Here is a 144,179-nt window from a genome sequence, read left to right as displayed (position 1 = left end):
GGGCGGCGGGGGTGGAGTCCGGCAGGGGTCGGGGCGGCGGCGTCGTGGGTCGGGGCAGCGCGCGGGTGGATCTTGGCGAGGGAGAGGGACGAAGGGGAACTGGCGAGGGAGAGGGAGGAATTAGCTATAGGGGGGAAACTTACTAATGGCGCACCACGAAGCGGTGCGCCATTAGAATGTTTTTTTATATAGCAATGGTGCACCCACGGTCGGTGCGCCATTAGTAAACTTTTTTATATAGCAATGGCGCACCAGCCAGAGGTGCGCCATTAGTAATCTTTTTTATTATTATTATTTTTTGTTGCATCTAATAATTTTTTAGAAAATGAATATGAATATGAAACAGTAATAATTTTTTATAAAAACAGTAATAATATTTATGAATATGAAAAAAATCATCAAATTTATTATTTGAAAATATAATCAAATTTGTTTTTTTTTTTTGCAATTTTAGTTGCATTCATTTGTGATGGTGGAGCGGGCCGGGGAGGGTGCGGGGGAGGGTGCGGGGGGTCGGCGACGGCGGCCGGTGAGCGGCGTAGAGGGTGCGGGGGTGCTCGGCGGCGAGGGGGACCGGATCTGGCGAGGTGGGATAGCGATCGAGATGGAGGGGGATCGAGATCGAGTGCCCATGAAATTTAAAAATATTCATGAGTTCAAAAAGTGCCCATGAAATACAATCGAGAAATGAAGGCTACAATTTAAATACAATCGATCTTAGCTAGCTATCTGTTCACAATCTTCTTGCCCTTATTTTTCGTAAATGGAGTTCTTCTCTTGAACGGACGTCCTTTAGGTAGGGTGGTCCTGCTTCTTCTTGTGGTGTATGCTGATACTTCATCGTCGTCGTCATGTTCCATCTTCGGGTCGCCGTACTTGTCGAAGTCTTGCTCATTGGCAACTCCATCCATTCCGATGATCTTCCTTTTGCCTCTCCTCACGACAACACGACTGGGCTTTGACGGGTCGGTAATCAAGAAGCATTGGTCCACTTGGGAAGCCAGTACCCATGGCTAATTTTTCGCGGTGACGTTCGTGCCTGCGGTCTTGGATTTGGCTTCGGGTATAACCATGGTGGTGAAATACCGGTCTTCTTTTATGACGCTCTTGGCCCATCTGACACGGAACATCGGGACCTTCTCTCCAGCGTAGCTCAGCTCCCAGATCTCCTTGATCCTTCCGTAGTATCTGTCCTTGTCGTTACCGGTGTAGGATTCCATCGTTACCCCAGAGTTCTGATAACCATCGCTCTTCATGTCCTTGTCCTCGGTGTAGAATGTGTAGCCGTTGATATCATACGCCTCATACGTCATCAGGTTGTGCTCGGCGCCCTGTGACAAGGCGAATATGAGTTGTTCTTCCGCGAAAGAATCCTCATGTAAAGGGTACGACAGAAGCTTCTGCTTGAACCAATGCGTGAAACATGAGTTGTGCTCTTTGATTATATCTCCGTCCGTCCTCTGTTGGCCTCGGTCATTGTACGTCTTCTCAATAAAGGTTTTGTGCTCTACCACCCAAGGATCGACCACGTCTATGTGTTGTAGCGCGACTAGGTTTGCTCTTTCAAAGTCGGCGAGTCGACCATCGAAGTCGACATGCATTTCGCGGCGACCCTCATGGTGACCCCATCCAGCGAGCCTGCCACGGTGCCTGTTGACGGGCAGACCAACGGGGTTCTCGATGCCTAGATAATTCGTGCAGTAGGAGATGCACTCTTCGGTCAGAAAGCCCCTGGCTATGCTTCCCTCTGGACGTGACATGTTGCAAACGTATCCTTTGATGACACCATTCATCCTTTCGAACGGCATCATGCTGTGCAGGAACGTCGGCCCGAGTTGGATGATATCCTCCACGATATGGACCAGCAGATGCACCATAACGTCGAACAATGCGGGCGGGAAGTACATCTCAAGCTCGCATAGTATCACCATGATCTCTTCCTGTAGCCTTCTGAGTTGCCTCACGCCAACCGACTTCCGAGAGATGATGTCGAAAAAGTTGCATAGGCCAAATAGCGTTTCACGGACGTGCGCATCCATGATCCCACGGATTGCAACTGGAAGTATCTGCGTCATCACCACGTGACAGTCGTGAGACTTCATCCCGCTGAACTTCTGCTTCGCTGAGTCTAGGTATCTGCTTATCTTCCCCGCATAACTGTAAGGAAGTTTTACTCCTATGAGGCAGGTGAAAAACTGATCGATCTCCTCCTAACTTAGAGTGAAGCACGCGGGAGGGAAGTCATTTCCGGTCTTCTTGGCCTTTTTGCCTTTGGACGACTTTCCGTGTCCTGCTTCGCCTCATCATCATCATCATCATCATTAGCGCGAAGCTCCTCCCTGATGCCCATTGATTTCAAGTCTGCCCTTGCTTTCGGCCCATCTTTGGTCCTCTCTCGCATGTGAGCAGGGTACCAAGCAGACTCTCGCACACGTTCTTCGTGATATGCATGACATCAAGGCTGTGAGGCACACGGTGGATCTTCCAGTACGGCAAGTCCCAGAAAACAGACCTCGTTTTCCATACCTTCAGCAGTGGCTCTGGCGCCTTTCGCTTCTTTCCCAGCTCTGGTGCCTTTTGCTTCTTTCCCGGCAGTGGGCAATCTTTCCAATTTTTCAACAGCTCATCTATTTCCTCGCCGCTCCTCGTACGCGGGCGTCTTCGGGGTTTGGTTTCACCATCGAACAGATCCTTGCGTTTCCTCCACGGGTCATCGTCACGAAGCCACCTTCGATGTCCCATGAACACGGTTTTTGAAGACCCGGGATCTCTATCTAGCTGGCGATACGTTGTGTCATCCATGCACCTGACGCATCCAGAAAATCCCTGGACCACCTGCCCCGCGAGATATCCGTAATCGAGATAGTCGTGCACCATCGTGAGCAGTGCGGCTCTCATAGGGAAATATTCTTTCTCTGCGGCGTCCCACGTATTGGCTGGCGTTTTCCACAGCATGTCTAGCTCCTCTTTCAGCAGCCCCAGATACAGATTGATGTCGTTCCCTGGTTGTTTTGGCCCTTCAATTAGCATACTCATGTGAATGTACTTCCTCTTCATGCACAACTAGGGGGGAAGGTTGTACATCCACACAAACACAGGCCAGGTGCTATGTGTGCTTCTATGGCTGCCAAACGGATTGACTCCATCGGTGCTCGCGCCCAGCATGATGTTCCTTGGATCCTTCCCAAATTCTCGGTGTTCGAAGTTCAACGCTTGCCACTGGCTCCCATCCTTAGGGTGACTCAGCATCTTGTCTTTTTTATTTATCTCCGGATCATTTGCGTCATCTTCTCGCTTCTTCTCCTCCCTATCCGCGTGCCAACGCAGGAGCTTTGCTACCTTAGGGTCCACGAAATACCGCTGCAGACGAGGAGTGATCGGAAAGTACCACACCACTTTTCGAGGAGCTTTCTTCCTCTTCTTGTATCGAGTGACGCCGCACACCGGACATATGGTAGACTCCGCGTGCTCGTCCCGATAAATGATGCAATTGCTCATGCACACATGGTATTTCACGTGCGGTAAATCCAGAGGACACACGATTTTCTTCGCCTCCTCGAAATTGGTCGGGCACTTGTTCCCCTTGGGAAGACGTTCGTGCCAGAATGGCATGTTCTCGTCGAAGCATGCACCGGTCATTTTGTGTTTTACCTTCATCTCCAGAGCCATGAGCGTTACTTTCAGGCGGGTATCCTCGGGCCTGCATCCTTCATACAATGGAGTAACCGCGTCTATCTCCAGTTGATCCAGCTTGGCTTTCTCTCGGGCGGCAGCTCTTGCGTTATCCGTCTGCTTGAGAAGCAGCTCTTGAATATGAGGGTCCTGCACCCAGCCCATCGATGGTCCACCGTCGTCTGCTCCGCCGGCATCTTCATCTTCATGATCATGCCCTTCGTCTCCTCCCGCATCTTCCTCATCATCATGTCCGGCATCTTCTACATGATGACTGTGTACAGCATCACCGTCGTGATCATGTCCTGGAGATTCTTCGTCTTCTCGCCCGCCCGAGCCGCGGTGGTTGTCTTGCTGCCCATCCTCATTTCTTGCCCGACCCCCATGGACGACTTCATAGTCATCTTCATCACCTTGCCACCGATAGCCATCCATGAAACCACGCAAGAGCAGGTGATCCCGCACCTGCCCGGAATCCGGGTCCGCAATAAGGTTCTTCAGCTTGCATCTTCGACACGGACATCTTATCTCCGTCTCGTTCTTTTCAAGCATCTCGGACTTCGCGGAGCTCAAAAACCTATTCACAATGCCTTCGGTCATCGTGTGGACCATGGTCGCCTGCGGGTAGAGCAAAACAATATTTTAGAACCAAGAAAGAATTTGGCATGACTTTCCCTAAAAATAGGACCAAAAAGAATGCATAGTGCCAAAATTCTCGCCGAAATGGAAATGAATCAACATTCCGGAAAAATATTGGCAACTATCGCATTTCAAATACCGGTACCTGCAAACACAAACATATATGCAACACCACAAACATATGTAACACCACAAACATACATAGATCTAGCTAGGCCATAAAAAGTGCATGTGCACGTTGTTCGAGAGGGAGAACAACATAAAGATAGCTTCCCCTTACTTACCTATCAAAAAGGTAATTTAACCACTTAATTTGGATGAATTTATGGTGCAAATGAGGTGAGGAGGAGGAGGCAGCCGAGACAAGCTTGGAGGAGGTGGAGAGAATGAAGTGGGGAAAGTGAGTGGGTAGGTGTGGCTGTCCAAAATATCTAGCTCGTCCCACGTTACTAATGGCGCACCACCACCTAATGCGCCATTAGTAGGTTACTAATGGCGCACCTGCTGGTGGTGCGCCATTAGTAGTTTTGCAAAAAAACACTAATGGCGCACAGGGAACAGTGCACCATTACTAAACTAGTAATGGCGCACTGTTCCCTGGTGCGCCATTAGTAGTTTTGCAAAAAAAATAAAAAATAAAAAATATAGTAGTGGCGCACTATGTGGCTGGTGCGCCATTACTAGTTCACTGTGCCCTGGTCCGCCATTAGTATGTTTGGAAAAAAATTTGTTACTAATGGCGCACCGTCTGTCTGGTGCGCCATTAGTGTCTTTCACACTAATGGCGCACCAGCACATGGTGCGCCACTGCTATATAGTAGTGGCGCACCACATGTCTGGTGCGCCATTAGTGGCCATTCCATCTATAGCCCTTTTCCTAGTAGTGATAGTTTCTTCTTTAACTGGTACCGGTTCTTTGATTTCTTCTTTAATAGGTGGGTGATACTTAAACCACTTCTCTTTAGGGAGATCAACATGAGTAGCAAATGATTCACAGAAGGAAGCTACTATCTCACAATCAAGTCCATATTTAGTGCTAAACTTTTGAAAAGCATCGGTATTCATAAAACATTTAACACAATCATACTTAAGCTTAATACCTGACTCTTTACCTTTATCGAGTTCCCAATCTTCAGAGTTGCGTTTAATTCTTTCCGAAAGATCCCACCGGCATTCAATAGTCTTCTTCATAAAAGAACCAGCACAAGAAGTATCGAGCATGGTTTGGTTATTATGAGAAAGTCGAGCATAAAAGTTCTGGATAATAATTTCTTTTGAGAGCTCATGATTGGGGCATGAATATAACATTGACTTAAGCCTCCCCAAGCTAGAGCGATACTTTCTCCTTCACAAGGCCGAAAATTATATATATAATTCTGATCATGATGAAGTAGATGCATAGGATAAAAAATTTGGTGGAACTCCAATTTCAAACGATTCCATTCCAAGATCCAATATCATCGCATAGCCTATACCATGCCAATGCTTTTCCCATCAAAGTTAAAGGGAAAAACATTTTCATAACTTCATCCCCGGGTAAACCTGCAAGCTTGAACAATCCACAAATTTGTTCTACATATATCAAGCGCATATCAAGATGTTCGGTTCCATCTCCTGCATAAGGATGAGCTAGCAGTTGTTCTATCATACCCGAAGGAATTTCATATTCAATATTTTTAGTAGGTGCAGTAGGTTGAGGGGTAGCTAATTGTGGTTCGGGTCGAGGTGAAGATACCCCGAACAAACCCTCCAAAGGATTGTTTTCCATAGTAACAAGTGACAATAAATTTCAGCACACTATATAAATGTTTCCTTACCAAATTCCACTTACCAAAGGCGCTTCACTCCCCGGCAACGGCGCCAGAAAATAGCCTTGATGACCCACAAGTATAGGGGATGAATTGTAGCTCTTTTCGATAAGTAAGAGTGTCGAACCCAACGAGGAGCAGAAGGAAATGACAAGTAGTTTTCAGTAAGGTAATGTCTGCAATTGCTGAAATTGTGAGTAACTCAGTAGTTTGATAGCAAGATAATTTGTAACGGGCAAGTAACGATAGTAGTAATAAAAGTGCAACAAGATAGCCCAATCATTTTGACGCAAAGGACAGGCCAAAACGGTCTCTTATGATAAGCAAAGCGTTCTTGAGGGTACAAGGGATTTTCATCTAGTCACTTTCCCCATGTTGGTTTAATTCATGTTCGCTACTTTGATAATTTGATATGTGGGTGGACTGGTGCTTAGGTGCTGTTCTTACTTGAAAAAACCTCCTACTTATGATTAACCCTCCCGCAAGCATCCGCAACTACGAGAAAAGTATTAAGAATAAATTTGAACCATAGCATTAAACTTTTGGATCCAGTCGGTCCCTTACGGAATAGCGCATAAACTGGGTTTAAGCTTCTGTCACTCTCGCAACCCATCATCTAATTGCTACTCCACAATGCATTCCCTTAGGCTCAAATACGGTGAAGTGTCATGTAGTCGACGTTCACATGATACCACTAAGGGAATCACAACATACATACTATCAAAATATCGAACACATATCAAGTTCACATGATTATTTGCAACATGATTTCTCCCGTGACCTCAAGAACAAAAGTAACTACTCACAAATGATAATCATGCTCAAGATCAGAGGGGTATTAAATAGTATATTGGATCTGAACATATAATCTTCCACCAAATAAACCATATAGTAATCAACTACAAGATGTAATCAACACTACTAGTCACCCATAAGCACCAATCTATAGTTCCGGTAATAAGATTGAACATAAGAGATGAACTAGGGTTTGAGATGAGATGGTGCCGTTGAAGATGTTGATGGAGATTGCCCTCCCCAAGATGGAGAGTTGTTCGTGATGATGATGACGATGATTTCCCCCTCCGGGAGGGAAGTTCCCCCGGTGGAATCGCTCCTCCGGAGGGCAAAAGTGCCCCTGCCCAAGTTCCGCCTCGAGAGTGCGGCGCTCCGTTCTGAGAGTCCTCTCCTTATTTTTTCTAGGTCAAAATGACCTATATACCAGAAGATGGGCACCGGAGGTGGGCCTGGGCGCGCCTGGGCTCCCTGGCGTGCCCACGTGGGTTGTGCCCACCCGGTGAGCCCCCTCTGGTAGTTATTTGCTCCAATATTCATCATATATTTGATAAAAAATCTTTGTGAAGTTTCAGCTTGTTTGGAGTTGTGCAGAATAGGTGGCCTGCCGTAGCTTTTCCAGGTCCAGATTTCTAGCTGCCGGAATTCTCCCTCTTTGTGTATACCTTGCATATTATGAGAGAAAATGCATTAGAATTACTCCAAAAAGCATTATTATGGATAAAAACATCATAAATAACAATAAGTAAACATGATGCAAAATGGACGTATCAGTCCACCATATGTGACGTTGAGTGCACCTACTTTGAGGGAATGAGTGAGTCACCACATAGAGGGAGTGAGATAGTTGATAGGTCATGTGAGGCCACCTTTAACACTAATGACTTAACCTCTACCTCTATTGTGTCTTCTCATTTGGTGCAAGGTCCCATCTATGATGACGCGCTAATACTCAACGACTTTGTCCTCCCTTTGGACAAGACGATGGTCATGGTGGAATATGATGCACCCCCACATGGTTCCATCAAGATAAACAAGATGACCACAATTCGGTATTTACCACCTCACCTACACCACTTGAGTGGAATGAGAAAGGTAATATAGGTGATGGTGATGCTCTAGTCCCACTAATGGACTATCTTGACATTGATTGCTTGCATGATGTTGATCCACCCATGCTAGTGCAATTTTCCCATGCGATGATTTACCCATTTATGATGAGTTTGATGATTCCCATGTGGAGTCTATTAGTTGTGATGCCATGTTGCATAGGATTTCTTGTGATAATTCTCTTGGTCACATCATGTTTGACAATCCGCTTGACTTGTCATATGCTATGCATGAGATCAACTATATGTCATATTTGCAATCTCTTCGTAGTAACTATGCATATGCCATTAAAATGGACCCAATTTGCACTTATGGCATAGATGACAAGCCCATGGTAATTGGATTTGCTTTTCTTGTGATGATATTGACATTCTACCTTTGCATCATTTATCTCATATGCCATGCCATGACCACCTAGCTTCGGATATGCATTGTTTTGGATGTTGTCCGTTTTCTCCATATGATGTTTCCGATATTGCTCATGAGGAGACCCCCATAGTTTCCTCATACATGTTAGGAGATTTTGATCAATCCCATCCATTGCATAATCACAATAATTATGTGCACAATATGCTCCCCATGAATGAAAATGATATTGATGATAATTGTATACTCAATTTGTGTCCCCATCGTGTTATACACAATAACTATTCTTTCACGATGGATGACATGTTCTTATACCATGCACCAAATTTCTTTGAGCGATCTTATCTTGTGCTAACTCACATGTGCACATACGCGTCATGATGGATGATATGTACACTTACCACGCACACACTTTCTTTGGTTTGTGTCTCTTTTGTGTAGGTACCCACGAATACTTGTCAACCTCACAATCCCATGAGTTGAGGAAACGAGCTCTAGGGAGCAATGATGATTTGGGATCCCGTGGATTGGTTTTCACACCATTTCCATTGCGCAATGACTTCGCGCATTTCTTCTACATTTCCCTCACATGGTTATTGGTTGTTGTCCATTACATATTCTATGCCCATCTTGCCATGTTCACTTTGCATGATATGCTCATTCCTATGCCTTTGCCATGCATTTGTGACCCATGCTTTGCATTACATATGATGATTGATTCTCGTACTTGTATGTGTATTTGCAAGTTTGTTGGAGATATTGCTTGTTATTGCCATGTTCCATTTGTGACCCATACCTATGATGATACTTTGACCATGATTTGCTTTCTCGCTTGCGATATGTCATGTGCATTGCCTATATCTACTATTTACTCACATGACATGATTGCCATTGTTTCCTCTAGTGTGTTGCATCTTCGCTCCACTAGTTTGCATGACATGATCAATTGCTATGTTGCATCACACCAATGATTCATACTTGCTCGTTTCATGCGGTTGATAGCCCCTATTTACATGCTTTGCACATGATTGCTATTTCTTGTTGGCATATGTCTCCATATGTTGCCTCTCTCATGCTAGATAATTTGACATGTATTGAGTGCAACAATGATTATAGTCTTGCTCATGAGATTGCACCCATAGCATTCTTGCATATATTTGGAGATTTTGACATATTTCTTGTGAAGCATGATTGCCTTTCTTCTTTGCACCATATGCCCACGGACATGAACATTAAGATTGTTGCATCATATTCTTCATGCACTTATGCTTATAATGGTTATGTGCAAAAGATGAGAACCATCATGATGGATGATGTGTTTATCTACCATGCGCATACGTTCTTTGTTTTGTTGTGTGCATGTGTATGATACTTCGACTTGGTGTCAACTTCCACTTCCCGTGAGTTGACCATTCGAGCTCTTAAGAGCGAACCACCTTCGCTCATGACGCTTCTACATCGTACTTTCTTGTGCTTCAGCATTGTGAAGGACGCACAAGGGCATGCTTCCAAGGTGATATCCTTCTCTTTTGAGAACCCCCAAACCATGAGCATGAACATTGTGGATCCCACTTCATGTGTTACTTGCACATTGACATATTGCACACATGATAGAGATCTTGCTTCGACTTATCATTGCCACATTACCATGGCTCATGACATACATACCTTGTGTGTTGCATCCAATACTTAGATTACTCGTTAGTATCATATGCGTGGTTGGAACAATGTCATTTCTTCACATATGCCATGTCCCATTGCTTGTCACATGATTGACTTGATTGCCTCACACATGATGTACAATTGCTCTTTCTATTATTTTGAGTGCCACACTATATTCACTACACCCTATGCATATTATGCTTGGATTGTCTTGCACTTGACCCATGTGTTTAGACACTTCATTTTATTTGGTGTTGTGAATGTTTCCTATGCCTACCACAGACCTTTCATTGAGCGCTTTGTGCATGCTTGCTATGATCTTGAGGTAGATGCTTGTTCCCTTGTCACACATATTAGCATCTCTACTTCTCATTTGCATGCTTGTTTCTATGATGCCCTTGATTGTGCTAAATTTATGAGCTTACATGCCATGTCACAAACCTTTGTCACACCCTATGCTATGCTTGATGACAACACTTGTTGGGTGAATCACCTCTTGAATGCTTGGTTTTGCACTAACGCTAACCACATTCATTTTTCCAAGTGTTTGTTGTCCTTGATCCTTTTGAAGGAATCACAAGACGGTGCGGCATTGGAGAGTTCCCATTTCGAGCTTCGAGATGATGAATGCTTGGTGATCGTCCACTGCTAACGGCGACGCCATCCCTTTCCCATGTGATTTGGTTTTTGATCCGAGGACGAATCTTTCCCAAGGGGAAGGGGATGATGCGGAGCATCCTACGGACATCACCATGAGAGTCCATTTGGCATGTGACACGTGCCACATCTACTTCACAAACACATAGGTGAATCATCTCCTTTACACTTGTTCACTTGACCCCTTCGAGGATGGTATACTACTTGACACTCCTCTCGTGTGCATGCATAGGTATTATCGGAGCACCACGAAAGACGAGGAGGAGTGCAAGCGCAAGTGTATGCCTACACCGTCCGCGAGGGAAGCTTGGAAGCGACGACGGAAGAAGACGGTACAGCAGACAAAACGGTGCAAAATTTGCACTACCGGACTGTCTAGTCGCCCAACCGGACTGTCCGCTCCATCTAGAGAGCAGTTTTGGTCCATGCAGGAATTGCACTACTGGACAGTCCGGTCCCCCAAGCGGACAGTCCGGTAGTACAATTTCTGGACGCCCAAAAGTTTCTGTTTCAACCGGACTATCTGGTAGTGTATCTGCAGGCCGGATTTGGGCAAGGCCCATGTAACTTTACCCTTTCGCCATCATTTACCCCTTCCTTGCCTTGGACTTATATATATATCCCTCCTTCTCCTCCATTTTAGGGTTAGCTAAGAATAGATCTAGACATTAGAGCTTAGCTCATGTATCTCCTCTTGTGGGATTCTTCTTGAGAGAGAAGGCTCCATTGGAGTTCAAGGCCTTCATTGGAGAAGATCCCTAGGGATTCAAGACCCCTTCTAGGGAAGGATCCATCTAGATCATCAAGACCTCATCTCCTTTGGATTTGGGATGAACTTTACCTTGTATCTTTCCCTTTGTTGTTCTTCTACCTTTGTGGATCTTGTGTGATTGTGAGTCTAGTGGATGTGTGCTTGGACTTGTTCTTAAGTGTTTTCCTCTTGTGATTTCCCATCTTGTTCTTCGTGTTCTTCGCTGATTCCCCTCCAATTCGTGAAAGATCTCCACTTAGGGTCTCCACCCTACAACAGTGGACCTCGTCTTAGTCTTCACCAAAACAGAATAATTCACTTTTATGGAAATTTATCTTAAGACCTGGGAGGTGCTCGAATGATAATAAAATTAATTTCAGGTTGCTCGTTTTCTCTAGGTCATGATCCATAAAAAGAATCGTAGATATATATATTTTCTTTTTAATTTGTTCTCTTTCTTTAGCAACATATGTGTTTTTTGTGGGAGGAGAGCAAACTTCATCATTGTAATAAGTTTCTAATGGGACAAGACACTTAAAACCACTTTTATTGACACATAAGATTCTAAAATGCTACGCATATGCATGAAGAAAAAAATCCAATCATATCCGTATAATTTTATCAATATAGACATCCATATTCTCCACCATCACCCACATCAAATTAAGCCAATCTACCTAGCTAGCTCGATCCATATCATCGATCCATATGTATCTCATATCCATGTCAAGAAGATTAATTACCATAATCTAGCTTCATATATATCATCGATCTAGAATCTAGTTAATTTAAACCCATCTATCTACAACTATAGCATTCAAACTAACCTAAAACCAGAATCCATTGCGAAGATCATCATATGCCTATGAAATTTCCAGACTTACAAAAATATGACAAAACTTAATAGGAAAAAATGATATGAACGAAGGAGCTCACCTTCGGCCGGTGGGGTTTTCTCGGTTGCCGGCGTCAAGGTACTGCATGTGCAGGCGGGGTCGACGTCGGGTTTGGTGGTGGAGGCGTGGCCGTCATCGAGGTGGTGGAGAGGAGACATCGCAGTTGATGGATTCAAGATTTTGGGCGCGATCGGTCTCAAGTGAGGTGGGGAGGTGGGCTAGACGATGACGAGCCTGGCGGCAGACGGCAGTGTTGCGGTGTGGGGAGGGGAAATGTGTTGCGCATGATATAACTGGCTGGTTGGGCTCACTAGTAGAAAAACGACTTTTAGTACCGGTTCGTAAGGACCTTTAGTACCGGTTCTGGAACCGGTACTAAAGAGTGGGGACTAAAGGTCCCCCCTTTAGTCCCGGTTTAACACGAACCGGGACCAAAGGCCCACCACGTGGCACGAGGCGCGCCGTGGTCTGGGGGACCTTTAGTCCCGGTTGGTAATGATTTTTTTATTTTTATTTTTGAAATAAAGCAAAAACAGCCAGCCTACTGGGCCGGCACGGCCTGCATACGACTAGAAACCCAATCTCTAGTTGGGCCAGGATGCAGGCCCGTACGGCCCAGTAGGCCCCACAGGGCAGAAGACTTGCAATAGGCCCACAAAGGCCTGCTTAGAGAGGAGCTCGACACGGTACCCGTGGCGGGGCTTATAAACCGGTGCGAGCTCCTCTCAACTAGCGAGGTGGGACTAAACATTGTGCACTGCGGGTGGCAGCGCACCACCTCCAACCGGTACTAAAGGGGGGGTCTTTAGTACCGGTTGGAGCCACCAACCCGTACTAAAGACCACCACCTTTAGTACCGGTTGGTGGCTCCAACCGGTACTAAAGACCCTCCCTTTAGTACCGGTTGGAGCCACCAACCCGTACTAAAGGCCACCACCTCTTTAGTACCGGTTCGTGGCATGAACCGGTACTAAAGATTCGCCACGAACCGGTACTAATGAGCGCCGTCCGCCTGGCCGTTGGAACCGGCATTAATGGTTACATTAGTGTCGGTTCAATACCAATCCGGGACTAATGAATTTCACATTGGATCCTTTTTCTACTAGTGGCTGTGGGCGGGATATTTATTCAATGTAAGCCAAATGCATTTGGTCGTCCGCTCGGCTTTCATGAGACAACACGTTTTCGGGGTTTTTAAAAAGAAAATGTATTATATACACCATGAGTTTCATTAGGCAACACTCGTCTTATATGGACCACTATCACGAGCGGCGAGAACAATCACCGGCACGGTTGTTCGCCGTTTGGGCCATAAAGCCTAGCACTTTTGCTATTATACAACGAGTTTTTTCTATACGTCGTGTGTTTTTTAGTTGTGTCACAACATACGGGGTGATAGGCCGAGGGCCAGTTCATTGCCGTGTGTCTTGACGCCAACACACGGCTTAAGGCGCTATAAGAGGGCAGCAAAATACACTCGGTTTACCAAGAAACACATGGCAAAATATGTTTTTCCTATAGTGTCTCAATCATTTTTTTCGTTGAAAAGGAGGTTGAAACCCCCGGTCCTTGTATCAAGAGATGCACACAACCATCTTAAATAAATTATTTAACAAAGGTATGACAAGAACATACATCAAACAATCTGAAGTCATCACCCACACCTACAAACACGACAATGGAGAATGCCATCACGCCCCACCATCTAGAACCGAGGTCACCGCCGATCCACCCGCATGACGTACCGGGAGCATACACCCACTGTTGCATGCCCAAAGCATACACCGCATGCACACGCTTCAAACGCCCCCACCACCATCGAACCGTTGACCCATCTCCAGAAAAGATATCCGCAATATCCTTGCCAAGCCAGTCAACCATCGACGCTGCCACGGCGCCAAACAATGCCACCGCCCTGCACCCGTCCATCAAGACGCATCCGTAGCCAAGTCTCTGCTACACCATGCTGCCGAGACCTGCTGTCATCGATCGACGCGGTAGATGCCATGCCGCTCCACCTCCTGACGACTCAACCAAGTATCTAGACCAAAAGCGCCGCCATTGTCCGACCCAGGAGACCCCGATCAAGGGTTTCCACTAGGAACAGCCCAAACGAGGAGATGATGACTGCAGTGACGATGTCTTCAGTTGTTGTTCTATGAAGTAATAATATCTCTTTATCAACTTTGGTAAAGACAAAACGTCGTGTAACAAATAAAGAAATATAGGTCTGAAATTTCCCCCAACAATTTTCATATTTCTTACGTTAATTACATACTTATTGAAAAGCTGCTACGGATGCAATGTAATTAAGGACACACTCATGGTAAATTTCACAGATCGTCACCACACAAAAGAAGAAAAGGAGATGTGACATAGTGGAAATGAAATCAAGAAGAGTCCAGTAGGAAGAAACACCAAGGGCCACAGCTGCCACTACAGAGCATCGCCTCCCCACCCGCTCCTAGCCTCCTACCTTTCTCCTTTAAACACACTCTTCTCCCTCATTTGCCTTCCTCATCTCTCACTCTATCCTTCCCATCTCTCTCTAGCGCCCACGAAACACAAACATGCAGATACTCAACGAGCAGCTGGCTGCACCATCCACAGGCCTAATGGTAATTGCTTCTTGCTCTGAAACTAGCTTCTTCTTTAAGCATCCGTTTTCCTAAAGATTAAGATTTGGATGCACATGTAATGGGTAGTAGGCTAGTAGCTAGAATAAAATCATGGCTACTACTGGGTGGGGAAATAGTAGATACGCAAGAAGAGGGAGAGATTCGGCTAGGGGCAGTGGCGCTTACTCTCTAAGAAAGCCAGAGAGAGAAAGGCACCACCAAGGAGAGGAGATGGATCACAGCCGCTCCTTTTCTTCCTATCTCCAAAGAAGGGTCCAAGAAGTAGCAGCTCAAGAGAATCGGGTATATTTACAGCCCAGCCAGAGATACAACCCGTCGGTTTTGGTTATGTAGATCCATCTGTTCTCCCGTTGATACTACAACTTTTGGTCCGTGTCACTGAAATTTTGCGTTGCTGATCCAAGGTGAAGGAGTCTGCGTCCCCGGGCTCGGGCTCGGGATCGGCAGGGGGCGCTGCCGAGAAGATGGGGAGAGGGAGGATCGAGATCAAGCGCATCGAGAACACGACCAACCGGCAGGTCACCTTCTGCAAGCGCCGCAACGGCCTCCTGAAGAAGGCGTACGAGCTCTCGGTGCTCTGCGACGCCGAGGTGGCGCTCATCGTCTTCTCCGGCCGCGGGCGCCTCTACGAGTACTCCAACAACAGGTGCTCGCCGCTCTCTTGAATTTTTTTCTGCACAGACCGACGCATACATGGCATATGCTCATGTGATCTTGCCCAAATTGGAGCTGTTTTCCTTCTATCCTTTCGTCTTGGCAAAAGGGGGGGGAAGGGGAGCTGCATCTTTCTTGCTATACTCGTTCCGTTGATTAACTGTCTTGTTTATTTCCGTGCTTCTGGGGGTTGAAGCGGGGGTGAAAGAAATTCCAGCAGTTTCTTTGTGTGTGCGCGCGCCGTATAGCTTGCATCTGTGTGCTAGCTTGTGCTGATGTGTTTTTCGTTGCTGCTTTCGTTAGTGGTTCCGTGAGGTGAGCTAGATGTCTGCGTAGATTCAGCACAGTGCATGCCTTGTGAAGCATGTGTACATGCTTTCTCAGCTCTTCTTGTGTGTATGGAATGGGTGTCTGGGTTTGCTTGGGGCTGGTGGTCCTCTTCTTTTCTTGCTCCATTTATGTTCTTTCCTTTCTCTCTCTCTCTCTCTCTCTCTCTCTCTCTCTCTCTCTCTCTCTCTCTCTCTGGGACGAAGGAGGGGATAGGAAGAAGGTAAGAGCCTTAATTAGATCCCTCACACCTCATCATGATACATAATCGATCGATAGAGCATGGCAGAAACATGTATGTAATCACACACAAAATTACAAGTTATTATCTGTTTCTTATTGCCTATTCTATTTTCCCACCTGTATGGCATAGCTTAATTACGTGTAGGTGCAGATCTACTAGCTAGCAACTTTTTTTCTCCCTGGGCTTGGTATATCTGCAGTAACTCGGTAACTGCTGCATACAAGATCATCTGTGTGTATGTGTCACACACACAGATGTAAGCCACGATATCATCAAGCTTCTTTTGCATCATCGCCTTCTGTTCCCCGCCAATGATGGGTTAGGGTTAGGGTTCCGTCACATGTGCCCCCATCTCCCTCTCTCTCTCTCCGCGCGCTGTAGATGTTACTGTTGCCTGTGCGTGTGGTGCTGGTGGCAGCGACGCCTCTCTCCTCATTAGAGCCATGTGTGGTGTCCTCTTGTTAAGCCAAGGGTCATCACGCCAGCTCTGGGCCCCTAGCTAGCTTCTGGCAGCAGCACTGTACTTTCATGACCCGCCAAAACAGTGAAGGCACAGCACCGTAGCAGTAAAGAAGAAAATAATGTACTGTAGTAACCTTTCTTTTTCCTCTACTTTTGGGGCCGACTTTTGTTTTTGCGGAGAACTTTTTTGTGCCGTTTCAGTGAGCTCCTCTGATTAACATTAGCTGAAAAGGCATGTCGATATGCAAAACTATAATGTACGTAGTGGTATTTTTCCATATGTGTCGAGCAGTTGCTGATTTTACTTTTTTGCGGGTTAGCATGGAGTTGCTTATTTGAGAAGGGCAGCATCAAATAACATGCAAAATATGACACTTTTTACACTTACTTTCTGTACATTTCGGTCTGTTTTGTACATACATATGATAATTACAATTTGATAATTAAAGGGGGCTCCTTATTATGGATTTCTTATTTGTTCAGTTAGTAAAATTGAATATAAGAAATGAACCCAAATGAAGCATTTATGTGCGTGCGTGCATAAATTTGTACTGCAGTTTTTCATTTCACGCCCAAATGTATTTATTTATTGGAAAATCTTGGTTTTACCCGGACATATGTATGCACTGTACTACCCTGTGTCAAGCGACAACCTCTCTCCGGTGGTTTATGTGTGTCTACAGTGATGTGAAGGCTATCCTGCGTACGGAGCCAATGGCTGTCACGGCACGGTCAGAATCAAGCCGTACGCTGCATCGGGAACTACAACAGAGAGAGAGAGAGAGAGAGAGAGAGAGAGGGGAGATGGGGGAGACTGGTGAGCTCCATGGGTGGTCAGAAGGGGCGGGTAAAAGCAGAGACCTTGGCTGCCGTGGTTCTCTCCTACGAATAAACACTGGCTAATAGGGCGTCTTCTCTGTGCTGCAGCGAATAGCATGCTCGACGATGCTAAGGTTCCGTCCAGCAGTGAGAGAAATCCGTGTCAACAGTGCGTGTCCTCATGAACAGTGGCTTTGCATTATTATACGTGATGGTCAATTCGCTCTCATCGGTGTTTCAATGGTGCCCTTGCAGAGGTAGTGGTAACCATGGTCTTCCCTTTGAAGCATGCATTCTACTACTATTTTTTTGAGAAGTGAAGCATTCTTTTTTAATGTTGCTTTGGAGAGGAAAAATGTAGTGAGTTAGTGACATTACTCTTTGGTGGGGTTTTATTTTATGTGCGGGGTGGACAAGGGGATGGAGTCAGACTAGGCCTGTATCCCTTTATATAAATCGCCATCATAAATATATTGCCAATTTCATAAAAATTATCGGCTTTGTGGAGAATGCATGTACATATATTTTGGTTTTAGTATCTCGGACCTTGAACATAGCTTACGATATTTCCCATGTATATATATATGTAATAGTTCTCTTGGTGCAGAGTTATATTATGTAAAATGCTTGACACGTACACAATTCGTCTACTTTGTCTAGATTTTAAATCTCCTTTTTAGCTTAATTAAATCTCCTTAAGCTGGAATTGTTAGTTTCGCAAATATGACTGCATATTTCCCTCGTGTTTAATACATTGTAGGAATATATTGTTTCATAGTACTCGATTCTTTTGGCTAATAACCTATGCTCTGATTTTTCTTTAGCAATGAAGAATTTTCCAGTCTTATGTTTGACAGTGGTACATTGGTGGTATGGTAATGTATATACTGATATGTGATGAGTTAGATGTTCCAAGTTAAATATGGTGACACATGTTTTTTCCTTCAAAATTGTTTCTAGGCTCCAGTTTCTGATTCTTTACATCATATAAACATAAATTAGCAAAGGTAATTAACCAAATCACACAGTTCACTTTGATGACATCCTTTTGGTTCTTGTGTTACATTAGTGCATGCAATTTTCTTGGGAACTGATGGGATCATGGCGTGTGTAAAATCAGATTTAAAATTTTCCCTTAAATGCCGCCTCCGTAAACTTATGTGACCAAACTAAAGATGGATATCAAACACCATATATATAGCTATATGGCTAGCTACTGACTATACTGGTTAATACTATGAAATTTGCCGTTAGATTCACCAACATAAAATACAAGCACTTTTCGAAAAGATAACATAAAATACAAACACAACTGGAATTCTCTTGAGTCAGATACTCACATGTAAAATATCTATGTCTGGACATTGTACCCCTTGAAGGCCGCCTCTTCATATTGGAAAGGAAGTCCTCGGTAAAGAGCGACCACACTGTAGTACAAGCTAGTTAGGTCGTGGATAAGGCTTGTGATGGCAAACATCTTTGCCCAGCATGACATATGATGTTTTTTCTACATCGACCTGATGGATTTCACATTGCTCTTGTTCAATACAACAGAGCAACTGTATATACATTGTCCTCAAAAGTATGAGATACATCCAATTTATTTGGTCTATTTTTGGCAAGGGTCTATCTGGACTCTATTTTAGTAATGATGTGGTAAGTAACAAAGTCCGGTTTCTGAATCTTGACAACCAATATTTGAAGTATGCAATAAGAGCACATTAATTTGATATAACTAATCTAAGATCCCGTCAAATCTACCGCGTTATCATAAAAGTTGGTGATAGATTTTCTGAATCATTTAATGAGTTTTTTCCAGAATAAATCGCTGGTAATTTCCGAAAAACAGAACTTTTGATTTATTTTTATTACTGTTGTTTCCAGCTAATGAAGTTAATTATTACTGTTAATTTGAGTATTATTTTTGTTTGTACGAACTAGAAAGTTCATATTTATGCTTGTACTAACTCCACTGGTGTGTACCCAAATTAATGCAGCGTGAAAGCAACCATTGAGAGATACAAGAAGGCAACAAGTGACATCTCCAGCGCTGGTACAGTCGCAGAGATCAATGCCCAGGTAACATCATATGTCACTCAACAAGTCAACATAAAATATTTCTAGACACTAGCAACCCGGCCCCTAGGTTGCACGCGTCCTACTAGGAACTTCACCCTGCTAGTCAACATTCCATCTAACTGTGCTCCACCGTACTAAATGATTCCTTTGAGCAAAATCTTGAGATTGGACATCCTGGTCATAGGGAACTTCTGGTCATTACGCAAAGGAATGTCCGGTGACACTACTCTCAAGAGATCATGTTTGGACCAGCAGACTATATTTATATGTAATTCTGTATGTGTGCAGTGGACACTTTCATGCATCATTCAGACGGGAGACGGGATATTAGACAGTAACATGCAAACTGAGGTTTAGCAAATCAGAAATGCGCCCACTTCTGTTTCTGTTGGGAAGAAAGAAATGCGCTTATAATATATAAGTTCCTGGTTAATTTGTTGATCTGATTATATGGGTTAACCATTCCTCTGGTTTAGATTTGTTGAGATCAAGATTTAGTAGGCAGAACAGTTTTGGGCCATGCTTGCTAGTTTCACCTGAATAATATATATTTTCATGTGGGTTACATGGTAGACAGAAGGAAAATGATTCGTCTGAAATACCAACTTATAATTTATGTCCTTTTATGTATATCTGCATATGACTACTTGTGCAGCCACCAGTAAATATTGTGGTATATCGCAAAAACTAGAGTAATGAAAGGGACCATAGTGTGGAGTGAGTTAGTTTGTCTTCATGAGTTTATTTTCTCTAAACATAGCTTTCGTTTGGCTCAGTAAGTATTTTTGGAATATCGATTTTTTTCAAAACCATAGTTTGAAAAACTTTGCTATGTTTGGCATCGATAAATACCACAGTTTTATAAACCGCAGTATCTCTAATACTGTAGTATTTCTGCAGTATTTTAAAAAGAGGTCCTGGCCTCTTTTTTTCTGGACCATTCATTAATTGTCCAGACATTGAAATACTGTGGTTTTACATTACCACTGTTTTCAAAATACTAGTGTCTAGTGTCTGGATAAGAAGATTTACAAGGGTATGTTGCATGATGCTGTTCCACCCTTCATGGCGGAGTGTTGTGTCAATTGATTTATCTAAGTTGATGTGCTGCAAAAAATTGTCATTGTTTTCATAAATGTAGTTTTCGATTAAAATACTAAAATTATATTTAAAGAGTCCACCTTTACTTTACTTAAGTACGCCTAATAATGCATGCGCATGCTATACAAATAGAATGCTGGAACCACGAAGAATTAGCACTACTCTTCTCGTAATTTCACATATATATGAAACAAATATGCATGAGTGGAAATTCACATTCAGCAATTCGTGAACGAAATCATGTACTAATATTTATTAGTCATTCTCCAATACCAATATCTGTATATTGTACTCACTGGACTCAAATTACAAACTTGCAGCACTACCAGCAGGAATCTGCGAAGCTGAAGCAGCAGATAACCACCTTGCAGAACTCCAACAGGTTCATTTTTTCCCCAAGTCAGCAACTTAGTTAATCTCAACTTATCAAGCAAGTTCCATTTTGCTTTGTAAATAAACTCTTGCCTACATTGATGCCTTAGGACTCTAATAGGCGATACAATGGCCACCATGAGCCACAGAGACCTGAAACAGCTGGAGGGAAGGCTGGACAAAGGCCTTGGAAAGATTAGAGCAAGAAAGGTTCAGTTTGCTACGAACACTTGCATGAATTCTGTTGAAAAGAACTATTTTTTTTTGTCTAGTTCCTGACCTTCACAATTAATCTGCAGAACGAATTACTATGCGCTGAAATTGAGTACATGCAGAGAAGGGTAACACAATTAAACAATAGCGTCTTTTCTTCTTGCAGTTTTTTTTTTTGCTTTGACATTAAAAAAATTAAATTATAAGATGAGCCATATATATTCAGGAAATGGAGCTGCAGAATAACAACTTCTTCTTGAAGGAAAAAGTAAGTACCTGGTATCTCCTATTTACAAAAGACAATGCATGTGACTTACATGAGAACTTTAAACTATATATAATAGTATATAGTAAGGTACAAAAACACTCCAAGTCACGAACTAATCTCAACGCAGGTAGCTGAGACTGAAAGGGGGCAACAGCAGACGTTGAACATGATGGGGGCGGCTTCGACATCGAATGAGTACGAGCAAAATATGATCCATTGTGATCCGAGAACCTTCCTGCAGTTCAACTTCATGCAGCAGCAGCCTCAGTACTACTCCCAGCAGGAGGACCGAAAAAGTTTCAACTCAGGTAAAATATTCTTCTAGCCTGTACTGTAGGCATGGTTTTCACTTTGGGCTTTAGGAAAAGTTCAGCAACAACTGAAGTCACCGAAATTCAGTGAAATTTTGGACAATGGACCCAAATATTAATTTGAATTCAATTAAATATCAAAAAAATGAATTTTTTTTGAATTTTTGTGTATTTCTGAAATACTTTGGCTGAAAGGTAAATATTTAAATGTCTACTGTAATGCCTGAAATTGGTGAATTTCATCGAAATCTCACTGAAACTATGTATGTATATTCATTTAATATAATCTTAATGTTTTCTAATGCATGTGAACAATTGAGCATACTGAAAATTCTAATGGAGATATGCAACATTCAAGTAAAATTTCTGACTCTTTAGTGAAAACATTAGTAGAAACAGGAAAAATGACACAACCCCAGTCAATAGGAGCACCTAAGTATTCTCACAAAGACGAATATTATGTGCTTTCCTTAACTATAACCGCCTATGTATTTTAATGATTTAGTGCCCTTGTTTATCTTTGCAGTTGGAAGGTGATGGATGCATCCATGCACAGCTGTGTCGTCTCTCATTTACCTTCAAGTGAGATTGAAGCTATATATATCCGTGATATATAACTAGAACTTCCATGAATGTGTGTATTTCTATACACGCACAATCAACTTTATCCCATATAATTAAGGCTTGGCCACACCAGTGCAATGTATCCATATGTATTGTGATGATACTACTTAATTATCTCAGTGCAACCCAGGTACTTCTTCGCATATATCTATGTACCTTTTCTATATGCAATAGTATTGGTGGCGATTTCATATACATCCGTTTTATGTATCATATAAATTTTTTTGAAAAGGAGGATTACCCCCGGCCTCTGCATCAGCATGATGCACACAACCATCTTTATTAATTATTCACCAGAGTCTGACAAAATTAATACAAGGATCAACCCGAAGCCCCCTTCTTTTTTAGAGAAAAGGCATACGCCCGACTTTATAAATAAAGCCACCAGGCAGAGTGTCACAAGCAACCATCAACAGCCAAGCCAACACAGTAGCAACCAACAGAAGCGAGTTTAGTGTACATGGCAAACGAGCCAATCATGTCACGCAGGCCAGCAATCAAAAGACAAGATAGAAGCCAGCAGAGCTAAGACGCCGACCGATTCTGCTGCATCAAGGAGGAAGCCGTAGACCGAATCTTGGATGTCATAGCGTCAAAAGCCGAGGTCCGCCTCCGTAATCAATAATCTCCACTGCTACAGAAATACACCAGTTTTAAATAAGCAACTCACAGGATTAGCCAGGAAGGAAAGCTCGATGGTAAATTTATTGCGAATGGTCCACAACAACCAACAGATCACCGCAAACCCAACCCAGAAAATCCTTTTAGATACACCAGATAAGCCGCTGGAGAGTCTCCTTAAGTCAACGAAGGACGAGGGATTCCAGTTCACTTGCAGCCAAAGACGAATACAACTCCACACGAATTTAGCCAGAGAGCAAAGAAAGAAAATATGGTCAGTGTTTTCAATGGCACCACATAAAGCGCATCTATCAGAGCCCGGACCGTTCCTTTTCCGAATTTGATCAGCCGCGGGAAGTTTCCCACGGAAAGCTTGCCACAAGAAAATCTTGATCTTAGGGGGGATACGAGCTCTCCAAATGTAGTTGAACTTGGGCGTGGGAGAGCCCGAAATAATTTTAGCATAAGCAAACTTGACCGAAAAGCGGCCAGAGGAAGAATAGGGCCAGACAACAGAGTCCTCTTCCTCCGAGAGCAAGGGGAAGCAGGCAGTAAGGCGATGCCAGTCTTCCAACTCTACAGGAGAGAGCATCCTGCGGAGGTCTAGAACCCAGTTATTTAGAGAGAGCTCGAAGATAGAGATCTCCGGATTATGACAGTAAGAAAAAAGAGCCGGGAAAGCCACTGCGAGGGTGGATTCCCCGTGCCACCAATCTAACCAGAAACGAGTAGACTTACAATTACCAACTACAAATTTGACTAAGGACTGAAAAATCGGGCGAACTTTAACGAGCTGGAGCGAAAACTGGGAGCCACCAGTTGGCCGGGCAAACATGGGACTCGAACCCCGAAAGTACTTAGCCTTGAGAATGGTTAGCCAAAGGGGCTCCCGACAGACGACATGATTTTCCACCACCACTTTAAGATGAGGCATTTACTCATGACAGCCGTATTAATGATGCCTAACCCACCCAGGTTTTTGGGTCTACAGATGAGTTTCCATTTCACCATCCTATATTTGCGTTTGTTATCAGCCGAGTTCTAGTAAAAGGCACTCCTGTGCTTGTCGAAGCCAGCATGGATCCCTCTAGAGAGAAGATAAAAGCCCATCAGGAACATGGGGAGGGAAGACAGGCATGCATTGGTAAGGGCAACCTTGCCCTCTTGGGTATTGTACCGGCCTCTCCACGGTAAGACCCGATTGCCCACCTTAGTGACAGCTGGAGCAAAGTCTTTAGCCAAGAGTTTGAGGGGAGAGATCGGTAGGCCAAGGTATATGAAAGGAAAGGAGCCTAGAGAGCAGTTAAGAAGGTGAGAAACTCTTTGGGCCTCAACGTCCGAGACCCCGGTAACAATGACTTCACTCTTGGCGAAATTAATTTTGAGGCCAGACAGCGCTTCGAAGCAGAGAAGCAAAAATTTCAGGTGGGTAATGCTATGCTCATTTAATTCAACCATAATAATGGTATCGTCCACATATTGAAGGTGTAAAATGCCATTAGGGACAAGGTGAGAGCTGGCACGAGTAATGTGCCCGGCTGCAACAGCCCTAGTCAGGATATGGGAAAGAGCATCCGTGACAAAGTTGAAGAGAAGAGGAGAAGCAGGGTCACCTTGCCTCAGGCCCCTACCGTTGGCGAAGAAGTGGCTAACATTTCCATTGACCGAAACCGCAGTGTGGCCCCCTGCAACCAACTGCATAAGCCTATGTACTACCGCACCATCAAAGCCTTTGGCTAGTAACACTTGCCGAAGGAATTTCCAACTAACCGAATCGTAAGCTTTTTCGAAGTCCAGTTTCAGAATCACCGCTTTGGAGCCACGGGCTCGCAGATCGTGAACGATCTCATGAAGACAAAGGATACCATCCAGAATGAACCTGCCCTTAATGAAAGCTGTTTGGAACGGGCTAAGGGGGCGATGGGCAATGGGGGATAGCCTAGTGGCAAAGCCTTTAGCCGGAAGCTTCGCGAAGTTATTGATTAAGGCTATAGGTCTGAACTGAGTGATTAAGTCAGCACCTTTGACTTTAGGGATGAGAGTGAGCACTACATAGTTTAGCCGAGAGATGTCAACGGTGCCTAACCAAAAGCCTTGAATGATAGCATGGACCAGACCCCGCAGCTGAGGCCAGAAATGTCTGAAGAAGTGAATAGAGAAACCATCGGGACCTGATGCCGCGTTTGAGTTGGCTGAGCGGATCGTATCAAAAATCTCGTCATCAGAAAGGGGAATCAGTAAGGCCTCGTTATCATCACTCGAAACCTGATCCTGAGATGCCCAGAAAGAGTTGGCCAGCCTAAAGCCTACCTCAGGCTTAGCAGAGAGCAGAGAGGAGAAGAAGTTGACCACGTGAGACATAATCTGGGAGGGGTCAGAAACCCTAACGTTATTAATAAGCAAACTATCGATCAGGCAACGGCAGCGCCCGCCGTTGGCTATGGCGAAGAAGTACGCAGTAGGGGAGTCGCCTTTTAGAGTCCAGTTAATAGTGCCCCTTTGCTTCCAATACACTTCCTCTTGCCGGTGCAAGGCCACCAGTGCCTCTTCTAAATCATACCTAGCCTGCCATTCAGAGGGATAAAGGTCAGCGCCGTCTGCGCGAGCATCCAAAGAGCCGATTTGGGCAACAATCCGAGCCTTGTCACGCCTTGACTCGGCAACATGGTTCATGGCCCACCCACGCAGAAATTTACGAAGGTAGTAGGAGCATTGATGCGAGTCATCCATTGGACCAAAAGAACGCCGAGTCAAAGAGAGAAAAGAAGAAATCTTATTCGCAATCAGGTCAGCAAAACCATCCACCAGGAGCCAAGACGCATCGAACTGAAATCGCGAAGAAGAAACAGAGTGAACCCCATCATCAAGAATCAAGGGCGCGTGGTTAGACCCCACGATGGGCAAGGCCCGCAGGGAGGCCCGAGGAAGCAGAGCGTCCCACCTGGGGCATATAAAAACACGATCAAGAACAGAACGGATGGCAGCCGTTTGGTGGTTCGTGCAGGTGTATCGGGCACCAACCCTAGGAATTTCGCGGATAGCAGAGTCCCTAATAAAAGCATTAAACGCATCAGCGAGCGGCCAAGAAAATTTAGGCGAACTTTTATCCAGAGGGGATCGCATCAAGTTAAAGTCGCCACCAATAAGCAGAGGGAGGTCACATGACTCTATCTTATTCAGAATTTCATCCAAGAAGATCTGAGAGAGAGAGAGAGAGAGTGACCAGCGGGGCCATAAAGAACCATAACTTCCAAGAGCATACTGAGGGAGCGGTGAGAAACAACAGTACTGGCCCAAAAAATACCATAATCAAAGGCAGCAAAATCGAACATATCTCTTTTAGTGCCAAGAAGAATGCCACCCGAGTGACCCGAAGACGGCAAATGATTCCAGTCGAACCTATCGGTCCTAGCCACAGCAGCGAGTTCGTTCGGGGAGAAGGAAGGTTTAAGCGTATCAACAAGGCCAATGATGTCTATGTTCTCAGAGCGGAGAAGATCTTTAAGTTGGTCCCTGCGCCCCTAGTGCCGAAACCCCTAATATTCCAGAATAAGGCCTTCATCTATGAGAGAGGTTTTTAATGCGAAGACTTGACCTGCAGGGCAATGCAGGATTTAGAGCATTTGCCAGCCCCGCGCTGAGGCGCAACGGAGGGAACCTGAACCCTTTCAGATCCTCCCCCGACCCCACCGTCCACAACCAGTGGGGCGTCAACGCTAGAGGCGACCTCCTTGGCCCTAGCAATATCAACCTGTGCCAGTTCATTAGCCTGAATAATATCCAATAACGAAGAAGGAGACCCAAAACTAGGATCGCAAGAAATGCCTACATCCTCTAAGATGCGCAAAAGATGAGCATTGGACTGCGACGAAAGGACTAGACTAACAGGAGAAGAAGTGGGTATGGGGGGAGTTGGAGAACCTTAGGGGGTACCTGAAAGAGGCAGGTCTCTGGCCGCAGCATGCTGCGCCGCCCGATCAGCCACCCGCTCGCCACTGTTGGAGATGCACCCGCTCTTGCGGGCCGTGGAAGCAGGAGAGCGCACCGACGCAGGGCGAGCGCGAGACGGGGAAGCCGCCGCCGACGAAGGGCCCGAGGCCGCGCCCATATCAGCATCAAGCCTGCGGCATAGCCCCGCCGCAAACTGCTTGGAATCACCAGAGGCCCTGCTCGAGCTGAGAACTTCTTGACGGATGACTTCTTCACTACTGGAATCAGCTAATTTGCCATCTGCCAGCTCTTTGCCGTCTGCTAGCTGACGGCAAAGAAGCTCTTTGCCATCAGCTACCCAAAAGCAGACGACAAAGAAATGGCAGACGGCAAAGAAGCTCTTTGCCATCTGCGAGCTCTTTGCCGTCCGCCAGCTGACGGCAAAGAATCTTTGCCGTCCGCTGGCAGACGGCAAAGAGAGAGGTGGCCCCCACCCCCCCCCCCCCGCCCGTTTGGAAAATACTTAACGGCCCACCTCTTTGCCGTCTGCCAGCAGACAGCAAAGAGGCAAAAGGGCGGACGGCAAAGAGTGGCGGACGGCAAAGAGGACACTACCTAACGGCCCGTACCCCCCGCCCGTTACTCTGTTCTCTCCTCGCCGAGCCCAGCCACCACTTCCCACCCCACCGCCGCCGCCGCCGCCCGCCGCGCGCCGCCGCCCCCACCACTCGCAGCCGCCCGATCGCACCACCACCCCGCCGCCCCACCGGCCCCCGCCCCGTCGCCACTGCCGCCCGGCGCCGTCGCCCCCCGCCGCCCCGTCGCCCCCGCCGCCCTGTCGCCCCACCGCCCCGGCCCCCCGCCGCCCCAGCGCCCCGTCACCCCCCGCCCCGGCCCCCCGCCGCCCCGCGCCCCACCGCCCCTGGCCCGCCCCCCCGCCCCAGGCCGCCCCCGCGCCCCGGCCACATCCTCCACCGGCCACCTCCTCCACCGCCCCGCCCCCTCCTCCACCGGCCTCCTCCTCCACCGGCCCTGCCCCAGGTGAGCCCCCCTCCTTTTTTTCTATTTTTTTCCTTTTTAGTTTTAGTTTTATTTTAGATTTAGTTTTAGTTTTAGTTTTAGGTTTAGTTTTAGTTTTAGGTTTAGTTTAGTTTGAGGAAAGAAGAAGAAGAAGAGAAAAAGAGGAGAGGAGGAGAAGAAGAAGAGGAAAAAGGAAAGGAAGAAGAAGAGGAGGAGGAGGAGAAGAAAAAAGAAGAAGAGGAAGAAGAAGAAGAAGAAAAAAGAGGAGAGGAGGAGAAGAAGAAGAGGAAAAAGGAAAGGAAGAAGAAGAAGAAGAGGAGGAGGAGAAGAAAAAAGAAGAAGAGGAAGAAGAAGAAGAAAAAAGAGGAGAGGAGGAGAAGAAGAAGAGGAAAAAGGAAAGGAGGAAGAAGAAGAAGAAGAAGAAGGAAAAAAAGGAAGAAAAGGAAGAAAAGGAAGAATAGGAAGAAGAAGAAAAGGAAAAAAGAGGAAAAAACCCCGACCCGACACGGCACCCCGACCCCGACCCGGCACCCCGACACGACACCCCGACCCCTAGACCCCAACCCCGAGACCCCGAGACCCCGACCCCGAGCCTGACCCAACACCCCGACCCCGACACCAACACGGCACCCCGACCCCGACCCGACACCCCGACACCGAGACCCCGACCCCGACCCCGACACGGCACCCGGAGACCGACACGACACCCCGACCCCCGACACCTCCCGAAAAGGTGTTCTTTGGCCTTCCAGAAGCCGACGGGGTCATATATTTGTGAATTATTAGTTAGGTCATATATCTTTCGATTTTGTTATGAAAAACATCATATATAATTGTGTTGATCGGGTAGTTTTAAATGTGCAGTTGTTTCATCGCTGCGAGGTTTGGTGTTCGACGACCTCGCCGTGCGTTTGACGAGCTCTGCCCCTTCGTTCGTGGGTGAGCACAAATGACATGTCCTCCTCCCCCATTAATTATTTGATCTATTCCGATGAAACTTGATAGCTAGCTATATATGTGTCTTGAATCATCAGTATGCGTAACCAATATGTGTCTCCCGTTCGAAAGCGTCATAGTTATAAATATGCATGCATTTGCATATTTATAACCTTGATTCTTTCGAATTGTCCAACGCTATCCATGGACAGCCCGAGTATGTTTAGATTGGGTTCGTTTTCCCATATGCTTTGCTCCGGATCCGACGCATAAATTTCGTCAGTGCCTCCCCTGTTGTTCTCCGGGTACACATCCTCTCTGTTTATTGCAGAGACGTGTATCAGGAGAACAGCGGGGAGGTGCTGCCGAAATTTTGCGTAGGATCCGGAGCATAGCATGGGAAAATGAACCCAATCTAAACATACTCGGGTGGGTTAGGACCTATCATTACCTATTAGAGTGTAGGTTGCATGGGCGTAATAAAATTGACAAAGTAGATCAAGTGATGAATATATACATGGTGAATTATATATATATATATATATATATATATATATTTGTTGTGTGTCTAGTAGCTCTGAAAGTCAAGATGAGTGATCGTGCGTGGATGTACACCGGTCACACTGGTCAGAACAAATGGAGCACTAAATGGTTCACAAAAACCAAGGGGTTTGTGCGAGCCGCATTTGCAAATGGCCAGAGGAAAACCTGGTGCCCCTGTTTACGGTGCGGCAATTGGGAAAAGAGGACAGAGGCTGAAATGGGCAAACACCTGCAGAAGAGTGGTTTTACGCCCGATTATACGGTGTGGACATTTCATGGTGAGTCTGCCCAACGTGACCGAGCTGAGGTGGATCGTCATCGCACCGACGAGCATGGTACCGGGATGGAAAACATGGTGCAAGACTTCGATGATGCTCGGGATTCGGACGAGGAGATGGAGGAATCTGCAAAGGCCTTCAATGAAATGTTGGAGTCTTCAAAACGTCCGCTCCATGAGCACACTGAGCTTTGTCAGTTGGATGCCATCTCACAAGTAATGGCTCTGAAGGCTCAGTTCAACTTGGGCAGATAATGCTACGATGCAATGATGACAGTATTTGGACGCTTTCTACCCAAAGCCATGTAATGCCTGCAAACCTGTACCAGTCGGACAAAATCCTCCGTGCACTGAAGATGCCCTATGATAAGATACATGCCTGTGAGAAAGGATGTGCCTTGTTTAGGCTTGACTATGCGGACTTGAACTATTGTACCATTTGCAAGTCTTCCAGGTATGTTGTGGTAGACAACGGTATGGGTGAGAAGACACAGACCAAAATCCTCGTTAGTGTTCTTCGGTATATGCCAATCGTACCAAGACTTCAACGTCTTTTCATGGTCGAAGAGACGGCCAGACAGATGACATGGCACAAAACGGGCAAAAGAACCGAACTAGATGCAGATGGGAATCTGATGATTGTACACACATCGGATGGTGTTGCATGGAATTTTTTTGATGAATTACATGGTGACAAAGCGGCAGATCCGAGGCATCCTCGAGTCGGCATCAGCACGGATGGGTTCAGTGTGTTTGGTATGACAGCAGCCCAATACAGTTGTTGGCCCGTATTTGTCTTTCCACTCAATCTCCCCCCCGGACAGATTCTGCAAAGAAAGAACATTTTCCTGACGTTGATAATTCCAGGGCCCAACTATCCGGGGAAAAATATGAATGTGTACATGCATCCGCTTAAGGACGAATTGCAAGAAGCCTGGGATAATGGGTTCAAGACATACGACGCCTATAGCAAACGGAACTTCATAATGCGTGTCTGGTACATGTACTCGACGCATGACTTGCCGGCGTATGCGCTATTCGTTGGCTGGTGTGTGCATGGAAGGTTCCCGTGCCCCACATGCAAGGGAGCTCTTGAGTTTCGTTGGCTTCAGGCCGGTCGCAAGTTTTCTTGCTTCGACATGCATAGACAGTTCCTGAATCCTCGCCATAAGTTCAGGAAAGACAAGAAGAACTTCATCAGAGGTATAGTTGTCAAAAACTCTGCACCACCTGCATTGACAGGCCAACAGACCCTGGATCAGTTAAACGCTCTCGAGCCAGATCCAGAGCGTCCAGGGTACTTCAAGGGGTATAATTCTAGGCACGCCTGGACTCACAAAACATGCTTATGGGATCTGCCTTACTTCAAAGACCTCCTTTGCCCACACAACATCGACATGATGCACACTGAGAAGAATATCGCCGAGGCACTTTTTGGTACATTGTTCGGCATAGATGGGAAGTCAAAGGATAATACTAAGGCTAGAGTCGATCTGGAGGCGCTATGTGATAGGCCGTTACAAAACATGAAAGAACCGAAAGGAAAGCAGAACTGGACGAAGCCAAAGGCATGGTTCAATCTTGGAAGGCCAGCTATGAGGGAAATTATCTTGTGGGTGAAAATGCAGTTGATGTTCCCTGATGGGTATGCAGCGAATCTACAGAGGGGAGCCAGTCTTGATAAATTGAAGATATTTGGTCTCAAGAGTCATGATTGGCACATATGGATTGAGCGGGTAATGCCGGTGATGTTGCGTGGCTTCATCCCTGAGGATGAATGGCTAGTACTGGCAGAACTCAGCTATTTCTTCCATGTTCTTTGTGCGAAAGAACTATCGCCTGGCGTGCTAGAAGAAATGGAAGAGTTGGCGCCGGAGTTGATCTGCAAGTTAGAGAAGATCTTTCCACCGGGCTTCTTTAATCCAATGCAACATTTGATTTTGCATCTCCCGACCGAGGCAAGATTGGGGGGGGCCCGTGCAAAATCGTTGGTGCTACCCAACTGAGAGGATGCAGAAGACGCTTTGACAAAAATGTAAAGATAAACGTAGAATTGAAGCATCGATGGCTGAGGCATTCATCACCGAGGAGGCGGCAAACTTCGTGACAGCACACTACGAAGCCAAAAATCGTCATTTGCATAATCCGAAGCCTCGGTACAATGCTGACGACCCTAAAAAGGGTGGATCAAACCTCAGCCTATTCAAAGGGAATCTCGCACCAGCCAGTGTTTCAAATCCATTATCTTTGGATAATGAACAATGGCGGACCATTTCGTTGTATATCTTCAACAACCTGATAGAAGTGCGGCCGTACATCGAGTAAGTTCTTGGTACATAGTTTCGCAACTTCTATTTCCTTTGAACTGCTCTTATTCTTGGATATTTCATACAGTCGATACGTCGCCTTATTCTCGTATGGAGCGGTGATCCAAAAGGATTCTGTCGAAGAGTATGAGCTTCTCGCAAAGCAAGGAGGCGGCTATCCCGGTTTCATCTCTTGGTTCAAACAAACGGTAATTTCTATTAGACTTGTAGGCTAATTTGTAGGCGGCTATCCCGGTTTCATTCGCTAATTTGTGCGTAATGCAAAAATCCTCTCAAATTAAACTTGTAGGCTAATTCAGAGTCTATGGACACCGAATTGAGACAAGTCGCTAATGGTTTTGACTATAAGGTCCGTTCATTTGACAAATACGACATCAACGGGTATCGCTTTCGTACCTATGGCAAAGAGCTATCTATGGCCGACCGAAAGTCTACAAATTGTTGTGTATCTGCTATCGGCGAAGGAGGTACCGAGTATTATGGGAGAGTTGAAGCAATTTATGAACTTCTATTCTATGGTGAAAACCCACCGAATGTCGTAGTCTTCAAATGTTATTGGTTTCAGCCGAAGGAGACTAGAAGGACTCATGAACATATAGGGCTAGTTGAAATCAACCAAAGCACCCATTTAGATGTTCCTGATGTCTATATTACGGCTCAACAGGCGACCCAAGTATTCTATCTACCATGGGCCTGCCAAACTAATCCAAATCTGAAAGGTTGGGATGTCATTTATGAAGTGCCGCTACGTGCTAGACTATCTCCCCCAAAGGAAGAGGATTATGAACCTCACATTAACCCAAACACATATGAAGGAGAATTCTTCCAAGAGACACGTCTTTCCAAAAAGCGTTTCAAGAACCGCTATACTTCACCCCAAAACATTGAAGTAGACAGCGACAGTGAATCCGACATCACCCCAGAGGAGGACCAAGAAGAGCAGGAACAAGAAGAGGTTACTGCTATGGATGACCTGTCATTGCTTGACCGATTACGTCAAGGTGGCCTTGCACATGTTGATGCCACTGAACCCTATGAGCCCGTCATTGATTATAGTGATGATGATGATTATGCATTTATTGATGATACTGATCGAGATTATAAGTAGTGTCAGGTATTAAATTTTTTAATGTTGTACTTGATGATGATACACTTAAGTGATACACATATTATTATTCATGTCGGTCTTTTTTTTATGTTGTACTAATTTCGTTTACTGTTTGTCATGGCAGGTGTTGAAAGATGGTGGGTGCTGGTCGGGAGCGCGCCAAGGCCCCTTCTTCGTCCGCGCGTGGTCTGAGGTCTTCCATTCCAGACGCACCTCTCCGCCGAGCGTTGCTGGACAGTATGGCCACACCGCCGGGCCCTTCTTCGTCGACCGCGGTGCCCAGTAGGGGACGAGGTAGGAAGAGAGGAGGTGGGGCATGTGGTCGCGGGAGAGGAGGTAGGGTGACTGCTACGGCGCCTTCCTCGCCGCCACCCCCAGCTGTTTCACCCGAGCACATGACTGCTAGGGTGGACTCGTCCGAGGAGGAGGCTACACGGACTCCGGTCCACGAGCCTCCGGTCCACGGGTCTTGGGCCCACGAGCCTCGGGTCGACTGGCCTTCGGCCCACGAGACCCCGGAGGAGCACACGTCCAGATGGGGTACCTGGCCGGATCAGCCCGAGGAGCCGAGTGGCCATGCTGATGATGGCGGGGAGCCGACTGATCTTGAGGAGGAGGGGGGCACCGTCTACCAGCGTGGTGCTACACGGCTCCCGTCCGTGCCGGCGACCCGCGAGCAGAGGTGGTTGATTTTCCCTGATGGGGAGAGGTACGTAAGTGCATTTAATATTTTTGTACCTTGTGCATTCACGTTTCTTCAAATAACTAATGCGTTGGCCTTGTCAGGCTGCAGGGGTTGGGACCACCATCATAGTGTCCGCCGGCCCAACTCCGTCCTTGGAGTTCTTTGCCGGCAAAACTTCCCGGGGTTTGTCACGTTGCCTGGTGAGGGTCGGCTTCCAGAGCTTGGATTGAGCTGGGAGCACTACGTGGCTGCCCCGGCCCCGCCGGATGTCATTATCGACGGTGTCGTGTGCGACACGAGGGCAGACATGGTGATCAGGACGTTCTGGGTAATTTCTCCTTTACACATTTAAAAATCTTCAACTAGCTAGTTATTAATTGTACTAATCAATATTGTCTCATTTGATTGCAGACATTCTACAGGTGTGAGGAGGGATACGAGGAGGACGCGGCACATGTTATCGAGAACGTCTGCAAGCGCCTACTGCAGAACTTACGGCACGAGGCTCGGGTGCAGGCTGTTCGAGACTACTACGCCTTGCGTGGTATCAAGAAGACCAAGCCGGCGTGCCGCGATAAGTTCCTGAGTAAGGAGCAGTACATGAAGGTAATTCTTAAGGCCTTCTACTTAAGTTCCTTCATTTAGTAATTCTTAGCCGTAGCGCACAAGTTTCTATTTGCTAACTTAGGCACCTCCGAGATGGTGTGCGGATCGGATGGATTGTTGGGAGGTGTTGGTCGATGAGTGGTGCTCAAAAGAATGGCTAGCCCTCCACAACGAGGCCAAGGACAAACGTGCCCAAATGGAAGGTGTGCCACACCATCAAGGCAGCTCCAACTTATATCAGTTCGGGCGCAACTGGGTATGTGGTTTGCTTCATGATTCATGCAATTCATTCATCATGCTAGCTTGAGCCCTTTAATTACTAATTTACATTGTTTCTCTCTTTCAGGCACGCCATAATAAGGTGGATAAGGTGCCAGAGGTGTACGACCTGTATGCCATGGCCCACACTGCCTCTTTCAAGAAAGTCAAGGCTTTCTCTCAGTCTGACCTCGATGATGCAAACAACTTCACCAACATCTCCTCCCACAACAAGCTCGTGAGATATAGAGATGAGGGGAAGGCGAGGAAAGGGGAGGACTTTAACCCGAGCCAGGGTCCCATTGATCTAGAGCTGGTGATGATATCTGGTGGCGGGAGGTCCCATGGCTCCATAGCCATTGGAGATGGACTTATCCGTTGTCCTAGCACTCTCCCGGAGATCAAGGCGCGCCAGTCGAGCTCCACTCCTGAGATAAGGCCTCGTGAACGGCCAGTGCAACTCGCCATCAAGGTTAGTGATACATACTCAGTTATCTTTCTCCATTACATTGTGTGCGCTTCCATCAATGATTACAAATGGTCATGTGAGTGGTGTTGCAGGCTGCTATACAGAGTGAGAGATATCGAACGGAGAAACTTCTGGCGGAGGCGGCGGAGAGGCAGCGGGAGTTGGAGGAGAGGACGACAAAGATGATGGAGGAGGAGAGGGCACGGAATGACATGCAGGCAAGGGCCATGTACGAGCTCCTTGTGGTAAGTTTCTTCTGCAGATTAGCCAAAACATTCATGTAGTGTTTGTCTCATTACTAACTAGCATGACTGAGTCGTCGAAACCAAATGTGCAGTCTGTGTGCGAGAAGACAGGTCAGACCGCTCCGCCGATGCCAGTGATTGCTCCTGGGACCACGGTGAGTTTTATTTGAATGGACATTACTTGCTAGTCTTAACATTTGAGTGTCATCATGCTAACAAGACATTGGAAATGATCTTTGGTGCAGCGTAACTCCAGACAAGCATCGCACGATCCTTCTCCAGCTACCGACACGAGCCACCCCGCTCCTACACCTCCTGGATCTTGGTAAGTTTATCTAGTGTTTTGCTTAACACATGCATAAAGACCTAGACTTAGCTTTAATTAGCTTAGTTAGCTCATAGACGATCCATTTTACTTAAGTTAGCTCTAAAATGACCCATTTTACCTAGGTTAGCTTATAAATGATCCAGTTCATCCAAGTTAGCTAAAAAATGACCCATTTTACCTAGATTAGCTCCTAAATGGTCCATTTTACCTACGTTAGCTTTAAAATGACCCATTTCAACTAGGTTAACTCCAAAATGACCCATCTTACCTAGGTTATCTCATAAACGATCCATTTCAACTAATTTAGCTCATAAACGATCCATTTCACCAAGTTAGCTAAAAAAGATCCATTTCACCTAAATTAGCTCTTAAATGATCCATTTCACCTAAGTTAGCTCAAAATGATCCATTTCAACTAAATTAGCTCATAAATGATCCATTTCACCTAAGTTAGCTAAAAAACGATCCATTTCACCTTAGTTAGCTAAAAAACGATCCATTTCACCTTAGTTACCTCAAAAACGATCCATTTGACCTTAGTTAGCTCATAAACGACCCATTTCAACTAAGTTAGCTCATAAATGATCCATTTCACCTTAGCTAGCTCATAAACGACCCATTTCAACTTAGTTAGCTCATATATGATCCATTTCACGTAAGTTAGCTCATAAATGACATACTCTTCTTGTTCTAGTCTTCTTCTTGTTCTACTCTTCTTGTTCTAGTCTTCTTCTTGTTCTACTCTTCTTCTAGTATTCTTATTCTAGTCACCTATTTCTAACTTTCTTATTTTTCATTTTGCAGATTTCATTCACTTGACGAAAGCTTGTATAGATGGAGTGCTCCTTATCCCTTTCTCTGTTTCTTTTGTATCGTTGAACTATGCATGTACCTTGGTAGTTGGATGAACTATGCTATGTATGATGGAAGTTGGTAGTTGGATGGAACATATGTGATGAAGTTATGTGATGGAACTATGTATGATGGAACTATGCATGTTGGATATCTTATATGTTTGCTGTGAAAATTGTTGTCATATATATCTTATGTGATGGAACTCTGCATTGTGAAATATATCTATATATGCCATATATATTTTCTGTGAAAATTGTTGGATTTAATAAAAAACAGAAAAAAGACCCAATATGCAGGCTCTTTGCCGTCTGCCACCGACGGCAACGGACCCTTTGCCGTCTGCCGCGGACGGCAAAGAAGCCACATGGCATCCAGCTGTGCTTCCCGGGAGCTGACCCATTTGGTCAGTTTGCCTACAGTGGCAGACGGCAAAGAGTTTGCCGTCAGCGGCGGACGGCAAAGGCCTGCCATGTAGTGACGTGTAGATGACATCATATGGCAGACAGCAAAGGCACTAGAAAGTTTGCCGTCCGCGGCGGACGGCAAAGGGCTGCCTTTAGGCACTTAATGGACTGAGGGCACAATTATTGCCGTCCGCCCTCTTTGCCGTCCGCGGCAGACGGCAAAGGGCCTTTGCCGTCAGCCGCCAGAAAGCAGACGGCAAAGTAGCTGTTTACCGTAGCCTACTTTGCCGGAGCCTTTTGCCGTCCGCCGTTCGTGCCTTTGCCATCCGCCGTGGCAGACGGCAAAATAGCTGATTCCTGTAGTGCTTCTTCTTTCTCTTGGTCACGGGTCCGGACGGGGGAATGTCTTCAATACCAGAGAGGGAGGGGGGAAGCAGGGCGGGCTGGGAGGTTGGAGCAAACACTAGAGAAGGGGGTGCCCCTAGGTCCACCAGAAGTCGCAGCCCCCCACCAACGCCATCCACCGAGTCTTTGGTCCCGCCCCCACCGGGGCATTCTCCTTGTGCAGATCGCGGTCTTCAGACGTCAGCCCATCCCATTTCGATTGGGTGAAATGTTGCTCAGTGCCATGGCTAGAATCATCCGGCAAGCCATCACCGTCCTTGTCCTTATCGCCGTCGTCTGAGGTAGGCTGAGGGGGTGGGGGCGGGGGTGAAACCGGGGCCGCATCACCCTCCACCCGAACCCTGAGGCGGAACCCGCCAGTGGATGGGAAGACATCAACGGAGCCGCTGATACAGAGAGGATCAACGCACCATACCCGCAGCTTGACAGGGCCCAGGACACACAGAGACTCCGGGTCGACCTCGATAGGTTTATCAATCAGAAAACCGAAAGCCATGAGGAAGGTAGTGGAGTGGAGCGGAGGTGGAACGTCGTCGACTAAGACCCAAACATCAGTCAAAGAGGAAATAACTTTCGATCCGTTGGAGGCTGCCTTGACAGAAACGACTAGCTGGTTTAGGGGCAGAGTGAAGCTGGAGCAAGACAAAATCATCCGTAAGCTTTCTTTGGAGGGGAATAGTGCGGCGAACTCATACTCAGAAAGTTGGCGAATCTGCCAATCCCACCCCCCATCATCCCATAGGCGAAGTTCATCAAGAAGGACCTAGGGAGAGATCTTCTTATCTTTGACAGTAATGATGCTGGAGTTGGATAGAGCAGCGATCGGAACCACATGTGGAACCTCATGGTCGAGAGCGAAGAAAGAGCATCCAGGAAGGCCGAGACTATAGTGCACAAAGCAGGAGGTTTGATGCGATTTTGACAGTCGACAGTTAGGTGGCCGTCCTCTCTGCAGATCAAACAAAAGGGAGGGTTTTGGCATCTAGATTAGAAGTTCTCTGGACGGTGACACGCGAAGTAGGTGAGGGTGGGATTAGCAACTTGGGAAGGAGGAGGAGCGTGCGCCGGAGCGGAAGGAGGCGGAGGAAGAAGACCATCCCCGACAGGCCCAGACACAGCGGAGAACCACGGCCGCCGGAGGAGGGGCGACGGTCCGGCGCCATAGAGGAGCCGCGAGGGCCGAACCGACCGGGCCTGCTTCCAGGGGCCGCCAGAGCCCACACCAGAGCCCGAGCCGAGGCCGGGACACCACGAGGAGGAGGAGGACGCGAGGTCAGACCAGCAGAGCCAGCCTGACTCGCCGCTGCCGCCACCTCCCAAGGGTCCGAAGCGCGCGACGCAGATACGCCCGGAGCAGAAGGGCCGGCCGCCACCGAGCCAGGTCCAAGGGAAGGAGGGCCACCAAGCTCCGCCGCCGACCCCCCCGGTAAGGCCACGATCCGCCTTAAGCTTAGAGCGGAGGGAAGCCTCATACTCCAGATTGACCTCACCCTCAGCCGAGCCATCCCGCCGCCACTTTTGGCCGGACAAGGCCTCGCTTGAGGACCCGCGCGAGCGATCCATCGAAACCACGGATGCGAACGAGAGAGAAAGGGGAGGGGGAGGGGTAGATCTGGAGAAGACGCGAATGGGGGAGCGGAGGCGAAGAAGGTCGGAGAGAGACACTGGAAACCCTAGAAATGGGGGGAGAGAACCCTTCCGAACCCATAATACTCAGACCGCGCCAGGCCGGGGTCGATGGGTTGGGCCGGGCGAGAGCGAGGGAGTGGGCCTGGGCCACCCGAGGCCCAAGAACCACACCGGGGAGGGGAGGGAACTCCGAAACACTAGCAAGGGCGAGGCGGGCCCCAAGCCCAACATGCCCATCAAGCGATGCCGAAGTCCGGAGCCCAGGCGCAGGACCCACCATAGGGTGCGCCGCCGGATCTAGGGTTACAGGCAGGGCAGCCGGCGGCGGCGAGACCACCACAGATCCCTCGCACGGAGCACAGACGGAGGGGGACGCCGGAGAAGAGGGAGGAGATCCAAGCTCCGACGCCGGCTCAGCACACTGCCCCGGCCTAAGGATACCACGGTCAGGGGACGACGGAGGAGCCCGACGACGCCCGCACGACACATGCGACCAGCCGTCCACGACCATCGAAACGGGGGCCGGACGCCCACGCCCACCAGGCGCGGACTTACGGCGCCGCACCGGAGTTGGGGCAGCGAGCCCACCGCGAGGAGGCGCCGGACGAGGAGAGGAAGGGGCGATTCAGAATCGGAGTCCGAGGCCTCAGAGCCAAGAGCCCAGAACCTGTTAGCGGGGATAGGAGCCCGCAGGACTGAGCGAGGAGAGGCCGGCGGGGAGGGGGGAGGGGCCGAGGGCGAGGCCGCATGGGGGCGGCACGGGGACGCCGGAGACGGGAAGGGGGGAGCGAGCCCAACTCCGTCGCCGCCAGGAGGGAGGGGGGAGGGGAGAACCATCTAGTATAGTGACATTTACTAGTAGGTTTTAAACAGTTCTCCTGGTAATCACGGCAGATAAAACTACGGTGCGAGGCAAGCGCTGCCCACCAGAAAAAATCTCACGAGGTCTACCGACGAGGCATCAACCCCGAAGCCCCCTTCTAGGCGAACAAAGTCCCTACACCTACACCAGTACAGATGTGCCTTGTCCGCATAACAGACACAATCTAATCCAGAGGTCTTAATACCATCCGGTCTAGGCGTCCTATAACATGCACCGCCTGCGCATGCTGAAGGATCTACCACAACCATCTTCCGCCATCCCGTCTTCAGGAGGAATCACTGCATACATCTTGCCAGTCCCATCTGCCGTCAATGTCAGCACGACACCAGAAAAGCGCCACCAGCCTGCGCGTCGATCAAACAGCGTCCAACTCTGAGACTCCACTGTTGCACGCTGCCGAGACCCACTGTCTTGAATGTAGTTGATGTAACACTGCTCCACCTGTTGGCCTCTCCAGTGAATCACTGCTCCAAGACGATGCCCCCAGAAGGGAGAATGATACCCCTCCGTCATCATCTAATCCGGGAAACCCAGACCCAACGTTTTGGGTACCAAATGAAATTTTAGGATTTCACACAGTTACCACGTTTACCGCTCCCCCTCGAGAAACACTCATACCGAGCAAAAAACTCTCGAATATTTTGAAAATTTTCAATTCAGACGCTCACACTATAGTTAAATAGAGTCTATCTCTTCTGCAACAACAGAACTGGTCGTGGCCTAGTGGCAGAGGCATCCTTTCCTCAATAGCGAGTCACGGGTTTGACTCTTGCCTCATGCTTTTTAATTTCTTTTTGAGGATGCAAAAGTTTAAAAATGCGACCTAAATGTTGTAGCGTCGAGAGGTCGGACTCGCGATAGTTGAGTAAGTGGCAACTCAGGTTGAACAGCCACTACTCCAGGGCAAGGTTTGTGATACATAAGAGTTAAATACATATCTATATCAACTTCAAAAAATTTGAAATCAAAATTTGACTTTAAATTTCATCCCATTTTTTTGGTATCTCGTGGTTACCGTGGTAACCACAAATTCTGGCGCCCCTCGAGAAAAAGGGTCCACTCAGGATCTAAAACCTTGCCCAGACCTAGGGTTTCCCCGTAACAGCTACCACCTGGAGGAAGAGGGGCACGCCATCTGCAACTGCCAACGCACCCAAGCGGTGCCCACCGCCGCATAGCTCTCACGACGATGCCTTCAAGAAGGACACGACGCCAGGAGCGCCGTCACCGCCTTATACATAAGTGAGTGCTATTTAGATGGCAATAAACTTGGTAACAATGCAGTAATGTAGCAAGTTTTAAGAACATACCTAGTTAATCGAATGGAGTATAAGTCCACTAACTGGAATCAAAGTTTGTCATGGAGGTGAGTTGAAGTTTTCCTAAGGTGCGGCAGCAGCGCGACCGACACGCCCAACCACTCGTTGCCGTGCTTGACATACCAGTCTGCTGTCTTCTTGATCCCCTCTTCCCATGACATGTGCTCCGAGCCTCCGACCACCCGAGCATCTTGAGCTTCTGGTGGTCGCTGAAATACCCGTGGTCATTGAATGGAAGGTCGCTGACCGTCCAGATTGCCTTGCTAGGGTTTAGGACGAAACTCGCAATTGGAAAGTTCCCTTTTACCTAAATGGGAACTCCTCTTAGCATTACTAAACCAAAAATGGAACACTTCATGTATCTCATTGAGAGGATTCAGAAGAAGCTATCCACATGTTCTCAATATTTAAGCTACGATGGGAGACTACTTATGGTCAATGCTATCTTTTCCCCACTGCCAACTTTTCTCATGAGCTGTATGCTCCTATATAAAGGTATTATTGAGCAAATTGATAAATATAGAAGGCACCTTTTTTGGAGAGGGAGAGAACTAGTAAAGAAAAATCCACCTTTGGCAGCATGGGATATGATCTGTCGACCCAAGAACAAACACTGGTACAACGAGGTGCTATACAAACGGGTTTTAACCCTTTCCGCGACGGTGTTGTGAACCGTCGCCAAGTGAGTGACTGCGATAGGGGGGTCCTTCCCACACATCCCAGAAACCATCGGGGATAGGCCCTCCGGTCACACACGCTCAGCAAAGTGAAGTGGTGTGCGACAGGCGAGCGATCAAATAGGTTATACATACAGTTGTGCTAAAAAATACAATTATACAGGCCAAATCGTTTCTGGCCGTAAGTACATCCCACACAGTCAGTCCCGGCTAAACGTTTTCGTTCATATGTACATTCCACACAGTCATTCCAAGGAATACGTTTCCATTAGTATGTACATCGCACACAGTTAATCCAAGAAGTACGTTTCCGTTGGTATATACATCACACACAGTCACTCCAAGGAAAATGTTTCCATTCGCAGGTACATCACACACAAATTTCCCCATTAAATCGTTTGTGATAGCGTTGCCATTGCAGACGATATTAAAAAAATTATCGTTTCTATTGAATGCATCACACACGGTGCGTAGAAAAAACTGTGTGGCAAAGGCTGTCCATTGCACACACTATTTATGTGGTAAATGTTTGGACAAGGTGGCCTAACGCAAACAGTTTTCAAGAGGATCTCGTGTGTGGTTGTTCATTGATCCAACACGGTTTATTCCTAGAAACTATGTGCGTTGCCAGAGGTCATCGCCCACGGTGTTTTCTCAATAACCGTTTGCAATAGAAAAACCCAATTAGCAGGCCAATTGGCCATTAGCAGGATAATTGTCCTATTATTAATAATCCATTTATTAATTTAATTGACATTTCATATTAAGCACACAATATATTTCATTTTCATATTAAGGAAGCAGCATTTCATAATTGAAATACATCAGACTACAACATCTTATAGCTTCAGCACTCAGCTACCCCATTACATAACTGCACCAGCACCAAGTTTCACATGCAACACTATAACCTTTCAAAATTAGCATCATAGACGGTACATAGATAGATCAATCTCATCTGGAAAACTGCTGAAGCGGAAGGCGAATACTGAGCCTTCATTGATGTTGAAGGTCTTTGCAACTTTAGGCCAGTGCCTGTGGATGATTGACCGTCCATCCTTCGTTCTCTTCAGGAACACTTCAATATTGAACTGTGGGTGTTGTATGAATACCTTCCTCGCCTCCTAACCATAGAGGTGGTTTGAGAGGTAATCATGAGTGAACTGTTTTGGAAATGCCTGAAAACAAGGATGTGCATAAATATATTCTCTATATTGGAAATGGGGCAAATGAATAAAAAATGCAAGGTATAATAGTTAGTACCATCCTGTAGTGAACTGATGTCTTCTTGATTGTGCAGACAAAGATCTTGTTGTTATTTGTCGTTAATTTCTTTATCCTAACAATCCTTCTGAGTTTCTTGACTTGACTGATATTCATGGACAACTCATTTCGCCATATGCAAAAATGATCGAACAGTGGGTCAAAACATCTAACAGTAGGACCTACATGTGCAAGACCAAATTGTTAAAAACCTAAATATTCAAATGGTTCCTGCAATTGCACAATAATGTGCTATTAGACAAAGGACCATGCATGTGCAAACCTCGATTGTAAACCTAAGTGCTTCTCATTGTTTCCCTGCAACATATATAAGGTAGTTAGTGATCAGGTTAAGTGGGTTCGCATGCTATCAGTAAAATATGTTGATGAAAAATAAGCACATTGCAGATTCATCAGATTAATTCAAGCCACATGGAAAACACATATATCCAAAGCAAGCATGATTAAGAACTAGAAAATATAGCAATCATATACGTTTCTCATGTATTAAGTGTAGCCAAATTTGATTTATTCCTCACATGCACAACAATACAAAATTCTACCCACGACAATTGAACATCGCATTGCAGAATTGAACCAAGCAGTTAACTAAACACGACAACAAATGAACCAAACATTAACTAAGCACCACATTGCACAATATAACATACTCCTAATAGAAGATCAGACAGTTAACCAAACCAAGCATGCTTAACAACTTGGAAATATAGCAATTGTATTTGTTTCTCATGTATTTAGAACAACCAATTTCGATTTATCTCTATGATACGTCTCCAACGTATCTATAATTTTTGATTGTTCCATGCTATTATATTATCTGTTTTGGATGTTTTATATGCATTAATATGCTATTTTGTATTATTTTTGGGATTAACTTATTAACACAGAGCTCAGCGCCAGTTTCTGTTTTTTTCCTTATTTTTGAGTTCCGCAGAAAACGAATATCAAACGGAGTCCAAACGGAATAAAACTTTACGATGATTTTTCTTGGACCAGAAGACACACGTAGGACTTGGAAACCAAGTCAGAAGAGTCCCGAGGCGATGGCAAGGGTACAGGGCGCGCCCCAGGGGGCGCCCCTGCCTTGTGAGTCCCTCAGAGCTCCTCTAACCCTATTCTTTAGCCTATAAATTCCCAAATATTCCCAAACCACTAGAAGCGTCCACCAAAATACTTTTACGTCGCCGTAACCTTCTGTTCCCGTGAGATACCATCTTGGAGCCTTTTCCGGCATCCTGTCGGAGGGGGATTCGATCACGGAGGGCATCTACATCAACCCTATTGCCCCTCCGATGAAACATGAGTAGTTTACCATAGACCTACGGGTCCATAGCTAGTAGCTAGATGGATTCTTCTCTCTCTTTGATTCTCAATTCCATGTTCTCCTCGATGTTCTTGGAGATCAATCCGATGTAATCTTCTTTTGCATTTTGTTTGTCGAGATCGATGAATTGTGAATTTATGATCAACTTATCTATGAATATTATTTGAATCTTCTCTGAATTCTTATATGCATGATTTAATATCTTTGTATTTCTCTTCGAATTATCAGTTTGGTTTGGACAACTAGATTGGTTTTTCTTGCAATGCGAGAGGTGCTTAGTTTTGGGTTCAATCTTGCGTGATTTCTCCCAGTGACAAAGTAGGGGTGGCGAGACATGTATTGTATTGTTGCCATCAAGGGTAAAAAGATGGGGTTTTCATCATATTTCTTGAGTTTATCCCTCTACATCATGTCATCTTACTTAAGGCGTTACTCCGTTCTTTATGAACTTAATACTCTAGATGCATGCTGGATAGCGGTCGATGTGTGGAGTAATAGTAGTAGATGCGGGCCGGAGTTGGTCTACTTGACACGGACGTGATGCTTAAATTCATAATCCTTACCTTGGATATCATCATAACTTTGCACTTTTCTATCAATTGCTCGACAGTAATTTGTTGAACCACCGTATTATTTGCCTTTAAGAGAGAAGCCTCTTGTGAAACCTATGGCCCCCGGGTCTATTTTCCTTCATATATTTTCAGATCTATATACGAAAAATAACAAAAATACCTTGCTGCAATTTATTTACTTTTATGTTTTAGTAATATTTTATATCTGTCTCTATCAGATCTCACCTTTGCAAGTGGTCATGAAGGGATTGACAACCCCTTTTCGCGTTGGGTGCAAGTGTTTGATTGTTTGTGTAGGTGCATATATTGGGTACTCGCGCGTTTCTCCTACTGGATTGATACCTTGGTTCTTAACGGAGAGAAATACTTATCTCTACTTTGCTGCATCACCCTTTCCTCTTCAAGGGAAAAACCAACGCAAGCTCAAGAAGTAGCAGGAAGAATTTCTGGCGCAGTTGCCGGGGAGATCTACGTCAAGCCTACCAAGTAACCATCATAAAATCTCATCTCTTGCATTACACTAAATGCCATTTGCCTCTCGTTTTCCTCTCCCCCACTTCTAAAACATTTTCAGAAAAATGCAAAAAGATTTGCCTTTTTATTTTCCTTCTTTCCGTATGCCCTTTTGTTCATTTGCTATCTTTGCTCTTGTTGCCATGTGCCTTCTATTTTCTTGCATCTTCGCTTGCTAAAAATCTATTGATATGGATCCACTTAAAGTTTTCTACTTGGATCATCTTCGATCTAGATGTGCTCGTGCTGAAACCCCAACTAGTTTAGTTGTGGGAAAATCTTTAGATGAGCATGCTCATTTTGTGCGTCACCGTTGTCTGAAAAGGGGAGACTCTTATGGAATCAAATAAATTGTTTGCAATGTTATGCTTGGAATCTTTGTGAACTTTGTGATTTTACTTGTTACTCTAAGAACCCTAAAAAACGCCTTCCCTACCTATGTGAGGTTAATGATAATGAAATCTTATCTTCCCATGAAAAGGGTGTTTACAGTTACTATGATATGGAACAAATTGAAGAATTTGTTGCTTTTAAGGGTGCTGATGAAGTTGCTCCTTTGATTGAAAAGTATATATTAGTCTCTACAAATCTGAAAATTTTGATATACTTAAATGTTGCTATAAAAACTATGCTCATAATGTCTATGTCAAAGAATTTATTGAGAGAATGATCGTTGCTTTGGAAGAAAATAATGATATACATGAATCTATAGATAATTATGATTTCGTTGATTTGATTGAAATATCCCTTGATGAACATGATGCTTGATATTCTTATGGCCATGAAGCCAATACTTATGGAGATGATTTTGCTATAGTTCCTTATGTTAAACATAAGATTATTGCTATTGCACCCATACTTGATAGTTCCTTGAATCAAAAACATGATTGCAATGATGTTATTATAAATTGTATTAGTGCCAATTGTGCTAATAATATGCGAAACCCCAAGCTTGGGGATGCTAGTTTTGCTATGTCCGCTACTTACTACAATAATCATGATTGGGGTGATAATGCTTCTTATGATCTTGAAAATTTATTTAAGCCTCATGATGAATATGTTTGCTATAATATTGAAAGTGGATTTGGAAGAGTATAAACTTTAGAAAATAATGATCCCACTACTTTGGAGATTGATAAGTCTTATGAAATTTTTGATAAAAGTGGGTTTGGAGAGGTCAGGACTTTATTTGATGATAATCCCACTATTTTGGAAGAGTGTCAACTTTGCATGCATGTGGATCATGTTGATAATATTTTATATGATAGTTATATTGTTGAATTTGATTATGATCCTACATGTAATTATTATGAGAGAGGAAAATATGGTTATAGAAATTTTCATGTTACTAAATTACGTCTTGTTATGTTGAGATTGCTATTGTTTCTTTCTTGTTCCTTGCATATGCTAGTTTTTGCTTGCCTTGACAATTTCTTTGCCTATAAGATGCCTATGCATAGGAAGTATGGTAGACTTAGATGTGTTTGTCACATGCTATATGATGCTCTCTTTGTGCTTCAATTCTTGTCTTTCATGTGAGCATCATTAAAATTATTAATGCCTAGCTGGGGCGTTAAACAATATCGCTTGTTGGGAGGCAACCCAATTTTATTTTTGTTCTTGAGTTTTTTTGTTCCTTTTTCAATAATTTTGTCATCTAGCCTCTGGTTAGATGTGTTTTTATGTTTGAGCCAAGTAAGACCTTTGGGATGGCTTACAGTGATAGTTGATTTGATCTTGCTGAAAAACATAAACTTTTGTGCCCAGTAAAATAATTTTGAAAAATCACAGAAGCTTGATTTTGATTAGAATTTTATACACAAAATTGATATACAAATTCCCTAGGTTGTCCTAATTTTTCAGAATTGTTGGAGTTACAGAAGTATTTGAAGTTTTCAGATTGCTACACACTGTTCTGTTTTTGACAGATTCTGTTTTCTATGTGTTCTTTGCTTATTTTGATGAATCTATGGGTAGTATCGGGGGGTATGAACCATGGAGAAGTTTGAATATAGTAGATATTACACCAATATAAATAAGTAATGAGTTCACTACAGTAGCGAAAAGTGGTGGTTTATTTTCTTATACTAATGGATGCCATGAGTTTTCTCTTGAGTTTTGTCACTACAAAAAAAAGACACATCCGTGACATTTTGGGCCAAACGAATATTTTTCCTGTCATGCTTATGACACTTCTATGATGATAATTGTGACAAAACCCGGTATCATCATAGATGTGGTGGGCTCCTACTTCTATGACAAAAAATCATGACAGAAAATGGGCTTTTCGTCTTCGGCGGGCCGGAGACGCAGCTACATGACATTCTTTGGGCCGTCCATGACAGAAAAAACCATGGTAGAAGCGAGGGCGAGGAAAATATCGAGGAGTTCACGGTTACGGTGGGTGGTCGGGGCCGAGCGATGCACGAAGGTTTGTGCGTTTCTCTCATACACGTGCGCGCGTGAGTGCTAGGCGTTGCGCTCTAACTGAACCCGAGCAAGGCGTTGGGCTCTAACTAAACTCGAGCGATTGCACTAGCTACGTTACTGAACGCGAGCGATCGATCCCTTGCTATTAACTGAACCTGAGTGATTCCTTCGCTACTGCTGCTAACTAAAGTCGATCGAACGCTGCTGCCTCCTTCCCTTGATGAACAGTGAGCGTTGTTGGGGGGGTTTGGATGAACAGTTCCCGGTGGGGGGTTGGATGAACAGGACCCCGTGGTATTGCTGCTGGATGAACAAGACCCCGATCGATCGAGCTGGTTGGGGGTGGATGAACATGACCCCGTGGAGGGCTGGTTGAACAGTAGCCGGTGGAGGGCTGGATGAACAGTAGCCCATGGAGGGGTGGTCGAACAGGACCCCGTGGAGAGGGCTGGTTGAACAGTAGCCGGTGGAGGAGCGGTGGAGGCTGGATGAACAGGAGCCCGTGGATGAACAGCCGCAGGTGGAGGCTGGAGGAGGTCGACGGTGGATGAACAGTAGCCCGTGGAGGCTGGAGGAGGTCTACGGTGGAGATGAACAGTATCCTGTGGAGTCCCGTTTTGCGGTACGCCACACTCCTCCCGATGAACAGGACCCCCTTTTCGACCATAGCGCTCCACCACAAGTCCGTTTCCTCTGTTTTGCGGTACGCCACACCCCTCCCGATCAACAGGACCCCGTTTCAACCGTAGGAGGTCCAAGAGAAGTCTGTTTCCTCCGTTTTGTGGTACGCCAGACCCCTCCCAATGAACAGGATCTCGTTTCGACCATGGCCGGTTGAACACAAGGCTGTTTCCTCCGTTCTGCGGTACACCAGGCCTCGTTTTGATCGGCTGTTCCGCCCAAGCCGGTTGGCTCCCGATGAACACGACGTGTTCTGTTGGCTCCCGATGAACACGACGCATTCATTTGGCTCCCCATGAAAAGGGCGACGCAGTGTATCCGTTCCGACCCAGCCATGTACATGAGCCCTGGCCGTACGTATGCACGAGTAGGTGTTTGAGACCCCGCCCGTATGTACGTACGTGGCCGTATTTACTTTATTGCACCCTGGCTGTATGTACATGTACATGCTACGTGTGCGCCTCTACTACGACATGTGCCCTTCCTTACACGGCCACGGTTCATTGCTGCAGCCTACAGACAGACCGATTGACCAGTATGTACGTACACGTTCGCGACCAGAATGACAATGCTACATATGCTTCGACCAGGTGGGTCCTGACTGTCAGGCACTTCCTTGCGTGCGAAGATGTAGCTGGTGGGTCCCAGCAGTCAGGGGGCGAATCAATTTTTTTTGGCCGTAATATGGACACACTTCCTTGCGTGCGAAGATGTAGCTGGTGGGTCCCAATAGTCAGGGGAAACTTTTATTTTGTGAAATACGGTGGCCTGTCCGGTGGGTCCCTGCTGTCAGGTGGAGGAATCATTATCTTCCGCGTAATAAGGAGGCACTTCCTTGCTGCGGCCGTGGACCCAGCTGTCAGCCTCTCCACGTACAGTACTATCCCGATGGAAGTCATTCCTTGACCACATTGACCACACCGCACCGAGAGCACCAAGTTGGTGGACAACGGCGAGGCCTAGGAAGGGGACGACGCGGAGCAGGGGAAGACGCGGCAGTGGATGCCTACGCGGAGAGGAGTACGAGGATTCACTAGTTTAGCTTCGGTGTGAGGTCGCCGTCGCCGCAGAATAACAGGGGGTGTGGGTGAGTGGAGGGATGGCCTGGCCAGCGGTGGGAGTAGTAGGGGGCGGTGAGGCCTCCGCGGCAGCACAACCAGCCACGAGAGGCAGGAGCAGGCGGCACGACCGACGCTGCTTCGGGCAGCTGGAGCAAGAAGACCAGAGGTTGAAGAAGCACTACGGCCATTGGATGGACATCGTACGGTCACTGGAGCAAGAATCGTTCATATTGACTAAGTTGACAAAGCCCTCCATCCCCGTCAACTTAGTAGGCCCACAAGTCAGCCTCCCACTATGCTGGGTCACAGCTAGCAGGGGGAGTATTCATTTTTTTGTGCGTAATAAGGAGGCACTTCCTTGCGTGCGAAGATATAGGTGGTGGGTCCGACTTGTCAGCGGGGGGAACGTTTTTTTCTCAAAATACAAAGGCCCTTCCGGTGGGTCCCAGATGTCAGGTGGAGGAATCATTATTTTGTGCGTAATAAGGAGGCATTTCCTTGTGTGTGGCCGTGGACCCAGCTGTCAGCCTCTCCACATACATTCCAGGTCCGACGGATGTCGTTCGTTGACCACGTTGACCATGCCGCGCCGAGAGCACCAGGGCGGTGGACGACGGCGAGGCCTAGGAAGGGAACGACATGGAGATGTGGAAGACTCGGCAGTGGTTGCCCACGCGGTGGGGAGTACGAGGGTTTACTGGTCCGGCTGCCGTCGCCGGAAAATAACAGGAGGTGTGGGTGAGTAGAGGAATGGCCTAGCCAGCAATGGAGTAGGGTGGGGCGGTGCGGCCTGTGCGGCAGCACAGCCGGCCACGGGAGGCGGGAGTAGGCAGTCCCACCGGCGCTGGTTTGAGCGGCTGGAGCAAGATCAGATATTGAAGAAGCAGCACGACCGTTGGATTAACATCCAACGGTCACTGCTACTAAAATCATTTGTGGACTAAGTTGACAAAGCCTTTCGTACACGTCAACCTAGTAGACCCACAAGTCAGCCTCCAAATCTATCCCAAACAGCATACAGCCCGAAATTTCTAGCCAGATTCAAATTAATTTAAAAACTAAACATACCTTAATTTAAATCCAATGAAATTTTACCCGCACAAAAACAATGAAATTTAAAATATCAAAATCCGAAAGAAAAAAGTATTTTGGAACTAATTGCATGTTTGCTGTATTTTTTCATTTTACAGCCCGTTTATTATTACTTATAGCCCATTTATTATTACTTATAGCCCATTTTCTGGGAAAATGCATCCCTCCTTGTCTTGAAAGATTTCCGGCCCAACAGGGCGTAGAAATGCAAGTAGGCCTACGTTGGTTATTCTGCAAAAAAAAGCTAGGCTAGCCATTTTCAGAAAGGAAAAAAAAACAAACTGGGCTGGTCATGTGCTAAACATATGAAGTAAAAGCCTGGGCTAGATGGGCCACAGCTCCCGCACAACCCAGTTGATTCCCTTCTCTGTCCCAAAAAACAAAATTACTGCGTGCGCTGCTGGGTCCCTACTGTCATCCTCACCATGTACAATCATCTCAATATTCCTCTCGGTTGTTGACCATGTTGACAACACCGGAGGGCGGCGTCGCGGCAAGCGAACCAAGGCGGAGGACGATGGTGAGGCCTCGGAGGGGAACGAACAGGAGCCGGGGAAGATGCGCAGAGTTTTAGGGTGCGATGTGGCCACGATGCGTGCACGGCAGCACAGCCAGCCGTGGGAGGCGGGAGCAGGCGGTCCCGCCGGCGCTGGTTTGGCTTTGGCGGCTGGAGGAAGAAGAGACTGAAGAAACACGACAGATGTTGAGTGTGAATCCAACGGTCAAGGTTGGCACAATTCATTTGTTGACTAAGCCGACACCAAGTAGCAAAATTTTTTATATATAGGAAGAAAAGAAAAACTAGGCTCGTTCGCCTGATAACATTCCCGAAACTGTGACCGTTCGATCTTGTGTCGCAACTAAAACTGCGAGGAAAATGCGTTCGTCTGCCGTCCTCCTCCCAGGGAACGTTCACCACATAAGTGACTAGCACCCTTGGTTTTCAACCGAGAGGTCTTGGGTTCGAGTCCCAGGAACTCTCAATTTTGTCCTCCTTCCTTCCTCGCAAAAAAAGAAAGAAAATCAAAGACTTGAGAAGGCGTACAGAACAAGCTAGTGTACCAGTAAAGAGACGTTGCTGAGTTCTAGAAAAAAGAGAGACGTGCTCCTGTAGCTGGTTCGAATCCAAACCTAGACTATGACTATATATGGTGCTATGCTACTCTGCAAGTAATGAAACTGACATATCCAACGTTCGCTTCTCCTCTTCTCTACTTACTCTGCCTAGCATCAGAAGCTCTGGCTGTAGCAACCATGTCCGCTGGCTGCTCGTCCGCCTGCTCTTCAGCAGGCAACAACCAGATATGCGCCAAGTTGCCACCCGTACCATCGCCTATGGGTCTCATCACACCCCCGCCGGCACACACACGTTCCCGGCACACCAGAAATACTCATTAGTTGCTGAACGACCTTGACAACAATGAGGAGATGAAAGAGCTTGTGAAGATAATGGGCAAAATCAATGTGCTATGTAGGATGATTCTCTCTTTATTTGCAGTGTATGTAGCACTCGTGATATATTCAGTGGCTATGACATGAGCACTTCGCTGAAACTAGTAATGAAGGAAACCTGTGTAGCAGGCCGGGCGTAGTGTTGTGAACATCTAATTATTTCTATTAACGGAAATCGGGGGGTATCCCCTTCTGCTCATAAATAAATAAATAGCAGAGGCCTTTTTGGTAATAAATAAATAAATTAGCAGAGGCCATGTCGGGTCAGCTTTGTTCCCATTCGAAGATGTCGAGCAAATTGCAGTCCAACAACAAACTATGTCATCAAATTCAAGTTTCACAGCCAAATATGAGTACAACTAAACAACAATGTCATCATGTTTTAGTCTTCATACAATCACCAAACACAAATCAACATACATAACAAGTGATGTTCTCACAACAAAATACTAAACAACACGTTCATCAGGTTTCAGTTGTCATAGCAAACACAATTTCACATAGTAGATAAAAAACGTCTTCTGACAAGCAAATACGACAACAGCAATCTAATCATCATCCGCAGCAGCAGGGTCGACCTCTTTGCCATGTGTATCAGTCTGAATCGTAATTCCCCACAGTGTCATCTTCTTCTTCATCCTCAGTGTCCTCGAACGTTGGCTTCTTCTTGATCAACTCTTGTATGTCCACAACACGATAGGCAATCTTTTTGCCAGTGTCATTGACGTGATGGTTCTCAAAGATATTAGGAACATCTATGGAATCTTGTACATCAGGAGCAGTGTAAGCATCATCTTGTTGTGCAACTTCATTAAATGAATTCCTCTGCTCAAACCTTTGCAATGCTCTCCAGTCATCGCTACGTGCAAATGTGTCTACCAAGAAAAATATCTGTGTTGCTTGATTTGAAAAAATAAAAGGCTCGTTGGTCTGGTATGCCGCCTTGACTTGATGGATTTGAAATAATCATCAGCTCTTGGTTTTGCGATCCTGGAAAACAGGTTATACCAACGACAACACAACAGAACCACACACCAATTATCCTCGAAACTGGAGATATACTGCAACTGAACAATGTCTGTTATGTTAGCATATATTTCAGTTGTCTCTCTGCCGCACGTATTCGTGCTCATGATGGCATTGTTTTGTGTCTTCCTGCCTTTGTCGCGTGCAAGGGTGTTGTAGCGCACATCTCCAACAACGCAAGATTCATAATGTCTTACCCGAGTATCAGGACCCATTGCTAGTGCATAAAGGGCATCATCCACTGCCTGCCCATCCTCCCGCATCTTCTTAACATATGGTTAGAAAATAGACAAGCTGATCATCTTATGTAGTCAATATAAAAAAACTGACAGTGCAATTCAAAAGCTTACATGGCTCTTGAACCATTTCGCAAATCCTGCCATAACTAGTTTGTCAATGTTTCTTGGACTTTGTGGCAGTAACTCCTTTTTGTAGATGCTGCACAACATAGTGATCGCGTCAAACATCTAAATATATAAGAATGTGCTGCAAGTTTAGTAGATTACGATGTATAAGCTGCTGTACTTAGAACTTACTTGATATAAGGTAGTATCTCAGGACAGTTATTCAACACATACCAAACCATTTTGTCCAAATCTTTAGGTTTGTCCTCTTGTCGACTCTTCCCTATAACTCAAACAGAATAATCGAAAACATTGAGCCCGGGATTGTCTTCACCCACCTCTTTGCTAAGCTGATCAGCTGTTTCAATGTATTCTGAGCAAAATGTCAATGCTTCTATAGCAATGTAGGCCTCTGCAATGGAACCCTCGGGTCTAGCTCTATTCCTAACATAGCCCTTGAAAGTGCCTAGCCGCCTTTCAATAGGGTACATCCAGCCATATTGTATTGGACCTCTAAGTAGTGCCTCATCAGGTAGATGAACAGCCAAATGCACCGCACATCAAAGAAGGCTGGAGGATATATCTTCTCAAGGTCGCATAGGATAGTTGGTATCTTGTCTCAAAGATGCTCCAAAGCATCTATCCTGATATTTCTACTGCAGAGTTCCCCGAAGAATTGTCCCAACTCTGCAACTGCTCTGTATAAATCAGGGCGGCCCAATCCTCTATGGATAACAGGTAAAACCCTTTGAAGTAGGACGTGCAGTCATGAGTTTTCAACCCTTGTACCTTGTTTCCATCTGCACTGACTCTCCTTTCAGGGTTGGAAGCAAATCCATGTGGGAATGTCACACGTGACAGGACCTCGCAAAATTCTTTTCTTTTTACCTTGTCCAAGACATACACAGCTGGTGTCATATCCCGTGGTTTACCTTCATCTTCCACCTGCAAATCCTTTCTGATACCCAGGTGTGTCAAATAATTCCTAGATTTTAAGGTATCTTTCATCTTGACTTCAATATTAAGAAGTGTGCTGATAATGCTGTCACATATATTTTTCTCGATGTGTATCACATCAAGATTATGCCGCAGATCCAAATCTTTCCAATACTCCAAGTCCCACAAAGTGGACCTGCGGGTAAACAATAATCTCTTTTTTGCCCTGCCACACTTCATTTTTCCCGCTACCATTAACAGGATGCTTTCCTGGTGTAATATGCCTGACCTTCTCTAATTCCACTTGCAACTCATCGGCGGTGAGCCTCTTTGGCGCATCACGGTTTTCATGCTTTGCATTGAACACCTGTCTTCAGTATTTTGTAGGACGCGGCTTGTCCTTGGCAAGGAAACAGCGGTGTCCAATGTAACAGGTCTTGCTAAGCATTGCGTATGACAGCGGATTCCTGTCACAGCGAACACATGCATTGTAACCATGTGTCGTTCACCCTGACATTTGATGTCTACTACACAACCTTCTCCTTGTAGACGTTGTTGGGCCTCCAAGTGTAGAGGTTTGTAGGACAGTAGCAAATTTCCCTCAAGTTTATGATCTAAGGTTTTTCAATCCGTGGGAGGTGTAGGATGAAGATGGTCTCTCTCAAACAACCCTGCAACCAAATAACAAAGAGTCTCTTGTGTCCCCAACACACCCAATACAATGGTAAATTGTATAGGTGCACTAGTTCAGCGAAGAGATGGTGATACAAGAGCAATATGGGTAGTTATAGGTTTTTGTAATCTGAAAATATAAAAACAGCAAGCTAACTAATGATAAAAGTGAGCACAAACGGTATTGCATGCTTTGAAACAGGGCCTAGGGTTCATACTTTCACCAGTGCAAGTTCTCTCAACAATAATAACATAATTGGATCATATAACTATCCCTCAACATGCAACAAAGAGTCACTCCAAAGTCACTAATAGCGGAGAACAAACAAAGAGATTATGGTAGGGTACGAAACCACCTCAAAGTTATCCTTTCTGATCGATCTATTCAAGAGTCCGTAGTAAAATAACATGAAGCTATTCTTTGCGTTCGATCTATCATAGAGTTCGTACAAGAATAACACCTTATGACACAAATCAACCAAAACCCTAATGTCACCTAGATACTCCAATGTCACCTTAAGTATCCGCGGGTATGATTATACGATATGCATCACACAATCTCCGATTCATCTATTCAACCAACACAAAGAACTTCAAACAGTGCCCCAAAGTTTCTACCAGAGAGTCAAGACGAAAACGTGTGGCAACCCCTATGCATAAGTTCACGAGGTCACGGAACCCGCAAGTTGATCACCAAAACATACATCAAGTGGATCATGTGATATCCCATTGTCACCACAGATAAGCACATGCAAGACATACATAAAGTGTTCTCAAATCCTTAAAGACTCAATCCGATAAGATAACTTCAAAGGGAAAACTCAATCCATTACAAGAGAGTAGAGGGGGAGAAACATCATAAGATCCAACTATAATAGCAAAGCTCGCGATACATCAAGATCGTACCACCTCAAGAACACGAGAGAGAGAGAGAGAGATCAAACACATAGCTACTGGTACATACCCTCAGCCCCGAGGGTGAACTACTCCCTCCTCGTCATGGAGAGCATCGGGATGATGAAGATGGCCACCGGAGAGGGATTCCCCCCTTCGGAAGGGTGCCGGAATGGGTCTAGATTGGTTTTCGGTGGCTACAGAGGCTTGCGGCGGCGGAACTCCCGATCTATTCTGTTCCCCGATGTTTTTAGGGTATATGGATTTATATAGGCGAAAGAAGTCGGTCAGGGGAGCCACGAGGGGCCCACCCAGGGGGACAGTCGCCCCTCCCTGCCTCATGGCCACCTCGAAGCTTCCCTGACGTCTACTCCAAGTCTCCTGGATTGCTTCCGTTCCAAAAATAACTCATGCAATATGATATAAACCCCATCTTGTTATCCTCGATGGCAACAATACAATACATGCCTTGCTGCCCCTACTGTCACTAGGAAAGGACACCGCATGATTGAACCCAAAGCTAAGCACTTCTCCCATTGCAAGAAAGATCAATCTAGTAGGCCAAACCAAACTGATAATTCGAAGAGACTTGCAAAGATAACCAATCATACATAAAAGAATTCAGAAGATTCAAATATTGTTCATAGATAAACTCGATCATAAACCCACAATTCATCGGTCTCAACAAACACACCGCAAAAGAAGATTACATCGAATAGATCTCCACGAGAGAGGGGGAGAACATTGTATTGAGATCCAAAAAGAGAGAAGAAGCCATCTAGCTAATAACTATGGACCCGAAGGTCTGAGGTAAACTACTCACACATCACCGGAGAGGCTATGGTTTTGATGTAGAAGCCCTCCGTGATCAATGCCCCTTCCGGCAGAGCTCCAGAACAGGCCCCAAGATGGGATCTCACGGGTACAGAAGGTTGCCGCGATGGAATTAGGTTTTTGGCTCCGTATCTGGTAGTTTGGGGGTACGTAGGTATATATAGGAGGAAGGAGTACGTCGGTGGAGCAACAGGGGGCACACGAGGGTGGAGGGCGCGCCTGGGGGGGGGGGGGGGGGGTAGGCACGCCCCCTACCTCGTGCCCTCCTGGTTGATGTCTTGACGTAGGGTCCAAGTCCTCTGGATCATATTCGTTCCGAAAATCTCGTTCCTGAAGGTTTCATTCCGTTTGGACTCCGTTTGATATTCTTTTTCTGCGAAACTCTAAAATAGGCAAAAACAACAATTCTGAACTGGGCCTCCGGTTAATAGGTTAGTCCCAAAAATAATATAAAAGTGTATAATAAAGCCCAATAATGTCCAAAACAGAATATAATATAGCATGGAACAATAAAAAATTATAGATACGTTGGAGAAGTATCAATTAGCATCATGGGTATTCAAGGAATTCATACTAACAACATTGCAATCATGCTCATCATACAAAGATTTAGTGCCAAACATTTTATAGATTTCTTCTTCTAGTACTTGAGCACAATTTCCCTTCCCATCATTTTCGCGAAAGACATTAAAAAGGTGAAGCATATGAGGCAACCTTAATTCCATTTTTTGTAGTTTTCTTTTATAAACTAAACTAGTGATAAAACAAGAAACAAAAAGATTCGCTTGCAAGATCTAAAGATATACCTTCAAGCACTCACCTCCCCGGCAACGGCGCCAGAAAAGAGCTTGATGTCTACTACACAACCTTCTTCTTGTAGACGTTGTTGGGCCTCCAAGTGCAGAGGTTTTGTAGGACAATAGCAAATTTCCCTCAAGTGGATGACCTAAGGTTTATCAATCCGTGGGAGGTGTAGGATGAAGATGGTCTCTCTCAAACAACCCTGCAACCAAATAACAAAGAGTCTCTTTTGTCCCCAACACACCCAATACAATGGTAAATTGTATAGGTGCACTAGTTCGGCGAAGAGATGGACATACAAGTGCAATACGGATGGTAGATATAGGTTTTTGTAATCTGAAAATATAAAAACAGCAAGGTAACTAATGATAAAAGTGAGCACAAACGGTATTGCAATGCTTTGAAACAAGGCCTAGGGTTCATACTTTCACCAGTGCAAGTTATCTCAACAATAATAACATAATTGGATCATATAACTATCCCTCAACATGCAACAAAGAGTCACTCCAAAGTCACTAATAGAGGAGAACAAATGAACAGATTATGGTAGGGTAAGAAACCACCTCAAAGTTATCCTTTCTGATCGATCTATTCAAGAGTCCGTAGTAAAATACATGAAGCTATTCTTTCCGTTCGATCTATCATAGAGTTCATACTAGATTAACACCTTAAGGCACAAATCAACCAAAACCCTAGTGTCACCTAGATACTCCAATGTCACCTCAAGTATCCGCGGGTATGATTATACGATATGCATCACACAATCTCCGATTCATCTATTCAACCAACACAAAGAACTTCAAACAGTGCCCCAAAGTTTCTACCGGAGAGTCAAGACGAAAACGTGTGCCAATCCCTATGCATAAGTTCACGAGGTCACGGAACCCGCAAGTTGACCACCAAAACATACATCAAGTGGATCATGTGATATCCCATTGTCACCACAGATAAGCACATGCAAGACATACATAAAGTGTTCTCAAATACTTAAAGACTCAATCCGATAAGATAACTTCAAAGGGAAAACTCAATCCATTACAAGAGAGTAGAGGGGGAGAAACATCATAAGATCCAACTATAATAGCAAAGCTCGCGATACATCAAGATCGTACCACCTCAAGAACACGAGGGAGAGAGAGATCAAACACATAGCTACTGGTACATACCCTCAGCCCCGAGGGTGAACTACTCCCTCCTCGTCATGGAGAGCGTCGGGATGATGAAGATGGCCACCGGAGAGGGATCCCCCCTCCGGCAGAGTGCCGGAGCGGGTCTAGATTGATTTTCGGTGGCTACAGAGGCTTGCGGCGGCGGAACTCCCGATCTATTCTGTTCCCTGATGTTTTTAGGGTATATGGATTTATATAGGCGAAAGAAGTCGGTCAGGGGAGCCACGAGGGGCCCACGAGGGTGGGGGCCCACCCAGGGGGACAGTCGCCCCTCCCTGCCTCATGGCCACCTCGAAGCTTCCCTGACGTCTACTCCAAGTCTCCTGGATTGCTTCCGTTCCAAAAATAAATCTCCCGAAGGTTTCATTCCGTTTGGACTCCGTTTGATATTCCTTTTCTGCGAAACACTGAAATAGGCAAAAAACAGAAACTGGCTGGGCTCTAGGTTAATAGGTTAGTCCCAAAAATCATATGCAAGTGCTTAGTAAAGCCCATTAAACATCCAAAGGAGATAATATAATAGCATGGAACAATCAAAAATTATAGATACGTTGGAGATGTATCAAGCATCCCCAAGCTTAATTCCTGCTCGTCCTTTAGTAGGTAAATGATAAAAACAGAATTTTTGATGTGGAATGCTACCTAACATATTTATCAATGTAATCTTCTTTATTGTGGCAAGAATATTCAGATCCATAAGATTCAAGACAAAAGTTTAATATTGACATGAAAATAATAATACTTCCAGCATACTAACAAAGCAATCATGTCTTCTAAAAATAACATGGCCAAAGCAAGCTATCCCTACAAAATCATATAGTCTGGCTATGCTCTATCTTCATCACACAAAATATTTAAATCATGCACAACCCCGATGACAAGCCAAGCAATTGTTTCGTACTTTTGATGTTCTCAAACTTTTTCAATCTTCACGCAATACATGAGAGTGAGCCATGGACATAGCACTATAGGTGGAATAGAATGGTGGTTGTGGAGAAGACAAAAAGGAGAAGATAGTCTCACATCAACTAGGCGTATCAACGGGCTATGGAGATGCCCATCAATAGATATCAATGTGAGTGAGTAGGGATTGCCATGCAACGGATGCACTAGAGCTATAAGTGTATGAAAGCTCAACAAAAGAAACTAAGTTGGTGTGCATCCAACTTGCTTGCTCACGAAGACCTAGGGCAATTTGAGGAAGCCCATCATTGGAATATACAAGCCAAGTTCTATAATGAAAGATTCCCACTAGTATATGAAAGTGACAACATAGGAGACTCTATCATGAAGATCATGGTGCTACTTTGAAGCACAAGTGTGGAAAAAGGATAGTAGCATTGTCCCTTCTCTCTTTTCTCTCATTTTTTTGTTGGGCCTTTTCTCTTTTTTTATGGCCTCTTTTTATTTATTTATTTTTAGTCCGGGGTCTCATCCCGACTTGTGGGGGAATCATAGTCTCCATCATCCTTTCCTCACTTGGGACAATGCTCTAGTAATGATGATCATCACACTTTTATTTACTTACAACTCAAGTATTACAACTCAATACTTAGAACAAGATATGACTCTATGTGAATGCCTCCAACAGTGTACCGGGATATGCAATGACTCATGAGTGACATGTATGAAAGAATGATGAAGGTGGCTTTGCCACAAATATGATGTCAACTACATGATCATGCAAAGCAATATGACAATGATGAAGCGTGTCATAATAAACGGAACGGTGGAAAGTTGCATGGCAATATATCTCGGAATGGCTATGGAAATGCCATAATAGGTAGGTATGGTGGCTGTTTTGAGGAAGGTATATGGTGGGTGTATGATACCGGCGAAAGGTGCGCGGTATTAGAGAAGTTAGCAATGGTGGAAGGGTGAGAGTGCGTATAATCCATGGACTCAACATTAGTCATAAAGAACTCACATACTTATTGCAAAAATCTATTAGTTATCGCAACAAAGTACTACGCGCATGCTCCTAGGGGGATAGATTGGTAGGAAAAGACCATCGCTCGTCCCCGACCGCCACTCATAAGGATGACAATCAATAAATAAATCATGCTCCGACTTCATCACATAACGGTTCACCATACATGCATGCTACGGGAATCACAAACTTTAACACAAGTATCTCTCAAATTCACAACTACTCCACTAGCATGACTCTAATATCACCATCCTCATATCTCAAAACAATCATAAGGAATCAAACTTCTCATAGTATTCAATGCACTTTATATGAAAGTTTTTATTATATCCCTCTTGGATGCCTATCATATTAGGACTAAATTTATAACCAAAGCAAATTACCATGCTGTTCTAAAGACTCTCAAAATAATATAAGTGAAGCATGAGAGTTCATAAATTTCTTCAAATAAAACCACTGCCGTGCTCTAAGAGGATATAAGTGAAGCACTAGAGCAAATGACAAACTACTCCAAAAGATATAAGTGAAGATCAATGAGTAGTTGAATAATTATGCAACTATGTGAAGATTCTCTAACATTTAAGAATTTCAGATCTTGGTAATTTATTCAAACAGCAAGAAAAACAAAATAAAATAAAATGACGCTCCAAGCAAAACACATATCATGTGGTGAATAAAAATATAGCTCCAAGTAAAGTTACCGATGAACAAAGACGAAAGAGGGGATGCCATCCGGGGCATCCCCAAGCTTAGGCTCTTGGTTATCCTTGAATATTACCTTGGGGTGCCTTGGTAATCCCCAAGCTTAGGCTCTTGCCACTCCTTATTCCATAGTCCATCGAATCTTTACCCAAAACTTGAAAACTTCACAACACAAAACTTATCAGAAAACTCGTAAGCTCCGTTAGTATAAGAAAATAAATTACCACTTAGGTACTGTTGTGAACTCATTCTAAATTCATATTGGTGTAATATGTACTTTATTCCAACTTCTCTATGGTTCATACCCTCCGATACTACTCATAGATTCATCAAAATAAGCAAGAACACATAGAAAACAGAATCTGTCAAAAACAGAACAGTCTGGAGTAATCTGTATCATTCGAATACTTCTGTAACTTCAAAAATTCTGAAATAAATTTTTTGACATGAGGAATGTGTCTAGTAATCATCTGTAAAAAGAATAAACTAAATATCACTCTCCAGTAAAAAGTTTTAGCTAATCTCATGAGCACTAAAGTTTCTGTTTTTTTTAAAGCAAGATCATAAAGATTTCACCCAAGTCTTCCCAAAGGTTCTACTTGGCACAAACACTAATTAAAACATAAAACCACATCTAACTAGAGGCTATATAGATTATTTATTCCTAAACAGGATCAAAAAGTAAAGAACAAAAATAAAATTGGGTTGCCTCCCAACAAGCGCTAACGTTTAACGCCCCTAGCTAGGCATGATGATTTCAATGATGCTCACATAAAAGATAAGAATTGAAACATAAAGAGAGCATCATTAAGAATATGACTAGCACATTTAAGTCTAAACCACTTCCTATGCATAGGGATTTTGTGAGCAAACAATTTATGGGAACAATAATCAACTAGCATAGGAAGGCAAAACAAGCATAACTTTAAAACTTTAAGCACATAGAGAGGAAACTTGATATTATTGCAATTCCTACGAGCAAATATTCCTCCCTCATAATAATTTTCAGTAGCATCATGAATGAATTCAACAATATAACCATCACATAAAGCATTCCTTTCATGATCTACAAGCATAGAAATTTTATTACTCTCCACATAAGCAAATTTCTTCTCATGAATAGTAGTGGGAGCAAACTCAAAAAAATAACTATCATGTGAAGCATAATCAAATTGAAAATTAAAATCATGATGACAAGTTTCATGGTTATCTTTATTCTTTATAGCATACGTGTCATCACAATAATTATCATAAATAGGAGGCATGCTTTCATCATAATAAATTTGCTCATCAAAACTTGGGAGGCTAAAAATATCATCCTCATTAAACATAGCATCCCCAAGCTTGTGGCTTTGCATATCATTAGTGCTACCTCTTGAGCACTGCGTTGGTTTTCCCTTGAAGAGGAAAGGGTGATGCAACAAAGTAGCGTAAGTATTTCCCTCAGTTTTTGAGAACCAAGGTATCAATCCAGTAGGAGGCCACGCACGAATCCCTCGCACCTACACAAACAAATAAATCCTCGCAACCAACGCAATAAAGGGGTTGTCAATCCCTTCACGGTCACTTACGAGAGTGAGATCTGATAGATATGATAGGATAATATTTTTGGTATTTTTATGATAAAGATGCAAAGTAAAATAAAAGGCAACGGAAATAGCTAAGTGTTGGAAGATTAATATGATGGAAAATAGACCCGGGGGCCATAGGTTTCACTAGTGGCTTCTCTCAAGAGCATAAGTATTTACGGTGGGTGAACAAATTACAGTTGAGCAATTGACAGAATTGAGCATAGTTATGAGAATATGTAGGTATGATCATGTATATAGGCATCACGTCCGAGACAAGTAGACCGACTCCTGCCTGCATCTACTACTATTACTCCACACATCGACTGCTATCCAGCATGCATCTAGAGTATTAAGTTCATAAGAACAGATTAACGCTTTAAGCAAGATGACATGATGTAGAGGGATAAACTCATGCAATATGATATAAACCCCATCTTGTTATCCTCGATGGCAACAATACAATACATGCCTTGCTGCCCCTACTGTCACTAGGAAAGGACACCGCATGATTGAACCCAAAGCTAAGCACTTCTCCCATTGCAAGAAAGATCAATCTAGTAGGCCAAACCAAACTGATAATTCGAAGAGACTTGCAAAGATAACCAATCATACATAAAAGAATTCAGAAGATTCAAATATTGTTCATAGATAAACTCGATCATAAACCCACAATTCATCGGTCTCAACAAACACACCGCAAAAGAAGATTACATCGAATAGATCTCCACGAGAGAGGGGGAGAACATTGTATTGAGATCCAAAAAGAGAGAAGAAGCCATCTAGCTAATAACTATGGACCCGAAGGTCTGAGGTAAACTACTCACACATCACCGGAGAGGCTATGGTTTTGATGTAGAAGCCCTCCGTGATCAATGCCCCTTCCGGCAGAGATCCAGAACAGGCCCCAAGATGGGATCTCACGGGTACAGAAGGTTGCCGCGATGGAATTAGGTTTTTGGCTCCGTATCTGGTAGTTTGGGGGTACGTAGGTATATATAGGAGGAAGGAGTACGTCGGTGGAGCAACAGGGGGCACACGAGGGTGGAGGGCGCGCTTGGGGGGGGGGGGGGTAGGCACGCCCCCTACCTCGTGCCCTCCTGGTTGATGTCTTGACATAGGGTCCAAGTCCTCTGGATCATATTCGTTCCGAAAATCTCGTTCCTGAAGGTTTCATTCCGTTTGGACTCCGTTTGATATTCTTTTTCTGCGAAACTCTAAAATAGGCAAAAACAACAATTCTGAACTGGGCCTCCGGTTAATAGGTTAGTCCCAAAAATAATATAAAAGTGTATAATAAAGCCCAATAATGTCCAAAACAGAATATAATATAGCATGGAACAATAAAAAATTATAGATACGTTGGAGAAGTATCAATTAGCATCATGGGTATTCAAGGAATTCATACTAACAACATTGCAATCATGCTCATCATACAAAGATTTAGTGCCAAACATTTTATAGATTTCTTCTTCTAGTACTTGAGCACAATTTCCCTTCCCATCATTTTCGCGAAAGACATTAAAAAGGTGAAGCATATGAGGCAACCTTAATTCCATTTTTTGTAGTTTTCTTTTATAAACTAAACTAGTGATAAAACAAGAAACAAAAAGATTCGCTTGCAAGATCTAAAGATATACCTTCAAGCACTCACCTCCCCGGCAACGGCGCCAGAAAAGAGCTTGATGTCTACTACACAACCTTCTTCTTGTAGACGTTGTTGGGCCTCCAAGTGCAGAGGTTTTGTAGGACAATAGCAAATTTCCCTCAAGTGGATGACCTAAGGTTTATCAATCCGTGGGAGGTGTAGGATGAAGATGGTCTCTCTCAAACAACCCTGCAACCAAATAACAAAGAGTCTCTTTTGTCCCCAACACACCCAATACAATGGTAAATTGTATAGGTGCACTAGTTCGGCGAAGAGATGGACATACAAGTGCAATACGGATGGTAGATATAGGTTTTTGTAATCTGAAAATATAAAAACAGCAAGGTAACTAATGATAAAAGTGAGCACAAACGGTATTGCAATGCTTTGAAACAAGGCCTAGGGTTCATACTTTCACCAGTGCAAGTTATCTCAACAATAATAACATAATTGGATCATATAACTATCCCTCAACATGCAACAAAGAGTCACTCCAAAGTCACTAATAGCGGAGAACAAATGAACAGATTATGGTAGGGTACGAAACCACCTCAAAGTTATCCTTTCTGATCGATCTATTCAAGAGTCCGTAGTAAAATACATGAAGCTATTCTTTCCGTTCGATCTATCATAGAGTTCATACTAGATTAACACCTTAAGGCACAAATCAACCAAAACCCTAGTGTCACCTAGATACTCCAATGTCACCTCAAGTATCCGCGGGTATGATTATACGATATGCATCACACAATCTCCGATTCATCTATTCAACCAACACAAAGAACTTCAAACAGTGCCCCAAAGTTTCTACCGGAGAGTCAAGACGAAAACGTGTGCCAATCCCTATGCATAAGTTCACGAGGTCACGGAACCCGCAAGTTGACCACCAAAACATACATCAAGTGGATCATGTGATATCCCATTGTCACCACAGATAAGCACATGCAAGACATACATAAAGTGTTCTCAAATACTTAAAGACTCAATCCGATAAGATAACTTCAAAGGGAAAACTCAATCCATTACAAGAGAGTAGAGGGGGAGAAACATCATAAGATCCAACTATAATAGCAAAGCTCGCGATACATCAAGATCGTACCACCTCAAGAACACGAGGGAGAGAGAGATCAAACACATAGCTACTGGTACATACCCTCAGCCCCGAGGGTGAACTACTCCCTCCTCGTCATGGAGAGCGTCGGGATGATGAAGATGGCCACCGGAGAGGGATCCCCCCTCCGGCAGAGTGCCGGAGCGGGTCTAGATTGGTTTTCAGTGGCTACAGAGGCTTGCGGCGGCGGAACTCCCGATCTATTCTGTTCCCTGATGTTTTTAGGGTATATGGATTTATATAGGCGAAAGAAGTCGGTCAGGGGAGCCACGAGGGGCCCACGAGGGTGGGGGCCCACCCAGGGGGACAGTCGCCCCTCCCTGCCTCATGGCCACCTCGAAGCTTCCCTGACGTCTACTCCAAGTCTCCTGGATTGCTTCCGTTCCAAAAATAACTCTCCCGAAGGTTTCATTCCGTTTGGACTCCGTTTGATATTCCTTTTCTGCGAAACACTGAAATAGGCAAAAAACAGAAACTGGCTGGGCTCTAGGTTAATAGGTTAGTCCCAAAAATCATATGCAAGTGCTTAGTAAAGCCCATTAAACATCCAAAGGAGATAATATAATAGCATGGAACAATCAAAAATTATAGATACGTTGGAGATGTATCAAGCATCCCCAAGCTTAATTCCTGCTCGTCCTTGAGTAGGTAAATGATAAAAACAGAATTTTTGATGTGGAATGCTACCTAACATATTTATCAATGTAATCTTCTTTATTGTGGCAAGAATATTCAGATCCATAAGATTCAAGACAAAAGTTTAATATTGACATGAAAATAATAATACTTCCAGCATACTAACAAAGCAATCATGTCTTCTAAAAATAACATGGACAAAGCAAGCTATCCCTACAAAATCATATAGTCTGGCTATGCTCTATCTTCATCACACAAAATATTTAAATCATGCACAACCCCGATGACAAGCCAAGCAATTGTTTCGTACTTTTGATGTTCTCAAACTTTTTCAATCTTCACGCAATACATGAGAGTGAGCCATGGACATAGCACTATAGGTGGAATAGAATGGTGGTTGTGGAGAAGACAAAAAGGAGAAGATAGTCTCACATCAACTAGGCGTATCAACGGGCTATGGAGATGCCCATCAATAGATATCAATGTGAGTGAGTAGGGATTGCCATGCAACGGATGCACTAGAGCTATAAGTGTATGAAAGCTCAACAAAAGAAACTAAGTTGGTGTGCATCCAACTTGCTTGCTCACGAAGACCTAGGGCAATTTGAGGAAGCCCATCATTGGAATATACAAGCCAAGTTCTATAATGAAAGATTCCCACTAGTATATGAAAGTGACAACATAGGAGACTCTATCATGAAGATCATGGTGCTACTTTGAAGCACAAGTGTGGAAAAAGGATAGTAGCATTGTCCCTTCTCTCTTTTCTCTCATTTTTTTGTTGGGCCTTTTCTCTTTTTTTTATGGCCTCTTTTTATTTATTTATTTTTAGTCCGGGGTCTCATCCCGACTTGTGGGGGAATCATAGTCTCCATCATCCTTTCCTCACTTGGGACAATGCTCTAGTAATGATGATCATCACACTTTTATTTACTTACAACTCAAGTATTACAACTCAATACTTAGAACAAGATATGACTCTATGTGAATGCCTCCAACAGTGTACCGGGATATGCAATGACTCATGAGTGACATGTATGAAAGAATGATGAAGGTGGCTTTGCCACAAATATGATGTCAACTACATGATCATGCAAAGCAATATGACAATGATGAAGCGTGTCATAATAAACGGAACGGTGGAAAGTTGCATGGCAATATATCTCGGAATGGCTATGGAAATGCCATAATAGGTAGGTATGGTGGCTGTTTTGAGGAAGGTATATGGTGGGTGTATGATACTGGCGAAAGGTGCGCGGTATTAGAGAAGTTAGCAATGGTGGAAGGGTGAGAGTGCGTATAATCCATGGACTCAACATTAGTCAGAAAGAACTCACATACTTATTACAAAAATCTATTAGTTATCGCAACAAAGTACTACGCGCATGCTCCTAGGGGGATAGATTGGTAGGAAAAGACCATCGCTCATCCCCGACCGCCACTCATAAGGATGACAATCAATAAATAAATCATGCTCCGACTTCATCACATAACGGTTCACCATACATGCATGCTACGGGAATCACAAACTTTAACACAAGTATCTCTCAAATTCACAACTACTCCACTAGCATGACTCTAATATCACCATCCTCATATCTCAAAACAATCATAAGGAATCAAACTTCTCATAGTATTCAATGCACTTTATATGAAAGTTTTTATTATATCCCTCTTGGATGCCTATCATATTAGGACTAAATTTATAACCAAAGCAAATTACCATGCTGTTCTAAAGACTCTCAAAATAATATAAGTGAAGCATGAGAGTTCATAAATTTCTTCAAATAAAACCACTGCCGTGCTCTAAGAGGATATAAGTGAAGCACTAGAGCAAATGACAAACTACTCCAAAAGATATAAGTGAAGATCAATGAGTAGTTGAATAATTATGCAACTATGTGAAGATTCTCTAACATTTAAGAATTTCAGATCTTGGTAATTTATTCAAACAGCAAGAAAAACAAAATAAAATAAAATGACGCTCCAAGCAAAACACATATCATGTGGTGAATAAAAATATAGCTCCAAGTAAAGTTACCGATGAACAAAGACGAAAGAGGGGATGCCATCCGGGGCATCCCCAAGCTTAGGCTCTTGGTTATCCTTGAATATTACCTTGGGGTGCCTTGGTAATCCCCAAGCTTAGGCTCTTGCCACTCCTTATTCCATAGTCCATCGAATCTTTACCCAAAACTTGAAAACTTCACAACACAAAACTTATCAGAAAACTCGTAAGCTCCGTTAGTATAAGAAAATAAATTACCACTTAGGTACTGTTGTGAACTCATTCTAAATTCATATTGGTGTAATATGTACTTTATTCCAACTTCTCTATGGTTCATACCCTCCGATACTACTCATAGATTCATCAAAATAAGCAAGAACACATAGAAAACAGAATCTGTCAAAAACAGAACAGTCTGGAGTAATCTGTATCATTCGAATACTTCTGTAACTTCAAAAATTCTGAAATAAATTTTTTGACGTGAGGAATGTGTCTAGTAATCATCTGTAAAAAGAATAAACTAAATATCACTCTCCAGTAAAAAGTTTTAGCTAATCTCATGAGCACTAAAGTTTCTGTTTTTTTTAAAGCAAGATCATAAAGATTTCACCCAAGTCTTCCCAAAGGTTCTACTTGGCACAAACACTAATTAAAACATAAAACCACATCTAACCAGAGGCTATATAGATTATTTATTCCTAAACAGGATCAAAAAGTAAAGAACAAAAATAAAATTGGGTTGCCTCCCAACAAGCGCTAACGTTTAACGCCCCTAGCTAGGCATGATGATTTCAATGATGCTCACATAAAAGATAAGAATTGAAACATAAAGAGAGCATCATGAAGAATATGACTAGCACATTTAAGTCTAAACCACTTCCTATGCATAGGGATTTTGTGAGCAAACAATTTATGGGAACAATAATCAACTAGCATAGGAAGGCAAAACAAGCATAACTTTAAAACTTTAAGCACATAGAGAGGAAACTTGATATTATTGCAATTCCTACGAGCAAATATTCCTCCCTCATAATAATTTTCAGTAGCATCATGAATGAATTCAACAATATAACCATCACATAAAGCATTCCTTTCATGATCTACAAGCATAGAAATTTTATTACTCTCCACATAAGCAAATTTCTTCTCATGAATAGTAGTGGGAGCAAACTCAAAAAAATAACTATCATGTGAAGCATAATCAAATTGAAAATTAAAATCATGATGACAAGTTTCATGGTTATCTTTATTCTTTATAGCATACGTGTCATCACAATAATTATCATAAATAGGAGGCATGCTTTCATCATAATAAATTTGCTCATCAAAACTTGGGAGGCTAAAAATATCATCCTCATTAAACATAGCATCCCCAAGCTTGTGGCTTTGCATATCATTAGTGCTACCTCTTGAGCACTGCGTTGGTTTTTCCCTTGAAGAGGAAAGGGTGATGCAACAAAGTAGCGTAAGTATTTCCCTCAGTTTTTGAGAACCAAGGTATCAATCCAGTAGGAGGCCACGCACGAATCCCTCGCACCTACACAAACAAATAAATCCTCGCAACCAACGCAATAAAGGGGTTGTCAATCCCTTCACGGTCACTTACGAGAGTGAGATCTGATAGATATGAAAGGATAATATTTTTGGTATTTTTATGATAAAGATGCAAAGTAAAATAAAAGGCAACGGAAATAGCTAAGTGTTGGAAGATTAATATGATGGAAAATAGACCCGGGGGCCATAGGTTTCACTAGTGGCTTCTCTCAAGAGCATAAGTATTTACGGTGGGTGAACAAATTACAGTTGAGCAATTGACAGAATTGAGCATAGTTATGAGAATATGTAGGTATGATCATGTATATAGGCATCACGTCCGAGACAAGTAGACCGACTCCTGCCTGCATCTACTACTATTACTCCACACATCGACTGCTATCCAGCATGCATCTAGAGTATTAAGTTCATAAGAACAGATTAACGCTTTAAGCAAGATGACATGATGTAGAGGGATAAACTCATGCAATATGATATAAACCCCATCTTGTTATCCTCGATGGCAACAATACAATACATGCCTTGCTGCCCCTACTGTCACTAGGAAAGGACACCGCATGATTGAACCCAAAGCTAAGCACTTCTCCCATTGCAAGAAAGATCAATCTAGTAGGCCAAACCAAACTGATAATTCGAAGAGACTTGCAAAGATAACCAATCATACATAAAAGAATTCAGAAGATTCAAATATTGTTCATAGATAAACTCGATCATAAACCCACAATTCATCGGTCTCAACAAACACACCGCAAAAGAAGATTACATCGAATAGATCTCCACGAGAGAGGGGGAGAACATTGTATTGAGATCCAAAAAGAGAGAAGAAGCCATCTAGCTAATAACTATGGACCCGAAGGTCTGAGGTAAACTACTCACACATCACCGGAGAGGCTATGGTTTTGATGTAGAAGCCCTCCGTGATCAATGCCCCTTCCGGCAGAGCTCCAGAACAGGCCCCAAGATGGGATCTCACGGGTACAGAAGGTTGCCGCGATGGAATTAGGTTTTTGGCTCCGTATCTGGTAGTTTGGGGGTACGTAGGTATATATAGGAGGAAGGAGTACGTCGGTGGAGCAACAGGGGGCACACGAGGGTGGAGGGCGCGCTTGGGGGGGGGGGTAGGCACGCCCCCTACCTCGTGCCCTCCTGGTTGATGTCTTGACATAGGGTCCAAGTCCTCTGGATCATATTCGTTCCGAAAATCTCGTTCCTGAAGGTTTCATTCCGTTTGGACTCCGTTTGATATTCTTTTTCTGCGAAACTCTAAAATAGGCAAAAACAACAATTCTGAACTGGGCCTCCGGTTAATAGGTTAGTCCCAAAAATAATATAAAAGTGTATAATAAAGCCCAATAATGTCCAAAACAGAATATAATATAGCATGGAACAATAAAAAATTATAGATACGTTGGAGAAGTATCAATTAGCATCATGGGTATTCAAGGAATTCATACTAACAACATTGCAATCATGCTCATCATACAAAGATTTAGTGCCAAACATTTTATAGATTTCTTCTTCTAGTACTTGAGCACAATTTCCCTTCCCATCATTTTCGCGAAAGACATTAAAAAGGTGAAGCATATGAGGCAACCTTAATTCCATTTTTTGTAGTTTTCTTTTATAAACTAAACTAGTGATAAAACAAGAAACAAAAAGATTCGCTTGCAAGATCTAAAGATATACCTTCAAGCACTCACCTCCCCGGCAACGGCGCCAGAAAAGAGCTTGATGTCTACTACACAACCTTCTTCTTGTAGACGTTGTTGGGCCTCCAAGTGCAGAGGTTTTGTAGGACAATAGCAAATTTCCCTCAAGTGGATGACCTAAGGTTTATCAATCCGTGGGAGGTGTAGGATGAAGATGGTCTCTCTCAAACAACCCTGCAACCAAATAACAAAGAGTCTCTTTTGTCCCCAACACACCCAATACAATGGTAAATTGTATAGGTGCACTAGTTCGGCGAAGAGATGGACATACAAGTGCAATACGGATGGTAGATATAGGTTTTTGTAATCTGAAAATATAAAAACAGCAAGGTAACTAATGATAAAAGTGAGCACAAACGGTATTGCAATGCTTTGAAACAAGGCCTAGGGTTCATACTTTCACCAGTGCAAGTTATCTCAACAATAATAACATAATTGGATCATATAACTATCCCTCAACATGCAACAAAGAGTCACTCCAAAGTCACTAATAGCGGAGAACAAATGAACAGATTATGGTAGGGTACGAAACCACCTCAAAGTTATCCTTTCTGATCGATCTATTCAAGAGTCCGTAGTAAAATACATGAAGCTATTCTTTCCGTTCGATCTATCATAGAGTTCATACTAGATTAACACCTTAAGGCACAAATCAACCAAAACCCTAGTGTCACCTAGATACTCCAATGTCACCTCAAGTATCCGCGGGTATGATTATACGATATGCATCACACAATCTCCGATTCATCTATTCAACCAACACAAAGAACTTCAAACAGTGCCCCAAAGTTTCTACCGGAGAGTCAAGACGAAAACGTGTGCCAATCCCTATGCATAAGTTCACGAGGTCACGGAACCCGCAAGTTGACCACCAAAACATACATCAAGTGGATCATGTGATATCCCATTGTCACCACAGATAAGCACATGCAAGACATACATAAAGTGTTCTCAAATACTTAAAGACTCAATCCGATAAGATAACTTCAAAGGGAAAACTCAATCCATTACAAGAGAGTAGAGGGGGAGAAACATCATAAGATCCAACTATAATAGCAAAGCTCGCGATACATCAAGATCGTACCACCTCAAGAACACGAGGGAGAGAGAGATCAAACACATAGCTACTGGTACATACCCTCAGCCCCGAGGGTGAACTACTCCCTCCTCGTCATGGAGAGCGTCGGGATGATGAAGATGGCCACCGGAGAGGGATCCCCCCTCCGGCAGAGTGCCGGAGCGGGTCTAGATTGGTTTTCGGTGGCTACAGAGGCTTGCGGCGGCGGAACTCCCGATCTATTCTGTTCCCTGATGTTTTTAGGGTATATGGATTTATATAGGCGAAAGAAGTCGGTCAGGGGAGCCACGAGGGGCCCACGAGGGTGGGGGCCCACCCAGGGGGACAGTCGCCCCTCCCTGCCTCATGGCCACCTCGAAGCTTCCCTGACGTCTACTCCAAGTCTCCTGGATTGCTTCCGTTCCAAAAATAACTCTCCCGAAGGTTTCATTCCGTTTGGACTCCGTTTGATATTCCTTTTCTGCGAAACACTGAAATAGGCAAAAAACAGAAACTGGCTGGGCTCTAGGTTAATAGGTTAGTCCCAAAAATCATATGCAAGTGCTTAGTAAAGCCCATTAAACATCCAAAGGAGATAATATAATAGCATGGAACAATCAAAAATTATAGATACGTTGGAGATGTATCAACGTTGTGCCCAAAGCCGGATAATCATGGATGCACCAAATTATAACAGCATGCAGAAAGAAATCAGCTGGTGGGCTGCTATATAGGTCTCGAGTGAGAATACCCCTCCATAGCTGTTGAAGTTCCTCCACAAGAGGCTCCATGAATAAATCAAAATCCTTTTGAGGACTTTTTGGACCTGGGATGAGCAAGGCCATCATGTAGTTTGATTCTTTGGTACAGACATTTGGAGGCATGTTGTAAGGGATAACAAGCACTGGCCACATGCTATATGTGGCGCTCTGGTGGCCAAATGGATTAAATCCATCTGAAGCTAAGCCAAGTCTACTGTTTCTCGGGTCAGCAACAAACTTTTTGTGTTTCTGATCGAAGATTTTCCACTCACTACCATGAGATGGATGGCTCATTACATTCTGATCTCTGTACTCCTGGTTCCTAGAATGCCACAGTACATCCTCTCTTGTTTCAGCATCATGAAACAACCTCTGCAATCTTGGTATAATTGGAAAATGTCTCAGAACATTATGAGGAATCCTCTTCACAGCATCGCCATCATTCCATCTTGATGATTTGCATTTCGGGCATTCACTTAAGTTGGCATAATCCTTCCGGAACAGAACACAATTATTCTTACAAACATGGATCATATCATATCCAATTCGAACTGCACGAAGGAAATTCTTCATTGTACTGTAGGTGTGTGGCAGCTGAGACGCATCTGGGAAAGATTTGCGGAAAGCAGCCAACATCATATCGAATGATTTGTTGGTCATCCGCTCAGATGTCTTCACCTGAAGAAAGGTAACCATAGCTGAGAATACTGATAGCTTATTTCCGGGGGTGACAGCCACGTTGCATTGTTCCAACATGCGGGCCCACCGTTTTTCTTCTGCAGGTGAAAGTTCACGAAATGCACGAGCATTTCGTAGCATTGTTTCAATGTTGGTCAAACTCACTCGCTCTGCCACCACCACCTCCTCCTCCTCTTCCACCTGAGCATCAGGCAAATCAAGATGGTGATCTGTGGCTTCCACGTAGTCAGTAACATTGACGTTCATAGCTTCACCATGATGAACCCACCTAGTAGATGTGACCGACATCCCATACAAGTGTAGATGATTTTGCACAGTTGACTGGGGTCTTGTAACTGAATTCATACAACTGCTACACGGGCATAGCACATGTGATTTTGGACCACCGTACTCAGCTCTAATAAAGTTCATGAAGTTTTCAACCCCCTCGACATATGCAGCGGAGAATCTTCAAGCAGAAGTTATCCAAGTCTTGTCCATCTGTTAGACATACAAATTAGTTCTTCTACTAGATATTACAGGAAAAACATATATGCTTTTTTATGAAGTCCAGAAAAATAATATCTAGGTCAATGTCTAAAGCTATGGCAAGATATTTGGACGAGCAGATCTAAGTAACAAAATATATGTAAAGCTAATTCAGCAAACAGATTTGAGTGCTAAATTATGGCAGGCTGTTTTAGCAGTCAATGAGGCTGAGCACACAGCCATCGAACTATCGAAGGCCATCGTAGCAACAAAGATCGAGTATAAAACGGTGTAGAGCTATTTCATCCAATGGATTGGCTACTAGACCATGGCAATCTACGTCACAATAAATATATGGCAGGATATTTTAGCAACTAATCGGGCTTGGCATGCAATCTCAGCTAAGCAGATTGAGTGCAGAACAGGGCAAGGAAGCTTCTTAAGCAGAGCATATTGACTATAAACTACTTCGGCAAACAGTGAGATTAACAGTGTCTATCAGCCAACATTCCGCGCTACACCGACATGCACGGGGCCTCAGTCTAGAATGCGCGTACCATGGGAGAAGCTGACCGTCGTGCACCTCCACAAGAACGTCGCCAGCGGTGGCGGCGCGGCTAGAGGATGGTAGTCTACGAGAGCGTACTATGGGAGCGAGAGGATCGCCGTGCGTTCCCTCGATGAACCGCGGTGCCGACGTATCGGCGCGGCAGGGAGGGCAGCTTTGGCGGTGCGAATGGAGTGGAGGGGGACGGGGGGTTGGGGAATATTATTGGCTAGTTGGCCGAAGGGCGGTTGAATTTGGGATTTGGGGGATTTGGGGGGGGGGGGATTTTCACGTGGTGGGCGGGGGGAGTTTGGCGCATGGTCGGTTTCTCCAAGTGCAGTCCCACATGTCACTGAAGAGGCAAGCCGAAGCGCATTCTGTTTGCGTGAGCCGTGTGCAGGACCGAACATGTGTGGGGTGCAATGCGACCGCGACATGGGTGATGTGAGTGTACCGCCTTTTTTCCTTTTAAACTAGGTGCTTCGCCCCCTCAAAAAAAAACTTGGTGCTTTGCGTGATCCATCGATACTACTACTAGTAATCCTGTAATCCCGACTAAAACGGCGCGGCCAGGTCTTTCCCCGCACGATATGCTGGGAGGTTGGCTTAGTTGGGTGTTTTAGGACGAGTAATGCTACTCCTACGTAATCCCAGTTATGTAATAAACGTAATGTGAAACGTGTGAGCTGTTGATTGTAGATTGGGGGGGGGAGGGTCCCACCACCATAAAAATCAGGGAGGAGAGAGAGAGGCAATTTACGTTAACCCTTTCGTAGGTTCCCGTAGATGTAGAAAGATGTGAAATGCGTGAATGTGTAGTGGACGTACTATTGGAGTGCCTAAGATAAATTGTGTATGTAGACCCTATGTGTTTATTTACTTCGCATGTTAGCTTTGTCTCGGTTCAATAAAAATAAGAGTCGGTTATGATGGTGTGCCTGCCATACTGCAATATAGGTCGTCCGATCTATATCTAACAGATAGGAAGGAAACTATGACAATTTACCCGCACTCCTCTCCACATTTGCAGATAAGGCCTTCCCTAGTTCATCCTTTTCTCCCACAAGATCTTGATGTTCCATGCAACGCACGGGCTCTTGCTAGTACTCCTACAATATACTATATTATTGTGAAAGTTCATATACACCGGCTGGTATTAATGCAAACACGACAGATTTTCATTACATTTCAAACTTTTATAGGACAAAGAAAAAGAAACCCGACCCTAAACCTATTCTACGGCGGCGACCGACGTCCTCCATCTGTGATCTCCATGTACGGGGGCGGGGTTCAAGACCCGTGAAGTGAAGGTGCGGTCTCCGGCGAGGAAGAGTAGAACACGGGAGACGGACTGGCCAGTTGGCACACCATGCCCGGCTGCCTCCCATGCCCTACTCATCCTCAGAGGAGTCCCCGACCTCGGCGGTGCCGGACGTTGGACGGTGGCAAGTAGGACGTGTGGCTGACGGTGCTCCCGTCGTTGGCCGCCAGCGTGGCTACTGCTTGTGCGGTCACGTCCGCGTCCGGCTACGCCGCTATTGCATCGTGAGCGGCGACTTGAGCGAGGGCGGCGACCTCCAGCTTCATCCCCAAAAACAAGCTCTCCCGCAGAGCTTTCACGTTCGCGGTCATGGCGCATGTGGTGCCAGGTAGCAGGACGATGCGCTATGGTGTGGAGGTTAGCTGAGTGTTGCCGCTTTAAGTAGCACATTCCGGTGAGGCCAAGCGTCCGGGTGCGTCATTAAGTCGCCGGAGTTGGACGGACATGTGTAGAACGACATGAATGCGGGCAGCTGGCGCCGGCTGGGAATGCACCACGCGACGGCGCAAGGGACGAGGGTGTTTGGTGGGCAGGGTAGTCAACTGCGGTCGTGGCAACGTTGGAGATGCCCTTTGCTCACATGCGATCCCCACATGTCATTGAAAAAGCAAGACGACCCCGCATGGTCTCATGTCCTAGGGATGCAGTTGGCCGCGCTACACCACTCCGCGGATGCGTCATGGCGGGCGCGCACTTCGGCGCCCCGTGCATCCTCAACGAGCCGAGTGTTGATCTGCTGGTCGTGCCACAACGCTAACGCCACCCCCGGCACACTAAAACCGACCGTGTACAGCGACGATGAGCGTGTCGCTCACCGCGATCGCCGTGTCTAGAGGCGGTGCTAGAGCCGCGCCATGTTGTTGGCCCCCACGACCCACATGAATGGTTGCCGCTGGCGAGGAGGTCGTGGGCCAGCTCCTCCATTGGACTAGTCTGCGCCATGTCGTCCCGACAAGTGTGCCCCACATGTCGGTTTGCCTGTTTTCCCGGCCATATTCGAGCGTCAGTGCTCCGCGTTGCGCATTAGGCGCAGAACATGTGGTTTTTGTGCCCTGGTTCAAATGTGGTATAGTACCAAGTTGTTACCCTAGCCCCAAGTGTGGTGCTTTCGGGTACGGTACCAGCCTTTTCCCTTTCAAGTAGTGAAGCGTAACACTTGATTAAGTAGCCATATGGTGTGCTAAATGAAGGTGTCCGACTGTTTGAAAGAATAATTGAGGTGTGCCTGGTTCGTGCCCACATTTAGGGGTCCAACTTAACATGTTCCGGCAGTAGTAACTATACTAGTCCCTGCGTACTCCCTCTGTTTTTATTTACTCTGCATTTTAGCTTTGCTCAAAGTCAAACTTTGTAAACTTTGACAAAGATTATAGACAGAAATAGTAACATATACAAGAACAAATCAATACCATTAGATTCATTATTGAATATACTTTCACATCATATAGATTTGCTATTGTAAATGTTCATATCTCTACTCTTACTAGCAAGATGCACGTGCGTTGCACGTAACATCAATATGCATTTGTATGACTAGTTTATCTTGTGAGAGAAAAGGATGAACGCGGGAAGGCCTTATTTGCAAATGTGGAGAGGTGTGTGGGTACCTTTTTGCAAAATTGCCATAGTTTCCTTCCTATCCGTCGGATATAAATCGGACGACCTATATTGCAGGATGGCAGCCACACCATCATCACCAACTCTATTTTTTATAAGAGTCCGTTCGATTTATATCTGACGGATAGGAAGGAAACTATGGCAATTTTGCCAAAAGATACCCACACCCCTCTCCACATTTGCAAATAAGGACTTCCCTCATTCATCCTTTTCTCCCACAAGATAAACTACTCATACAAATGCATCTTGATGTTCCATGCAACGCACGGGCATCTTGCTAGTGTAGATAAAAAAAGCAGAGTTGGTGATGATGGTGTGCCTGCCATCCTGCAATATAGGCCGTCCGATCTATATCTAACGGATAGGAAGGAAACTATGACAATTTACCCGCACTCCTCTCCACATTTGCAGATAAGGCCTTCCCTCGTTCATCCTTTTCTCCCACAAGATCTTGATGTTCCGTGTAATGCACGGGCATCTTGCTAGTTTTCTATAATTTTGGTCTAATTTTATGAAGTTTGACTTCAGTCAAACCTAATATGCAGAGTAAATAAGAACAGAGGGAGTATCTTACTCCGTGACCAAGACGGAGGGGAAAACGAGACAACTTATTGTTTATTTGAGCCGTTCAAGTATAATCATGTGGCGTTGCTTATTTCTCATTCCTCTCCAACCCTCTTCCCCACCGATCATGCCGCCCTCCGGTCGAGTCCATCCTCCGGCATGCCTCATTTGAACATTCCACCGAGTATCATTCGCATGTGGGCCTATACCATGCTTGTATTTCCAATGTTGTAATTTGTCTGACATGCATACAAACAAATGGTTCGTTTAAAGTTTCACTTTGCCTCCACTACGTGTTGCTTCCCATCTTAGTTTTGACGTCCCATTCGGTTCATGCCCCGACACATCTTGACGAGATCGATTGATGTTGAGAGATCAATTGCGTGTCGTGCAAGGAGATAAAGGTTTGTTTTCTATGATAGAAATGACCCACGGGGGGAGGGGGTCTGTGGGGATCAGAGGGAGTATATTGTACGTTCATAAGCGAAACGAACGTATTGTACCCACCCTTGTCCTCTTTCAACCGATCTCCAGACCCTGAGATGAAATCGAGAGAGAACGAGTGGGTGCATGTGTGATACCTAAGGCGGATTCAAAATTTTGAACCGGCGATCATAGCATCCGCAAATCATATATAAAGGGTATTCAATGTTTGTTTCGCTTTTGAACATACAATATACTCCCTCCGATCCTTTCTAGTTTACATATAGGTTTTATGTGTAGTCAAAGTATCTCTACTTTGATCAAACTTACAGAAAAAAGTATCAATATTCAACAACGCCCAATCAATATAGTTAGATTAGTACGTACTCCTAGATTTTGTATTCAAACAGAGATGGTTTCCAATTTGTTTTCAATCACGTGAATGTGCATGTTCTCGCGCATGCTCTTCCTACTAGGATTTCGCCACGTATAGCCAGTCCAATAGTAAGTTTTTTAAGCTCCCTATCCAATAGTACTAGTGGAGTACTGACAACATCTGTAGTAGAGTATGCAGTGCTCATAATACTCCCTCCTTCCATTTATATCGGGCCTAAGAGCAAGTACAATAGTGGGCTTATAGCCCGCTTACATGGCACTTTTTCCTATGTGGAGGAGAGAGATATGAAAAAGTAAGGGGAGTGAGCTCTCATGCAAGAGCCTGGCTATATAGGCATTCCTAGGTAAATACAATAAATATGAAGAAAGAGATAGAGAGGAGATGGAAAAAAGTACTAATACAATAGCCAACCTTATATTTTTTTTGCGGGAAATAGCCAACCTTATAGCCCACACTATTGTATGAGTGCATATAGATGATGGCTATAGATGACATGGCAGTTCCTTATAGCCATCGTCTGGCTATATTATTAACCATGCTCTAATGCGTTTTTCAAAACTGCCTTTGACTATTGACAAGATTAATAGTACATGATGTGTATAATGTGAAAATTATATCACTGGAAGCTCCTTTCACATACGAATTTGACTGTATGCTTTATGTAAGTTGCATGTCATATATTATTACTCTAACATTTGGTCAAAGTTAGCCTCGAAAAACGCATTAGGCCCTGTATAGTAGATGGAAGGAGGGAGTAGTAGTGGAAGTGGATCCTCTGATGTAGGTATCCCTGCCTTACCCTCCCTTTCGGTCACTTACTGGCGGACTCCATGCTTGCTAGGCCTTGCATGTCAGTTACTCAATGGGTTTGGCCACGTCAAGGGATCCTCATCCGTAGTATACTACCTCTGTTTTTATTTACTCCGCATAAAACGGAGGGAGTGGTAGTATAAATGGCGCGAGCGGGGGAGGGGGAGGGACGTCGGTTTGCTCTCAACTGCGGTCCCACAAACGAGCGAAAACGCAAGACGAAGCGCGTTCCATTCGGTGTGCAATGCGAACGCGACAAGAGCGATGTACAGTCAAAACCGATTGACCAATCGTCACCGGAACCACTATTCACACCAGAACCTTCGCTGCTCGGCCTACGCCAGCCACTGCCCCAAAACCACATCTCCTCTCCAGCCCATTCCCCCACCTTTCGATCCCCTAGCCCACATCAAGCGTCCCCTAGTTCGCCGGAAAGCCATGGTGCACCGCAAGATCACGTACTACAAGATGCTGACGCTGGAGCGCCGCGCAAAAATCGCGGCGGCGGTCGGCACCACAGACCTCCGTTCCCAAGCTCGCTTTGCAGCGGGCCAATCCCCGAGTTCTCTGGAGCCAAGCTACGAGGAGGAGGAAGCCGATCCAATGTTCATGGCAGAGGTCACGGCACAGAAGGCCCCCAATGGGTATGAGATGATGGACGTCGACTTCGTGCCGGCGTCCGAGTCCCCAATGGTGCAGGCGGACCAGCGGTTCAACTCTGCGATACTAAAGGAGGACTGGGAGGCAGAGGCTCAACTCGACGCGGAGCGTACGCATGCCGCTGCCATCGAGGCTCTCCTGCAGGCGGAACCAGATGTCGTGGATATGAACCAGGCAGCAGAAGCTCAACTTGAGGTGGAGCGCGCGGATGCCGCTGCCACCGAGGCCCTCCTACAGGCCGAACCGGACGTCCTGGACTTGAACCGGGCGGCGGAGGCTCAACTCGAGGTGGAGCGCGCAGATGCCGCTGCCATCGAGGCCCTCCTGCAGGCAGAACCGGATGTCCTGGACTTGAACCGGGCTGCGGAGGCTCAACTTGACGCGGAGCGCGCGGATGCCGCTGCCATCGAGGCCTTCCTGCAGGTGGAACCGGACGTCCTGGACTTGAACCAGGCGGTGCTCTCGTCCGTGCAGAGCGCCCGCATGCTCCACGTGAACGAGTAGCTGGAGGCCGAGGACAACCACGGTGCGGAGACACACGTCGCCAGCTACGGCTGGTTCGCGCCGGCAGCCAAAGACGACGAGGCCATCTCGTTCCGCGAGCAGTGATAGTTTTTCTTTATGTTGTTGTTTTTAGGGATCTTTTGCTGTGTAAACACATATATTGTTATGCAAGTTGCCTGACTTTCATCATTTGGGCCAGTCTACCATTTCAGGGGGTTGGATGAATATCCTACATCTCCTAACCCTTCTTCCTCACCTCTTCTTCTTCCCCAACAGACCACCGCACGGGCCGTACGGATCCTCCCCAACATGCGGTTGGATAAACATACTGTATGAACAAAAAATATGTGTCAGCAGTAGGATGGCTGAGTTTGGTTTGATCACATGCGGTAGCACGTGTCAGTGAGGGTGCGTTCCCTTGGTTGGGTTTGTGGCGAGCAGGAGCGACTGTGTGAGGGTGCGGTGCGACCGTGACAGCCGTGCACAAGTGTACCTCCTTTTCATTTTGAAAACTTTAGGCAAGCTTGGCAAAAATGTGTGGCGAAGTATGGCAATGCAAGGCCTAGACCGAAACAGGATACAAGTATGTACGTACCAGGTGTACTAGTGTTAAAAAAGAAAGGCGGGCTTTTCCTTTGCGGGATTAATCGATACAAATCCTCGTTTGACGTGTCAATTAATGCGTATTTTTTTCTCCAAAGCCCAAAGAGCTAACCATCTCACTCCTCATTGCTTGATTAATGCAGCGCCATGCAAACCAACCTTCTCACTTCCGCATGCATGCAAGGGTATATTAATGTCCTTGGTTGCTAGTACGAGGCAAACCCCATCAATTTTGCCTCTATTAGTGTTAGTGGCCTTTTGCAAATTGTAATTTTGATATATTGGCCTTGTGTACAAAAAAATGGAGGTAGTAACTATTTGACTTCCTTCCCCATTGCGGTGACGTCGACGATATCTCGAACGTTGTGGTTTGGCGAAGTGCATTTGACAAAGAACACCATTGAGGGAGACCACGGTAAGTCATTCGCAAGTGCCGCCTGCAAGTTGGGACAACCGCCTTATTTGCATCCAGGAAGTCCGTTGAACCAAAGGACACGTAAATGTACTAGTACTACTAGTACACAATAGCGTCGTCCATCCTGCTTATTGCGGTGAGGTGGTTTCTCGAAAAAGACGATGGAGAAGCGGAGTCAGCGAAGAGTGAAATGATGGTTGCTTTGTCCGTGCTTTGTGATTTGACGCCTCACTTCTTGTGATTTGTGATAGAAGGGACAGGGGAGTAGACTCTGTGCTCTATACTGTACATGCGGCCAAGCACGAGAGAAAGAGGAGAGACGTTGCATTTTTCTATTCCTTCAATCAATCAATCAGGGAGCTTCAGTTCCATCTTTTTGGCTTTGGCAACACCGTCCGCGATGGTTCCCATCGATGCCAAAAGCTATTCTCACATTTGGCTACACATTTGTGGATGCCCTTAACCGTACCACTTGGTTTTGCTCCTGTGTGCTATCTATACAAATTTCAATTATATTGATCTAAAAAATTATAGAATCAAGATTAGTAAAAAGGAGGTGATTTTGCCACGCGGATGGCGGGGGAGGTTTCTTATTTTTAGAGGACGTTGGCCCGGCAGTTTGCTAACATGTGGTTCCACGTGTCAGTGCTTTACCATTCTGATTCGCGTCCCACATGAGGCAGAACAACGGCAGAAGCAACACGTGGTTAACTTGAAGAAGATGAGGGAGAAGCGGATTCAGCAACGAGTGAAATGATGGTTGCTTCGTCCCCCAACTTCTTTTTTTTGCATTATTACTTCGTCCCTCCAACTTAACTGCGGGAAAGGTGCAACTTTGTGATTTGACGCCTCATTGCTCATTACTACGCCGCCGCCATGACTGGGTGCTTCACCCCTGCTGCTCTGCACTGTATTTCAGTATGGCACATGGACCCGGTAGCTTGATGTCCCACATGTCGGCGAAATGGACTAGAACATTTATCAAAGTGAGTGCTCCACTCTTACAACGGAGGAGTACACGACACAGCGGCCCAGTGAACTGTTAATTGTACTGTATAGTACTATAGTACTATAGTTTTGCTGTTTCGCACGATCCATCGATACAAACCCGATTAAACAGGAAAGGGCAGGATTTTTCCCGCGCTGTAGATGATACTGGCCATACATTTCAAAGGCAATTTTAATGTATGCAAACTGCATAATTAAGTAACAATATGATATCTAGTAAAACTAAAAGCACATATGATTTATTGTGTTATAGAGTAGTAGTAGTGTTGTATTGCATAGTTGTTAGATGTAACATGCGAGAACGTGTAGAGATGTAGTTTTGGAGGGCCTACAGAGAGAAAAGCATAATACGGTTAGCAGACTTCAGAATATGCTCATTACGGTCACTATATCCGTTTTGCGGTGATTATACGGTCACTTGCCACCGTTCAGCAACGGATTGCACTCTGTTGACCGGCCAAATAGTCTGCGTGGCATCATGTTGACTAGTTAAATTGACCATGTTCCTTGTGGGTCCCACCTGTCAGTTCGCATAGGAAAAAGGTCAGATAAACACAAATTTATGCAGGCGCGACAAGACTCCAACCCGTGCGCGGGAACCACCTGGTTGTGTATGTGTCTGTCAGGGCCTGATGTGTGCGCATGCACGTGTAGGTTGAGCACTTGAGCGTGAGAGTGTGTGTTGGTCGTGTGGTGTGTGCATGCATGTGTGCGTGTGTGCGTGTGAGTGTTGCGTGCGTGCGTGGCTGCATGTGTACGTGTGAGTGTGGCGTGCGTGCGTGGCTGCATGTGTTCGTGTGAGTGTTGCATGCATGCAGTTCGTGTGCATGCGTGCGTGTGTGTATAATCACCACACCATCTCCTGTGTATTAAAACAGACGGCTTAGCATACCAATACAAGGCCACCTTGTCTGATGTGCCCGCGGTCATGACTTCGAACCACTGTCCAATATTTTTTTTCATTTGTTTTCATTCTTACTAGCAAGATGCCCGTGCGTTGCACGTAACATCAAGATGCATTTGTATGACTAGTTTATCTTGTGAGAGAAAAGGATGAACGAGGGAAGACCTTATTTGCAAACGTGGAGAGGTGTGTGGGTACATTTTTGCAAAATTGCCATAGTTTCCTTCCTATCCGTCAGATATAAATCGGACGGCCTATATTGCAGGATAGAAGGCACACCATCATCACCAACTCTGTTTTTATAAGTGTAGAGTAGATACAAGCCGACAGGTGGGCCCAATGGTAGTGAGATAATGTGATGCAACACTGTGCCATGTGGAGCGTTTAACTGGTGAACTAGTCGTGTCTTGAGCAAATACAGAGCTGTACGGTGAGCCCATGTCTGTATAATAACCACAAAACGTAAATGGTGACCGTAATGAGTGGATTTTGAAGTCCTATGTACGTATCATGCTTTCGCTTCAAATACAATGATCGTCACTGTATATATCACGAGAGAAAGATGAAACATGCGTGAATGTGCTGAGGGCGTAATTTTAGAGGACCTGGAGATAGTTTGTCTGCGTACGTGAAAGGGGCGTAGAGGGGGTGTATGCGATGGAGAGAGATGCTCTTCGTTTCTCTTTATTATGACTAACTTTATATATAGTATAAAAACATAAAAATTCACAGTGCGGAATAAATATCATTGTGGGCACCATGCAATACAAACTAATGTTCATACTCCTCCATATAACTTTGTAATGTTGTATATATGTAGAAATTCTAAAATAATTTTTTGGCCACACTTTATTCAAAAGGAATGTTGTATGCAAAATAAATGTGAAGAGAGGGCTTTTTAGATCAATGGGGTACGTGATGTAACATGTGTGAATGTGTAGTTGATGTATTTGGCAGGGCCTAGAGAGGTATGTGTGTGTATTACGTATTCGAGAGGCACGGATAGAGGGGCCGACGGGGGGAGGGGGCGTGGGAGAGATAGCATGAGAAATGAGAGAGGTCTTGAGAGAGAGAGAGACGAATATGATGTCACGGTGAGAGATTCCCATGAGTGTGTATATGGAAGGGGAGAGGGGATAGCGGCATGAGGAGAATTTGTTTTGTGTGGTGTCTGTGTTGGTATGTGTGGGTGTGAGGAGATAACGAGACCTAGGGGCAGAGGGTGTGTCACCGCGTGTGGTCCAGTGGGCCGAGGTGAGGCCCTTGGTTCGGTTCCGTCCTGCGCCACATTGGTCGGCCCGTGATGCATTTAGGGAGACCCATGGATGACTAGTCGTACAAGACAAACATAGCAGAATCGTGAAGGACTCTGTGTCCACTGACAAAGCCGGCTAGGATTTGTAACCCTTGGTCCTCGGACTAAGGTCACCCCTTATCTCTGATATTACTATTCACCAACCTAACTTTAAGGGGCATCCTACAGAATGCTCTGCTAGAATCATACTCGTCGATTAGGAAGAGAGGTGTGAGACAATGCGTGAGAGACAGGCCTAAAGATAATGTGCGTACAGGAGACACATAGGCAGGTCTATGTATATAGAAAGGGTCGATGGGGATTGTGCGTGTGTATGCCTGTGAGAGGAAGAGTGCTTGTGATAAAGGTTAGTGAAAACAATCGTAAGTGGTTACGAGAGGGAGGGAGGGTTATATCAAGAGCATGTCTGCGAGAAAGACACCTCGGGAGAGAGTGTGTGAGCATGTGTGAGAGACCACAGATGGAGAGTGAAACTACACGTAAAAGACTGATGTACACATTGATTAAAGATATAAATTGTATCCAAATATTAGGATGGGATCATGATATTTGCAATTCGCGTAAGGAACGGTCATTGATCCATCAGACATCTAGATTCTATCGAATTTGAGCATGTCTATGTTATTATTCGACATAGTTGATCCACATAGTTAGTATTTCGAACTCCAGACAATGCATCGCTTTAGCAATCGAATATAAACGTGAGTATAGTTAATTCATGTTGTGTGTAAAGCACATTATACATACGGAAGTTACACACTGAACATTATAAATAGCTAGCTATGAACTAGCATACATTTGAATTCAACTTAAGGTGGTTTAAAATTTTTGAATTCAACATGAAGTCCATTCAATTATTTGAATTCGATATCATGGCATTTGTAAATCATACCTAAATTGTGGGGGCACAATTCTTTGCTCTGCTTTTGTACATAATAGCATATATAGTCGTGTACAAAATAGATTCAAATTTAGCTCCTCCATTCCAAAATAATCGTAGTTATAGGATTTTTCAAGTGTCAAAATTTCAAAAAGAAGTTGATAATTTAGTGAGGTTTTCAAACATACAAGGTCAAATTTAACGTTGTCTATTTTTGTCAATCCCTAAAGTTCAAGAGTGCTCTAAACGTGAATGCTTCTGTTTCAAAATTTCGAACGAAGCGCCAAAAAAGCCTCTACTGGCCCGAAACCGCGTGAGACCAATGTTTGGTTGTAGAAGGAAATTACTTTTCTAACTCCGACCAGTGAAACCTACCGGCCCGGCGTCCAAAGGTCTAAACTGGGGTAGGTTTGTAGCTTCATCTAGATGCCACACAACCGCCTTCGAAATCGCTCCCGCCCACTATTTGGGAGACCTGGGATTACCATCCTACCCCCAACCCACAGTAGGTCCGAAATTTAAGAGGGGGGCAAAGTTTGTACTTTCCCCAAATTTCAAACAAGTGCGCGCCATCTGTTCAAAAAAATCCAAAAACAAGCGCGTCCCAGACCGAAACATGGTTCTCCCTTAGCTCCCCCCGCCCCCCGTCCGATTCGCCATTCTTACTCCATGGGCGCCAAAACTACCTCCACCAGCCATGAAACCCCGGCGTCCTCCGTCCGCCACCCCATCCCACCCATCAACCGCCGCCCTCCTCCATCACGCCGGAGCCGATACCCCGACGTCGTTGTCCACCGCAACCTCAACCGCAACGCCCTCCATGGCTAGTAGTTGAAGACGAGGCTGAACCATCTGTACCAGAGCCAGTTCAACCACGCCGTTCGGCGCCTCACCGCTGCCGCTCCAACTTCGCCACCGTCCAGCGCACATGAGCTGTTCCTGCTACGCCATCCTTTGCCGCCTCAGATCTACTTCCCCTCCGCCGACATACGGCCACGGCAACATTGTCAACAATTTGGCCATGGGTTCATCCAAGGCTACACCCTCCTCCAAAACATCAGTGCCCCCGGCAAAAAGAAGAAAATCGCCACGACATATGGAGGACACAACACTTGCAACCGGAAATGGTACTCCTCTTCCCTTATTCGTGAAAATCTTACGTGTCTGCTTGCACGGTGTTAATCCCACAGAAGACACTAGTTGACCACTTCTTCTTGATACTAGATGTTCCTAGTAACTCGCGATGCACAAGGTTTCTCCTCATATACTATTTCACCTTAGCTAGAGGTCCATCGCCCCCTGAATTTCAATTCCTGGTCAGTTGATTCCCAATTAACGGAAGCATTCCCCAGCGTAACATGCGCTAGTTCGCCTATTACGCCGGGGAAGCAGCGCCTCGGTGTTTATCTTAGGGGCATGTGGGGCCTAGAGCTGCTGGCGCCCGATCTGGAGGTTGGCCGGGATTAAAGGGATTGCCTGGGGGAACTGCCAAGCACGGCGGTGGTGTGAGGTCGAGGGGAGGGCGGGGCGGCGGAGGCAGGGGTCTGGGCCGGTGGTCGCTGGCGGTTCGAGAAAGATCATAAACAGTGACTGGCGGGAGGTAGACGAAGGTCATCTGCCCATTCCTTATAGATCGGACGGTTCATAAAAAAATTGACTGACCTATTTATTTTCAGTCGACTGTTATTTTGAAAGGACCACATGTGGTGGTGTGTTGGAGGAGTACCTGCATTTCCCAGCCATCCCTGTGCTCATATATTACAAAATCATACGGAGTAGAATCTAATTTTGTTTGCCATGCAATGTTGTAGAGCTATCATATGTATCCTGTCATTTATTTTTCAGCCACCTACTATCTGCTACTTTTATAGTGCACTAGTTCTGCACACACTTCACCCATACTCTCACTATTGTGTTTTTATGCAAGTGTATTTCAGACTCTGCTGCCTTGACAGAAGCAGAAAAGAAAAGAGAGAAGTTGCTCCAGCATCCTACGCGGATAGGCCAGACACGTTTCCGCCTTATAAAGGGTGCAGTGTCAGCAGATGGAGACGGTAAATGCAGCTTTGGAGTTGATGACCTCGCTCGCCATGAACCACCATCCCAGGTTCTTGCTTTAACTTCGCGGTGTCATATGTGGTTGCATGTTGCAGACGGTGTCTAGCTTGTATTCGAAAGGCCAAAGTCGATCTTTATTAAGATAAGAAAGATATTTTTTACATGAACCACCATCCCGGGAGCACTAGAAGACAAATAGCTAGTCAGGGCACTGGCTAAGCCAGTGACAAGCCCAGCACAGATAGGCATCACCTGGAAGCCAAGTAAAAGCCACGATGGTGGTGAAGCAGCCCGCCTCCCACCAGGTTCTGAGGTCCTAGATGATCATGCTCACCACTCCAGCCGGATGTCTAGCTTGTATTGCTTCCAATTTGGTTAAATTGTATCGGCTTAGCTTACACATTATACCTTTGAATATGACATCCCTTCCTGTTTTTGGTACATACTAGTACATCTGTCTATTAACCATGTTCTTACATCAAACTAATGTTCTTGTGTATCCCTCATCAATCACTTATGATGAGGCAGTCAGGCCAGTGGACTACTGTGAGTAAAGGTCCTCATTTAAAGAATGCAGCGTCAGCCTCCCGACATGATTCTCAAGAAACAGCAAGGCTAGATGAAGATAGTGAACGTAGCTCTGTAGTTGATTACCGCATTTCCCCTACACTAGCATCGCAGGTGCTTGCTCTAACTTGGCAGCGTGATATATGCTTGCATGTTGCATATGGTGTCTAGATTGTAATTCTTCCAATCTGGTTAAATTGCATGTGGTATTCTGCTTAGTTTATACATTATACCTGTTAATGTGACATGCCTTCCTGTTTTTAGTACATATATAGTACATCTGTCTATTTAGCATGTGCTTACATAAAACTATGGTTTTTTTGTATCCCGCATCAATCAATATGATGAGACACCTTTAGTATATGCAGTGCGATATTAGTTTCATCTTTCATATGATTTATAGCTTGCGCTGCTTCTAATTTGTTGAAATGCCATTTATGATGGGACGCTTTTAACTTGGCAGAGTCATATTGGTTGCATCTTTCATGTGGTGTCTAGCTTGCATTGCTTCTCATTTTTTGGAATGGTTTCTGCTTAGTTTACACAAACAGTTGTGAATATGCCATGTCGTCCTGTTTTTCGTACATATTCCATCCTGGTATCATGTGTTTGCCTTACATCAAAGTAGTGATTGTTAGTATCATGCACGAATGAGTTCTGGAGAGTGAATTTTATTGCTTTTTCTTGTCGGTTTTACTTGACGATTCAAAATCAATAAAGCGGAAGGAAGTTAGCAAGGCAGCGGATAAAGGTGCTCCTTACAAACAGAGGGCCTCTACAGATTCTACTCCTCCATCCCCCCAAGATGATTTGCAAGACAACACATGCATGGACACTCAACTTAGCTGTGTTGATGATGAGCACCTCTCCCCTAGTGCTCCATCATAGGTGCTCCCTCTAACTTGGCACTGTTATATGTGGTTGTATGTTATGTATGATGTCTAGCTTGTATTGCTTCTAATTTTGTTGAATTCCATCTGCTTACTTTACACATTATACTTGTGAATAAGACACATGTTCCTGTTTCTAGAACATACAATATCTGTCTATCACCATGTTCTTACATCAAAGTACTACTATTGTGTAACCTGCAACAATCACGTATCATAAGACACGTTTGACTTGGGAGTGTGATATAGGTTACATCTTGCATTCTTTTCTAGCTTGTACTACTTCTAATTTGTTGAAATGGCACTTATGACGAGACAGTTTTAACTTGGTAAAGTGATATTCGTTGCATCTTTCATATGGTGTCTAGCTTTCATTGCTTCTAATTTGTTGAAATGCCTTCTCCTTAGTTTACACATCAAAGCTGTGAATATGCAATGGCACTAATGACGAGAGACCTTTAACTTGGTAGTGTGATGTTGTTTGCATCTTGCATATGATTTATTTCTTGTACTGCTTCACATTTGTTTAAACGCCATTTATGATGCGACATTGTTAACTTGGCAGAGCGATATTTGTAGCATCTTTCATATGGTGTCTACCTTCCATTGCATTGCTTCTAATTTAGTGAAATGTCTTCTGCTTAGTTTACACATCATAGTTCTGGTTATCTCATGTCGTCCTATTTTTCGTACATATTACATCCTCCTATCATGTGGTTGTCTAACATCAAAGTTCAGTTCGTCTATATCACGCATCAATTTGTTCTGGAGAACTAAATTGTTATTCATTTTTCTTGTCAGCTTGACTTAACATGGCACAGACAAACATGAAGGAACATAGAATGACAGGGAAAGGGAAGCGGAAGAATCCTGCAGATTCTGCTGGTACTGATGGTACAATAGAAGGTCAAAGTCCAGCGGAAAATTGTACAAACAGGGTATCCCGTGCTACACGAGCTGCAGAACAAGCCAAACAGAAACCACTGCCACCAAACAAGTAGAGACAACCCTAGTTGTTGCAACACCTTCCACAGTACCACCAGCTGCACGAGTTACTTGTTGGTCAACTCAGCTAGCATCACATTCCCAAGCTCCCTTGCCACCTGACACTACTTCTGAAGCACTCTTGACACAAGATGAGTTGGCAAGATCAGATGAACTTTGTGAGTTTCAACAGCAAGAAGGTAGTTGCTGGAGTCAAGTTACAGTTGCATGCTTCTTTATATGTAGTCTCATAGTTTGATGTACATTAACGCTTCCTATGTTCGTTGTTAGACTAGCACCTAGGCGCAAGAGGAAACAAACATCAGGGATAATGCTCGATAGGTTAACTAAATCTAGAGGAGGAAGAATGGAGATCCGTTTTGAGGCAGGTTTAAAAAGGCCACGTGATGCTACATAGTCAGCCAAGTTAGTATCAGAGGTAGCGGTTGCCGTTAGGTGTCATGTACGTATCCTCCCAACATGGATTCAGTGCAGGAATGACAAAGACGAAACCCAGTTCCACACCTTCCTCAACCATTTATCTGTAAGTATGGTTATGTATGGAAACTAGTAATATCGTCTTGCTCTGTCCCATACTTTCTAGGTTGCTGATAATGAGACTCCCATAATTTTCAACAAACGAGGTTCAAGTTGGATAGCCAAGATGATGCAACCAGACAAGCTTGCACCCATGTTTTCAAGTCTTCTCTACGACAGTATCGGTATAACTTGAGGAAAATTCACTTTAAAGGCAAGGCTAACAGTGAACTTGCCCAAACATCTCCAGTGGAAAATATATCGGACGAAGACTGGAGAGGCCTCGTTAAACACTGGTCTGATCCAAAGTATCAGGTACATTATATATATATGTGATCAGATCACATGTTGAAGTCCTATTTACGCATGTGCCTCACAAATCTATGTTCTTGTAGGTGAACTGTTCAAAGAATAAGGCCAACCGTATGAAAGTGAAATTCCAACAGACGACGGGATCTCGTAGCTATATTGCACACTGCGAGGCTCTGGTAATTAGCTGCTGTTTCACTCTTTTTGTTGTACCATATTATCAGATCTATATTGACTTGTTCCAAATGCAGAGGAAAGCCCGCAAGGACCAAAAATTACCTGAACCAAATGTTGAGGAAATCTTCAAGGACTGTCACACCAGCAAGATGAAGGGCATGACTACACCAGTCAAAGCCGCTGTTGTAAGTCCTTAATCATCATTCCTTTTAACTACTACTTACTCTGACTTGTGCCTTGAACTGCATGGTTTGCAGCCAATGTCTATTACTCTTTCCAATTTTATACACAATTGTCTTAGCGTATCATTGCACCTTACAAGGTTTGAAAGAGAGGAGTGATGTTCCTTTGATCTTGATCTGTAATCTAGTTCCGTGCTGGACTTGCCCACACAATGTTAAAATTGCCTGTTTGTCTGTTCTTAGTTGTTTTGTGATATGAATGATGTCATACTATGCTTACGGTATTATAAACTTTGTCTCTTTATCCTTAGCTGTCAACACAATGTGAAGAAATAGACAATACATTAGCCATGGTACATGGTCATATGTTTGGAACATGGTTTTATTATGTACTTTGCAGTAAAATACAACTAATATTTTACATGGGTTCACCAGAATAAGTTCTGTATATAGACCAAAGCTATTATGTTTGGTTTTTCCGCCACCTTAATATCTTCTGTTCTGGTACTAATAATGTAAAAACTCAACTTTTCAGCAAGCTATGGAAAAAAATGGTTGAACCGCCACCTTCTGAAGGTGGTGAGGCAACTATAACCGCAATGTCAGCTCTTGCTGCAGTGGGTCAGTACCTGTCCACTAATAGTGACAAAAGGCACATTCCTGTGTAATAATGGCTTGGTTGTTAAGGCAATCTCATCCAAACTGCCTCATTATCAAGATATGCAAGCTCAAAACAATGTTATATCTGTGCTCCAGAGACAAGTCCATTGCCTAACAGAGACCCTTTGTGAAACAAGGACAACCATTGTTCGATGTCGTCAAGATATGCATGGTTTTGAAACCAGACTATCAGGCATTTGCTATGTTGTTCAGAAGCCTAGGAGAAATGAAGGCGAAGGTTATGGTGCTCCATCGGACAATACAGCATGAAAACATAACAGTCAGGTCAAATGAACTGAGCTTCTGAACTTTTGGTGGTGCATTTATCTGCCAGACTGTTAACTTTTATGCCAACCTTCCTTTTGTTTTATAGTTGTAATTTGTTTTGTTGCGATACAAAATTTGTTTGTAACGTGCAGCCACCAGCTGAAGAAAACAGCAAGCCATTTTTGTATACTGTAGGGTGTTCCCTATATTTGCAGTGGTGGCGATCTTTGATGCCTAGTGGATGTAATCTGTGCAATCACCTTAATAGCCTAGCATTAGTTTTGGGCTTATTTATTCCCTAGTCTTCTTTTTCCCAAGTTTGCTAGTGGCCGCAACAACCATGGGCCATATACGGACCATGGTAACCTTGACCCTGCTACAGGCCATAGGATCCATGGGCCTCCTACGGGCTGTCAATAAATGGGCCTCCAACAGGGCCGTAGAATCGGTGGGCCTCGCGCCGTCGAATAAATGGGTCTACATGGGCCGTAAACGGGCGTAATTGGTATCGGTCCAGCACGGTAACGGGCCGTTAACAGGCCGGAGGACAGCAAAGGCTTAATTCTGTCACATGCATAACGGGTCGTTAATGGGCTAGAATATAGGACGGGCTAGAAACGGCGCAACGGGTTAACAGGCCACAAACGGGCCGAATCTTGCCACGGGCCGAATTTAGCCCATTAGGGGAACATGCCAGTAACGGGCCAGAAGTAATCGAGGGCCAGAAAGGAGCCCAAGAAAGTATGGGCCGTCAGTAGGCCGAGAACTAACACGGGATGCAAACGGCCCATGTGAATCATGGGCCGTTAATGGGTACAAAGAAATTTACTGTTCATTATGGGCTAGAGTCACCGTGGGCCTCTAAAGGGCCTAAAGATACTAAAGGCCTCATATGGGCCGAAAGACGTCGTGGGCCATACATGGGCCAAAAGTGAAACGGGCTGGTGTTATATTCGACGGTCCACCTGATGTTGTTGGGCCGATTTCGGGTAGGCCCTAACGGGCCGTGAGTTACCGGGCCATAAAATGGGCTATTTGCGGAGAGACTATTAACAAGCTTTTCATGGGCCGGCTGGCCTTTGTAAGCTTAATGGGCCAGTGGTGGGCCGTCGCATGTCGACATATCATAGGTGCCTATCTGACCCACTAACGAGCTGACACGTGTTTCCTCCGGCCAATCAGAATTTTACATGTGGAAAATTCCCATTGGTCCGGGCTGTTAACGGGTTATCGGATCCAAAACCAGACTCGATAGCTTAACGGCGATCCGTTACGGTGAATGCCACGTGTCGGTCACCCTTGACGAAAGCACTTCTGTGACGTGTGATTTGTCGTGATGGAAGTGGACACTTCCGTGATGATAATTTTGGTAATGTCATGGAACACTTCTACGACAGCACAGGTATGACTATCTTGATTCTGTCATAAAATCTTCATGGATGTACATGCATAACAAAAAAGGTGACCTACTGTGACAAACACGTATCATCACGGAAGTGTATTTTTTTTGTAGTGTGTGTTGTGAAGTTTTCACGTTTTGGGTAAAGATTTGATGGAGTACGGAATAAGGAGTGGCAAGAGCCTAAGCTTGGGGATGCCCAAGGCACTCCAAGGAAATATTCAAGGACAACCAAGCATCTAAGCTTGGGGATGCCCTGGATGGCATCCCCTCTTTCGTCTTCGTCTACCGTTAAATTTACTTGAGGCTATATTTTTATTCACCACATGATACGTGGTTTGCTTCGAGCATCTTGTATGATATGAGTCTTTCCTTTTTAGTTTGACACAATCATCCTTAATGTACACACCTTTTGAGAGGGACACATATGAATCGTGAATTTATTAGAATACTCTATGTGCTTCACTTATATCTTTTGAGCTAGGCAATTTTGCTCTAGTGCTTCACTTATAACTTTTTAGAGCACGACGGTGGCTTTATTTTATAGAAATTGTTGAACTCTCATGCTTCACTTATATTATTTTGAGAGTCTCTCTAAACAACATGGTAATTTGCTTTGGTTATGAATTTAGTCATAATATGATGAGCATCCAAGAGGGATATAATAAAAACTTTCATATAAAGTGCATTGAATACGATGTGAAGTTTGATTCCTTATGATTGTTTTGAGATATAAAGATGGTGATATTAGAGCCATGCTAGTGAGTGATTGTGGATTGGTAGAAATACTTGTGTTAAAGTTTGTGATTCCGGTGGCATGCACATATGGTGAACCGTTATGTGATGAAGTCGGAGCATGCTTTATTGATTGATTGTCTTCCTTATGAGTGGCGGTCGAGGACGAGCGATGGTCTTTTCCTACCAATCTATCGCCCTAGGAGCATGCACGTAGTACTTTGTTTCAATGACTAATAGGTTTTTGCAATAAGTATGTGAGTTCTTTATGACTAATGTCGAGTCCACGGATTATACGCACTCTCACCCTTCCACCATTGCTAGCCTGTCTACTACCGCGCAACTTTCGCCAGTGCTTTACACCCACCATATACCTCCCTCAAAACAGCTACCATACCTACCTATTATGGAATTTCCATAGCCATTCCGAGATATATTGACATGCAACTTCCACCGTTCCGTTTTATTATGACATGCTCCATCATTTTCATATTGCTTTGCATGATCTTAAGATAGCTAGCATGATGTTTACATGGCTTGTCCGCTTTTTGATGTCATTTGCTATGCTAGATCATTGCACATCCTAGTACACCGCCAGAGGCATTCATATAGGGTCATATTTTGTTCTAAGTATCGAGTTGTAAATCTTGAGTTGTAAGTAAATAAAAGTGTGATGATCATCATTATTAGAGCATTGTCCCATGTGGGGAAAGGATGATGGAAGCAATGATTCCCCCACAAGTTGGGATGAGTCTCCGGTCTTTATAAAAAATAAAAGAGGCCAAATAAGTCCACAAAAAAAGAGGCCAAAGAAGCCCACCAAAAAAAATGAGAGAAAAGAGAGAAGGGACAATGTTACTATCCTTTTTTCACACTTGTGCTTCAAAGTAGCACCATGATCTTCATGATAGAGAGTCTCCTATGTTGTCACTTTCATATACTTGTGGGAATTTTTTGTTATATAACTTGGCTGGTATATTCCAATGATGGGCTTTCTCAAATTGCCCTAGGTCTTCATGAGCAAGCGAGTTGGATGCACACCCACTTAGTTTCTCTTTGGGCTTTCATAAACTTATATCTCTAGTGCATCTTGCATGGCAATACTGAAAGTGCAACTAATCCCCGGGTGGTTTTGGTAGTTCATAACAACATATAGCTCATTGAACTAATATCCATTCAAGTTAAATATTTCAGAAAGTTCAATGATTGGCATGGCACGGACTAGAGATGTGGACCCCTCAAAATGTTATGGACAAAGATTGGCAAAAGCTCAAGACTCTACATTTCTATTTTAGTGATCCAATATTACATTGAGTCCATAGGAAAAGCCAATACTATTAAAAGGGGAGGAGGTGTTGCTTAATAGTTGTCGGGTGGTTGGTGCGACATATGCCAAGGGATGGCTTATCATTGTGGGAGCCAATAAACCGTCGCCGGTGCCCGGAAACGGGATGAGGCGAAGACATGCACGCCGGCGAATCTTACCCAGGTTCGAGGCTCTCCGAGGAGATAACACCCCTAGTCCTGCTCTGCGGGGTCTCCGCATGATCACTAGATCGATAAAAGGTAGCTACAATCGCTCCTAGAGCTGTTGAGATCAAGGGAGAAGAAGAACAAGGCTAGCTCTAGCTTCTCTCTTTCTATGGTGTGTGTGCTATGCTTAGAGGGCAGCTCTATGCTCAGAGGCCAACTGTGCTTAGGTGCGAACCCTTTGCATGGGTGCTCCGGGGGGTTTATATAGGCCTACCCCCCGGGGGTACAATGGTAATCCGACTAGGAGCTGGCCCCAGCCGTCAGTGTCTACGCTCGCCGGCTTCTCCGCCGGCTGCTGGGTCCCGCCGGCTGGTGGGTCCCGCCGGCTGCCGGCTACTTGGTCGATAGGCCGGCCCCACCGCCTAGGGTCTTGTCGGCGGCTGCTTAGTAGCCGCGCCTCTGATGACGAGGGCTTTGTCGAGGTAAGCGTGGCTACAGTGGGCCGCCTCGGGGGCTATCACTGTAGCCTTACCTCGTCTTGTCTCCTTAATGGGGCTCCTGCTTCGAGGAAGGGAGTAGCCGGCTTCTGGAGGCCGGCTATGCTCTTGGCCGACTGGGAAAGGCCGGGCCGCCTTCACGCCTCTCTCTGGCTGAAGGGGCCCGCAGTCCTTGGGCCGTACAGGAGTTGGTCGTGGATGACGTCGATGCTAGCATGGCTACAGTGCCAAGCCGCACGGGAGACGGCCGTCCCGTACGGCCTCCTGTAGCCATGCCCGCCTCGGGCTTCGGGGGTAGTGGGCCGCACTGTGCCCACACCCCGTCGTGTCGCCGTTATGTGGGAAAAGCTTTGGTGGTTGTGGTCTCGGCCAGCTGCTAGGAGCCGGCGTCCTTCTTTGGCCGGTTTCTTGGAGCCGGCCACCCCGTAGTCGTCCTGGGGAGAGGTCGCTCGAGGCTGGGTCGCCTTCCGGGAGTCGGCTTTAGAGGCAGTCGGCCAGGGAAGGCGGCCCAAATGCTTGGAGTGCTTGAAGGCCCAAAGGCCTGATAATTTTTCTGAATAACCAGGGGTAGTCGGTTGGGCTACCCGTGGCTATTTACTCCGACAGTAGTCCCCGAAGCTGATTGGGCTTCGAGGTGGAGTAGGGGTTGAGAAGCTCGATCAGCTTCTTATCTTGACAAGCCGGCAGCTGGGTGCGGGCCTTGGTCAGGCGCGCTGCCTGAGTCGAAATCTTCTGAAGTCGGAGGGCGGGAACCCGCTGGCACGTGCACCGGGCCGCGGGCTGGCCACGGGCCGTCAGCGAACCACGTGGCCGGAAAGCCTGCCGGCCCACGCGCATGACGGGACGTCGCCGCAGGGAGGGGGCCCACCACGTCCGCGCCCCTGCCCAGGCGCGGATCCTTTGTATCCCGAAACCGCCCGCACGTTCCGTGCGACAGTTTCGGCTCGCATTTATGCGCAATAATCGCGAGACGTGGGGGGAGTGGGCGCAGTTAATCCCACGTCTCCCCCCACGTCCGGCCTCTTCGGCCTCGTGAGGCTATAAGTAGGGGGAGGTGGAGGGCGGCAGGCCCTCGCACGCTCCTCCTACTTCCACCGTCTTCTTCCCTCGCTCGTTCTCGCGACAGCGCCTCGCCGCCGCGCTCTTCCACCGCACGCTCCTCCGCCGCCGTGCTAGCTCTCGCCATGCCTCCCGCCGTAGAGCAGCTTGGCGGGGATTGGGACGGCTCCATCGTCCATGACGACCACATCGACTTCCTCCGCGACACGCGGCGGCTGCCCAGCGCGGACAAAGTGGAGGTCCGCCTCGCTCCGGCGAAGGAAATCTCGCCGAGGCCGCAGGAGGGCGAGCGGGTGGTCTTCCGCTCGCACTTCCTGCGCGGCTTCGGCCTGCCAGTGAGCGCCTTCTTCCGCTCCTGGCTCGAATTCTACCAGCTCCAGCCGCACCATCTCAGCCCCAACGCGGTGGTGCTGCTGTCGGCCTTCGTCACCCTGTGCGAGGGCTATCTCGGCGTCCTCCCCACCCTTGAGCTCTGGGGGGAGCTTTTCCAGTCGAAGCTGGGCACGCGCAGCAATGGCGTGCCGGCTCATACCGGCGCCTTCATCGTGTCGCGGAGATCAGGCGCCGACAACCCCTTCCCCGTCATCACGCCGATCCAATCTGTGAAGAAGTGGCAGAAGTCATACTTCTACGTGCGGAACATCGCTCCACGGGGCGACTACATCAACCTGCCGGCTTACGTAGCCGGCCCACCGGCGAGCAGGCTGCCCCAGTGGTCCTTCCTGGCTGTGACGCTGTCGCAGGCAGGAAATGCCGCCATCGCCCGACTGCGGGTGATGGTCCAGTCGGAGGGCCTGACGGGGCCCGACCTCCTGGCCGCGTTCGTCACGCGCCGGGTTCTTCCGCTGCAGAGCCGGCCTCATCTGATCTGTCAGATGAGCGGCCAGCTCGATCCGAGCCGAATGTGCACCAAGGAGATGCCGCGCCATGAGGTCGCCTACATGGTGAACTACCTTGCAAACTGCCAACTCGCTGAAGAGTGGCAGTTCGGCAAGGAGCCATATAGCCGAGCCAATCCTCCGCCTACGGTACGCTCCCCTTGTCTCTTTTTCTCTCTCTCTCAGCCTAGTTGCCGAGTATCTCTTAGCCGACTCTGACTTAGTCGGCTTGTTCTTCGACAGAGCCCTCTGCTTCGGCCGGCCAGCGGGTCAGACGTGGAGCGCCGCTTCGTCCCCGACCGGACCGAACACGACCTGGAGGACCCCAACCTGGGGGCGGTCCATATGGACGACGCCGTCGAGCCGGGCGGTGGCCAAGCCGGCGGCGAAGCAGGCGGCTCTGGGTTCACTGCTACCTTTGACGACTGGCCGGACGAGGATGAAGCCGAAGCCGTCCCGCGCCGCCAGCCGGCACCTGGACGCGACGAGGGCTCCTCCGCCGCGCAGCCTGCTCGGGGTGGAGGGCAGAAGCGTCGCGCCGCCCAGGGTCTATTCGGCAGCCGGACGAAGAAGCCCAGAGGCGGGGCGGCAGCCACCAGGCGGGAGGAGGCGGCCGCGAATGCGGCTCGTTTCCGCAAAGTGGTGAAGCAGCCGCAGACCGTGTCGGCATAAGTTCTCTTTCTCTGTGTACTCTTTTTCTTTCTTTTCTTTGGTGGTTCTTGACCTCTCGTCTTTTTCTTCAACGATCAGAGCTCCGTTGTCACTTGAGCGGGCGGCTGCTGGCTCCGTCGTCGAGTCGCCAAGGGGCTCTGGGAGCACCACCCGCCGCGTAAACCCTCGCGCCGACCTCCAGGAGGCGACGGAAAGGAACGCGCGGGAGGTGCGGGAGGAGCAGGAGGCACGGGAGGCGGAGGCACGGAAGGCAGCCGCCGCCCAGGCGGCTCGGGAGGAGGAAGCGGCGAAGGCACTCGCCGAGGCCGCTGCCAGGGCCCAGGCAGAGGCTGAGGCCACGGCGGCGGCTGGGGAGGCTCTGATGGTTACCCCCCTGCGCGTCGTGGCGCCTGGGGACGTGGAGCCCTCGCCAGGGGGAGCCAGCGGCTCCCAGCCGGGGCTGGGAGGAAGCGGCGACGACGTCATCATTTTGGAGAAGGGGCCGGAGCCGACCCCACCAACTGGGGAGGCCCAAGGCGGCCGGCCTGATCCGCCGCCTGCTCAGTCGGCGGAGGGCGAGCCGGCCGCGAGGGCTAAGGTGGCGGTCCGGATTCCGCCAAGCCGGCGCGCAGGGAAGGCCGCGTCGGAGCCACAGAAGGCAGCATCAGAGCCGCAGCCGGCCGTGGGCTCCAGTTTGTCGGCCCGAGACGCGGAGGCGGCCAGCGCTACCTCGGGGTGGACGCCAGGCGGAGGGACAGCCGTAGTGAACGTGGCTGCACAAGACGTCCGGACCCGGCTCCAAAGCCAAGCCGCGGCGTTGAGGCAGTTCACCGACGAATTCCTCGCAACGCGGGCAGCCATCCGGGTTAGTATTCCCGTCTTGTTTCTTGATCTTGATTTCTCTTCTTGATCTTAATTTCTTCTGTGGGGGCGCGTCAGCGCATCCACTGGGTGTAGTCCCCGAGTTCCGAGTCGGCTGCTGAGCAGGCGGCTTGGAACTTCTTGGAGGATTTGCCTTTGCTGTTTTTGTTCTCACTTCGGTCTTCTGTCCATCTTGCAGGACTACCATAACCTTCGAGCGGCCGCCTTCAACTCCTAGGCTCGGTAGCTGACTCAGAAGACCACCGACCTTACTGAGAGCCGAGGTATGTGACTTGATCTTTATCTCATGTGGGGGCGCGTCAGCGCACCCACTGGGTGTAGTCCCCGAGATTCGGGCCGACTGCTGAGCAGTCGGGTCGGATCTTCCTTGACGATTTCTTATTGTTCTTCTTCTTCTTCCGTTCCTGCAGTGGCCAACACCGGCCTGAGGGCACAGCTGGGGGAGTCCCAGACTGCTCTTCGTGCCAAGGATGCCGAGCTCGCCGCCTTGGTGCAGGAGCGCGATCGCCTGGTCAAGAAGCTGGCCGACCAGGAGGAAGGCCACAAGGCGGCGCTGAAGGCTGCGCAGGATCGTGAAGCCGCTCTCCAGGCCGAGTTCGATACGGAGGCGGCCGGCTGGGCAGAGGCCAGGCGGACTCTGGTCTCTCGCTATGGCCAGATCGAGGATCTGGTTGACGGTAAGCCGTCTACCCCTTCGTCGTTTCTTGTCATCTGCCACTTTGGCTTGTTTTCTGATTTTGGTGTTCTTCTCTTCCTTTCTTCTTCGCGCAGAGTATTTCCCTGGCTATTCGACTGCCGCCAACCAGGCCATCGAGGCCCGTCGCCAAGCGAAGAGGCAGGCCGGCTTCGAGATCTCGCCAACCGCCGGCCGCTCGCTGGAGGAACAGCTCCTGGCGATCCAGGCTCGCATCCAGCCGGCTCACCGGCTGCTCCGCCGGCTTCAGCGTGCCGGGTCACAGGTCTTGGCCGCCCTCTGGCCCGGCCAAGTGGTCCCTCGCACCCCCAGTCGGACCGCCGACTGGCTGGAGGTAGCAGTCGGCCGCTTCGAGGCTTGGAAGGCGTCGGCGGCTCGCTCCGGCGCCAGGCGGGCGCTGGAGTTCGTCAAGGCTTGGTATCCCGGCCTGAACCTGGACCAGCTGGCTACCTGGCGGCAGCAAGCCGACACGGAGCTGGAGCCGGCGCGGCCGGCCATCATTCGGCGGGCTTCGGCGATCGCCGACTACACCGACACCAACGTCTTCGCCCCCGAGGTGGACGATAATGGAGTCGCCCAGCCGGAGGAGTGGTTCGGGCTGGACCCGGCGTACGGCGAAGACTCGGCGGAGGAGATCGACTCCAGCGACGAGGGCGAAGAGGAGGAGGAGGGTGAAGACGCCGAGCCGGCTGGTGGAGTAGCCGGCCAGCCTCAGCCTGACCGCGCCTCCAGCACTACGTCGCGCGCCTCCACGCCTCCTGCCGCAAGTGGTGGTCAACCCGAGGCCCGCTAGTCGGCCACTCCTTCAGCCGGCGAGGCCGCCTTCACCGACCAGCTCGGCCTCCATGTCGCGCCCTAGTCTGCTGTCTTTTGCTTTTCTGCTTTGTTACTCTTTAGAACAATGTTTGGTTAAATTCGCACAATTCCACCCACTGGGTGTATTCGAACTTATGTCAGTTGCCGGCCTGTTAGCGGCTTTTATGTATATAACTTATGCATTCGGCTTTTCCTTGTACTTTTGCTTGTTGTCCTTCTGCTTTTTCCTTTGCCGCCCTCCCTTGGTTGCCGCCTCCCCAGTCAAATAGTTGCTTCTGCAATCTGTAGCCGGGGAGTGCCTGGCCGATTGGGGAGGGGGGAAGTACTTTTAGCTCTGCTGGACTAAAGCTAAGTTTTTTAGGAAGCCGGCCAGCCGGCTGCTTTGACAGCCGGCAGGCATATTTGGAGGCCGTCTCTTTGCTATATAGGTTAGTTGTTCCTTAGCCATTTTTCGTGTGGGCGTCCTTTCTGTCTTCTCTCTTGCTAGTCGGACAGTCAGTTCTTTGAGCTGCGACTTTCAACAAGAGAGAACTTGGGAGCCAGCGCACTACTTTTCTGACTTTAGAAAAAACTTTCGATATAGCTTAAGGTGGCCAGTCCCCGGGCCGACTAGTCGAACCCGGTGCCGGACAAAAATTCAAAATGTAATAATACATTCATGGATATGACACTCGTCATTCATAGATAAATAAAAAGGCAGTCCCCGAGTACTGTTCGGGGGGCCCGTTGGTTTGTACTTAATACAAAAGGGTAGCGTGATACATACTGCTTTTCAGCTGTAAAATCGTCTTAGGAGGTTTGCGTTCCATGGTCGCTCCGACTCCTTGCCGGAGTCGTCTCTCTTGCGTGCTCTTGGTTTTTGCGCGTCGATCAAGTAGTACGCGTCGTTGCCGAGTGCCGTGCTGACGACGAAGGGGCCTTCCCAAGGGGCCGAGAGCTTGTGCTGGCCGGCTGTTCGCTGGATCAGCCGGAGCACAAGGTCGCCCTCTTGGAAGGATCTTGGCTTGACCTTGCGGTTGTAGTAGCGGCGTAGCCCTTGCTGGTAGATGGCGGACCGGCTGAGTGCCAACAGCCGGCCTTCTTCCAGTAGGTCCACGCCGTCTTCTCTTGCTTCTTTGGCTTCCTCCTCCGTGTACATGGTGATCCGAGGCGAGTCGAACTCGATGTCTGTTGGGATGATAGCCTCGGCACCGTACACGAGGAAGAATGGGGTGAAGCCGGTTGACTTGTTGGGTGTAGTGCGCAGACTCCAGAGGACAGCCGGCAGCTCTTCGAGCCAGTAGCCGGCCGATCGCTCCAGTGGTACAACCAGTCGGGGCTTGATGCCGGAGAGGATGAGTCCATTTGCTCGCTCGACCTGGCCATTTGACTGCGGGCGGCCAACGGACGCTAAGTCCAGTCGGACGCCCTGTGTCGCGCAGAAACGTGCCAGTGCTCCTTTGGCGAAGTTCGTGTCGTTGTCGGTGATGATGCTGTGCGGCACGCCGTACCGAGTAGTGATGTTGGTGATGAATGTCACGGCAGTCGGCCCGTTCAGCTTCTTAATCGGCTTGACTTCGATCCACTTTGTGAACTTGTCCACAACAACGAGTAGATGTGTCAGGCCGCCGCGGGCTGTCTTGAAGGGGCCCACCATGTCCAGTCCCCAGACGGCAAAAGTCCAAGTGAGGGGAATGGTCTTGAGGGCAGAAGCCGGCAGGTGTTGCTTGGAACTAAAAACTTGGCATCCTCTACAGCTCTTGACTATTTCTTTAGCATCCTCCAAGGCAGTCGGCCAGAAGAAACCGTGGCGGAAAGCTTTGGCCACGAGGGATCTTGAGGCTGCGTGATGGCCGCATTCGCCTTGGTGGATGACTTTGAGGATTGCCACTCCTTTTTCTGGCTCGACACAACGCTGGAAGAATCCAGTGACGCTGCGCTTCACAAGCTCTCTGTTGATTATTGTATATGCTGTGGCTCGTCGTTGCACTAGTCTTGCTGAGATCTCATCAGCCGGCAGCTCTCTGCTAACTAGGAATTTGAGGATGGGCTGGGCCCATGAGGGAGTTGTGACTTCTTCTTCTGTTAATGTGGCCACCATGACTCGGGCGGGTGGGTTGGGTGTTGCATTGGAGTCGGCCACCGCTTCTTGTGTCGTTGCAGTCCCCGGGCCGACGGCTGCAGTCCCCGAGCCGGGTTCTGAAGTCCCCGGGCCGGGTGCGACTACAGCAGTCCCCGGGCCAGTCGTCGAAGTCCCCGTGCCGCCTGCGGGATTTCTCCAGTCGGATCCGGCTGTTTCTGGCGTAGGCGGCACGAAGATGGAATCCGACTCTGGAGACGGCTTGATGGACGGCTTGAGGAGGCGCTGGAGGGAGACGCCAGTCGGTATGGCTTGTCAGGTGGAGCCGATCCGTGCTAGGGCATCTGCTTGGTCGTTGTCGGCCCTTGGCACGTGAAGGAACTCGCACCCTTCGAAGTATCCGCTTATCTGCTGGACGAGGAAACGGTAGCTCGCCATGTTCGCGTCCTTGGCGTCCCAGTCGCCAGATGATTGCTGAACCACCAAGTCTGAGTCGCCGTAGCACAGGATCCGGCGTATGCCAAGTTCTTTGGCTAGCCGGAGCCCATGTACGAGCGCCTCGTACTCGGCGACGTTGTTGGAGGCGGCGAAGTGGATCTGCAGCGTGTACTTGAGCTTGTCACCTTTGGGAGAGGTGAGGACGATGCCGGCTCCCAAGCCGGTGCGCATCTTGGACCCGTCAAAGTGCATCCGCCAATGGGTAGAGTCGGGAGCCGGCGGTAAGTACTGGGTCTCGGCCCAGTCGACGAGGAAGTCGGCCAATGCTTGCGACTTGATGGCGGTGCGGGGTTGATAGAAAATCATGTAGGGCGCCAAGACAATGGCCCATTTGGCCACCCGGCCGGATGCATCCCAGCTGCCTATGATCTCGGCGAGCGGGGCAGTGCACACGACCGTGATGGGGTGCTCTTGGAAGTAGGGCTTCAATTTCTTGGCAGCGAAGTACACCCCATAGCACATCTTCTGGTAGTGCGGGTAGTTTTGCTTTGAGCTGGATAGTACTTCGCTGAGATAGTAGACCGGCCTCAGAACTAGCTGGGCTCGGCCTTCCTCTGGGCGCTGGACCACAACAACAGTGCTGACGACTCGGCTTGTCGCGGCGATGTAGAGGAGCATGGGCTCCTTCTCAGTCGGCGCAGCCAAGACAGGCGGAGTGGTCAACATTTTCTTCAACTCATGGAAGGCTTGGTCGGCTTGAGCATTCCACTCAAAGTGAGTGGACTTCTTCATGAGTCGGTACAGGGGGAGAGCCTTCTCTCCTAGTCGGCTGATAAAACGGTTCAGGGAGGCTAAGCAGCCAGTGAACTTCTGCACATCTCGCAGCTTGGTGGGAATCTCCATCCTCTCGATGGCCTTGATCTTGACGGGGTTGCACTCAACGCCGCGTTCGGAGACCAGGAAGCCTAGCAGCTGGCCGGCTGGCACTCCGAACACGCACTTCTCGGGGTTGAGTTTGATCTGGAATCGGCGCAAGTTGGCGAATGTTTCTTTTAGGTCCTCCAGCAAGGTACCGCGCTTCTCTGTCTTCACCACAATGTCGTCTACGTAGACGTGGGCATTTCTGCCGAGTTGTTTCAAGAGACATTTCTGCATGCAACGCTGAAAAGTGGCACCGGCATTTCTCAAGCCGAATGTCATTGTCAGGTAGCAGAAAGCTCCAAAGGGTGTGATGAAGACAGTCTTCAGGCGGTCAACCGGGTCCAACTTGATCTGATGATACCCTGAGTATGCATCCAAAAAACTTAACAGCTCGCATCCGGCTGTGGAGTCTATCACTTGGTCAATCCGCGGCAGAGCAAACGGATCCTTTGGGCAGGCCTTGTTCAAACTCGTGTAGTCTATACACATACGCCACTTGTTATTCTTCTTCAAAACCAGAACTGGATTGGCAAGCCATTCTGAAAAGAACACTTCCATGATGAAGCCGGCTGCAAGGAGCCGGGCTATCTCTTCTCCCACGATTCTTCGCTTCTCTTCTGACAGTCGGCGGAGGGGTTGCTTGACCGGCTTCACGTCAGCTCGGACATGTAATTTGTGCTCGGCGAAATCCTTCGGGACACCCGCCATGTCCTTTGGGGACCATGCAAAGATGTCTCGATTCTCACGGAGGAAGTCAACGAGCTCGCCTTCCTATTTACTGTCCAAGTTCGCCCCAATCACCGCGAACCTCTCCGGGTTCTCCGGGTCCAGAGGTATCTTCTTCGTCTCTTTTGCAGGCTGGAAGGAGCCCTGCGCATCACAATCCTTGGGGTTGGGGGACAAGGCCGGCTGCTTGCCGGCCATGGCCACAACCCGTTCCAACATCTTCTTCTCTTCTGCCACCACGAGGGACTCGGCCAGCCGGCTACTGGCCATGGCACACTCGATGGACTTCTTGTAGTCTCCGGCTACCGTGATGATCCCCTTCGAGCTCGACATCTTCATCTTTAGGTAGGCGTAGTGGGGCACAGCCATGAACTTGGCCAAAGCAGGTCGGCCAAGCAGCGCATGATAGGGGCTCTCCAAATCCACTACCTCGAACCATATCGCTTCCCAGCGAAAATGATCTTTGTCTCCGAAGAGAACATCCATTTTGATCTTGCCGATTGGAGAGCAAGATAGGCCGGGTACGATACCATGGAAGACGGTGCGGCTCGGCATGAGCTGCTTTGCTTTGATGTTCAGCTTCTCCATGGTATCGCGGTACAGTAGTTGATACTGCTTCCGCCGTCTATCAGGACGCGGGAAAATCCGGCAGCTCGCCTCTCCGTCGCGAGGGTGACGTCCAAGACCATCGCATAGGAGCCAGGCGAAGGCATCACCTCTGGGTGGTCGGCCTGGCTCCAGCTGATTGGCTTTTCTAACTAGTGCATGAACTCGGCGGTGCTAGAGGCGACTGCGTTCACTTCTTGGTGCTCTCGGCGCCGACTGCGCTTGTCGTCGGCTTGACTGGTGAAGACGACGTAGGCGGCGTGCTCTTCGGGAAATTCGTCTTGAATGGCGCCGACTGCCGGCCGAGCCGCCGGCTGCTGGGGGGCTGGAGGCGGCGGGCCGGGAGGCGGAGGCGGCAACATTCCCTCACCCTTGGTGATGCGGGTGAGCCAGTGGCATTTCCGTGTTGTGTGGTTGGACGGCTTCGCGCCGCTGTGGAACTTGCAGGGGGCGTCGAGTGCTTGCTCGTAGGAGAAAGACGGCTGCTAGGGCGACCGGCCACCCTTCTTCTTGGGAGCGGGCCGATCCTCGGGCTGCTCGTCTTCAACTGTGGCCACCTGCCGACTGGAGGAAGTCGGCATGGGGCCCTTGCGCTTGTGGTCGTTCTGGTAGGGGCGCCGATTAGGGTCGTCAGCCGGCGTCTTGGGAGCCGGAGCAATTACTTTCCCCGAGGCGTCCACTCGGAGCTCGGTCTTCATGGAGGAGTCGGCAGTGGCGTACTTGTCAGCGATGACCAGTAGCTCGTCGAGGGTAGCCGGCTCGTCGCAGAGGAGTCGGTGCTTGAGGAGGGTGCCCTCTCGACACCCGGCAGTGAAGTACTCGATGGCCTGGACCTCATGCACTCCCTCGCAGGAGTTGCGGAGCTCGGCCCATCGCGTGAGGTAGTCGCGGGTCGACTCGTTGGGCCCCTAGACGCAGAGGGAGAGCTGGCGAGGCTTGGGAGGCCGCTTGTAGGTGCTGGTGAAGTTGCGGACGAAAACTTCGGTGAAGTCCAGCCAACTGTTGATGCTGTAGGGCTTGAGGCTGTTGAGTCATGTGCGCGCCGTGCCTTGCAGCATCAGGGGGACATACTTCACAGCGACGCGCCGATTGCCGTTGGCGATGCTGACGGCCGTGGAGTAGTCGATGAGCCAATCTTCCGGCTTCACTGAGCCGTTGTACTTGGGCGTGTCTCTGGGAGCGAGAACCCTTTGGGGAAGGGCTCGTCGCGGATGCGGGGGCCAAAGCATGGCGGGCTGACATCGTCTTCTTCTTCTAACGCCAAGGATCGGGCAAGGCGGTCGATCCTGTGGCGGGCGTCACTCTCGCCGACTCCTTCTCGGCGGCCGAGTCGGTCGCCGAGAGTCAGATGTGTGATGGGCGGCGGAGTGAGGCGTCTTTCTCTTCGAGGCGGGGGAGGAGGCAGGTTTCCTTGGTGCTCTACTGCTCGAGGGCGGCCCTCCGCGTCGCGCTCGATGGTGATGCGAGTCTGGCTGCGGCTGGCAGCCGGCTCCTTGTCTTTCTTCTGGCGCGCGCCGCTCGCAGTCGGCGAGCGGGACGTCGCGGCGTGTTCCCGGCGCGGGGGATGACTATCAGCGCGGGCGCCGGCTTCGTGCCGTTCTGCAGCCGCATCAATCAGCTGCTGGATCTGTCTTGTCATGTAGGGGAGCTCACCGGCTCCCAGCCCATTGAGCTCCTCTGCAGCCGCCTGAGCGGCTCGCAGATTCTTGAGCGGGGTGGCGTAGACGGGGCGATCTGCGCCCAGCATGCTGGCAACGGCCGCGCCGCGCTTCTGGACGAAGCCGGCTCGGCTCGGGCCGCTAGGCGGCGGCGTGCCGAAGGCGGCGCGGTCGACTTCGCGCTGGTGGGCCTCGGTGAGGCGTCTCATCGAGGCTATCTTTTGGCCCTCCGCGATGAGGGCAAGGCGGCGTGCCTCCAGGGTCTCGGCGTCGGCATCGGCCGGGATGGGGGCGGAGAGGTCGTGCATTGCCGCTTGCAGGGCGTCGCGGGCATTCTCGCCCGAGTTGGAGACGTGGCTGATGACCAGCACTTCGGTGACAGCGCTACTGCCGCTGTCAGCTCGAGGGAGGGGGTCGTCGAAGACCACCACGTCGGAGGGGTAGGCGTCGAGCGACGCGGTGTCGGAGTCGATGAGCATCGGGTCGGTGGAGCCGACCGACTCCATGTCTGCAGCAGGCTCGCTGGAGACGTGAAGTTGGTCGAGGAGGCTGACGAGGTGGCTCCCGGGGTAGTCGGGGCCTGCGTCGGACGCCGACTCGTCAGAGATGCGAGTCTCGCCGAGCAGATCGGCGAGGTGGCTCGCTGCGCAGGCGTCGTCGACGCCTTGCAGCGCGTCAAGGCAAACGCCATCGGGCCCAGCAGGCTGGCTGCGCTCGCGGGGGAGGAAGAGGGTTCCCGTCCAGAACAGGTCTCCGGACGAGGGTGCACATGGCCCCATGGTGGGCGCCAAATGTCGGGTGGTTGGTGCGACATATGCCAAGGGATGGCTTATCATTGTGGGAGCCAATAAAACGTCGCCGGTGCCCGAAAGCGGGATGAGGCGAAGACATGCACGCCGGCGAATCTTACCCAGGTTCGGGGCTCTCCGAGGAGATAACACCCCTAGTCCTGCTCTGCGGGGTCTCCGCATGATCACTAGATCGATAAAAGGTAGCTACAATCGCTCCTAGAGCTGTTGAGATCAAGGGAGAAGAAGAACAAGGCTAGCTCTTGCTTCTCTCTATCTATGGTGTGTGTGCTATGCTTAGAGGGCAACTCTATGCTCAGAGGCCAACTGTGCTTAGGTGCGAACCCTTTGCATGGGTGCTCCGGGGGGTTTATATAGGCCTACCCCCGGGGGTACAATGGTAATCCGACTGGGAGCTGGCTCCAGCCGTCAGTGTCTACGCTCGCCGGCTTCTCCGCCGGCTGCTGGGTCCCGCCGGCTGGTGGATCCCGCCGGCTGCCGGCTACTTGGTCGACAGGCCGGCCCCACCGCCTAGGGTCTTGTCGGCGGCTCCTTACTGTAGCCGCGCCTCTGATGACGAGGGCTTTGTCGAGGTAAGCGTGGCTACAGTGGGCCGCCTCGGGGGCTATCACTGTAGCCTTACCTCGTCTTGTCTCCTTAATGGGGCTCCTGCTTCGAGGAAGGGAGTAGCCGGCTTCTGGAGGCCGGCTATGCTCTTGGCCGACTGGGAAAGGCCGGGCCGCCTTCACGCCTCTCTCTGGCTGAAGGGGCCCGCAGTCCTTGGGCCGTACAGGAGTTGGTCGTGGATGACGTCGATGCTAGCATGGCTACAGTGTCAAGCCGCACGGGAGACGGCCGTCCCGTACGGCCTCCTGTAGCCATGCCCGCCTCGGGCTTCGGGGGTAGTGGGCCGCACTGTGGCCACACCCCGTCGTGTCGCCGTTATGTGGGAAAAGCTTTGGTGGTTGTGGTCTCGGCCAGCTGCTAGGAGCCGGCGTCCTTCTTGGCCGGCTTCTTCGAGCCGGCCACCCCGTAGTCGTCCTGGGGAGAGGTCGCTCGAGGCTGGGTCGCCTTCCGGGAGTCGGCTTTAGAGGCAGCCGGCCAGGGAAGGCGGCCCAAATGCTTGGAGTGCTTGAAGGCCCAAAAGCCTGATAATTTGTCTAAATAACCAGGGGTAGTCGGTTGGGCTACCCGTGGCTATTTACTCCGACAATAGTCTACTTGCTCATAATCCTTAGTGATATGCTCCAAAGGCCTCAACCACTTTCCCAATTCGAAATATGTCCAAAACCTAAGTCAAACTCGGCCCCACCGATTTGATCTATCCAGCGCAATCGAGTTCCTTTGACATAGCCACTGCCAGAAACCCTAATCAATTCGCTTTCACTGATAGGGATCTCGGTCTCACCGAGATGGCAATGCAAACTCTTTGTTTCCCTTCGTAACTTTTCGGTCTTACCGAAATGAGCGATCGGTCCCACAGAGTTCGCAATGCAAACTCTCTGTTTCCCTTCATAACGTTTTGGTCATACCGAAATGAGCGATCTGACCCACCGAGTTTGCCTAACCAACTCTCTGTTAGCCCATTACAAAAATCGGTCCCACCGAGTTCATGCAATCGGTCACACCGAGATGAGGTTTTTGCCCTAACCCTAGCACATCGGTCCCACCGAGTTGATCATGTTGGTCCCATCGAGAATCCTAACATTCACATTTTGAACTGAATCGGTCTCACCGAGTTCTCCTATTCGCTCTGACCGAGTTGGGTCAAATGTGTGTAACAGTTAGATTTTGTGTGGAGGCTATACATACCCCTCCACCCCCTTCTCTATTCAAGAGAGAGCCATCAGAACGTGCCTACACTTCCACTACTCATTTTCTGAGAGAGAACCATATACTCATGTGTTGAGACCAAGACATTCCAATCCAACCACAAGAATCTTGATCTCTAGCCTTCCCCGAGTTGCTTTCCACTCAAATCATCTTTCCACCATAGCCAAATTTGTCAGAGAGAGTTGAGTGTTGGGGAGACTATCGTTTGAAGCACAAGAGCAAGGAGTTCATCATCATCACACCATCTATTCCCTTTTGGAGAGTGGTGTCTCCTAGATTGGTTAGGTGTCACTTGGGAGCCTCTGACAAGATTGTGGAGTTGCACCAAGGAGTTTGTAAGGGCAAGGAGATCGCCTACTTCGTGAAGATCTACCCAAGTGAGGCAAGTCCTTCGTGGGTGATGGCGATGATGGGATAGACAAGGTTGCTTCTTCGTGGACCCTTCGTGGGTCGAGCCCTCCGTGGACTCGCGCAACCGTTACCCTTCGTGAGTTCAAGTCTCCATCAATGTGGACGTACGATAGCACCACCTATCGGAACCACGCCAAAAATCTCCGTGTCTACATTGCGTTTGCCTTCTCTAAACCCTTCCCTTTACCTTCATATGCAATGTTTTACTCTCCGCTGCTACACTCTTAGAATTGCATGTGTAGGTTGATTGCTTGAGTTGTGCTAAGTTGCTAAAATCTTCCAAGACTTAAAATTGGGAAAATGCTAGATTTTAATTTGGTCAAGTAGTCTAATCACCCCCTCTAGACCTACTTTAGATCCTACAAGTGATATCAGAGCTTTAGTCTCCGTTTGCCTTGATTTCCATAACTTTGGTGATCATAGCCTTGGTTTCACAACCTAGGAGAGTGATACGCCTCCGTTGTATCTATAATTTTTCATTGTTTCATGCCAATATTATACAACTTTCACATGTTTTTGGCAACTTTTTATATGATTTGTTGGACTAACCTATTGATCCAGTCCCCAGTGCCAGTTCCTGTTTTCTGCATATTTTTTGTATCGCAGAAAATCCATATCAAACGAAGTCCAAATGCAATAAAATTTCATGGAGAATTATTTTGGAATATATGTGATTTTTGGGAGTTGGAATCACCGCAAATGGAGTCCCGTGGTGGACACAACCCACCAGGATCCGACCCCTGAGCCAGGCGCGTGGTGGTGGTTGTGCCCACCTCGTACGTCGGTTAGAGCTCGACTTCGGGCGCAAGGAAACTTATATCCGGCAAAAAATAATGTTAAAATCTCAGCGCAATCGGAGTTACGGAGATCCCGGAATATAAGAAACGGTTTTCGGCCAGATCTGGGGAATGCAAAACAGGAGAGAACAGAGAGGGAAATCCTATCTCGGAGGAGCTCCCTCCCCTCCGTGGCCATGGACCAGAGGGGGAACTCTGCTCCCATCTAGGGGGAGGCCAAGGAAGAATAAGAAGGAGGGGGGCTCTCTCCCCCTCTCTCTCGGTGGCGCCGGAGTGCCGTCGGGGCTAGGATTGTGACGGCGATCTACACCAACAATCTTGCTACCGTCAACACCAACTCCCCCCTCTATGCAGTGGTGTAACACATCTTCTCCCTGCTGTAATCTCTACTTAAACATGGTGCTCAACTCCATATATTATTTCCCAATGATCTATGCTTATCCTATGATGTTTGCGTAGATCCGTTTTGTCCTGTGGGTTAATCGTGATCTTGGTTGGTATGATTGTATATTTTATTTATGGTCCTGTCCTACGGTGCCGGCCTCTCGCGAAAACGTGAGGGGCCCCCATTGTAGGGTGTTGTAATATGTTCATGGTTTGCTTATTGTTAGTGTTGCGGGGGATGACAACAACCCAAACGCGGATAGGTGGGTTATGGCGTATGGGAGTAAAGAGGACTTGATACTTAATGCTATGGTTGGGTTTCACGACCTTAATGATCTTTAGTAGTTGCGTATACTTGCTAGAGTTCCAATCATAAGTGCATATGATCCAAGTAGAGGAAGTATGTTAGCTCATGCCTCTCCCTCATATCACTACTAGGGAAATGCTTATACACAGGAGCTTAGTAGTAGCGCTTTTTACAAGGAAGCGTTGTTGCTAAATAACGGCAGCGCTTGTCACTGAAAAGCGCTGCTACTATTCATGTAGCAGTAGCGCTTGTGTTATAAAAAACGCTACTACTATAGTTGCCAACGGTTGCATGGCAGTGTAGGTATACTAGTAGCGCTCGTATTTAAAAAGTGCTACTTCTATTGTACATAGCAATAACGCTGCCTTCTGACAAGCGCTACTGCTAAATAGCAGTAGCGCTTATCTGTAAAAAGCGCTACGACTATGCTTACCTTATCCACACCCGGCGCCACGTGCGCGTCCCTCACTCTCCCTCACACACTCACTCGCTGCACACCCGTCGCCGTCGTCGCCGCCGACTCCCACAAGGTATCTACCTCCTCCTCTCGCCGCCCTCCCCTCCCTCCCTCCCTCCCTCCTCCTCCTCTCGCCGCCCTCCTCTATCCCTCTTCCCATGGCCCTCCTCTCTCCTCCCTCTCCGCCGGCGGCCCCTCCTCCTCCTCCTCCCTCCTCCCTCTCCTGCTCTCTCCTCCTCCTCCCTCCTCCTTCCCCTCCTCCTCCCTCCTCCTCCTCCTGGCCTCCTCCCACCTCCTCCTCCCCCTTTCTATAAATAGGTTTTTGTTTTTGTTAAATGTAGGTTTTTGTTTTAGTAAATGTAGGTTTTTAGTATATTTTGTTTTTAGAAAATTTGAATAAGTAATTTGAAAAGAATAAATAAATGTAGGTCTTTTTAATAGAATAGGAAATTTTTAGAAATTTTTGAATAAGTAAATTTGAATAGAATAAAATATGAAATTGAAAAAAATAAGTAAATGTAGGTCTTTTGAATAGAATAGGAAATTTTTAGAAATTTTGAATAAGTAAATTTGAATAGAATAATTTAATGTAGCTTATGGAGTTTCACTAAGTCCTAAGATGACGATAATAATGTTTTTGTTTATCTTTTGTTTTTGCAGAAATCAAGGAGCCCCTGCATCATCCCCGCCGTCGTCCCCGTCACCGACCCCCTCCGACCTCGATCGAGGTGAGAGCAGCCACCCCATGTTGTTAATTTAATTTAGGTATTTTAGGTGTTTAATCTTAGAATAATGTAGTTTGAACCCTAGTTATGATCGAATCATGTTCAAAATGTAGGTTTTTAATTAGGTGTAGTTAATAGAATTTAGGTGTTTTAGGTGTCACATTTGTTGTTATTTTTTTAGTTAAAGCAATTATTCCCGCATCGACGTCGACGATGCCTATCCCGCATCCTCGTCGTCGACTCGGCGGAGGAGGCCTGGGCTTGGTGAGGAGCCATGTCCGATACTGGGCTCCGCCGGGCTGGTACTGGGAGGTGCTACCTTCCGGGGGGCGCAGCTTGGGAGCCAGCCCGTCGTTGACCCGAACCTTCTTTGGTGGCGTTCGCGTGGGCCAGTGACGGTGCAGAGGCTTGAGGACCGCGCGGAGGTGGTACGTCACCGTGTCAGCGAGGAGGACGAGCACATCCGTTGCTACATGGTTGCGTTGGAGGGCAGGTTCTCCAATACCTGGGAGGTTCTTCAGGGATCTCATTGGAGCTATGATCTTGTGATGGTTCCTTCTCTTTGGGTGTCCACCGCCCGCGCCGATACCCGTCGTTCTCTACGGATTTAGCTGTATGAGTGATGTTAGATGTATGATACTATTCGAGATCTATTAGTGATAATATGCGACGATGTACGGACGAAAGAGATGATTTAGTTTTGCTTATTGAATGAATGCTAATTTGAATACTAATTTATTTTATGATTTGGTTTTGCTTATTGAATGCTCAAATTGGAAAACTACTCCATCAAGTTTGAATGCTCATATGATGTAGATATAAACATGTATATGTTTTGTTGCTCAAATAGGATATCTGCTTGCCCAAGTGGCCGGCCATGTTTGCAGGTTACATCTCCTATAGTGGCCTATGTTTTGCCGGAGTGTTGATTAATTTCCGTTCCGGCAAATTTCAGGCGCTCGATATGTCTTTTTTAGCAAAGGTCCTGCCGGATTTTTTCATGAATTATGGCATGACTTGTGCTAGAATATGTAGGAAATATCGAGTGTCCTGGATTTTCTAGAAAAATAATCAAACGACATTTCGGGTTGACTTTAAGTCTGTTGAGGCTCCATCACCGAATGTCGAAAAATCAGTGAGGGAGTGTATCCACCATATATGAGAGAGGACGAAGAAGCCCGAGTGTTGTCGTGGGGGTCGTTTCTCCTTCTTCTCCGGGTGCTAGACCTTTGTTATGCACTAGGGGAAGGAGGAGTAACGACCATCACCGGCGGTCGCAAATGTCAGAGCGGAATCGGTGAGTGAGAGTCTCCACCACATATTAGAGGACGAAAAATCTCGACTGTTGTCGTGGGGGTCACTTCTCCTTCGTTCCCGTGTGCTCGACATTTTGGTGTAATGCAGTAGGGAACAAAAGGAGGAGCGACCATCACCAACGGTCGAATGTATACACCACGCGAGCTGAGAGTTTTCAATAAGAAGACTTGACAGACCGATAGTCAACCTGTGATGAATAATAATGATCTAATTTAATTTTTGCAGTACATATATTGAATTGTACAAGTTTAATCTTTGAATTATGAATGCAAGAAATGTCGTCATCGGACGACGAAAGTCTCCCGGGGGAGTGCAGCTGGTGCAACGACGACCAAGGTCTATGCGACAGGCCTCACCTGGACAAAGATCAGCGCTTCAGCATTAAGCTCCAGGAGACCTTCGATGTTGAAACGGTATGCAATGACGACAAGTGTTTTTTTCATAATTAAGCATGACTTCAACTATTTCAACATGTAATTTTCATCTTTTACAATTCGAGTAGCTTATCCCATGCCATGCAAGACGCTATGTCTTGGAGAGGATGGATTTTGAAATGAAAATTTCAAAACAAAGAAAATTCACCTAAGGACCCATCATGGTATGGATTTTGAAGTAATCTGTATAATTCTAAGAGCGTAACCCATTTTGGTTGCAAAAATTGGGAAGCACTTTGTAAGATGTATGGTTTTTACGCGGGCATGCTTGTCACCATGGATCTTGGTGATCCTGACATCGACCAAGACAATATGGACATTTGGGTCCTTGTTGATACGCTTCCAATTCTACCGCTATGTGAGTTTCTCAAACATAGTTATTAACTAATTTATATTGTTCATTTCAAAATAGTTGATAGCTTATTTCCATTGATAGCTTATTTTCATTCTTCAAACAATGTGCGGAACATGGTAGACAGAACCTACTACACCGATGGCTCTGAGTTAACTTATCAGGAGAAAAATCATCTGGTCGCATTTTGTACTGATCTTGAGAATTACAATATCTATTATAAAACTCCTCCACATTATGGTCAATACGTGCCACTAGTGCACGTGTTGAACTCCGGTAAGATCCATGGAGATGCCATGGTAAGATTTTTTACTATTACGACATCCGTGCATCTTTTGCATAAATTCTTTTAAAACTTAACTACATTGCTAACTACGAAGTTATTACTATGTTTTTCAACAGAAAATCCCGAAGGATTGTGTGCCTCATCTGATGTATCAGAATGGTCGCCTTGATGTTTTGAACATACGTCCAGGTCATCCTACGAATCTCACCTGTCCATATTGGATTTCTAAAACAAGTGAAGACATGAAAATCAAAGAATGGAAAAAATGTATGGATAGTCGTAAGGAGGTACTTGGAAGCAACATTGTGCGAAAGGCAACAATTGGAGACAGGATAATCTCCATTCTTCATAATGGCGAGTCAGGGCCTATCTTGGTTTATGCTATTTTACCTAAGAGAAGGTAGTAGGTCCTAGTTAATAATACTCATGATCATGTGCTAAGAACAACTAAGTAGGATTGGTTAGATGACTATGATGATGATGTGGTATCGAGTAGAAGTTGTATGATCGATGATGATGAGTATGAATTGTTATTATGATACCAATGATGAGTTATTTATTATTATGATCGATGATGCATGATTCTAAGTTGTTATATGAGCATGATGAGTTATTATATATATCAGTAGGTGTAACATCCCAAAATTCTAAATTTTGGAATGTTATATTAAATAGATAGTTTTGATTGATTGTATGATTGCTTGTGTGAAATTGAGTGAAAATTCGAAACTTTTTGGAAGTTAAATGAGAGGGAATAAAAGGACTTTCCCAAACTTTCATTTTGCATTTATGATCTCCATGAATTCAAATTCTGTTCAAACACAAAACCCTTGAGAGAAGATGACATGACTTCTTCCATTTAAATAAATGAAAAGGGTTTTTGAAAATATTTGAATTTCACTTGGAAATATTTCAAATTCAGAAACTTCAAGCAACTCAATGATTTTCATCACAGAGGATAAAATGACTTCTTCAAAACATATGAAATATGAGTTGGAAGTTTAAAATGATCAAATTTGAAGTCCTTTGAAAATTTATTTCAATTTATTTGGAGTTTCATTCAAATTATATTTCTCCAAAAATAAAATATATGGAAATTAGGGTAAAATGATTCCCTACATTAGAAAATTGGAGAGAAATAAATTTGAAATCATTTTGGTATTTTTAAAATGATGTTTTTAGGTTTTATTGTAGTAGTAGCACTGTTTGATTTATATGAATTTTTGTAGATTTTATTTGATGCTGGAAAAATGTTCATCTTGTAGAAAATCTTTTTCTGAAAATTTTGATATATTATATGCCTATATAATATTCTTATTTATTTTGTTTTTATTATTTTTGTTTGTCTGAAAAAAATGTTTTAGAAAAAACTTCTTCTTCCCCGACTGGGCCGGCCCAACTCCTCAGCCCGACACAGCCCAGCTCGCCCGTCGCTCCCGTCCGCGGGCAGGACTCCAGCAGGAGACCGCCGCCGCCGCGCCGCCGAGTCCGACCGGGACTCCGTCCCGTCGCCGCCTCTGCTTGCCCATCCTCCACGCCACCTCGCCCCTCCCCCACCTATAAATACCCGAGGCCCGGCTCCCTCTCTCCTGCCAAGCCGCCGCTCCCGTCGGATCTCACCACCGCCGCAGCCGCAGAGCGCCGCCGCCGCCGCATGCCGCTCGCCGCTCCTCCTCCTGAGCAGCGCCGCTCGCCGCTTGCTCGCACGCCGCCATCGCCGACCGCTATCGTCGCCATCGCCGGAGCACGCCGCCGTCCGAAGCGGTTGACGCTGAGGAACCGCCCCGCCGGTGAACCGCCGAGAACCGCGGTAAAAACCGCCGCCGACTGGTCCAAATCGTTTTTTAAACCGTTTTGTTTTATTATTTAGCGGGCGTTCGTCCGTTTGCTTCGGTAGTGAACGATTTTTGTTCATTAGGTCTCTGTAGCGAGCGTTCGCTCTATAGTTTTTCTTTTACTTTTTGTTTTCTGTCAGGGACCTAGTTGTAGTTATTTTATTTACGGTTTAGCCCCTGATCTTCAAACGATCAGAACTTTTTACTCGTTTGTCCAAATCCAACAAAACCAACGCCCACTTCTTCGTTATGATCTCCTCTATCCAGTAATAAAACTTAAACATATTTTTGAAAGTTCTAAAATTTGAATTCAAACATATTTGTATTCAAACTTCTTTTGTCCATAACTTGAGTTTTATAACTCCGATTTGGTTGATTCTTTTTGCAAAATAAACCTCTTGATCTAAACTTTCTGATAAGGCCAAATTCACCCAATTTTGGTAATGTTAGAAATTGTTTTCTGTTGCAAGAGTTAATCGCTTGTTTTGAAAATTTTCCGAGATCTTTTCTTCGATTCTTTTGCATGATTGCTTATGTGTCGTTACTATTGCTTGCTCACGATAGATTGACCGGAGTGTGACGAGTAGAACTATCAGGAGTTATGGGTGTGAATCATCTTCATCAACAGTACGAGGCAAGTTCACACTTTGATCATACTTTTCATTACCCAGTTTTTATGCATTAGTTTCAACCCTCAAACATTGCATGAGTAGGATCTGATTAACATGTGGGAAGTAGTTGATGAGGTAAGAACCTATTGTCCCGCATTTAAACCTTGGGAGTTACTTTCACATTATGCTCATACAGCTATGCTATGCTCGTAGACGTGGTTTGGGTTTGAGTGTATCCATGACAGATGTGAGATTCTTAATTAATGGTTAACTTAAGGTGGGTACTTTAATACACATCTGGGTGGATTGGTAGGGGCACCCTGGGATATACCAGTGGACTTGCCCGGACACCTGGGGATATACCAGTGTTGTCCTAGGAGATCCCGGGGAACCCGTGTGATCATCCTATGGTTTGCCACCTAGGATCAAAGTGATCATAAGATTGTTCATGCTAGAAACTTTCGTGTGCAACCACAAGCTATTATGGGCTCTAGCATAGTTGAGTAAGTTGCATGACCTCTTCCAGTGGTAGGCTAGCAGATGTAGGGGATGTAGGTTGGTACTGTCTACCTGGGGTTAGAGTTAATGCTTCTGAAAGACTGTGTCTCGGTCATCCGTTTCTCAAACACCATGAAGTGCGAGAAATCCAATGGAGGAGATCGAGTCTTGTGGGGAAAAGTGTGGAAACCTCTGCAGAGTGTACAAACTAACCATGATTAGCCGTGTCCCCGGTTATGGACATCTTGAGTATCTGGTACTTGAATTATTGATTTGATCCCATCACTCTAAATTAGTTTTGTTGGGTTGAAAATTACTTTTGATTGGGATTGAGATGGGGGTACCATTCTCAATGTTTCAACCACCATGATAGTTAAATAAAATATATTCCTTTGTTGTAGGGAAAAATTGGCTTTATGCAAAAATAAACTTAGAGCTTTCCACCAGCCAAATATGCATGTAGTGATAGCTATTATTCATCATTATCCTATGGTGTGAATTTTCTAGTACATTCAATGTACTGACCCTTTGTGGCTGCAACGTCTCACGTTGCAGGATTCTTACGACGAGTAAGTGATACGTTAAGGTTACGATTTCTACACTCAACTTTGCTGTTGGAGTTGATGGGAATCCACAACCTTGTTGTTACTTCCGCTATATGGATTGAGGTAATAGTATTTACGTTATTTATACATGTGATTTACCCCTGTTATAAATCCTCGAGTACTGTGTGTGTCAGCATACCGATCCAGGGATGACACTTAAGCACAGAGACTTGACCGTCTGAGGTCAGGTTGCTACAGTAGGTGAAATGAACATGGATTAGATTCAAGTGGAGCCAACATGTGGTGCACATCGAAAGTACTACTAATCCAAACTAGATCATGTTTGGGTTAGAGTAGTACTTTTGACATGCACCACATGTTGCCTCCACTTGAATCTACTCCACGTTCATTTCACCCACTGTTATATATAATAAGAAATCATGGTCATAAAATCATATGATGAAAGTACTGTATATAAAACCACACAACAAAAATAAGTTGTATTTTTAAAAATACAGGAAAAATTAGCAGCAGCGCTTTTTGGAACAAGCGCTGCTGCTACTTACTAGTAGCAGTAGTGCTGTCCCAAGGAAAGCGCTACTGCTAAGTAGGTATAGCAGTAGCGCTCCCTTTCTAGCGCTACTGCTACTAGTTAGCTGTAGCGCCTTAGTGGTAGCGCTGGCACTAGCGCTACTACTAGCTATAAAACAAGCGCTACTACTAGGGTTTTCCCTAGTAGTGTATAAAATTACAAGAATGATTACCGGTACTTGTTATCGATTGCCTAGCTAGGGACAAATAACTTTCTTGTTGACAAAAGCTCTCTGCTAAAACTAACTTAGTAGTGTCTTTATCTAAACAACCCCTAGATTTTATTTACATGCTCTTTATTATCTTGCAAACCTATCCTATCACACCTACAAAGTACTTCTAGTTTCATACTTGTTCTAGGTAAAGCGAACGTCAAGCGTGCGTAGAGTTGTATCGGTGGTCGATAGAACTTGAGGGAATATATGTTCTACCTTTAGCTCCTCGTTGGGTTCGACACTCTTACTTATCGAAAGAGGCTACAATTGATCCCCTATATTTGTGGGTTATCAAGACCTTTTTCTGCCGCCGTTGCCGGGGAGCCATAGCGTGGGGTGAATATTCTCGTGTGTGCTTGTTTGCTTTAACACTAAGTAGTTTTTATTTTCTGTTCTAAGTTGTTCTCTATCTTTAGCTATGGATATGGAACACGAAACACCAAAAAAATTAGTGGTACTTGCTACTCATGGAGATGGGGAACCTCCTAAAACCCTCGATGCTCGTTATGTGAAAAATATTATGCACTACTTGGATAATCTTGAGAAAACCCCATTCAACATGATAATGGGAGTAACGTTGGATCAACGTGAATACTTTAGGGATTATCGGTTGACACAAAAAGGGAAACTTTTATGGGATCAAATTTATATGTTGCATTGGTATGCTCGGGATTTATGCTTGACATATGATTTTACTTGTTGCTCTAGGATGAATGCTCCACACCTTCCTTTTTCATGTGAATTTAATGATAATGAAACCATGGCTTCTTATGCTAATGGTATTTATGATTACTATGATGTGGAACGAATAGAAGAATTTGTTGCTTTTAAGGGTGCTTATGAAATTGAATCTTTGTTTGAAAAGAATGAAGCTTTTGATGATGATGTTTATAGACCTGAAAACTTTGCCATCCTTAAATATTGCTATGATAATTATAAAAACTATTCCGATATTGATGAATTTATTGAGAAAATCTCCGTTGTCCAAGAAGAGACTAATATTTTGCAGGAGTCTATGGAAGAAGAAATTGATGAATCTGTGAGCTCATTGGATGAAAAAGATGACGAGGAGAGCGAAGAACAAAAGGAGGAAGAGCGGATTAGCTACCCATGCCCACCTTCTAATGAGAGTAACTCTTCAACTCATACATTGTTTAATTTCCCTTCGTTTTTACCGAAGGATGAATGCCATGATAATTGCTATGATCCTGTTGATTCGTTTGAAATATCCCTTTTTGATGAACTTGATGCTTGCTATGCTTGTGGCCAAGATGCCAATATGAAATATGCTTATGGAGATGAACTTTCTATAGTTCCTTATGTTAAGAATGACATTGTTGCTATTCCACCCACACATGATAGTCCTATTATCTTTTTGAATTCTCCCAACTACACTATATCGGAGAAGTTTGCTCTTGTTAAGGATTATATTGATGGGTTGCATTTTACCGTTGCACATGATGATTTTGATGAATATAATATGCATGTGCTTGCTGCTCCTACTTGCAATTATTATGAGAGAGGAACTATATCTCTGCCTCTCTATGTTTCCAACACGATAAAATTGCAACAAACTAGTTATACTATGTATTGTCCTTTACTAGATGTGCATGAATTGTTCTTTTATGACATGCCGATGCATAGGAAGAGAGTTAGACTTCGCCATTGCATGATATATGTTGCTTTGTGCTCACTACTAAATGCCAAATCATTGTTAATTAAAATTCGCTTTGATATACCTTGGGATCCGGGTGGATTCATTACTTGAGCACTTTATGCCTAGCTTAATGGCTTTAAAGAAAGCGCTACCAGGGAGACAAACCGGAAGTTTTAGAGAGTCATTTATTTATGTTGAGTGCTTTTATAATGTTTTAAAACAAAAAATATAGAGGGGAACTTAAAACTTCACAAAAATAAAAGTGAAAGTGAGAAGGACGAGCACCGTGGAAGCGGGAGCATGCCTTGAACTTTGTTCATGCCCATGGAAACTTTGTGAATCTTAAATTGCAGAAAATTTTCAAAAATAATAATTATCCCCTTGTACAAATCCATTGTATTATAAAAATAATGTGCCAAGCTTTTTGCCTTTAGGATGTTTAAATTGCTTGTTGGTTTGTGCGGTGCAAAACAGAAACTTTGGCTGTAGTGCGCGATTTTACATTTTTTACTGGAACGTCAAATGGTTCTGAAACTTTTTGCACTGTCTTTCTATACAAAATGTTTATTTTTCCTAAAATTTTCAGAATTTTTGAGTACCATAAGTATGGTGAATGTTCAGATTACTATAGACTATCCTATTTAAGACAAATTCTGTTTTTGATGCATTGTTTTGGTTGTTTCGATGAAACTATCGATTCTATCAGTGGATTAATCCATGAAAAAGTTATATTGTAGTAGCTACAATGCAAAAACAAAGTATGAATTGGTTTGCAACAGTACTTAGAGTAGTGATTTGCTTTATTATACTAACGGAACTTAGCGAGCCTTCTGTTGAGTTTTGTGTGGATGAAGTGATCAAAGATCGAGGAGGTTTCGGTATGAGGAGAAGGAGGAGAGGCAAGATTACCAAGGAACCCCAATTAAATATTCAAGGAGACTCAAGCGTCTAAGCTTGGGGATGCCCCAGAAGGCATCCCATCTTTCTTCAACAAGTATCGGTATGTTTTCGGTTTCGTTTCGTTCACATGATATGTGCAAATCTTGGAGTGTCTTTTGCATTTAGTTTTGAATTTTCTTTTGTGCACCATGCTGGTATGAGATAGTCCATGGTTGATTTATAGAATGCTCATTGCCCTTCACTTATATATTTTGAGTGTGGCTTTATAGAATGCTTCATGTGCTTCACTTATATCATTTGAAGTATGGATTGCCTGTTTCTCTTCACATAGAAAACCGTTATTTGAAGAATGCTCTTTTGCTTCACTTATATCTATTAGAGGATGGTCTTTTGTAGAAAGAATTAAACTCTCTTGATTCACTTATAGATATTTAGAGAGTCAAAAGGAATTGGTCAATTACATGGTTAGCCATAAAATCGTACATAACACTTATGGATCACTGAATATGATATGGTTGATTCCTTGCAATAGTTTTTGCGATATAGAGATGGAATATGTGGGAGGTACTAGGAAACGGTTGTGTTTAGTAGGAATATTGGTGTTAAGGTATGTGATTCCCGAAGCATGCACGTATAGTCTCTCGTTATGTTATGAAGTTGGAGCATGATTTATTCTTGATTGTCTTCCTTATGAGTGGCGATCAGGGACGAGCGATGGTCTTTTCCTACCAATATATCCCCCTAGGGGCATGCGTAGTAGTACTTTGCTTCGAGGGCTAATAAACTTTTGCAATAAGTATATGAGTTCTTTATGACTAATGTGAGTCCATGGATTATACGCACTCTTACCTTTCCGCAATTTGCTAGCCTCTACGGTACCGTGCATTGCCCTTTCTCACCTCGAGAGTCGGTGCAAACTTCGTAGGTGCATCCAAACCCCGTGATATGATACGCTCTATCACACATAAGCATTATTATATCTTCCTCAAAACAGCCACCATACCTACCTATTATGGCTTTTCCATGGCCATTCCGAGATATATTGCCATACAACTTCCACCGCTTCTGCTTGATGACTTGAGCATTCATTGTCATATTGCTTTGCATGATCATATAGCTGGCATAGTAGTTATGGCTTAGCCACCGTTCATCATTTTTCATACATGTTACGCTAGATCATTGCACATCCTGGTACATTGCCAGAGGCATTCATATAGAGTCATATTTTTCATAGGTATCAAGTTGTAATTTTTATTTCTTTTGTGTTATAAGTAAATAGAAGTGTGATGATCATCATTATTCATTTTTGGAGCAGTGCCCCAGTGAGGAAAGGATGATGGAGACTATGATTCCCCCACAAGTCGGGATGAGACTCCAGACAATGAGAGAAAAAGAAAAAAAGAAAAAAAGAAAAAAAAGGAAAAAAGAAAGAAAGAAAGAAAAAAAGAAAAAATAAATACACAAATAGAGAAGGGGCATTGTTAGTATCCTTTACCACAATTGTGCTTCAAAGTAGCACCATGTTTTTCATATGGAGAGTCTCCTATGTTCTCACTTTCATATACTAGTGGGAATTTTTCATCATAGGATTAGATGCACACCCACTTAGTTTTCATATTGAGCTTTCATACACTTATAGCTCTTGTGCATTCGTTGAATGGCAATCCCTACTCCTCACATTGATATCAATTGATGGGCATCTCAATAGCCCGTTGGTTAGCCGCATCGATATGAGATTTTCTTACCTTTTTATCTTCTCTATATTTACCCCTTTCATTATACTCTATTCCACCCGTAGTGCTATATCCATGGCTTGCACTCATATATTTCATGAGGGTTGAAAAAGCTGAAGTGCGTTAAAAAGTATGAACCAATTGCTCAGTTTGTCATCGGGGTTGGGCATGATAAATACTTTGTGTTAAGAAGACAGAGCATGACAAGACTATATGATTTTGTAGGGATAGCTTTTTTAGCATTGATATTTTGAAAGACATAATTGTTTGTTGGGATGCCTGAGTATTGATGTCTTTATGTCAAATTATAGACTATTGCTTTGAATCACTTATGTCTTAATATTCAAGCCATGATTAGATAGACGATCAAGTTTATGCTAGGTAGCATTCCACATCAAAAATTATCTTTTTTATCATTTACCTGCTCGAGGACGAGTAGGAATTAAGCTTGGGGATGCTGATATGTCTCCGTCGTATCTATAATTTTTATTATTTCATGCCAATATTATACAACTTTCACATGTTTTGGGCAACTTTTTATATGATTTATTGGACTAACCTATTGATCCAGTGCCTAGTGCTAGTTCCTGTTTTCTACATGTTTTTTGTATCGCAGAAAATCCATATCAAACGAAGTCCAAATGCAATAAAATTTCATGGAGAATTATTTTGGAATATATGTGATTTTTGGGAGTTGGAATCACCGCAAACGGAGTCCTGTGGTGAGCACAACCCACCAGGATCCGACCCCTGCGCCAGGCGCATGGTGGTGGGTTGTGCCCACCTCGTACGTCGGCTGGAGCTCTACTTCGGGCGCAAGGAAGCTTCTATCCAAAAAAATCATGTTAAAATCTCAGCGCAATCGGAGTTACGGACCTCCGGGAATATAAGAAACAGTTTTCAGCCAGATCTGGGGAACGCGAAATAGGAGAGAACAGAGAGGGAGATCCAATCTCGGAGGGGCTCCTGCCCCTCCATGGCGATGGAGACCATGGACCAGAGGGGGAAATCTCCTCCCATTAGGTGGGAGGCCAAGGAAGAAGAAGAAGAAGAAGAAGAAGAAGAAGAAGAAGAAGGGGGCTCTCCCCCCCTCTCTCCCGGTGGCGCTGGAGTGCCGCCGGGGCTAGGATCGTGACGGCGATCAACACCAACAATCTTGCTACCGTCAACACCAACTCTCCCCCCCTCTATGTAGCGGTGTAACACCTCTACTCCCCGCTGTAATCTCTACTTAAACATGGTGCTCAACTCCATATATTATTTCCCAATGATCTATGGTTATCCCATGATGTTCGAGTAGATCCGTTTTGTCATGTGGCTTAATTGTGATCTTGGTTGGTATGATTGTATATTTTATTTATGGTGCTGTCCTACGGTGCCCTCCGTCTCGTGCAAATGTGAGGGGCCCCTGCTGTAGGATGTTGCAATATGTTCATGGTTTGCTTATTGTCAGTGTTGTGGGGGATGACAGCAGCCCAAACGCGGATAGGTGGGTTATGGCGTATGGGAGTAAAGAGTACTTGATAATTAATGCTATGGTCGAGTTTCACGACCTTAATGATCTTTAGTAGTTGCAAATGCTTGCTAGAGTTCCAATCATAGGTGCATATGATCCAAGTAGAGAAAGTATGTTAGCTCATGCCTCTCCCTCATATAAAATTACAAGAATGATTATCGGTACTTGTTATCGATTGTCTAGGGACAAATAACTTTCTTGTTGACAAAAGCTCTCTACTAAAACTAACTTAGTAGTGTCTTTATCTAAACATCCCCTGGATTTTATTTATGTGCTCTTTATTATCTTGCAAACCTATCCTATCACACCTACAAAGTTCTTCTAGTTTCATGTTTTAGGTAAAGCGAACGTCAAGCGTGCGTAGAGTTGTATCGGTGGTTGATAGAACTTGAGGGAATATATGTTCTACCTTTAGCTCCTCGTTGGGTTCGACACACTTACTTATCGAAAGAGGCTACAATTGATCCCCTATACTTGTGGGTTATCAGAGAGTATGGCGTCTAGCAAAGTAAATTACCACCATAGAGGTCCCTACTTTGATGGTACAAATTTTGCTAGTTGGAAGCATAAGATGAAAATGCATATTCTTGGACATAACCCCGCGGTTTGGGATATTGTGTGTATTGGTTTGCAAGGTGAATTCTTCGAAGATGGAAGAGAACCGACTCATGAAGTGACCGCGGAAGAATTGAAGATGTTGCAATACAATGCTCAAGCTTGAGATATCCTCTTCAACGGAATGTGCCCCAAAGAATTCAACAAAATCAGCCGCCTTGAGAATGCAAAGGAAATTTGGGATACTTTGGTTGATATGCACGAAGGTACCGAGTCCATCAAGGAATCCAAAAATTGGATGTGCTTCAAAGTCAACTCGACAAGTTCAAAATAAAGGATGGTGAAGGAGTCGCTGAAATGTACTCTAGGCTTGCTCTCGTCATAAATGAGATTGACGGATTAGGAAGTGAAGAGATGATTGAGAGATTCATCATCAAGAAGATCCTAATTGCCTTGGATGGAAAATATGATACCGTGGGCATCTTGATCCAAATGATGCCCAGTTACAAAGATCTCAAGCCAACAGAAGTCACTTGTAGAATTGTTGCTCATGAAATGTCACTTAAGGATAATGAAGAGCTTCAAAACAAGTCTAGTGGTGCTTACAAAGCTTCATGTGATGCCCCTACAACATCAACTGAGAAACAAGCCTTCAATGAAGAATTGAGCCTAATGGTGAAGAACTTCAAAAAGTTCTACAAGAGTAGAAGCAAAGAGAAGTTCCAAGTCAAGGTCCTACAATGACAAAAGATCTTCTAGTCGTGATCACAATTTCTACAATTGTGGAAGACCCGGACACTACTCTAGTGAGTGCGCGGCTCCCTACAAAAGAAGAGAAGACTCACCCAAAAGGAGAAATAAAAGAGAGGAATCACCACCAAGGGAGAGAAGGAGTAGAGATGATCGTTATGAACAAAGACCCTCTCGCAGAAGCAAGGATTCGAAAGGAAGGACAAGTCATCAAAGAGCTACACAAGACGAAGACATCAAGCTCATGTTGGTGAATGGGTATCCGGTTCCGACTCTGACAACTACTCCGAGAGAAGTTATCACTCCGACTCCGAATATACTCAAGATGAAGGTGTTGCCGGTCTTGCACTTGTGTCATCCAACTCCTACGACATATTCGACTCACCAAATGAAGGGATTGGAAGATGCTTCATGGCTAAAGGCCCCAAGGTATCATACCCCGAGTATGTTGATTTCAATAGTGATGAAGATGATTTTCTAGGTGATGATGATTTACTTGTTGAGAAATCTAGTAATGAAAACTATGATGAAATTGCTATTAATCATGCTAATCAAGAAGAAATGAATGACAACGATAAGAAGGAGATTGAGCGTCTAACTAAAGAACTAAACACTCTTAAGTTAGCTCATGAAACTACCTTAGAGGATCATCGAGAGCTTTTAAAGACTCATGAGAAGCTATGCTTTTAAAAGCTCAATCTAGAGCAAGAGCATGGGTTCTTAAAAGCAATCGATGATGATCTTCATAAGAAAAGTTCTTCTTACATTGCCAAGTGTTTACTCTTGTCTACTTACATGCCACAAGTAAAATCAAGCAACAAGAGCAAGAAAGATTCTTCTTCTAGTAGTAACAATAATCATATTAAATCCAATATTGTTGCTTATAGTAGTTCTCTTGATTCCACTAATGATTCTCTTAGCCAAGTTACACTTGAGCAAGAAAATAGCTTAGTGAAGGGAATTATAGAGAAAGGTCTTTATAAGAGTCTTGCCGGAAGTAAGCAATTTGAGGAAATTGTATGCAAGCAAGGAAGGCACCAGAAGAATCAAGGTGTTTGTTTTGAACGCAAGTTGAATGCCAATGGAGTTGAGTGGGAAGAAGATCAATACCCCAAGACGAAGTTTGTTCCTCAACAAGATAAGTATGATCCCACTTCTTTCAAGGGAACACAAGCTCAAGATCATCTTCCACCACAAGACCACAAGCTAAAAGGCAAAGACAAGCTTCAAGAAAGATTGATTCATTTGAAGAAGCTCCAAAGGCCTTGGTCAAGTGGGTTCCCAAGACTACATAAAGTTCTACTTCATCAAGTATGACTACAACTCCAAGGATCGCCATCAAGTTGATGTGGGTCCCAAAGAAGAAGAACTAGAGAGTTCTTGTGGGTGACTCCGCCAACATACTTCACCCATGTTCATTTTGACAAGGACAAGTGCAATCAACTTTCAAATCTTGCACTAGTTCAAGGAGTCACAAACCCTCTTATTGGTAAGACAAGGGACAAGGTAACCTAATGCTTTCATGGACAACATCATATGTGTATTTCACTCTATGTCTATGGATATCCGTGTATGTTCCTTGTGGGACTAACCCATGTAGGTATTGAAAGTGCAACTCACTCCAATGGATTGCTCTAAATTATCTACATCAACATTGAGCATCTACATCTTCGACACCTACATGAAGTCATCATCGACCAAACCCAAGGTTAGTTCATCCCTCTTAGGAGGGATATCACATCTAGAGGGAGCTTTGCTCTAAGAATTGAGCCAAAGCAACTCTAATGGTGTGAACACAACAATGCTTTATGTAAAAGTGGTAACCCCACTTGTGCTTAAACAATGAGTATGACCCACGATCAAATGTTCTCATTTGACTCCTCAGTCAATATACTCATATATAGATGACCTAGTCATCTCCAATTGTTTGATAGATGCTAGAGTGTCTGTGCATGCTTTGCCACATATTTCATTTGCTATCTTATTGTGTGAGCATGTTGATTGCATATTTTTCTCATTCAATTACATCGATTTGTTGCTTTGATTGTTTGGTTTTTATTTTTACCAAATGGATGGACAAGAATGCCTAAGAACTCCCTCTAGCTATCTATGCTTTTCTTATCTCAAACTCTATTCATGCTACATCACAAAGTTTGATCAAGTCAAATTCGGACCCACCTGGTGAGGAGCACTCAGAGCCACCGATCTGTCAAGGGCTTAAACTTCCAAAAACGCTTAATGGCTTTCGGTCTGAACGATTCATTCACTTCGGTCTCACTGAAATCATTGAGTTGATCTAGGTTTTCACCTCGGTGCAACCGATTAGAACAGTTCGGTCTCACCGAGTTGCAGTAACCGCTTGCGATTATGCATCTCGGTGCTGCCGAGTCATTCCACTCAGTCACACCGATGATGACTGGGTATATATATACCGCGGGTTCAATTTTGGAAATTCCTTCAAACTCACAACCGTGCCTACCCAGCTCTGCCGCCCCTCCTGGTCTCTGGATCATCTCCGTCGTTGCCAGCACCCTCCTGCCGCTGGTCTCCGTCGCCGTTAACGGGAATCTCCACCGCCGTTGTCGCTGTAGCGAGTTCATCACCGAGTTAGGGTACGAACTCGACCTCTTTGTGCTTTCTTTAACTCTGATTCTTGCACAAAGATCAATGCCATGTTTCTAGCCACGATTGAAATCAATCTACCCACATAAAACTTCCTCTAGAATAGATTCGATGCAAAAACTTAGGGTTAGGTTTCCGCCAAACTCATCTCGAACCGACCGATTTGAAGAATTCGATCTCACCGATTTGGCCCAGGCCATTGCACATGTACTACTCGGTCTGACCGAAGTGTACGAATCGGTGTGACCGAGTTCACTTTCTCTGTGAAACCCTAGCATCTCGGAGTCATCGAACCGTGTTTCGGTCTGACCGAAATTGTATGTTTAGACTCTAAAGTTGCTTCGGTGTCACCGAGTTTGTCATATCAGTAGCTCTGAAATGCCTTCTGCAGAAAACTGAAATTAAGTTTTTGGGTCAACTTTTTGCCAAAATAGCTGTGCTTTGTGATGCTCATCTACTCTACTTGTACCTATCTATTCACAGGGTGAGTGTCAGAGATGTCAAACAACAGTGATAGTCAGAACAGGTCAGAGGAGCAGGTAAATCTCAGTGAGGGCACTAGTCCCTCCAACAGCAGCTATGATGAGGGTAGCAGAAGCACCCCAAGCAATTTGCCTAAGTCTGCAACAAGGCAAAGGAAGAAGAGAACCTCAGAGTCTGAAGATGAGGACTTTGTTGTTGATGAGGAGGTCACCTCAAAACAAAGGTGCTCAAGAAGGAACAAGGTGCTGCTGCTGCCATCGAGCCTGGTATGCCCAAGAAAGCTCCTCCCAGAAGAGCTCCAATGTCTAAACCCAAGAAAGTTCCAACAAAAGAAACTATGCAGTTTACCATTGAGCAGTCTGATGATGATGAGGCAACTGGAGATGGAAAGAAAAGGAAGAAAGCTAGAACCACCACTGCCAGAGTGCTTGGATGCCCTTCTATGAGGAGAAGTGATGATGAAGAGGGGGAGGAAGAAGTTGTTGCACCTCCACCAAAATCTCAGAAGCTTATGTGGGATGCAATCAAGTCTGGGGCTGCTCCATCTAAGCCCAAGACAGCTCCCAAGCCATCTGCTCAAGCTCAAGCTCCAAAACCTACTGCACCCAAGAGATCCACGAGAAAAATTTCAGCTACAAAGAAGAACAAGGCCCCAGTGCCTGAAGTTCAAGAGGATGAAGAGCAACAAGTGCTTAGAAAGCTAAAACCCAAGATTCCAGATCATGATGACAATCATCCATTTGCTGAGAATATGAAAGTGAGAAAGGATGCATGTATCAGATTGTGGAGACAAACTGATCCATATGCTGTAAGGAGAAGGACTGATGTGGACTATCGCTTTCACACCAAGGAACAACAATATTTCTATGAGACAGTTTTATTGGACAAGAAGCCCATTATCAATGACATGAGATGGGTTGATTGGAAATTTATTGATTACAATGAAGATTACTTCCCAGGAGTTCATGACAGTTTCAGGATGAATGGAGTTGACACTTTTGTTGGTTAAAAGCTGACTAAATGGAATGATGAAATGGTCATGCAATTCTATTCAACTGCCCACTTCTATCCAGATGGCAAGATATTCTGGATGACTGAAGGCACAAGGTACCAATCATAAATTGCAGAATGGGCCAAGTTGATCAATGCCCCTGAAGATGACATAGATGTGTATGCCAAGCCCAGAAAGGATCACAACTCCATGGCTCATATGTACAAGGAAATTCCTGATGATGCCTTGGAGACTCACAAGTTTGGATCCATCTACTATCTGCTGTCAGGTCTGACCACAATAAACACTATGTTGAGGCACACTCTATTGCCCAAGTCAGGAGATCAGAGGATGATCCGTGGTCACTCAATCAATCTGCTTCATATGTTTGATGTGCCAGAGAAGTTCAAGGTGATGAGTTTGATTGTTGAAACTGTCAAGAGAACTGCTGCTGACCAGAAAAGGTCATGTGGATATGCCCCTCACATTCAGATGTTGATTAACTCCAAAATGCGGACAAGTACATATCTTCTAGACAGAGAGCATCTTCCCCTAAGGCCAGACTTTAAGGACAACATGGCTGTCATGGATGCATCACATCCTACTTCTGTAGAGGCTCGGGAGAAGCGAGAGAAAGCAAAAGCAGCAAAGACTTCCAAAATGCCATATGCTTCAATTGTCAATCTCAAGACCAAGCAAGATCAGCTCAGTTATCTGCTTGAGGCAATAGTGAGAATAGAGAAAGGACTAGCCACCCTGACTCGAAATCAAGAGAGCCTTGAGAGGATCTTTGAGACAAAACTTCATGATCTAGATGTGAAGGTTACTGAGATCCAGACCACTGTTGAGAAGCTACAGGAAGAGGTTGAGGGCAGGAGTGATAGGCCGACCACTGATGCTTTTCAGAGAGTGCCAAGAGCACAAAGGTCTACAGCTGAGCCAGTTATCAGAGACTCCAGAGCTACTACTTCAGCACCTATGGCAACTTCCACTGTTGTACCTCTAGCTCCTCAGACATCCTCAGGAGCGTTTGTAGATGCTGTCCTCTCCACGCCATCAACGGACACCGGAGCAACCAGCCAGAAGACCCCTTCAGGAGCTCCCGGAGATCGTGCCTAGAGTGTCGTATAGCACTATGCATTTTTCGAACTTTTTGGTAACTTCTTGCCAAAGGGGGAGAATGTGTATAGATCATTAGGCTTCGAGAGAGAGAGCGTTTTTCCCTTTTGTTTCTTCTCTTGCTACTTGGTATTTGGTCGTTTGCTTGCTACTATTTGTGCTTGTGTGTGAGATACTCTTATGATCATGTGTTTGGTCATATTATGCTTTAATGTATGTTGAATGATGATATCTTAATACTTGTGTATGATCAATCATGTTTTCCCTTGGTGATGAGTGCATGTGCTTTACATTCTATCATTTTGAGCGCTCCACCAAGATGTATGTGACATGGAAGAATGACCCATGATCCTAATCGATTGTGCATTTGCATTCAAAAGAAAATTTTAAATAATGCACAAATTTAGGGGGAGCTCTTGCTTATCACATACTTCTCAAAGCGACGATGTATTTCATTCATATTATCATTTGTCGAAGTTTTGATCTATATGTTGTTATCAATTACCAAAAAGGGGGAGATTGAAAGTGCAACTAATCCCCGGGTAGTTTTGGTAATTCATAACAACATATAGCTCATTGAACTAATATCCATTCAAGTTAAATATTTCACAAAGTTCAATGATTGGCATGTCATGGACTAGAGATGTGGACCCCTCAAAATGCTAAGTTCAAAGATTGGCAAAAGCTCAAGACTCTACATTTCTATTTTAGTGATCCAATATCACATTGAGTCCATAGGAAAAGCCAATACTATTAAAAGGGGATGAGGTGTTTCTTAATGGTCTACTTGCTCAAAATGCTTAGTGATATGCTCCAAAGCCCTCAACCACTTTCTCAATTCCAAATATGTCCAAAATCTAAAGTCAAAGTCGTCCCCACCGATTTGATCTATCCGACGCCAACGAGTTCCTTTGACATAGCCACTGCCAGAAACCCTAATCAATTCGGTTTCACCGATAGGGATCTTGGTCTCACCGAGATGGCAATGGAAACTCTCTGTTTCCCTTCATAATATTTCAGTCTTACCGAAATGAGCGATCGGTCCCACCGAGTTCGCAATGCAAAGTCTTTGTTTCCCTTCGTAACGTTTCGGTCTTACCGAAATTAGCGATCGGTCCAACCGAGTTTGCTTGACCAACTCTCTATTTTCTCATTGCAGAAATCTGTCCCACCGAGTTCATGCAATCGGTCACACCGAGATGAGGTTTTTTCGCTAACCCTAGCACATCGGTCCCACTGAGTTGATCATGTCGGTCCCGCCGAGAATCCTAATGTTCACATTTTGAACTGAATCGGTCTCACCGAGTTCTCCTATTCTGTCTGACCGAGTTGGGTCAAATGGGTTTAACGGTTAGATTTTGTGTGGAGGCTATATATACCCCTCCACCCCCTTCTCTATTCAAGAGTGAGCCATCACAATGTCCCTACACTTCCACTACTCATTTTCTGAGAGAGAACCACCAAATCATGTGTTGAGACCAAGACATTCCAATCCAACCACAAGAATCTTGATCTCTAGCCTTCCCCAAGTTGCTTTCCACTCAATTTATCTTTCCACCATAGCCAAATCTGTGAGAGAGAGTTGAGTGTTGGGGTGACTATCATTTGAAGCACAAGAGGAAGGAGTTCATCATCATCACACCATCCATTACATTTTGGAGAGTGGTGTCTCCTAGATTGGTTAGGTGTCACTTGGGAGCCTCCGACAAGATTGTGGAGTTGAACCAAGGAGTTTGTAAGGGCAAGGAGATCGCCTACTTCGTGAAGATCTTCCAAAGTGAGGCAACTCCTTCGTGCGCGATGGCCATGGTGGGATAGACAAGGTTGCTTCTTCGTGGACCCTTCATGGGTGGAGCCCTCCGTGGACTCGCGCAACCGTTACCCTTCGTGGGTTGAAGTCTCCATCAACGTGGACGTACAATAGCACCACCTATCGGAACCACGCCAAAAATCTCCGTGTCTACCTTGCGTTTTCCTTCTCCAAACCCTTCCCTTTATCTTCATATGCAATGTTTTACTTTCCGCTGCTACACTCTTAGAATTGCATGTGTAGTTTGATTGCTTGACTTGTGCTAAGTTGCTAAAATCTGCCAAGTCTTAAAATTGGAAAATGCTAGATTTTTATTTGGTCAAGTAGTCTAATCACCCGCTCTAGACTTACTTTTGATCCTACAAATACCTACTCACTCACATTGATATCTGTTGATGGGCATCTCCATATCCCGTTTGATACGCCTAGTTGATGTGAGACTATCTCCTTCTTTTTGTCTTCTCCACAACCACCATACTCTATTCCACCTATAGTGCTATATCCATGGCTGACACTCATGTATTGCGTGAAAGTTGAAAAAGTTTGAAAACATAAAAAGTATGAAACAATTGCTTGGCTTGTCATTGGGGTTGTGCATGATTTAATATTTTGTGTGATGAAGATGGAGCATAGCCAGACTATATGATTTTGTAGGGATAACTTTCTTTGGCCATGTTATTTTGAGGAGACATGATTGCTTTATTAGTATGCCTGAAGTAATATTGTTTTTATGTCAATATTAAAGTTTTGTTTTGAATCTTATCGATCTGAACATTCATGCCACAATGAAGAAAATTACATGGATAAATATGTAGGTAGCATTCCACATCAAAAATTCTATTTTTATCATTTACGTACTCGTGGACGAGTAGGAATTAAGGTTGGGGATGCTTGATACGTCTCCAACGTATCTATAATTTTTTATTGTTCCATGCTATTATATTATCTGTTTTGGATGTTTTATATGCATTAATATGCTATTTTATATTATTTTGGGACTAACTTATTAACCTAGAGCCCAGTGCTAGTTTCTTTTTTTCCTTGTTTTTGAGTTTCGCAAAAAAGGAATATCAAATGGAGTCCAAACGGAATAGAACTTTACAATGATTTTTCTTGACTAGAAGACACACTTAGGACTTCGAAACCAAGTCAGAAGAGTCCCGAGGTGACAACAAGGGTTCAGGGTGCGCCCCAGGGGGCACCCCCTGCCTTGTGGGTACCTCGGAGCTCCTCTAACCCTATTCTTCGGCCTATAAATTCCCAAATATTCCCAAACCACAAGAAGCGTCCACCAAAATACTTTTCCGCTGTTGTAACCTTCTGTTCCCATGAGATCCCATCTTGGGGCCTTTTCCGGCATCCGCCGGAGGGGATTCGATCATGGAGGGCATCTACATCAACCCTGTTGCCCCTCCGATGAAGCGTGAGTAGTTTACCATAGACCTACGGGTCCATAGCTAGTACCTAGATGGCTTCTTCTCTCTCTTTGATCCTCAATACCATGTTCTCCTTGATGTTCTTGGAGATCTATCCGATGTAATCTTCTTTTGCGGTGTGTTTGTCGAGATCGATGAATTGTGGATTTATGATCAGCGTATCTATGAATATTATTTGAATCTTCTCTGAATTCTTATATGCATGGTTTAATATCTTTGTATTTCTCTTTGAATTATCGGTTTGGTTTGGCCAACTAGATTGGTTTTTCTTGCAATGGGGGTGGTGCTTAGTTTTGGGTTCAATCTTGCGTCGTTTCACCCAGTGACAAAGTAGGGGTAGCGCGACACATATTGTATTGTTTCCATCAAGGGTAAAAAGATGGGGTTTTCATCATATTGCTTGAGTTTATCCATCTACATCATGTTATCTTACTTAATGCGTTACTCCATTCTTTATGAACTTAATACTTTAGATGCATGCTGGATAGCGGTCACTGTGTGGAGTAATAGTAGTAGATGCAGGCAGGAGTCGATCTACTTGACACGGACGTGATGCCTATATTCATAATCATTGCCTTGGACAGTAATTTGTTGACCCACCGTATTATTTGCCTTCAAGAGAGAAGCCTCTAGTGAAACCCATGGCCCCCGGGTCTATTTTCCTTCATATATTTTCAGATCTATATACCAAAAATACCTTGCTGCAATTTATTTAGTTTTATGTTTTAGTAATGTTTTATATCTATCTATATCAGATCTCACCTTTGCAAGTGACCTTGAAGGGATTGACAACCCCTTTTTCGCGTTGGGTGCAAGTGTTTGATTGTTTGTGTAGGTGCATATATTGGGGACTTGCACGCTTCTCCTACTGGATTGATACCTTGGTTCTTAACTGAGGGAAATACTTATCTCTACTTTGCTGCATCACCCTTTCCTCTTCAAGGGAAAATTCAACGCAAGCTCAAGAAGTAGCACTCTCACATGGCATACAATAACAGAATGCACCCATAACACTTCAACATCGCATTGCAGAATTGAACAAAATAGTTAACTAAACACCACAACAAATGAACCAAACGTTAACTGAGCACCACATTGCACAATGTATAATATACTAGAAGGTCAGACAGTTAACCAAACCAAGCATGCTTGACAACTTGGAAATATAGAAACTGTATTTGTTTCACATGTATTTTTTAAAGATAAATTCAATTTATTTCTCACATGGAAGACAATACAAAATTGCACCCTGAAGAATTGAACATCACATTTGCAGAATTGAACCAAACAGTTAACTAAAGACGACAACTAATTAACCAAACAGTTAATAAGTGAGCACCGAGGGAGTCCTGGACTAAGGGGTCCTCAGACGTCTGGCCTGTTGGACATGGGCCGGACTAGTGGGCTGTGAAGATACAAGACCGAAGACTCTCTCTCGTGTCCGGATGGGACTCTCCTTGGTGTGGAAGGCAAGCTTGGCATCCAAATATGAAGATTCCTTTCTCTGTAACCGACTTTGTACAACCATGGTCCCCTCCGGTGTCTATATAAACCGGAGAGCTTAGTCCGAAGGACAGATATAGTCATACATGCTAGACTTCTAGGGTTTTAGCCATTACGATCTCGTGGTAGATCAACTCTTGTAATACTCATATTCATCAAGATCATTCAAGCAGGAAGTAGGGTATTACCTCCATAGAGAGGGCCCGAACCTGGGTAAACATTGTGTCCCCTGTCTCCTGTTACCATCGACCTTAGGTGCACAGTTCAGGACCCCCTACCCGAGATCCGCCGGTTTTGACACCGACATTGGTGCTTTCATTGAGAGTTCCACTGTGCTGTCCTCAAAAGGTTTGATGGCCCCTTCAACCATCTACAACAATGCTGTCCAAGGAGAAGTCTTCCTTCCCGGACAGATCTTTGTGTTCGGCGGCTTCGCACTGTGGGCCAACTCGCTTGGCCATCTGGAGCAGATCGATAGCTACGCCCCTGGCCGTTAGGTCAGATTCGGGAGCTTGAACTACGTCGCGGATATCCGCGGAGACTTGATCTTCGACGGATTCGAGACCACGACAGCCGCTCCCCGTCACCACGATGAACATGACTTAGATCTGTCATCGAACCATACCCAGGAGATAGCACCTGTAATTGCTCTGGCCTTAGATCCGGAGCAGATCACGCCATCCGAAGACGGGAAGCTCAACCCTGCCACGGATGCCCCAGTCCCAGCAGCGTTAGAGCCACACACATACCCAGCCTCGAGTGGAATCTGTGTCACCGGAGCCTCGGACTCGTTTCCGGCTACAGGTTCCGAACCATGTGCGTCCACATGCGTCGAGCTCGATTAGTCCTCGATCGTTGAATTCAGCTCCACAGACATTTTTCGGCACTCGCCTTTGGGCGACGTGTTAAACTCGTTAAAAGCACTATCCTTAGCTGGGAGCTCGCAGCCGAATTATATCCGGTTCGAACTGGAGGCTGATGACAGAGAATTTCGCTTCCCACCCACTGCCCACTTCATAGCCACTGTCGAAGACTTAACCGACACGCTCGATTACGGCTCCGAAGACATTGACGGTATGGACGATGATGCCGATGAGGAGCAGGGCCAAAACCCGCCGTTTACTGGATGCTGGACGGCCACCTCTTCTCATGACGTGTACATGGTGGATACACCTAAAGAAACTAACAATGATGACAAAGAAAATCCAGTCGATGATAAACCTCCTGAGACACAACCAAAGCGTCGGCGTCAGCAGCGCCGCTCTAAGTCACTTCGGGGAAAAGACAGCAATACCGGCATGGGCGAGAACAATACTTCGAACGATGCCGAAGACAATGGAGATCCCGTTGAGGCAACTTCCGAACAGGACGAACGGGAGGACGGGCAAGTCAGCCCTGATGAACAGGCCATACATGAAGACTCGGAGGACAGTAATTATCTTCCGCTCTCCGAGGATGAGGTGAGCCTTGGCAATGAGGATTTTATCGTGCCTGAGGAACCTCTCGAGCAGGAGCACTTTAAGCGCCGGCTAATAGCCACTGCAAGGAGCCTGAAAAAGAAGCAACATCAGCTTCAAGATGATCAAGACCTGCTCAAGGATAGATGGACTGAGGTCCTGGCAGCCGAGGATTACGGCCTCAAGCGCCCAGCCAACCCGAAGCGCAAATTGCTACCTCAGTTCGATGATGAGGCGCCGAAGCCCATACCAACATCGCACAATGCAGCTAACCGACCACCACACGGTCGGGACAAAGCGGCAACTCAAGCCGAACACCAGCCCGCCCCACCTCACCATAAAGGCAGAGATAAAACAGTTCGGGGTTATACATATGACCTTCGGCAGGACCTGGACAGTAGAGCACTACATACCAGATCGATCTATGGATCGCGAGGACGTGCCCCGACACGCGGCGACGACTATCTACTCGGACGTGACAAGCCTAGTCACGCCCGGGCCGAAAACCGCAGACGGACTCCATCGGAGATACGTCGCAATGTGGCCCGATATAGAGGCGCCGCGCGCCCTCTTTGCTTCACAGACGAAGTAATGGAGCATGAATTCCCAGAAGGGTTTAAACCCTTGAATATCGAATCATATGATAGAACAACTGTTCCCGCTGTATGGATCGAGGATTTCCTTCTCCATATCCATATGGCCCGCGGAGATGACCTTCATGCCATCAAATACCTCCCACTAAAACTCAAAGGGCCAGCTCGGCACTGGTTAAACAGTCTGCCTGAAAACTATATTGGCAGCTGGGAGGATTTGGAAGACGCCTTCCGCGACAACTTCCAAGGTACATATGTCCGGCCACCAGATGCCGATGACTTAAGTCACATCGTCCAGCAGCCCGGAGAGTCAGCCAGGAAGCTCTGGACTAGGTTCTTAGTTAAAAAGAACCAAATCATCGACTGTCCGGACGCGGATGCCCTAGCGGCCTTCAAACACAGCGTCCGGGACGAGTGGCTCGCCCGCCAGCTCGGTCAAGAAAAACCAAAATCCATGTCATCCCTTACCGCCCCGATGACCCGATTTTGCGCGGGAGAAGACAACTGGCTCTCTCGTAGAAGCAACAGTGCCAGCGATCCGGGCACTTTCGAAGTCCGAGACGGCAACGGCAAGCCACGACGCGGTAAACACAAACGTCGCAATGATAATGAGGGAACGCATGACACAGCGGTCAACGCCGGATTCAGCGGCCCCAAATCCGGTGAACGGAAAAAGCCATTCAAGGCAAACAGAGACGGACCATCCAATTTAGACAAGATATTGGATCGGCCCTGCCAGATTCATGGCAACCCCGATAAAGCAGCTAATCACACCAACAGAAGCTGTTGGGTCTTCAAACAGGCCGGCAAGCTCAACGCCGAACACAAGGGGAAAAGGCCCGCCCGGTGATAGCGACAACGAAGAGACTCACCAACCAAATACCGGGGGTCAGAAGGAATTTCCCCCGAAGTAAAAACAGTGAACCTGGTATACGTGACACACACCTCTACAGGGGAGCATAAGAAGTGCTCCCTCTGGACAGAGGATCATACTACGGTTACTTTAGCCGAAGTACAAAGCGGTCTTATTAAACCGCATACCTTGTCGGCCATTAAGCCGCCGGTCTCCATTCAACAGGACCGACCAATTTCGGAGTTGGACTAGCAGTTCGGCTTCCGCCGTCCGCCTCATATACCTGCGAAATCTGTACCGCGCATACATAACTATGCACTTAAAATACCCTGGGCATCAGTGGAAGCACAATACGGACGGGCCTACAAGTACTCCCATAACCTCCTTCTTTTTTCTTTTCTAACTACTCTTTCTTTTTCATTATCCTTTACCACAGGTGGCTCAAAGGCTGGTCATCTCACTGACTCTATCGGAGTTCGGGTTCGTACATTCACCCAAAGGCTACTCCTGTTAAGGAGCCCCTTCACCGAGGAAAGGCGGCGCAGACGTGCGACAGGAGGTCCAAAACAACTTTTTGTAGACTGCACTCTCTATTTTGCGAGCTTGTAAAGTGCCTTTTTCCTCAGCCGTCGACCCCTGGCATGTCAAATAGCCGGGGTTGTGGCGTTATTATCTATAAAATGACGATTGGCATATCACTCAGGTTCCAGTGAACATAATCCGTATCCAGTATTCACTTTTCTCCAAAGAACTGAATTTTGCTCCTTTGGTTGTTTCACACACGCTCCCCGACATAACTTGCCAGGGGCTCGGTATGGGAACAAAATGAGTTGCCAACAAGTCCGAACAACTTTATAGCATACTTTGGCGTCGCAAGTTTGGCCTTATATGCATCAGCTCCGAATCATGTCTTGGGTCAATAGTTGGGTTGCCCGGCTCCTCTGCTTACTACCTTATGTTCCGGTCTATCGGCTAGGGTAGTAAAGGGAGAACTACTACGATTGTGTTTCCGGTTCATCTGGTCAAACACCTCAGTAGAGAAAGCCGAAAACTGACTGTCATGATGCGGCGAGAGCTGGTCAACCACTCGATGACTTATCGGAATCTTTCGCGATTCCCTCCGTATTACAAGAAGGACCTTTCTTCAGGTCATACATATAATGCACCGTATTGGGATAACCGCGTACATACCAGGGTCTATATTGTAGACCCAACGTAAAACTCCTATGGCTAAGTGAAAGTGTTAACGCCCTATAGTCCGATTGCCTAGTTCGCCGCATTGACACCTCCTTCATGGACCAAGACATTGGGTTAAGAGTGATCAAGTGGTTTTCCGAACACCCCCGTATTTTCTACGAGGGGGCTGAAGCCGATGACTGAAAAACTTTCAGATTATACAAAAACGGCCGCACAGGAGGAACCAAAGCTTTTGGGCGACACTAAAATGAAAAATAGCTTTATTATATCATAATATTGTCTCTTACAATTTCAATACATTTCACTCGAATATCATATCTTTCGAGCACTGACCCTCTATCAAGCGGGCACCCTCTAAGACATCCTCGAAATAATGCTCTGGTGCGTGGTGGTCCTTGCCCTTGGGTGGACTCTTCGCTGCAACGTCGGTGGCCTTCATCTTCGCCCAATATGTCTTGACGCGGGCAAAGGTCATTCGTGCACCTTCAATGCATGTTGACCGCTTAACGGCGTCGATACGCGGTGATACGTCTCCAACGTATCTATAATTTTTGATTGCTCCATGCTATATTATATTCTGTTTTGGATGATTAATGGGCTTTGTTATACACTTTTATATTATTTTTGGGACTAACCTATTAACCGGAGGCCCAACCCAAATTGTTGTTTTTTGCCTATTTCAGTGTTTCACAGAAAAAGAATATCAAACGGAGTCCAAATGGAATGAAACCTTCGGGAACGTGATTTGTGGAACAAACGTGATCCAGAGGACTTGGAGTCTACGTAAAGTAATCAACGAGGAGAGCACGAGGTAGGGGGCGCGCCCACATCCCCTGGCGCGCCCTCCATCCTCGTGGGGCCCACGTTGCTCCACCGACGTACTTCTTCCTCCTATATATATATCTCCGTACCCGCAAACCATCAGACGCATCCATCAAAACCTAATTCCACCGCCGCAACCTTCTCTACCCGTGAGATCCCATCATGGGGCCTTTTTCGGCGTCCTGCCGGAGGGGGCATTGATAACGGAGGGCTTCTACATCAACACCATAGCCTCTCCGATGATGTGTGAGTAGTTTACCTCAGACCTTCGGGTCCATAGTTATTAGCTAGATGGCTTTTCTCTCTCTTTGGATCTCACTACAAAGTTCTCCTCGATTCTCTTGGAGATCTATTTGATGTAACTCTTATTTTGCGGTGTGTTTGTCGGGACCGATGGATTGTGGGTTTATGATCAAGATTATCTATGAACAATATTTGAATCTCTTCTGAATTCTTTTATGTATGATTGGTTATCTTTGCAAGTCTCTTCGATTATCAGTTTGGTTTGGCCTACTAGATTGATCTTTCTTGCAATGGGAGAAGTGCTTAGCTTTGGGTTCAATCTTGCGGTGTCCTTTCCCAGTGATAGCAGGGGCAGCAATGCACGTATTGTATTGTTGCCACCGAGGATAACAAGATGGGGTTTATATCATATTGCATGAGTTTATCCCTCTACATCATGTCATCTTACTTAAAGCATTACTCTGTTCTTATGAACTTAATACTCTAGATGCATGCTGGATAGCAGTCGATGTGTGGAGTAATAGTAGTAGATGCA

The 144,179-nt window shown here is 45.9% G+C and overlaps 2 protein-coding genes across 3 annotated transcripts; both read left to right on the top strand.

Moving 5' to 3' along the window:
* The first annotated feature begins 14,818 nt into the window (after positions 1-14,818).
* Positions 14,819-22,661, top strand: LOC109761640 (MADS-box transcription factor 58). Of its 2 annotated transcripts, none has more exons than XM_020320459.4 (9): positions 14,819-14,971; positions 15,397-15,638; positions 19,496-19,577; positions 20,999-21,060; positions 21,161-21,260; positions 21,350-21,391; positions 21,490-21,531; positions 21,659-21,839; positions 22,369-22,661. In XM_020320459.4, exons 1-9 carry the CDS (start codon positions 14,924-14,926, stop codon positions 22,377-22,379), a joined length of 810 nt encoding a protein of 269 aa, XP_020176048.1. In that variant the 5' UTR covers positions 14,819-14,923; the 3' UTR covers positions 22,380-22,661. The 2 variants fall into 2 exon arrangements, with proteins under 2 accessions (XP_020176048.1, XP_020176047.1); XM_020320458.4 differs by lacking the exon at positions 14,819-14,971 and adding an exon at positions 15,084-15,274.
* A 4,006-nt stretch (positions 22,662-26,667) lies between these two features.
* LOC141027842 (uncharacterized) lies at positions 26,668-131,625 on the top strand. Its single transcript, XM_073505368.1, has 5 exons — positions 26,668-26,846; positions 33,764-33,937; positions 34,022-34,241; positions 34,325-34,457; positions 131,621-131,625. Exons 1-5 carry the CDS (start codon positions 26,668-26,670, stop codon positions 131,623-131,625), a joined length of 711 nt encoding a protein of 236 aa, XP_073361469.1.
* Positions 131,626-144,179: the final 12,554 nt, after the last annotated feature.

Source organism: Aegilops tauschii, chromosome 1 (genome assembly GCF_002575655.3).
Source record: "Aegilops tauschii subsp. strangulata cultivar AL8/78 chromosome 1, Aet v6.0, whole genome shotgun sequence".
In the NCBI taxonomy this organism is placed as follows: Eukaryota; Viridiplantae; Streptophyta; class Magnoliopsida; order Poales; family Poaceae; genus Aegilops; species Aegilops tauschii.
Note: the sequence above shows the minus strand (reverse complement) of the source record. Positions and strands in the feature narration are given on the sequence as shown.

Excerpts from the sequence above, each read along its gene's own strand:
- LOC109761640 (XM_020320458.4), top strand. The coding sequence starts at position 15,203 with ATGGATCACAGCCGCTCCTTTTCTTCCTATCTCCAAAGAAGGGTCCAA. Across the intron at positions 15,275-15,396 it reads TAGCAGCTCAAGAGAATCGG|GTGAAGGAGTCTGCGTCCCC; the intron begins GTATATTTACAG and ends TGCTGATCCAAG. Across the intron at positions 21,392-21,489 it reads TTGAGTACATGCAGAGAAGG|GAAATGGAGCTGCAGAATAA; the intron begins GTAACACAATTA and ends ATATATATTCAG.
- LOC141027842 (XM_073505368.1), top strand. The coding sequence starts at position 26,668 with ATGCGAAGACTTGACCTGCAGGGCAATGCAGGATTTAGAGCATTTGCC. Across the intron at positions 26,847-33,763 it reads AGCAATATCAACCTGTGCCA|ATGGGGTACCTGGCCGGATC; the intron begins GTTCATTAGCCT and ends GCACACGTCCAG. Across the intron at positions 34,242-34,324 it reads TGGTGATCAGGACGTTCTGG|ACATTCTACAGGTGTGAGGA; the intron begins GTAATTTCTCCT and ends ATTTGATTGCAG.